Here is a 118051-nt window from a genome sequence, read left to right as displayed (position 1 = left end):
TAGTTACTTTGCAGATATAAATGATTACATTATAAAACATAAATTAACCACTTTAGCCCTATTTTAACCTAGGCTATTTGAAAATAGCCGATCTACAAGCTCACAACGCGTCGCATCGCGACGCGTTGTGAGCTTGTAGATCTGCTATTTTCAAATATTTAGTACTTTTACTTTTGGTACTTAAAGTATATTTTGATTCCAATACTTTTGTACTTTTACTCAAGTAAATTTTGAATTCCAGACTTTTACTTGTAACAGAGTACTTCTAGATTGCAGTATTGATACTTTTACTTAAGTAAAAAATGTCAGTACTTTTTCCACCACTGGGTTTACACAATGGTTTATTTCGGGGGGGGGGGGGGTATGAGGCTTCGAGATCATCACAGATATCGGGTGGGGGACACATTGGCAGGACAGAAATAACCAGATATATAATATGGGTCTGTAGTTATAAAGGTTGGGGTTCTGGGATGAAAGGGAGCTCATTCCTACTCCATGTATCTTGTGTTACTTAACCCATTCAATCCGGGAACACATACCGTGTCATTTTAAGATTATTTTGGCTTTTCAAAAATAGCAGATCTACAAGCTCATATCGCGTCACTGAGTGCTGCGATATGAGCTTGCAGATATACATATACATATACATATTTTTTTAAAGCCAAAATGTTTTACTCAAATTGTAGGGTATTTACTTAGAAGAAACACCTCGCTTGTTCATTCAGACCAACAACCCAATGAAATAAAGACAGACAGACACCAGAGCTCTCAATTTTACGTGCCACACGGAGAGAGTCAGACTTAGCTTCCTGCTAACCTCCAGACAACCTCTGACTCTTTCGTCTCCGCACAGCCTTTTTATTCAGCATAAGCGGTTTCATAACACATCATAAAGGGGAACCGAAAAGCTGTGCTAACAGATTTCTGTTTGCCCAGTGTATAATGAGTAATAGACATGTCCTCCAAGACGTGGAACACAGTGTACATAATGTGTACAGGTCAAAGAACAACATGTGAGGAAGCAAGCACTTGGGTTAGAGGCCCCCTCAGGGGTAAACATATATCATGATCAATACAAGTACAAAATACAATGTAAGTTACATACAAATAGAAAATACTTGACATGAAAAAGTTTGAGAATCACTGATATTATAGCAACATAAGTTTTTTGTTTTTTTGTTGTCTCTGCTTCCTTGGGTCCCGGTGTGCCTCTCTGGTTCTACTGACAACAGCAGCATTAAAGCTCCACTACTACAACACACACACAGAACATAACACAATAACAGGCCCAGAGTTCTTATAACGTATCATATTACAGGAACATATAATTCATATCATAATATGAAATAAATGTTGGTTTACATGTTGTGACAACTTGACAGTAATTGCACTGACATACTAAGTGCGGCTCTGATTGTAAATATAAGGTTATGAGATCACCTGATAACCTACGGTAGGTGCAGTCAGTATAATAAACCATATCATATGTAAGAAAAACGAAACATAGGATAAATGAAACAACAAACGATACAAGTTTTATGAGTATAAAATGTTCTCACTGGGATCAAAAAGGCAAATGGAGCTAGAATCACCCTGGCCTAATAAATAATCTTAAAGAGGTGGTGCCATGTTTTTGCACTTTTTCTGTTTTTCATGTGTCTATGAGGTTGATAGAACTTCATTAAGCCCCCCGGTGGTGTTTTTATGGTGTTTTATGTCTTCTCTGACTATTTGGAGTTTTTTCCTGGAGGCTGAAACCTTGAGGGTCAAATGTGCCAATAGAGAAACAGCGCTTTAGTGACATCACAAAGCCCACACCCTCCCCCTCATTATCATAACACAACAGGTGTGGGCATGAGGAGGAGGAGGGACTAGGACAGGTGGGTGGTGCTAAGGTGGTGGAGGAGGTGCTAAGGTGAGAACCAGGTATACTTAATGCACTGGTGGGTGTGTCTACATAAAAACAACATTTTAACACTTACTGTACACTTTTTTTTTGTTGAAAAAAATCCTTACATAATAATAATACCTTATGATCAGGTTTTAGGGTTGAAAAATATCATGGCACTCCATCTTTAAAAGTGTCACAGAGATGTGTCACGAATAATGTGATCGATTATGATTGAGTTACATGCGGGAGGGTTATGTGGGGAAAAGGTCATGTTCCTGAGGTATTTAAACAGGGGTAAAGGCAGAGAACAGGGCCTTTTTGGGCCTTGATTGATTCATTGAATACTTTATAGAGACAGAAATGTAAAACAGCACGAGTACAGTCAAACACTTTGTCTAAAAGGATATATATATATATATATATATATATATATATATATATATATAATATATATATATTATTATTTTTTAGATCGTGTCAAAGGTCATGTCATGTAGCCACGGGATCTGACATGAATTTTGACCTGATGGTCGAGATTAAAGTTATCCCCTGAGCAAGCAGGCAGGCTCTATTAGCTCAATGGTAAAAAATGGCAACACTTGCGCAGGAAACCGGGTTCAAATCCAGGGTAGAAGAGGAAAGTTACATCTTCAAGACCGGGAACGCTTCTGTGTCATTTTAGATTAGAATAGCAGATCAACAAGCTTGTAGCGTGGCGACAAGCTTGTAGATCTGCTATTTTTGAAAAATGTGTACAAATCTTTGAATATACTGTATGTATATATTTTCGAAGCGAACATGTGTAACTCAAATCTTTGCTTCTGGGGGTCCCTGGAACAAATGTTTTGAGATGGGGGTCCGTGGCCAAATACATATAATTTTGGGGGTCCTTGATATGAAAAGGTTTGATCGGTCTCAGGCCTTAATGGGTTAAACAGATAAAGGTCCTGTACTTGCTTCAGTATTCAGTATATACTATCATTACACTGTATTGCAGACCAAAACCCCAAACGTTACTTTTGAAATGAAATATAATAGCCTATATAAGAAAAATACAACTTAAAATGTATCAAATGAGTTCATCGTGCATCATCAAATTGATTGATTGAATACTTTATTAGTCAGAAATGCAAACAGCTCGTGGTACAGTCAGACATTAAGGCTAAATGGATAACACAAAAAAAGTCCTGGGGACTTGTTTCCATTGTGGTCCTATACATATTCAATTCATCAACATAGAAAATAACACAATAATACGTGTCATCAACAAATACAAAACACTATAATGTATAAATGATAATCAGTGCGTATATTGACATTACTAAAAAAAATAGCAAGCAAATCCCCTTATCTTTCATCCATTATTAATAAAAAAATATCATAAAAATGTTCATAAAATGTCTTAATGGTCCTTTAAATATCCCTACAAAATATATTCCAATGTAATCCAAGAGTATCCAACAAGAAACCAAAATATTCTGTATGTCCAAAGGAAAAACAAGCATTCCTCAAAAGTTCCAAAATAATAATATTCTCTCACCCAGCCTCTGTCAGCAGGCTCCAGGAGATTCCTTTGTTGTTTTCTGATTCAGTCCATATTCCCCATCAGAACATCCTAATGTTTCAATAATGGTTCCCTTATTTATGACACAAGTTTATCAAGTTCAATGTTAAACGATTTAAAGCTCTGATTTTGGACTAAGGAAGGCTGTGATGACATGAGTTTATTTGACCAAACACACCAAACACTCTTTACACACCTCTTTCCTTGTACCTCACTTCCTGGAACTACCTGTTATAACCTCTTGGAACTTTGACAGAGCCTGCTGATTTTTCTCGCTCCAAAAGTCACTAAAGGCACTTTGTGGGTGCAATACAATTTGTACAACACATTGGACAACAGTTTTTCGTTTCGTTCTCTGCAGTATCTCTGCATTGAACCGTAAATAAAAAATAAGAAAAGAAAAACAAACAATGCAAAGAGCTCTCTCCTCTCTCTGCTCCTTGAGAAGCAAGTATAATGACTTTGGGATGCAATCGATTTTGGAAAATGGACACTGAGGCAGACATTATGCAAGGCTTTAGAGAGGTTAGGTCAAAGATTAATTGGTTAATTTATGAAGATAGACCATCCCAATTGGAGCCACTAGAGGCGAAATGGTACACAAATCCGACAAATGGTATCCTAAGTGGGCGCAAGCATCTGATGGAAAATCTCGCAAACGTCCAATGTTTACTGGTGCTATATATCCCGTGAGAGTGTGTTGCTGGGACAGAGAAAGGTTGAAAATAAAGTACATTTTCTCCTGCTGTGTCTCTCTGAAAAAAGCCATTTTAGTATGAAAATCTTGAGAATATTGTGTGGCTTGTTGCGATCGGGTCCAATATTTAGTTCAGTGACCATGGGGTTAAAGAATGGTTCAGAAGCTGTGTTCACGTTCACTCTTCCATTGGAATGAATTGATTGCACCAATGTGAGACAATTAGGAGAGTAAAGTAAACTACAAAAGGTAACTACAGTAGGACATAAGATTAAACCGTGGCTGAAGAATAAATGCAAAGCACCAGTGGGTGTTATAAGACAGTGGTTCTCAACCTTTTCAGGCCGTGACCCCCGAAAATAATCATATTTTAACTGGGGACCCCCCCCCCCTGACAAGCACTTGGAATTGTAAGAGTTGAGGCATTACATTTTGTTTGACTCGGTTCCACAGATACATTTTGTGAAAATAGCCGATCTACAAGCTCACAGTTGGGATCTTGTAGATCAGCTTGTAGATCGGCTATTTTCAAACGTTTTGCCTCTTTCTTATACTAGTTGACAATTTGGCCAATGTTTAATTTTTTAAAGATATTTGTTGGCTTTTTGCCTTTTTTATTGATAGATTACAGTAGGCTGACGGGAAATGGGGGAGAGATGGGGGGATGACACGCAGCAAAGGTCCTCGGGATCGGAGTCGAACCCGCGACACGCTGCTAGGCTGGATTACCAGCCTATAGGTGCCCAGACGGTTATGCCAACCGTCTGGACCACAATTTGGCCTTTTTGGGGGGTTTTCTTTTTTTGATGTATTAAAAAGGTCATAAATTGTCACTTCACTGTCATCTGGGGACCCCCCCCCAACATCGTCCCGACCCACAGTTTGAGAACCACTGTTATAAGAGACGACGTTACCCATGGGACATTATTATTGCGGCTGCCGTAGTCTTTGCACGTCGAGCCAGGCTTCTGCAGTTGGAATCGTGGTATAGGTGCCTCCAAGGCCAAACATCCCATCCTGTCCCACACCTTGCTGAGGGGGAGTAGAACCATCACTGTAGCTTATATACTGCTCCGGAGCTGGGTGAATACCTGCAGGCTCGGTTCTGTACATAAGTCCATTTGTGAAATAAAGACGGTCACGTTCGAAATAAGAGTTCTGGGTGACTTGACCGTAAGGATTAACTGGGGTGCCATTATAGTAGCCTGCAGCTGGCAGGGAGTCACAGGGGCTTACTGATGCTGACGTGGGCTGGTTGGAACCCGCCGTGGTGTTATATATGCTAGCCTGCAATACTGAGTTTGGAATAACGACTGTGAGCGGGGTGGCGCTGGGTTCAACCAAGCTCATGTCGAGATTATAGTCCAGCTGTGGGTGGGAGGTAGCAGGACTGTCTTCACCTGCAGGGCTGGCTGCTCCGTAGTGGCTCTGGAACTGCCGGCACTCGTAGTTCATGATGTCGTCATCGTCTGCAGGTTCGGTGGGCTTCGTGCGACTTTCAGAGGTTTGGGTGGACGTTGATGTCAGGACCCCAATCTCAGTAGCGTATTCAGGGCTTGCTCGGCTGGGAGATAATAGGCCCATCGCTAATCGTTTGGCTTTCAGCAAAGACTTTAAGACTCTAAACCTCACTTCGCTAGAGGGCAGATCGTTGCTGGCTGCAGGGGACGGGGCGACAGTGGTCGCAGAGTTCACCTTAAGCGGTGGCAAGGATTGTTTAGTGCCAGACAGGGTGGACTGAAGAAGGTCAGGCTGTGGCTCACGTTTAAGCAGTGAAGACTCTATGATCCAAGGTGTGGTTGACGTCTCGGTCTCAGTAGATGCATCTGAGACTGGATTTGTTGGAGGGCATTCGAGGTTCAGCTCTAATTCTGTCGCATACTGCACATGTGAAGGCTCACGGTGTGGCAGTTGAGGAACCAGAGTTGTAGGTGCTGATGTGCTTTCTATTTTCACTCTGACCTCTTGGTTTTGGGGAGAGGGACACTGACTGGGTTCTACTTTCACTCTGACCTCTTGGTTTTGTGGAGAGGGACACTGGCTGGCAGTTGATAAGACGCTTGAACAAGGACCTGAAGAGCCGCCACACGTGCCACTGACATCGGGAGACTTTTTTCTCCGTTTGATCGTCTCTGCATCTCCATTCGATGACACGTAATCCAAACCATGTTTCACTGCTTTTGTCATTTCTGGGGGGAGAAAAAAAAACAAGGATATGTTAGGATATATACAGTACCAGCCCTACAGTAGGTAGGCAACCCGGCCTGGCGGAGATCTGCTCTCAGAGGAGCGCACTTTTCTAGTTTTTACATATCAGATACCTTTTATAAATCATTAATGTAAATAAGAAATAAAAGCGGCCCAAGGGAACTCAACATTTTATATTGTGTCGAAAGGATCAATTCCATTAAGTCGGGTTAGCCAGCCTATCAGAAAATCAAAACAAGTTGTGTTCCAGTAAGCGTCAGTATTTACCAGTATGTCCAGAGAAACAGCTGTGGGTGTGGTCTTCCTGTATAACCTCCTGTTTAATGGTGACTGGAAACAGCAGAGAGACAAGACCAATTAGACATGGTTTTATATTCAACATTCTTTTTTTTCCCCCTAAATTTTTCATCCCACGATTATTGTAACCCATTTTTTTCACCCAGTGCCAATTGCCTAAGCTGTAATCCTAGGCGCTACTCTCCCTCTGCCAGCCTGGGGAGAACGCCTAACTGAGCTCATGCTTCCTTCAATGCATGAGGAGTGAGCAAGTCACTTCTTATCACCCGACAAGGGGGAGTTTCCCCGGTAGGACGTAGCGCGTGGAAGGAACGCGTTATTCCAACCCAGTTCCTTTCCCGTCCATCAGGTGCCCCGACTGACCAGGGGGAGGCAGTATAGAGGATTACTGCATGTTTTTTCTGAGAGTACCTACCCTAGGGGAGAACATGCAAACTCCACACCGGCGGGACACTGATACAGGCCCTTACGCCCACACCCCACCTAGGGTATGGGCACTGACTGAGCTTGGGTTGAGCACTGTGGATTGATAAGCTTAACTCGCTCTTAACTTTTTCAATGCAAAGCCTATGGTAGTCTTAACTCACTACGGATGCAATACCGTGTTCGGCCACTGTATAATCTCTATGGTAAGTCTGTGGCGCTGTTCCTCACTCTGCCAGCCAATCAAAGGCTAGCTCAGTTTTGCAAAAGCAGCCATCTTGTTTTTAGCTCTTATGCGGACAGGACCCCAGACTGGCAAATATGTTTGTATTTAACGATAGAACGCAAAAGTACTCTACTAAACACGTGCATGACATAGTACGTTTAGTCAGAATGCTGTGTTGGCCTAGCCTGGCTCCACCCCCTGAATCCTTTGCCTAGCATTCAGGGTCTGGTGACGCTTCCGAAGGCGGGTGTTCCTCGGTTGAAAATCTGACCGACGAATCGGGATCGGGACAATCCAGTATGAACCAATCGCGTTGGTTCATAGTGGAGTCCCACTTTGGCCACGCCCCCATCTCAGAACTCCGCTGCATTGAGAGGGCTTTCAGACTGAATAATGGAGTGAAACGAAATGAAAATTCAGGCTGAGTGTCAGGCTAGTGTTGGCCATGTTTGATTAAGAAAATGGTCACGGAACGTACATTTTCAATGGGTTCCAATTGGCTTTTCAGTTTGCATATCCGGTCTTGAGCGAATACGGAAACAGTTTTGTGTTTTCGTGTATGTGGGAGTGAAGATTACCGGAAGATACGGGTACTTAGACACAGGCGTTTTAATTTGTTACATCCATGGCCGTGGGGTCAGCACTTCGTATATTTGAACTTTGACCGTTTATGTAGATGTACGGGTGGTAAATGTAAATGATTATTGCATTTGATTTTGTTCCTTACACACAACAAAGGTAAGTCGCTTGTTTTGGATGAATGAAAAGTTTACTGATGCATGTTCATGTTGTCTTGTGTTATTTGGGGATGGATAAAATGGCAAAATGCCCAACTTGTAATGTTTGACCCATTTAATCTCTGGTTGTTTGCAGTCATTTGTGCTGGTTAATTACTGTCGTTGGGTATTAGAACACAGATAATAATAATAATAATAAACTTTATTTGTATAGCACTTTTCATGACATGAAATACAGCTCAAAGTGCTTTACAGAGCAAGAATACAATTACAGAAAAAGTACAACTAATTTAACAATAAAGCAAAAAAGAAAAGCAAAAGCATAAAACAACATTAAAATAAAAGCAAAAAAGGCAGTGAATCAGGCAAAACAGTGAGGACATGATGGACAATGGTCATTGTGGTGTTTTGATTGATGTGTAAACACAGATGATCATTACATTCAAAGCTGTTGGGGCACATTGTAGTAGTGGCATGTTGCATGTTAATCAGTCACCTTCATTATATAAACTTCACTTTAAATATAGGTGTTACCAGTGGTGGAAAAAGTACTCAAATGTCTTATTTAAGTAAAAGCATCAATACTGCAATTCAGAAGTACTCCGTTACAAGTAAAAGTCCGGAATTCTAAATTTGTAAAAGTACAAAAGTATTGGTATCAAAATGTACTTAAAGTACCAAAAGTAAAAGTGCTAAAATATTTGAAAATAGCAGATCTACAAGCTCACAACGCGTCGCGACGCGTTGTGAGCTTGTAGATCGGCTATTTTCAAATAGCCTAGGTATAAAATAGGGCTAAAGTGGTTAATGTATGTTTCATAATATAATAATTTATATCTGAAAAGTAACTAGTAACTAAAGTTTTCAAATAAATATAGTGGAGTAAAAGTACAATATTTGCCTCTGAAATGTAGTGGAGTAGAAGTAAAAGTATTGGAAATTGGAAATACTCAAGTACAAGTACAAATACCTCAAAATGTTACTTATGTACAGTACTTAAGTAAATGTACTTAGTTACTTTTCACCACTGGGTGTTACATGAAAATACGATTGCTTTTACTAGTAAATGTAGGTATTGTTGGACTAATGATTTCTATGTTCTGTACACCTGTACTTGTTCTGGCCAGTGAATTTCTGTAGTTCTCCCCCTCCCCCATTCACTCACTGTCATTCAACCATACTGTCTGGTTGTACCGTTTATGTTGAGCTTGCATTGTCTTGTAGGGGAGACCACAGACAAAAGTAACACTTTTTGTATTTGCCTTCATAATTCACAGACTACTTACTACTAATATTCTAGTCATCTTTTGCTATAACAAACATATGTATGTGCCCTAATTGATAATAACATTTTTAAGCTTTCACTAATAAGGACAAGACTAAAATATTAATTTGAATGCAATGAGTCACAGTGTTACAATTGCCCCCGTGACGGGGGCAGTTGTAACAGTGGTTGGGGGCAATTGTAACACTGTAAAAATAAGTCATATTAACATACTTTATCTCAAATAAAAGCACATCACTAAGTAATATGTATTTTCTATAATTCAACATTTTTACTTACGAATGTTTTATATACATAATTACAATTATTTTGTATTTTTATTCGAATTATTTTATTTTTCAATTTAGTTTTTTCAAATGTATGTCTATTTTTTATTTTAAAGTATTTTTACTTTGAAATGTAGTGACATTTAGTGAAATATGTTCATTTACTAACAAAAGTATGTAATCCCAGACAAAAAATCTGCTTGCATTGAAAACACTTTGCTACAATTGCCCCCGATGGGGCAACCATGATAAAATCCCATATTCTAGCTAGAAACACCTATACTAGCATAGGCTGCTGACGTTAATTTTTGACCAATAACATAGAGATACAATTCATCTAAGTTTAAATTAGCTGACATCTTATCTTTAGACAGCAGAAGGAAAATACTGTACACTCAAAATCTGTTTTTTGTTGAAAACTTTTGCTGAGATGAAATTATCATTCTATCCTTCCATAGGCAGAGAGAGGACCCTACTGAGCATGTGCACAAGAAGTCTCACCCCTCTAGCTTATTTCTAATTAGAATCATTGAGTGTGTTACTTTTGCCCCCTGTTACTTTTGTCCCTTGTCTCCCCTACATGTGATAAACATTTGCTGTGGTTTCCCCCAGTGATGGAGAGAAATAGTCAAATTAATCATCATGTTTTACTACTACCACTGTTTTACTTCTATCTTTTAAATGTTTAAATCTTGTATATCTTATTATTATCCACACTGTTGAGGAAGCTTTAAGTGCCCTGTGTGTCTGTGACAATAAACACAATTAATCATTGTAGGTTTGGCCAAAATCACACTTGATTTGTCCCACCTCTCCTTCCATGCACCCCCCCTCCACCCTTTACATGACCTATCTCACAGCTGGATGAAACATATGTACACATGCATGCTTTTTTGAACACCTTTCAATCTATATCATTTTGGGCGAAACAAGAAAAAAAAAATCATACAGTACATACAAATAATTTTAAAGTTCCCATTTATTAAGGATATGTATGGCCTGTGTTAACCATATTTTTATTTTTATTGTTTATTTTCATTATTGGTTCCGTCATTGTCAATTAGGGTTTCTTTGTATATTTCAGTTGCATATTTAAGTTATTTGCAGGGATCTGTGGCAAATGTTTGTTTTTTAGTTTTTTACATAACATAACATTATAATATAGTTCTTATTTTGAGCATAAGACCCAATTACTGAGTGTCAGTCTCTGGGGTTTCTTTAGAATATGCATGACACTGATTTACTATGACGCTATGGCACATTAGGAGTCCACTAGGACGGTGGTTCTCTAACTTTTTATCTTCAAATAACTCTGAGAGTGCACAAATGGGTTTGGTTCCATTTGTGCACTCTCAGGGTTACAGACCTGTAAAGGTAATTTAAGGCTATAGCTCTTTATGTGTTTCTGGTAATATTATTGTCTGCTCATTTGTATGTCCATGGCAAAAATAGAATTTTGACAAAAATGTCCACCACAAGCCAGCAGTGAAGTTTACCATTTGTTGAGGCCCATGATATAAACTGTGTTGTGAATAAAGCCTAAACTATAATGTGGGACACAAGCCATCTCTCATAGCCCTGGGCATTTACAGAGCTATGAATCACAAGCCATGGCTTGACTCGCACACTATATAATCATAATATAATTAAGAATATCAACTTGTTTCAAAATAAATATGTCTAATGTAAATCTAATACTTTCTCTTCTTCATTTGTGATAGGCAAACATGCACAGAAGAATGTCCTATTCCCCTGGAAGAGTACATGTTACTTTCCGGTCTCAACTGGTCTCAACAAAACAGAGAGTGGAGGCCAAAGCCCAGAGAAAGAGGAAACTCCCAGACACTCAACCTAGCGGACGACTTTGCCGTTTCTGCCACCAGGGCCTCAAGCAGGGCCCAAACAGTCCGCATATCCATACTGGGTTTCCAGGAGTGACTGGGAAGTACATTTACTGTCCATCAAAAGTGCTTTCATTGTACAAAGACAAAGGCATGGCAAAGGAGATGTCATGGATGGAATTCCAACAATCCTCCTTCTATGCCATGGAGAAGGATACTGTAGGTGGACAGCAGAAAGGAAGAAATGAGAGATATGCCAACTGTTTTGATGTGTGCTGGCCTCAAAGTGGGCCTACTGCGGTAGGCTGGACCTCCTGTTGACTGGACATTGATACTACAGGGCCTTTGCGTTTGGAAAACCTGATGCGATTCTATTGGCTGTCAGTGAGTGACGACTATACACGTCTCGCCGAGGCGACAGCGCTTACCGACTGCGCCACCTTGCCGGCCATTTATATTCAGCATTCTATGTATTGGCCATTAATGTTGACCTCACACACCTGTTAGGATTGAGTTGTGAGTGTTCAGGGTTGAGAGAGGCTCTGGGCGTGGTCTGTCTGACATCTGCTCTGGGACCGTCTTCACAATGTTGCCTGTCGCTTCTGAATTGGGAACAACGATGATAAAGATGATGAACTTCAACAGTGGTCTCTAGCTGGGACATATCTGTATTTTGTGTGTGATGTTGGTTCCTTTAGTCAGTATTACCATTATCTCTGCTCTTGTCTGCCTCTGGTGGCCTGGATGACTCCACTGTGTGAGGAGGGTCTTGTGAACTCTGCTGGTCTGTTCAACAGAAGGCAGAACGACGACATGTTGTCCATCTCACTCCAACATTGTTTTAGTGGAACATAAAGCTTACATCTGTAGATGGGAGAGGTTCTCACCTGGTGGTTGTTGGGCGGCAGGTGGACAGGAGGAGGTCAGATTCTGTTGTCTCCAGATGTCCTCCAGTATGTGGATGCCTACAGACAACAATCAATCCACTACAGTTACAAGCTACCACGCATTCAAGGACCATAGAGCTGTGAATAGACATTGACATTTAGTGACACTGATACAATCCTTTAAACCTCAAGTAAAAAAAAAAAGGAAAAGCAAATTAAGAACTACCTTCACTGAATGGAGCCGCTTGGACACGATGATATGAGTTCTCGTCAAGCGGTATAACCTTGACAAGAGAAAACATTACAAGAGGTAAAACATAAATAATATTATAGTTAAAGCCAGACTCGGGCGATACAAGTTTAAAAATCCAAACAGATATTTAAATAAGTCTGCATCACACACAGGAGAAATGTCTCTCTAATCTCAAACAAATAAAGATGCATCACACACTACACAATATTGCTCTCAGGTGGCGCAGTGGTAAAGTGCCTGCCCTAGCCTGGTTCCAAACCATAGACCCCACCCACTCTCTGAGTGGACTGCCTCTTGGTCTGGTGTTGAAATGTGAGCCTAGGACTTTCTTCAATACCAAAAAGTACCGTCCAATGAGAGTAGGAGGTGGGGGTGGGTCTAACGACAAGCCAAACAGCGAATATCTGCTAAAACAAGCTGTGCGATGATGTCAGATATAGGCGGATCCGTGGATCTCTTGTGATTGGTTTAGGGAAATTCCCTCCCCCTGGTAATCGTCGACACTGCAGCCAATTTCAGACTGATAATCAGGCTATGCCTGCCCACCACCGCCGCAGAGGTTGTGGGTTCAAATCCACTGTGGTGCATCCGGCTTTGTCGAGCGTCTATATCAGTGGTTCTCAAACTTTTTCATGTCAAGGGGCCCCAAAATGATATGTATATGGCTGCGGACCCCCACCCCATCTCAAAAATATTTTGTGCCAGGGATTTTTCAAAAACAGCAGATATACAAGCTCATAGCGTAGCATCGAGTGCCGCACCATGAGCTTGTATATGTGCTATTTTTGAATAACCAAAGTATAAAATATGGTTAGAGTGGTTAAAAGGATTGTGACGCTATATCAATTTCAATATATCAACACATTTTGCTGGGGGACACTTTGAGAACAAATGGTCTATCTATACGAACACAATTGGCCGGTGTTCGGGGGAGGGAGATAATTGTCACTGCACATAATCCTATGGGCTGGGGGGCGGGGCACCTGTCAGCAGGTAGTGTTGGGCGGGAGGAGTAGGACCAAAAGCTCTACGTCCTCCTGGTGGGGCCTCCTCACTGGCAGGTGAGTCAGTAGGACACCAGTGACAACGCAGCAATGTGTGTGGGGAGGAATCAATTGGCATAAAGAGAAAAAAGGGGTGAAGTACTGAGAGAAACTTTTGCTCTTTCTTCTGATTTCAGGGACATTTTAACCCATTGAGACCTGAAGCTGATTCTATATGTCTCCTGAATCTCAACAGTTTTCTGAAAAACATATGTTTCTATATCAGTGGTGCTCAATCTTTTTCATGTCAAGGACCCCCAAAATTATATGTATTTGGACGCGGACCCGCATCAAAATATCTTATTCCAGGGACCCCCCAGAAGCAAAGATTTGAGTTAAAAATGTTCGCTTTAAAATTATTTATATTCAAAGATTTGCACACATTTTCACGATTTTTCAAAAATAGCAGATCTACAAGCTCGTAGCGCGGCACTCGGTGCCGCGCTATGAGCTTGTATATCTGCTATTTTTGAATAGCCCAAAGTGTAAAATAATGCTTTTTTGCTCAAATCTAAAAATGACACAGTTCCAGGTCTTAATGGGTTAAATTGCAGGTGAGTTTTTTGCCCTTTGAACCTGTATAGTTCCATTACAGCTTTCAGAGGTTAACTTCATGGTACAGATCAAACTGGTTACCTTAGCGTCCACTTGGTTAAACTGCTCCTCTTTTGAGACTTTGTTGACAGCAACCTCAAAGTGAGCCATCTTCTGTTTCACGTCATGTTCTGTTTTCAAGTCATCCTGACTGCAGAAAGCCATTATATTGGTGTCCTAACACAGACATACAGAAGTCATTTCATTTCATGAAGCGATCTGCTGCCCAACACAGCCACTTCTGAACTGTAATATTTGTGAATGTTTAAGGCCCTAGCAAATGGAAAGCGGAACCGGAACAGTGAGCCCCTGACAACACACTGGGAATATTTAAAATATATATATGCATTTGCTTTATCTTTTATATTTGATTTCATGGTTACATTTATTTTACAAATGAGGAGCCAAAGAATAAATATTTATTTCAATTACAAACACAACAAATTGATACAAAACCTGCGATAGCCAGTCATTTTGGGGACAAACAATAAGTTGAAGGGTACATTTTGGGTTCAAATCATGTACACTTTGCATTATTTCTGACCATGCTGCACTTCGAATGGCCCTTTTCAATAAAAAAACCCCACAATCCTTCAATCTGTAGTGTTGATGACACAAGGTCTACCAGTTAGACACACCGCTGAAAAGCTGAATAGCGTTGTTGATGCCCTAGCCTCGATCTCCTTTATTTTTTAGTTTTGCTAAAAAATAAAAGCCTGGACCAGCGAGTCGGTGTTCCGGGTATAGGAAGTGTTTCATTTCCCCAACCAACCAGAGTGCAGTGGGCGTCGTTCGTAATGTTGTGTTGACGGGGCGGGGGCTGATGGACAGATCGGTGAACCAATGGGATCACACGCATTCTCTCTCTGGAGATGTTAAACCCGCCCCTCTATGCCAGATATGAGCCACGCTAGGGCAGTCTATTGATGCCCTGACTGGCTATGAGGTCACAAACAATCAGTTTTGTTTTGTTTAGGTGGGTTAACGTCAACATCGTTTTTTATGACATATCCAGCTGTAAGGCTGCCTACCGGGGAAACTAACCCCTGTCAGGTGATAAGAAGAGGCTTGCTAGCTCTCATGCATTGAAGGAGGCATGAGCTCGGCTCTAGGCTCTCCCTAGGCTGGCAGAGGGAGTGTAGCGCCCAGGATTACTTAGACAGTTGGCACTGGGTGAAAAAGCTGGGTTACAAAATAGTGGGATAAAAAAATAGAAAAAAAAGAAGAAGAAGAGTGTCATGGCAAATTACAATGTAGTCGTGGATGTGATCAAAGCTGAGGAGATGTTTGATGATCTTAGTGTCGGTTAGAGTGAGTTTGCAGACGGTGCAGAGATATAAGCGTCTGTTAGTCTGCTCCTCACAGCTGCATTCCACCAGGTGCTCCAGACCTGCAGGGAGGAGAAGGTGCAACAGAGTCAGTGGCGTAAAGTAACTAAGTAAATTTACTTAAGTACTGTACTTAAGTACATCACTTTTGAGGAATTTTCACTTCACTGGAGTGTTTCCAATTTTCAGTACTTGTACTCCTACTCCACTACATCTCAGAGGCAAATATTCTACTTTTACTCCACTACAAGTATTTGAAAACTTGTTACTAGTTACTAATTACTTTGTAGATTATGATTATTGTTACAAAACATACATTAACCACTTGAGCCCTATTTAAACTTAGGCTATTTTCAAAGGATTTGTATACATTTTAAAACAAATGTATAAAACAAATAGCACATTCTGCCTAATGAGTACTTTTACTTTTGGTACTTAAGTTTAAAGACCCTGTAAACAGGAAGTAGGCAAATAAGCAGTATTATGTATTCACATTTTGTCAGACCACAGAATAATGTGTTATAAAATATTATGGATAGTACAGTACTTGAGTAAATGTACTTAGTTACTTTACACCACACACACACACACACACACACACACACACACACACACACACACACACACACACACACACACACACACACACACACACACACACACACACACACACACACAAGTCAGGTGACTGAAGCCCAGCCTTTCCCCCTTTGATTTATTTCATAAAAACAATGAAAAACATAGATCATTATCTAAGTAAGTAAGTTTCACATTCTATTAATGACTTTAAATTTGTTGAGACTTAACATGGGCATCAACATGGGCATCAGCCTTTATGATGACTTTGAATGAAGACTTGAATTGACCAAATTACCCCATAAGTATAGTAGAATTTGAGAAATAGACATTTTAAATGTGTGGGTGCGTGTGTGACTTTTAACAGGATAAAAAGACGTGCTTTGAAGTCAAACTTCAGGTCTATTGAATTGGGACTTTTTTATGATGTAATATTTACTGAGGCTAAAATACTTGTTATTCTTGTAAATCATTGTTGACACCACTGCAACCAAATTTCAACTAAGTGCATAAGTGAACAAACACTCACCTACGACTTGATTTCTCTCCGCTTTTGACTGCGCCTTCAGGTAACTGGACAGACGGCTGATTTTCCCTGTGACGGTGACAGACAAGTGAAACGGAAAGGGAGACCTTTGTTATTCCCATGGGTTAAATTCAGTTTCAGCCTCACCTAGCTGATGGCTGCTCAGGTGGTTATGATGAGCGCTCAGGGGGGAGAATGGGGTTAAGTGTTTTTTTGCTCTGGGACACATCGACACTAGCCTGGGATCAATACCATTTTCGGGTTTCTGATCCGGTCGGGAGCGCGTCATCAGGCAGCCGGAACCCACACGGCCGGAACCAAGGGTGCTGGTATCACCCCAAATAATTCCCTGCGATCAAGGGCATTATAATTTTAGGGCCTACCCAATAAAACCCTTGATGCGGCATAGTTTAGCTTATAGGAATAGTTTGTTTGGTATATTCATCCCTTATTCCGACTAGTAGCGACTGGCGAGACTAAACTATATATCGATTTAGTACTTAAATGCTAACAGGGGGAACCAAAACAAAGCGGCGCCAAAAAGCCGGAACCTCCACACCCGGAACCATGCATGGGTGCAAATAGACGATGATGGGTCAGAAAAAGAAACTGAAAACAGGATAAAATCGTCTGACAACTAACAACTTGTTTAGCTTTTCAATCAATTGGCCTCTTCCTCGCCTTTTTTCTCCTCTTCTGGAGATTGTACAATGATGTTCAAGATCATCAAAATTGGATGGTCCGTACATTTACCGTCAGGTTGATGTGAAGGTTCATTTAATACTTAAATGCTAACAGGGGGAACCAAAACAAAGCAGCGCAGAAAAGCCGGAACCTCCACACCCGGAACCACAGTTTTTTTTTCCCTTTTCTTTTTCCAGTAGGCGTGGCCTAAACCGGATCACACGGGCCATTTGATAACGAATACCAGGCTTTCCTCCGAAGAAGAAGAAAGTCTGGTGACGCGAGGTTTCTTCGACACATAGCCGGGGACCTTCTCTTTCCCAGACACCCTCTGCCCATTCGTTCACAAGTTAACCGATAGATAGAAACCTACACAGAAAGTAAAATATAAAATAAAATAAATAAATGAGGCGACTCGATCCACACATACCTGATGAATTGCTAAGGTGCAGTGGTTGCAAAAGAGGTTGCTGGTGTCCACTGTCTGGCTGTGTCATGTGGCCCTGAGGATCCCCTGGCTGTATCCTGGAATGATAATGAGCCGTTGACTGTGGCCTGGGGTCAGGAGAAGCCTTTGGCTGAGACCTGGGGTCAGGAAGAGCCCTTCGATTTCTCCTGGAGTCATCAGGAGACGTTGACTGTGTTCTGGAGTCCTGAGATGCCCTTTGCCGTGTCTTAGGGTCCTGAGAACTCTCTAGCTGAACATCACAGCTCTCTGGCTGGGTGTCAGTGGGGGGCATTGGTGAGGATTGTGAGCCAGCAACCAGTGGGCTTTGATTTGTTTCATTACCTATGAATAGAGGGAAGAGATGGAAGTCATAGTTGGTGGATGGGTGCAAATAGACGATGATGGGTCAGAAAAATAAACTGACAACAGGATAACATCGTCTGACAACTAACAACTTGTTTAGCTTTTCAATCAATTGGCCTCTTCCTCGCCTTTTCTCTCCTCTTCTGGAGATTGTACAATAATGTTCAAGATCATCAACATTGGATGGTTGGTACATTTACCGTCAGGGTGATGTGAAGGTTCATGTAAACCAGTTGACATGTCCTGGTGTTTCAGGCTCTCTGGTTGAGGATTAGTTGCAGAAGGTGACCCTCTCTGCCGTCCCAGGATGTCTTGTATTCTGGCTAAGGCTAAAAAGAAAGACCAATCATGTGCAAAATAAAAACCACGTCTCTGTGCTAAACACAGTCACTGTAAGGTTATTATAGTTAACTATGTAGTCGCATCAAGAGTGCTGAGAGAGAGTATTCACTCATAGCTGCCAATATATGGATTGTTCCATCCATCTTCAAAACCGCCATAATTAGACCTCTACTTAAAAAACAAACCTAAACCCACACACTCTAGCAAACTATAGGCCAATATCCAATCTCCCATTTATGTCCAAACTGCTGGAAAGAGTTGTTTCCAGTCAGCTTACAGCCTATCTCACAAACAATGACCTCTTTGACAGTTTTCAGTCCGGTTTCAGATCCCACCACTCCACAGAAACAGCACTGGTCATAATGACCTTTTAATGGAGATGGATGAAGACAGGACCTCTCTCCTCCTGCTCCTTGACCTTAGTGAACTTAACATCTGGTTGGTATCAGGGGTATTGCACTTGACTGGTAAATAACCAAATGTCAGATTACTCTACCGTCAAATAAAGTGTCCCACAGGGCTTCAGTCCTCGGTCCAATCCTCTTCCGTCTATATATGCTACCATTGGGGGACATCTTCCGAAAGTTTGGCATAAACTTCCACTGCTATGCAGACGTCACTCAATTGTACATCCCCATCACAGCAAATGACTCATCCAACCTTGAAAACCTCAAAACCTGTTTAACTGAGGTTAAGATTTGGATGACCAGCAGCTTCCTGCTCCTGAACTCTGGAAAATCTGAGATGGTGCTAGTCGGCCCAGCTAAACACACCCATATGCTCAATAACACAACTTTAAACCTTGATGGCTGTTCAATAACCCCACAAACCAACAGTCCGAAGTTTAGGAGGAGTTTTTGACCCCTCCCTATCCTTCACACACCATATTGAAAGCATCACAAAATCTGCCTTCTTCCATCTGCACAACTTAGCCAGAATTCGTCTAAAATACTCTCACTTCCCGATGCCGAAACCCTGGTCCATGCTTTCATCACTTCAAGAATAGAGTACTGTAATGCCCTCTTCTCGGGTTTACCATCAACAGCAACAAATGGCCTTAGACTAGTCCAAAATGCAGAAGCTAGAGTACTAACTACAAAAAGGAAATACGATCACATCACACCAACACTCATAGCACTACACTGGCCGCCGATACAGGCCAGAGCCGACTTCAAGGTACTGCTTCTGACCTATAAAGCCTTAAATGGACTCGCTCCATCTTACATGTCCAGTCTATGAACCTTATATCCCTGGACGACCACTACGCTCCCAGGATGCTGGTCTCCTCACAGTCACAACACATAATAAAATAACAGTTGGGGGCAGAGCATTCACACATCGTGCCCCCTATCTCTGGAATGCTCTCCCTCCAGCTGTTAGAGATGCCGACTCTTTGGGCATTTTTAAATCTGGGCTAAAAACCCATCTTTTTTTCCTTGCAATATGGTTCCCCGGTAGTTTTATTCATTGCTATGACCACCTCTTCTTGCCCTGTGGTTTATAACATTGTTTTACATTTTCCTTTCTTTTTTTTGCTAATCTGTCATTTTTTCAGCTGTGCACTGCTTGAGCCATGCACTGCCACATGGTAATTGTTTGACCATGCGTGCACATTTTACTATGTTTCTTTGCTACTGTGTTTTTGTGGTATGATGTTTTTGTTGTGAAGTGCACAGAGACCCCTTGGAGTGATGTTGCACTATAAATAAAAATAAACTGAAAAATAAACTGACATGTAATCCATGTAAACCATCAGAGTAAGGTCATAAGGTAGTTATGTAAGACACCGTAATAAATAATCAACTACAGTAACGATAACAAATGTTTTCCCTCTTACGTATAGCTTTTCCCAAGGGGGAGGTGGACAACATGATTTATACGTAGGTCTGAACTTTAATGGTGGAAAGGCACACATGGAGTTGTTTATTGCGTGTGGCGTTGTGGCTTTAAGGGGGTGGTTAAAATTGGGTATTAAACAGCACGTACCGATGGCCTTGATGCCAGGAAGTTGTATAACCACCAGTAAATGTGGGTAAACAGCACATACCAAAATCCCCTATAGACCACAATAAGCCCTAATTACCACGATAATTACAAAAGTCTGTGCGTCAACAATATGAGAACATTGAAGCAAACATGAAATGATTTGTTGAACATGAAATGATGAGGAATTCGGACCACTAATTGCTTGCATCACATCACTGTATTCTAACATCTGCATTGAAATAAATAAACAGAAGGAGCGAGTGGATTTTCCCGGCAGCTACCTATATAGCATTACATATATATATATATAGCATTATTATACAGTATTTTGCTGAGGTTAGGTTTAGGCACGGTTTTACTGAGGTTAGGGTTAGGTATATAGGCATGGTTTTAGAGAGTTATCTGACAGAATAATTGTTTATGAGAATGCCAACATATAACATGTTGTCCACATTATTTGAATTTCCAGCATTTGAAATGATCTGTAGCCCTGTCTTTAAGGGTAGTAATGTTTCTCGAACAACATGCGGTTCTCTTGGGCAGACAAGTACACTGCAAGTACACAGGGTTTTACCTGTTGGTATGTCTGCGCCTCTTCTACTCAGATCTTCGTACTCTCCTTCACTATCGATTGTGACAGTCTATGCAAAGGAAAGAGACAACCACATTTAAAAAGAAATGGCAAACTGATTATTGTGTGTGTGTGTGTGTGTGTGTGTGTGTGTGTGTGTGTGTGTGTGTGTGTGTGTGTGTGTGTGTGTGTGTGTGTGTGTGTGTGGATGTTTGAGTGGGTGGGTGGGTGGGGGTGGGGGCTCTTTGTAGTAGAGTGGTGTGAGTTGTTTTCCAAGGGAGGTCCAGGGGCACTCGAGGGTGTTCTGTTCCAGGGGGTCCCCAGCCAAATGAGGAGCCACATTTAATTATAGTTCAATTCACTTGAAATCATCGCAGTGACTATTCCAACAATAGGTTTCAATATCACCACTATGAATCTATCCTTATTTTTGTTAAATTGTATTTTATTTAGAGATGGGGTGCCATGATATTTTTCAACCCTAAAACCTGATCATAAGGTATTATTATTATGTAAGGATTTTTTTCAACAAAAAAAAAAGTGTACAGTAAGTGTTAAAATGTTGTTTTTATGTGGACACGCCTCCAGTTCATTAAGTATACCTGGTTCTCACCTTAGCACCTCCTCCACCACCTTAGCACCACCCACCTGTCCTAGTCCCTCCTCCTCCTCATGCCCACACCTGTTGTGTTATGATAATGAGGGGGAGGGTATGGCTTTGTGATGTCACTAAAGCGCTGTTTCTCTATTGGCACGTTTGACCCTCAAGGTTTCAGCCTCCAGGAAGAAACTCCAAATAGTCAGAGAAGACATAAAACACCATAAAAACACCACCGGGGGGCTTAATGAAGTTCTATCAACCTCATAGACACATGAAAAACTGAAAAAGTGCAAAAACATGGCACCAGCTCTTTAAACCGAAACATATTTTCATGTCAGGATTCCTACTGTAAGACATTGGGCCCGATTCACTAAGCTGTTTCCGCCAATATTTTGAACGTAAAGGAATTTCCCACGTTAGTAGTCTGATTCATTAATCTTTTTCTGTCGGTGAATTTTGCGGCAGGTCCGCTCTTTCTCGAGTCTGCTCCGAGGCTGACTTACACGGGACCAAAGCTTGCGTATGTCATTAGAATGCCTTATTCTTCATGAGAAATCAATTACAATAGTACAAACCCTCAAATAAAATGTTTAGGTGCCCAACATTTGTCAACACGTATAAAAAGAAAGAAAAAAGACGTCAACGATCTATTCCTTGGCTGCATATTATAGACATGATAAATTGCAAATTCAAACGACTTTTATTTATTTTCAGTTGATGCATTTAGAGCTAAATTGATAGGTCCCGACCCTCGGCGTGTTTGCCGTCTTTGCAGTTGGGCTTTCATGCCAACTCCAATTTATAATATTGATTTGACTACAGCAGTCTTACCTTGATGAGGATACAGTATGGCGTAATGTGTCCATTACGCCATTTCCAATTCCGATGTAGTGGAGGGTTCGTCCAAAGGACAGAATCCCCTCAGTAATCAATAAAGCTCTGATCAAAATGATCAGATATTCCAGAATCATCTTTTTACCTCGGCTAAGGTGAAGGTGTTCAGTAGAAAGGGCTTATATCAATCTGTCCATTTCAAGTATTATTAGCATTTGGTCATGAACTTAAACTTTGTAAACAAACTTCTTATTTTCATAACACGTGAGAGTCGGCTATTTACTTTATAAGCGTTTAATCGCGTGAGGGACTCGCTTGCACTGATCTACAAGTTGTAATGTGGTGGTGCGTTCCGCCGCGTTTTAGATCTGCTTGTAGATCTGTCCATTTTGCAGCGTGATGACGTTTTTCATCTGACGTTAGATATTCCTGGTTGCCTTTTATGGTGTGAAATGGGGCGTGGAACAATGCAAATGAACTTCTCGGGAATGCACTTGAGATTTTACGATCAACTGGCAGCCGTCCGGATTCATCATGACCTACACCTGTGATCCGCACATTTGAGGGATCTACGCACCCCTTTGTGAATTGCACGTCCGTTTTTGCTTAGAGAAAATCCTTTAGTCACTTTATTTACACGTTATTTACGACCAGCTTAGTGAATCGGGCCCATGGTCTATCCTTTTTAAATGGGGGTCCATAGTCTAAATAAAATACATTTGAGGTACATGAAAAAGTTTGAGAAAACTCCTGGTGGGAGTTACCTGTATCCTGCCGCCTGTGTCTTTCTGAGCCAACTCAGTGACAATCTTCAAGAGCTCCTTGTTTGATAGATCTGAGGTCAACTCCGGGCACTTGTCCCTCTAAATGCATCATTCAGAACATACAGTTAACGTGTAGAAAACCAACCACTTTCCTAAAGCTGTACGGCATATAGCGACAGCGTAGACGTTTTAATCACTCACCACGTAGCTTAATCGGTGTCTGGGTCCGAACTTGTGCTCTGAAGAATGCGGTCTGGTCTTGCACAGTAGACAGAACAACTTCTGCTTTTTCTTGTGAGTGACCAATACCATGAAGTTCAAACCTGGAAAGGTTGACAGGTGAGAGTACAGGGTTCTGATTAGAGGAAGGCAACTAGAGACAGTACCAGGTAACAATCAATAATAACAATAACAACTTAAAGGGATAGTTCACCCCCAAAATTACATTTTTTTCTATCGATTAGTCACCCTATGGCAGTGGTAACCAACCTTTTCAAGCCCAAGAGCACATTTTATTTCCAATTGTAAGCCATGATCTACCTCTAAAATATGTAAAAAAAAAACACTTGTCACGATTGCAATTTCTGACAGGCTCAATGCATGTGCATACATCCACACAAAGACTAGTAGTTTAAATAAGAATAAAGATGATAGTTATATAATCAATGCCTAAATATTAATAAAAACTTATTCGAAATATAAATATTAGGACAAAAATACAAATAAACTTCTTTGTTGAGTTATTTTTAAATAAAACAAAACACAAAGGACATGAAATAAATTGCTTTTACAGATTTCTTCTCTTCAATGCACAATCAGTTTCTCAGTTCTCAATTTCTCTGAATTTTCACATTTACAGATATTCTGTTCAAATGACATCAAAAATGCATGCATGACCACATATTTGCACAGATATGGTGACAGATACAATACAATCAGCCCACCTTTAATGAGACTTCTGTGACTGCACATTATCTGCAAGCCTTTTGAAATCTGGTTGATACTTAGTGAATGCCAGTCTGAGGCAGTCATTAAGATGTGAGTCAGTCATACGAGTTCTAAACTTGGATTTTATTATTTTCAAGTAGGCATGCAGCTTAAGACACAATCAGGGGATACTTCACAAGTGACCAAAAGTCCAGGTTTCTACCTCTGCCCTCCAGTTGGTAGTCAGTTAGTAGTTCAAAAATCTCCATTTCAACACCTGTAGTTAATGCAAACACATCCTACATTTTAACTGACAGCTGTTCAATGTCAATACTGAGGAAAGGGTTAGATACAAAAGCAGCTAACTCATGCCTTGTACCTCAACAAATCTACGGCCACATTCTGATTTCAGTTTGTTCAATTGGGCATAGAATTGTTCGGGATGAAAAGCAGTTGTCTGTGAGGTTTTGTGACACCTCAAGATTTGGGAAGTGTGTCAGCCTTGCAAGTTTTATCTGAGAGCTCCACCAATCGAGCTTTCTTTTGAATGCGTTGACTGCACTGATCATTTGACCAATGCCTCTGTCCTTCCCTTGCAATTCTCGGTTAAGGTTGTTTAGTTTTGCTGTCAGGTCCGTAAGAAAACCCAAGTCCAATAACCAAGCATCGTCAGACATCAATGATCTGCTCATACTCCTCGTCCCTCGACTTCAGAAAAATGATGATCTCTGGCAGAGATCCAAAGTTTGCGGGCCTTGGGTAGACAACCCGGCCTGGCGGAGATTGGCAGAGATCTGCGCTCTGAGGAGGACCATTAAGGCAGTCCATCATTTCTATATGGCTCAGCCCTTTAGTAACTCTTGACTTAATTTCTCATACATCACTGGCAACACACTTGTGCTCAGTGGTGTAAAGTAACTAAGTACATTTACTCAAGTACAGTACACTTTTGAGGTATTTTTACTTAACTGGAGTATATCCAATATTAAATATTTTTACTCCACTATGATTATTTCAAAACTTTAGTTACTAGTTATTTTGCAGATATAAATTTAAATTGATTATATTATAAATCATACATTAACAACTTTATCCCTATTTTATAACTATCTGAAAATAGCTGATCTACAACATGTCGCATCACGACGTTGTAGTTTTCAAGCATATTTGTACTTTTACTTTTGGTACTTTCAGTATATTTTGATGCCAATACTTTTGTACTTTTACTCAAGTAACATTTTGAACACAGGCCTAAAAAGTATTTCTACATTGTGGTATTGCTACTTTTACTTAAGTAAAATATCTGAGTACTTCTTCCACCACTGCTTGTGCTCAAATGCGATCTGCTGCGATGGCACTTTGTAACGTTGTAGAACACTGTTTGAAGATTTAAATCCAGCGTTCTCCACCACTGAAAAGGCTTATGGCTTCCATTGGACCAGCGTTGCCAAATTTTGTGAGAGAAACAAGCAACCAGGTATATGAAAAGAAGTCCAAAATAAGCGACTAGGGCAGTTCAGTCAAACTTTATTGTCGAATGTTGTTTTAGAGCAGTGGTTCACACATATTTTCATGTCAAGGACGCGTGATCATAGACATATAAAGGTAGACGCCTCCTTCGGCTTTGAGGCATTGGTATCACGGGGGCCATTTTAGCGTAGGAAAGCTTCCCTGAAGCTTCCGCGTGTGTCACAGAAGGGGGCGTTCGGTAGGCCAATCAGAGGCAGGTGGGGGCGGGACAACTAGATTCTGACAGGTCTTAGAAAAGACGCACTGTGATTGGCCAGTAGTCAACGCGCTGTGAGCGCTGTGATTGGCCAGTAGTCACTTTGAGTGTCCGTTTGCCTACGCGAAAATGGCGGCCGCGATACGAGTTGCTCCAACGAACTGCAGAGGCCAATGAGGTATCTAGGTTTCTATATCTGTGCGCGTGATAGTGATATGCACCGAATATATTCAAGCGACTTTACAGAAAAACAAGCCCAAAGTAGCTTATAATAAGCAGACTTGGCAACACTGCCTTGGACGCACCAGAGCCATAAAGAGAGTTCTGACACTAGCGTCGACTCCCAATGTAAGAATGGAATGCGGAAGTTCTCTGTCTATCTCAACGAGATAGTTCCAATGTTTGGAACTATAGCCCATAGGGGCCCGCTTTGCGGCGAGATCACAGCGTGTCGTAACTCTCTTTTCTACACTCTGGGACGCACTACTCTAGTCTACACTACACAAATTCTGTGTATTGTCGATGGCTGCCCGTCTGCCACCGGGCCCACCCCGCGATCGACTTAGAAGGCTTTGATGATCTACCAGTAGATCGTAATCGCCTGGTTGGTTACCCCTGCCCTATGGAGACTTGAATTCATTGATATCTTTTTGTTTTTGTCGCATTCCGAAGCCAATAATTTGATGACCGGCAGCGATTCCGGTAGGAGACACAAATACTCTCCTTTGTGTCTCCTACCGGAACCGCTGCCTACCGGTCCGCTGGTCATCAAATTATTGGCTTAAGAATGCGACAAAAAATAAAACAATATCCATGAATTCAAGTCTCCATGGGGTGACTAATCGATAGGAAAAAAAGAAAGGTTTTGGGTGAACTATCCCTTTTAAGGCCAATGCGCCGTGATGGGATACAAAAAGCAAAGAATATAATGACTTGCCTATAATGAAATGCCTACAGTAGGCATTTAAAAAAAGTCATACTGACCCACTATAGGTCCATTTGTTGTGGATTTGGAACGGCTGATGGATTCTGGTGTTTCTGCAGGGCTGCTCCCACTGGTAGATGTGGGAGACAGGACTGTGGCCGGTGAAGGAAGCAGCTGAGTGTCTCTCGTCTGTGTTGTATCATCATGGCCGGTCTTGGAGGCACCTTTGGTAGTTTGACAGGCAGTGGAATTAGCTCTGGTGGCAGTGACAGATGTCTCTGTAACGTGTTGGTTGGTTGCTGTTTTCCTTGTGGTTTTGGACGTTTGGGAGGCGACTTCGTTGGTTGGCGTTGCACTGGAGTTAGTCTGGGACTCCGCGTCGCTGAGTCGTCGTTGTCTTTTAACCCCCGCCTCTGGCCTGGCGTGTTCACTCCTTCGCCTTTTCGCGGTCGCAGTCACACGCCTTTCTGTTCCGACCTCTTCTCCCTCATCAGCCTGTTGGGTTTCTTTGCCTCTTTTTGCCTGTGCTTCTGTACTTTGTTTCAGAGTCTCCCTGTCCACACTGGTGCCTGTATTTGCTCTACGTTCCACAGAGGTGTTCTGAGTGGGACGCTTCTTCACATCAGGTTTATGGACACGGGAAAGTTTCTCAGACGCGGCTTCCTTTTCCACTGGAATGGGCTGTGGAGTGGGATCCTTCACATCTGGACGCAGTGATGTGCGACGCTTCACATCTGGACGTTCTTTGTCAGCATCTCTCTTAGGCTTCTTGGTCATTTCAGGACTTGCGTCACTCCCAAAGTCGTTGTCAATCTCCTTCAGAGATTCTCTAGGGACTGAGAAACAACATCAATCAATCAATCAATCTATCTATTGTTGATACTTTCTCAATATATGACAGATTACGACATGTTGAGTTAGATGATCAATGTATTGTAAGTTGCAGCCATGTCAATAGCAGTCGGATCCGGATCCTGGCACGATTAGCTTTCAGTTCTTCTTACAACCGATTACATCCTACCTAACAAGTGTCTGAGAGCCGAAGTTCCCAGTCTTTTATAGTGTCAGAACCAAGCTTGATCAAGTTCATGTCCTTATCAGTTGATCTCCTTTTAGCCCTGACCTTTCCTTACTGTCCTGTCAGTGGTCAGTTCCTTCTGCAAGATGTAGTAATCCTTGCTGCAGTGGGTCTTGTGGTCAGTGGCATTATGTTTAATGAGTCTATGTTTAGCTCCAGGTATTGTCAGAACCAAGCTTGATCAAGTTCATGTCCTTATCAGTTGATCTCCTTTTAGCCCTGTCCTGTCAGCAGTGGCGTAACGCAGAATCGCGGGGCCTAAATTTCGGGTCTAATTCGGTCTAATTCGGGTCTAATTCGGTTCTATTTGACCAATATAAATCAACTTTTTTTCTTTTTTTTTGCTGTAAAAATATTTGTATCAGCGCAGGCGGGCCCCCCCTGCTGGTGGCCCCCCCGCACCGCATCACTTGCTACCCCTCCGTTACGCCACTGCCTGTCAGTGGTCAGTTCCTTCTGCAAGATGTAGATATTGTTGCTGCAGTGGGTCTTGTGGTCAGTGGCATTATGCTTAATGAGTCTATGTTTAGCTCCAGGTATGGCATGGAGTCAGCATCCGTAGCTGGTGACTGGGTGAGGGGTCACTGTCCCTTTCTCCTCTCATCGCTGCAGTGTTCCTGTCACCGTGTTATTATTTGACCAGGCACAGAGAGTGCATAGTGGGCCTGCTCTCTGCTAACTAGTTAAACACTAGTTAACTTTCCCTATGTTCCTCTGATTCACATATGTTCAAAAATTGACACTTACAAAGGCATGTATGAGACAAGAAACCCGAACACTATCTATCTATCTATCTATCTCTATTCATTCCAAAATTGGAGCCTGTGAACCAAATTGGCTTTATACTGTATGTTTGTATAACATCAAGGATATGCATTGAGAATGGACAGGTTATGAAACAAAACAGAAGTTCATATTATGCATTACTTGTCTGTTCAACTATGACATGTCTTCTTGACATTTATGATTGAGCTCAGGAACTTCAGTCTCACTGTATAGGCATGTTATGTATGTACCTATCTGATTGTAGGTATAACATTTAAATTGATTTTAATACAGCCAAATCGAGCAGAAAACCTGTGCTCTATACCAGTGGTTCTCAACCTGTGGGTCGGATGACAGTGAAGTGACTATTTATAAACTTGTATGAGCTCTTTAATACATAAAAAAAAAAAGACCATTACTGCATCAAACGTAATCAACAAACTATACTATAAAAACTGGTCAAACATTGGCCAAATTGTCAACTAATATATGAAAATAGCAGATCTACAAGCTCACAACGCCTCACGGGTGTTGTGAGCTTGTAGATCTGCTATTTTCACAATATTTATCTGTGGAACAGAGTCAAACTAAATGTAATGCCTCAGCTCCTACAATTCCAAGTGCTTGTTAGGGCATTAACAGAATAATCGAATATTCGAATATTCGACTATCAAACCGACTATTCGACTATCAAACCACTATTCGATTATTCTATACAAAAATTTAAATAAAAAAAACTTTTTTTTCTTCTTTTTTTTTAGGTTTTTTTTTTTGTGGCTTTTCTACAGCAGACACGCAGCTGTGAGCTCTGGTGTGACGTCAACTCGCAGTCCTTGAGTCGAGTCATCAATGCCATTGACATTTTTTTTATATTCTTTTTTTTTTAATAATCAAATCGATTAATCGAATATTCGAATACTTATAGGTCGAATAATTCTAATGCTAAAAATCACTATTCGTGAATGCCCTAGTGCTTGTCAGTTAAAATATGATTATTTTGGGGGGTTGCGGCCTTATAAGTTTGAGAACCACTGTTCTATACAAGACAAGAGCATTTCAGAGACATGAGCCAGTGGACCAGAACATTTGACTTGGCTTACCCAATTTATCTCCCTCTGCTAAAACAGGAATAAGCTGTCGTTGACTCATCTCCTTGAAAGCTGGACAGACAGAGAGTAGATAAAGACATTTTATGATTATAAATGAGAGACAATAGACCCCTTAACACATTGATTGCCAGAATTATTTCAGATTTTTTGCATTTTCATGCCAGGGTTTTTACATTGAAAAAAAAAAGTACTCAGGAGCTGAGATACAAAAATTTTAAGTTTTAAGTTAACAAGGAAGTGGACGGGAGTCTAGATCCTCGACAAATCATATCTCCTTGGTCTTAAGGTCAAAAAAAAAAAAAAGAAAAAACATTCCCCCCCCCCCCCCCCTAAAAACGAGTTAACTAGATCTAGGCAATCAAGCGATGGATTCTAAAAACGAGTTAACTCGATCTTAGACGACGTCACACTGATAAGAACCAATATGCGCGCAACCAGTATGCGTGCAATGAAACCCATTCTGTCAGGTCTCGCTAGGATGCGCCTCACTAGCCAACACACAAGAGGGGGTTGGGGTGTGCTGAAACCAGCGCACCCCGAAACAACAGGTTGGGAATTGATCGCGTGAAACAATCACCTGTGGCGTCCAGTCTCAATGTTAGTAAACAAATAATTGGTCTAAAGACCACCTCTGGAATTGCCAAGGACCCACAAATTGATATGTCTTTGGGCCGTGGACCCCCAATCTAAAAAAGATTTTGTTCCAGAGACCACCCCAGAAGCAAAGATTTGAGTTACAAATGTTCACTTTAAAAAATATATATATATATATTCAAAGATTTGCAAAAATGTTCACAATTTTTCAAAAATAGCAGATCTACAAGCTCATAGTGCAGCACTCTGTGCACACTATGAGCTTGTAGATCTGCTATTTTTGAATAGCCAATGTATAAAAAGTTAAAGTGGTTACAACTAATTAAGCCTACTGTACCAATTAGTTGGATTCAAACTACTAATTAGTACCAGCGAGCCAGAAGCCGTGGCCTGTCTGAATGAATTAACAGAAATGAATTTAGAATATTTTTTTTAACTTTTCCTTCACTGGAGTATTTCCAATTGTCTATACTTACAAATATTGTACTTTTACTCCACTACAATTATTTGAAAACTTTAGTTACTAGTTGCTTTGCAGACAGTGTTTCCCCTAGCCAGAAGCTGAAGGTGTGGGGGAGGGTGCGTGGCGTGCGCGCTTTGCGCAAATACGCAATGTTTGCATATTTGTGCTCAAACACGAAGACTTATATAGTACATGTGCACAGTAATGAGCAGGAAAATATCTGTATATTTTACATATGAATTGTCTCCAGATTTAGGAAAATATAGTAATAGTAATATTGGCCCCACGCCTTGGGGATTTACTTGTCACAGTACATTTTGCACATACGTGAAATTTGTCCTCTGCATTTTACCCATCCTGTAACAACTAGGAGCAGTGAGCAGCCATATGTGGCGCTCGGGGAGCAATTAAGGGTTATAGTCTTGCTCAGGGACACACATCGACACATAGCTGGCCTGGCCTGGAATTGTACCTGGGACACCAGGGCCTCTGGCTCCCCAGGCGGGCTCACTAACCACTCAGCTATGGCCGCCCCCTACATATATACTTTTATTAGACCAAGTAGTATAGACAAACTGTCATACATAACAAAAAAGACAGTGGTGGAGGAAGTACTCACACTTTTTACTTAACACATTACCTGCCAATCACGGATATGTCCATGATTTAACGAAAAAATAATAATATATATATATATATATTTATTTATTTATTTATTTTTATCATACTGTGGCGGCCAGATTTAACGAGTGGCGGCCCGCCACTGCTTAATGCATAGGGGAAACACTGTTTGCAGATATAAATTATTAGATTATAAAACATACATGAACCACTTTAGCCTTATTTTATACCTAGGCTATTTGAAAATAGCAGATCTACAAGCTCACAACGTGTCGCATTGATACTTTTACTTAAGTAAAACATTTGAATACTTTTTCCACCAGGTGTTAGAAGGTCTGCAACTCCTTATAGACAAGGTGCCACCATGGTGGAGGTCTGTGGTCTACTGCGAACATTTTCTTGTTAATCTACGTTTTTAATACTAAACAACAACAGGTGGACCATCTGACAACTTTACCTCCCTATATGCCCATATCCACACTCACCGGTATTATAGGTTAATGGGATGGGGCCGCTCAGTGTCACTTTCTGTAAGATAGCAGATAGAGAGATTTATTTATGATTTATTTATTTGATGACATCACAAATACATTGGACAAACCAGATGTTTTGTTTACAGTGTATATAGCACGAGTGCTAATTTTCAACACCTGTCCACAGGAAGCTCCTCTAATGTACAGTAGCACCAATCTAAAACCCAATCAGGTACAAGAAAAATATATACTAATATAATTAACATTATCAAAATAAAATCAAACCCAATACATTACTCGTGAAAACGAAAAAGACAATCATCCAGATAACCAATCAGTAACTATACATGTGAGCACAGTTGATTTGATTTCAACCATAATTTGAGTCCTCTGTTAAACACATTACCATCCGTCTCTCGTTTTAGAACCATAGGCAAAGAGTTCCAAAGGGTTGCCCCCTTAAGAATTTTAACTAAAACTAGGATGAAAGAACATATCACTCCAGTTCTAGCTTCACTACACTGGCTCCCGGTTGTTTTTAGGATTGATTTTAAATTTATTTTAATAGTTTATAAAGCTCTAAATGGTCTGGCACCTTCCTACCTCTATGACTGCCTAGAGAGATATGTTCCAAACCGGCCCCTCAGGTCTTCAAGTGCTGACCTGCTCGAGGTGCCTACAATGACTTATAAAAAATACGGTGAAGCAGCATTCTGCTTCTACGGACCGACAGCGTGGAATAAACTCCCATTACACCTAAGACAGGCAGCCTCTGTCGATAGCTTTAAAGCACAGCTCAAGACCTATTTCTTCACTCTTGCTTTTAGCTGATTCCTTGGTTGATTTTTTAAGTCCTCACTGTATTGCCTATTTTAATGTTGTTTTATGCTTTTCTTTTTTTCTTGCTTTTTTGTTAAATTGGTTGCAACTGTAATTGTATTATCGCTCTGTAAAACACTTTGAGCTGCATTTCATGTCATGAAAGGCGCTATACAAATAAAGTTTATTATTATTATTATTATTATTATTAACTGAGAAGGCAGACTGTCCAAATGTGTTCTTGCTTGTGGGAACAATACAGTCACCATTAGTTAATGCTTGTGTAATTGTTCTACCAGAGCTCTGACGACTATCAACCAGTCCAGAAAATAGAGATCAGTGTACCTTGAAATGGAACAGATTGCTGCATTTAATTAAGTATATCTTAAGAGTGTACCTGTATACGACCAGTGGAATGGATTTCCGCAGCCAGCTTTGCCAAGTCCAACAACTTGTCAGGGGTTGGAGCTTCAGCATTCAGGGAGCCTGGGTGGGCTTTTTGCTGCAAAACACATACACACACATACACACGCGCGCACACGCACGCACCCACGCACGCACACAGACAGACACACACACATGCGTCAACCCCAAAACCACCTCTCACATCATCCCAGTTCCAAAATCTGGAGCTCTCTCAAAACCGAGCAACTACCATGGCATCAGCCTGACCTGTGTCAGTGCAAAAATGTACAAACGCATGATACTGGATAGGATACGTATTATCAATTCCCAAATCCAAAATGGATTTCGAGAGGGGAGAGAGATCATTGCCTTACGGAGGATCATTGCAGAAGTGAAGGAGAAACGCGGCATTTTGAAGATACATATTGTTAAAGCTCATAAATGAATACCTTTGAAGTGTTTTACTACGAAACGAGACAGAAACCAAGATACTCTTCAAACGTAATGATTTATTCAATAACTGCAGTGCCTTGATTCAATGTACAGACATCAAACCAAGTGAGGTGTCTAACAGGGAACAAGCTAAAACATATTAATACTAATTTTCCACGTCTATTTCCTCTCTCTCTCTTTTTTTTTTTAAATGATAAAGACCACTATACACACTATGCACACGGGATCCACACAGAGTTAAAACAGCTAAAGTGCTAAAGTGCTGGCAACCATGAGCGGGGGTTCCCTCTTGACCTAGCATTAGATGTTTGGTTTCCTATATGCGGTAGACCAGGGTTCAAAGTTTGTTTGTTACAACATACTCACCAGAAACGCTCTGACGTGATCAAAACTGAATACGTGGGCAGAGAAGTCAAGTTCTTCCAGCATCGTCTTACAGAGCAAACACAGGGATTCGGATCTTGACCCTTTGTCAGTTTGGTAATGAACCATAAACTGCAGACCTGGTAGGGAAAGAAGACAATCAGTGAGAATCATCTAGACAAGTCCACCAGGTTACTTCAGAGTGTAGTAGTGGAGCTACTTTTAATGCTTTATAATTTGCAGAGCATCATTGTATAGGCTGGAAGATGACGACATTGCATGTATGTAATGAATGCCGTACATGATTAACTAATTATCCCACTTAGCCTCCAACCAGATCTAATGTGTAAAGGTCAAGTGCTATGTGCGTGTTTCTTACCTTAATAAACATTGTCATAAATACTATAGCATTGTAGTATAGTATGCTTCCAGTCGCTAGTTAAAAGTCTTCTTTCAATCTTTTGGTAAATTATGGTCCCATTTATTTCAAAATTGATGATAAAGTAGGGTATGCTGTATGAGGGGTGGGATGATTTGATTGACAAGCTACACAACCAATAGCATTCATTCCCCGCCCCCGCTCTTGATGGACAAGCTACCCAACCAATAGCATTCATTCCCCGCCCCCGCTCTTGATTGACAAGCTACCCAACCAATAGCATTAATTTCCGGTTGCGCAGGATATGACATGATATAGAAAGATGGCGGATTTGACATAGCTGAAAAATAGGCTTCATTTACTGTCTGTAGAAACCAATGGTGTTACTCTGTCCATCCTTTTTACTGTCTATGGAATGGACACAGCGTCCCATCTGCTCCGAATCTGAATCACACATTTAGGGGCCTCTAAACAACGCATAGTCAAAAGCAATTGCATTTACACCCATACGGGCCGGCCACACATGCTACTCGGCTGGAGTGCACTTTTACATAGTTATGAATATAATTATAGTTACAGTACTGTACTGGTTGTGGACAGCCCTTTAGAGTGGTCACAGTGGTACTCACCCAACTGAGGATATTTGTCGCTGCCCTGCAGCGTGTCAAGTGTGGCGATCTTTGGAACTATGAATACACACACAGAACAGAAAATGACATAATAAAACACAAACATTATTTACAGAATGATACGGGAGGCAAGCACAACCTCTGTTATGTTAAAATCACAAACCTTCACCCATCCAGTAGCCTCGGGAACCCATGCCTTTTTCTTTGCAGAAGTGCTCATCAAGCATCCTGCAGACTGTGAAAGAATCATTAGAAACCATTAGACAGAGTAGGACATTGGTTCTCAAAGTGGGGTCCTTGGGGGGGTACCTGGGGGTCCCCAGCAAAATGTGTTACTAGAGTGTCACAATCATTTTAACCCCTTTATCCATATTTTATACTTTGGCTATTCAAAAATATCAGATCTACAAGCTCTATAGCGCAGCTATGAGCTTGTAGATCTGCTATTTTTGAAAAATCTCAAAAATGTGTGCAAATCTTTAAATCCTTTTTTTTTAAAGGCGAACATTTTGAACACAAATCTTTGCTTCTGGCGGTCCCTGGCACAACGTAGTTTCAGGTGGGGGTCTGCAGCCACATACATATCTATTTGAGGGTCCTTGGCACAAAGAAGTTTGAGAACCACTACTGTAGACAGTGTAGGTACAGTACATGGTACATGGGCCTCAGTCAGACCCTCTCTGACTCTGACAAGCACCATACCAATACGTTTGATAGTAAGGCCAGTGCTCACCGGACCGATAGTCGTTGTCACTCTGCATGCTGAAAATCCTGCTTGGAAGATCAATTATCTGAAAAAAATAATACAAATAAATGTCAACGTTTTACAGCACTGACTGCAATACATCACACTCCTTATAGCCCAGCCTTACACAAGGATCAATGACTTCCAATGTGCTTTGTTTGCCATTTTACCTTGAGCACCATGTGTTCAGGTCCTTGAGCATTTTCCTCCTCCCAGGCCAAGGATTTTAGGACCTTCGTTACCTCTTTTTCCGTCCAGGCAAATGGTAGTCTTGCAGGACTCTGGTGCATCTACAGCACACATTTAATCAAAGAGAAAAAACAGAAAGCCCATGGAATTATTTTCCCACTATGATGAGTATTAATGGGAAATTGTGGTATGTGGCTTCGTTACAGATACATTTAAGAAACACTGGTCGGTTGAATGAGATTGTCTATCATATGACCTGAATTAAGTCTTCACTTAAAAGTAGTGGAACATGTGTGCAATGTGTAACTTCTTTATCTCCAACACAACGCTCACATGAAGTGTGACACAACAGTATATATATAATATCACACACTCTCTCACACACTCTCTCTCTCTCTCTCACACACACACACACACACACACACACACACACACACACACACACACACACACACACACACACACACACACACACACACACACACACACACACACACACACACACACACACACACACACACACACACACACACACACACACACACACACACACCAAATCACAACCTATATATTATGCGACCAAAAATGAACAGAAACAAATGATTCACCAGAGTGTGTTTGATGTGTTTTGGATCATGCAGATGGCCTCTGAACTTGGAGGCAGAGAACGACCTCTTGCAAACCCGGCACACGCAGAAAGCATTGTTCGTAGCTCGGGTGGTGACACACGTCACAATATGAAGAAGACCTTTACAAAAGAAAATACTCTATTCATCATTATTGAAGGACAAGAGTCATTTGTGTTTGCAACTGTGGAACAAGGTACAGTACCTTTTCAATTCATCAGGGTTAGTAACGTAATAATGTAATAATGTATTGTAGCTCTTGAATGGCATCAATCACTAGTGGTGTAAAGTAACTAAGTATATTTACTCAAGTACAGTACTTAAGTACAATTCTGAGCTTTTTCTACTTTACTTTTACTTCCAACTCCACATTTCAGAGGCAAATATTGTACTTTTACGCCACTACAATTATTTGACAATTTTAGTTACTAGTTACTTTTGATTATTATTACAAAACATACATTGACCACTTCAGCCCTATTTAAACTTTGGCTATTTGAAAATAGCCGATCTACAAGCTCACAGCGCGTCGCATTGCGACGCGCTGTAGATCGGCTATTTTCAAAATATTTTTTATACATTGTATACGTTTGAAACCTGTGAAATGGGACATTCTGCATAATGAGTACTTTCTACTTTTGGTACTTTAAGTATATTTTCATGCCAATACTTTTGTACTTTCTTTTATTCCAGACTTTTACTTGTAACAGAGTATTTCTACATTGTGGTATTGATACTTTTACTCAAGTACAAAATGTGAGTACCTTTTCCACCACTGTCAATCACATCACTGATTCCACAACTCACCAATGACTGGTTCTTCACTCTTGATGTGCTGGATTTCATTCAAGATATTATTGTAGAACGTTACTGTAAGATGAAAACAAGCTTCAATTAAAGGGACTACACCATGAATTTTAACTTTTCCTTATTTTTTGTGTGTTTTTGGTCTCCCCTACCTCTCCCATCCCAAAAAATACCCCAGTTTGAGCACTCAGGCTTTCACAGCATATCTGGGGTTTTGTGTAAGTTGGTCTCAAAACAGGCCAACTGATTTTCTCCCGTTTGTGACGTCACATGCTATACCTACTTTGTATAATCCCTACCGTGTTTCAGTTCCAACATTTAAAAAAAAAATAATAATAATAAAGAAATGTTTTACTTTTTCTTTTTTTTTAAAACTTTTTCCACACAGAACCAGGAGATAACATGCATACAAACTGGCTCAATAGCGCCACGTGCCAAATAAGGACAATGTGGTATTGCAGGTGAAAGTGCTTTATAAGCCAGAGAGAAGTTAGTTGGAATGAGTATATGTGAGGCTTGATTTAGGCTCAAACCTTTTGAAAAATGTTTGAGGGACATAAACAATATGATATTAAATATTAAATATTTTTTTAAATGCATGGTGTAGATCCTTTAAGCTTTACTGTCTACAGTCAATGCAGAGGTCGCCTTCAGGATCTAACAGGGGCCCGGTTTCAAGAGCTAATGGCCGCCCCCCACATTAAACACACCAGGCACGGACAGGAAAAAAAACATTGAGGACCCGATTTCAATTTCCATCCATAATGGTGTATTTTTTGGACATGAACTAAAATGCATTATGCTATGTGCTCTTTACAACATGGACAGGTAAAAAAAAAACAGCTTGTAAGTAATATTGTAGTAGTGGTATAAAGTAACTAAGTACATTTACTGTTACATTTAAGTACAGTACTTAAGTACAATGTTGAGGTATTTCTTACTTTACTGGATTATTTAAACATTTTTATACTTTTATTTGTACTCCACTACATCTCAAAGACAAATATTGTAACTTTTACTCCACTACAATTATTTGAAAACTAGTTACTTTGAATATTTCGAATAGTATTACAAAACATACATTAACCGCTTCAACCCTATACTTTGGCTATTTGAAAATAGCAGATCTACAAGCTTTTTGCGACGCGTTGTGAGCTTGTAGATCTGCTATTTTCAAATAGGTGGGTTCGGGGCGTCAGTCGAGGGGACCCCTGAGCACAGTCCCGTTTCAGTGGAAATGGATTAAAACATAGCTAAGGCCTCTGAGTCTATGATAAACGAATGACATGACTGTCTACTAGTTTAAGCAGCACTCCTCCAATATTACAAGAGTTCTTTATGAAATCCTCTCCACAGCATCTCTGATAACCCAACATATAGAACAAGTAGAATAATGGTATCATACCTGGTTCATTCTCCAGTTCATCTGCTGTGATTGTAGAACAAGAGGGTTAAGAATAAACAAGATGCATCAATGTCACATACAGTATGTGTTAAACAACAGACCATGAGATAACAGGGTATAATGCTGTAGTACCTGCTGTCCCAAAGATTTTCTTCATTTTCTGTGGACAGACAGACAGACAGACAGACAGACAGACAGACAGACAGACAGACAGACAGACAGACAGACAGACAACACCTTTTATTGGTACACATCACATCACATTTCAGTTCAAGTTCTGAGCAAGTCAAATCATTAAACTTGTGAACATATGAAAACATGGCTCACCTGCTTGTGTCTCTCGTCTTTCACATGACGAACATATTGTGACATGGTCATATTGTGATATGGTTTCATATTGCAGACCTGATTGAGAGTCAAAATACCGTAAGTTCACATTAGCGTCATCTTTACAATTATCCTACACTACTGTACTTTATAGAATTATAGAAAGAGGTGTGGTGGCAAATACTTATATTAAAGAGAAATATAGACAGGTTGAAATCCTATGATACTATGTCAGGAGGCCTCAAGATGTTTCAGTACTTGAGTAAATGTACTTAGTTACTTTACACCACTGTAATACAGATGTTTCTACTTAAGGCAGCAGCACTCAGAGCGTCTGAGAAGGCAGTGGAAAGTTCTAGAAGCTGTAGTCAGGGTTTGCACCGTAAGTTCCCAGAAATGAGATGATATCAACATGTTATTGTGTTGTTGCGCAAGAACAGGACCCCATATAAAAGGAGGGGGCGAATCGAAAGAAGAATTGCAACATCGGGTCCTATAAATGTGAGGAGAAGGTTATATATATGGTTATATTTAGCTGACTGTCTGCTAACTGCTATGCTGTAACCTCTAACCTGCCTGCACGCAAATAAACATGATGATTGAAGATCTGCCTGGACTAAGTGTCTTTCCCTCCATCCATACACCTGGTGATAGAATATCCTAGTCTACAGATATCCACTTCAGAGGCAAGCAAGTACAGTTGGTAATGTTGACAACGATGTGCAGATTAGAATTATATTCACCTGGCAGCGCAGAATGCAAGGCTCTGTATTGGTGGGATGACATGCTGTCATTTCACCACCAGGGGGCTCAGCAGTATCTTTAAAATGGTAGTGAAAACAAATCAGATTGAGATAAAGAAACCCTTGTACAAATAATAGCTAAAGTAGCAATACCACAATATAAAAATACTCTGTTACAAATAAAAGGCCTGTGTTCGAACCATTACTTGAGTAAAAGTACAAAGGTTTTGGCATCAAAATATACTTAAAGTACCAAAAGTAAAAGTACTAAAATGTTTGAAAATAGCAGATCTACAAGCTCACAACGCATCGCATTGCGACGCGTTCTGATCTTGTAGATCGGCTATTTTCAAATAGCCTATATGTATAAAATAGGGCTAAAGTGGTTAATGCATGTTTTATAATATAATAATTTATATCTGCAAAGTACTAAAGAACTAAAGTACAATATTTGCCTCTGAGATGTAGTGGAGTAGAAGTAAAAGTATAGAAAATTGGAAATACTCCAGTATAAGTAAAAGTACCTCAACATTGTAGTTAAGTACAGTACTTGAGTAAATGTACTTATGTTACTTTACACCACTGTTTGACAGTTATGCTTTTAACAGCTTATCGGTAACAGACAAATGGGTATAGTCTGTCACACTGGTGACTTCCTTGGATTGTTTCCAGATGTGAATATGCTGAATTTAAACAAAGTCAGGGGTTTGCGTGTGACCTCTAGACCTGAAGGGCCCAGTGGAGTTTCATGTTTCTGGGAAATGGGGCTCATGGAACCGAGTGCTTTATAAGTTTAGAGTCGTCGATACACGTGAGCTGTACCTCATGTTGAACCATACATTAATATACGTTAATACATTATGTATTTTGAGTATATGCAAATGATGGGTATAAAACCTCATGTCATTCTTTGTTCTGGGAGACGAGTCTAGATTTTCTTGTGTCACCTTTGATGTGAGATCCTCATGTGAGTATATTTCGTCTCCTTTGTTGCAGCAAATTAATATACTCTCTTTTATGATAACTCAGAACTGTGTTTGTGTGTCTCATTGTGTGTTATTTCTTTTGAGTGCTCCAGAGTTTATCCACGACGCCCTCATTCTACCAACATTACATTTCTATCTACAGTACATTAATTTCCTTAAAAGGATAGTTCACCCCAAAAATGACTTGTTTTCTATCGATTAGTCACCCCATGGAGACTTGAATTCATTTTAATGAATTCAAGTCATTTTAAGCACATTTTGATACCAATACTTTTGTACTTTTACTCAAGTACATTTTGAATTCCATTTCTACATTGCAGTATTGATACTTGTACTTAAAACTTACGTAAAACATATGAATACTTTTTTCACCACTGCAGATGATTGCAGTCTCAGTCATCAGATGGATAACTATTTTCATTTTTCTTTTCGAAAAATAAATGAAATACACCTGGAGACACTAAGTCTACCCAAGCATCTACCATCCACGAGGAGACCAGAAAGTTCACCCTTTTCTTGGCATATACTGCTGAGCACTGCAAGCTTACCACGCGTGGCCGTGCTGGACGCAGACTGGTGGCGGTGGGGTGTCTGTGACTGTGAGGGTCCCTGAGCAGCTGGGGGCTCCTGAAGAAAACAACCCATCAAAAACAATAAGGCGGTTGCTTGTTTGACAGTGATGGCTGCCAGTAGTATGTATTGTTGAAGACATAATTCAACTTACGAAGTACTCTGGATTCCTCTGGGCAGCAGGACCATTTCTCAGCTTAATCAGAGAATCGCTTGAGTGAGATATTCTTCCTAAAAACAAAAAGGTACAAAGTGCTCACATCAACCAGCCATCCATATCAGGGTAACATGCTGAATCAAATTTTTTTACAAAGATATTTTGCATGGCTCCTTTGGTTGTGTTTTTTCATTATTGTGTGTGTCAGAGAATCAGAGCTATGAAATGAAGTAGATGTAGATCGGGACAAAACAGGGGTGCCAGGTTGAAAGCGGTTTGTTCTCTGCATATAAAAAAATACTAACCGACTCAACGTCATCCAGTGTGACAAACCACATTATTCGCATATATTGTGAAACCTTTTCAAGCACTATGAAAATCCTAAGCCTGGTGAACCATCATGATGTAGTGGTTAACATGCATGACACCAGATCCACACACAGGCTTACTGGACTGGGGTTGGATCCCACCAGAACCTATGTGTCTCCCTCTCAGCTTTGCTACCGTCTGTCTCAATGAAGACAGAGAAGAATGAAGGACAACGGACTCCCACAAAAACAACAATACTATACTCAGCAACCAGATGTGCAATTTCTGTTTGCAGAACCAAGATTTGATAGAATTTAGGTTGACCCATTCAATGTAAAGTCTGCATGCCATACGGTTTTGCCAAATGTTGATGGGCGGCAGTGGCTCAGGGGTAGAGTGGCCGGGTAGAGTGAACTGGAAACTGCAAAGTTCCCAGTTCGATCCCGAGCTGGGGCGCTCCCCCAGAGTTAGTGTCGAAGTAGGCTGCACCAACGCTCCTGATTTCGTGTATAGAGGGTTGGGTGTATAGAGGCGCAGAGAGAATGCGCCTGATCCCATTGGTTCACCGATCTGTCCGTCAACCCCCGCCCCGTTAACACAACATTACGAGCGACGCCCACTGCACTCTGGTTGGTTGGGGAAATGAAACCCTTCCTATACCGGGTACACCGACGCGTTCCTCCAGGCTTTTATTTTTTAAGCAAAACTAAACAATAAAAGTCTGGAGATCGAGGCTAGTGTCGAAGTGTCCTTGAGCAAGACGCTGAACCCCTAATTGCTCCCGATGAGCAGGTTGGTGCCTTGCATGGTTTCCTCCGCCATCGGTGTATGAATGTGCGTGTGAATGGGTTAATGGCACAATCAATGTAAAGCGCTTTGGATAAAAGCACTATACAAATGCACCATTTACCATTTACCATTTGATGCATTACCGCGCTCTTACTATAGTGCCCATGATATTATACCTGATATTCAACTGAGATATCAAATGATGAAGTGTATAAAAGGTTTTATAAACCAGACTTGACACAATTCTTATGGCTCAATCATAATCAATATCCCTCAAGCAAATTGTTAAACTCCATGTTAAAGACAAGACCTAGACATGAAGCTGAACACATGTTAAACGCTTAGACATGACGTTTAAGCGGGAGACAGCACAGGAAACCCAAACAGGTTTTTTTTTTAAAGCGGAAGCGTCAATTGAAACAGCTTGCCTGTCGGCTTTGACAAGTCCATTAAACTGCCGACTTAGAACTCACGGATCAAGTGGACTACTACTAACTGTCCAGTTAGTTTCTTTGTCCGATGTCCAGTTGCTAACGTGAACGAAGAGGAACGAAGGCTGGGTCCTCTGATATGATTTTCACTGGCCTAGTCAGTGTGAGACGATTGCCTCCACGAAAATAACACTTCCTTTCCAAGGACACTATGCTCAAGGCCCACAAACTTGTCCTGGTTACCTTCATCAAATAGATAGCAGGGAAAATGTCAGTCTCTCAGAGTTTTCTAATTCAACTATCAGTATCACCATAACTATTGCCAATCAAAATTGTTTGTAAATTATACAAGTTTTTCAAGAGGCTTGACTACAATATAATTGAAATAGTATTGTACTTTTCCTTCATTCATAATAAAGAGCTCACTGCTTATTACTCTAGTTATTTTCTATACTGATGGTTAACATTAATTTAGCACGACACAGCTTATCATTTAAAATTTTGAACGATAAATGTCAGTGAATGTTTTTTTTTTTCTCCAGTCCATTATCCATCCAATAAATCGGCTTTAGTCCGATTCAACCTGCTTCCTGGGTGTCAGATTCAAACAGTCATTCTACAGTCTAGAAATAAATAAAAGGTTTGTCTAAAAAATAACATCCAAAGTTGGTACCGCATGTCTTGAGATCATCTGACAAGCAAGGTTGTAAAACACAAGACTAAAACCACAGCCAGGATGTGACCGCTTTTACAAAAACGGACTCCACATCACTTTCTCCAAGAGGAGAGGTCAAGGACCCCTTAGCTGAGAGAGAGATGAAGCAGGGACCCCCACTACATATTGTACAAAATTGTGTCGCAGATTAAACTTTTTCAGAGATTTATTCATAGATAGCTTCAAAGGTCCCCGACCGCCTACTAAAGACCCATGATCTTCTAGTTTATAATCTCTCAAAACTAATTTATTATTCTCAATTGCGTATGCATTAAGCACACACAAGCTCACATGTATGTGAGCTTGTGTGCATGCAGTGTTGATTTTGTCGACTAAAACTATAACGAAAAATGTTGGTCGACTACCTTTTTTCACTGACGAAAACGAAATAAAAATGAAATAAAAACTAAGCTATGAAGACTAAAACTAAAGACTAAATGTATTGACAATTTCGTCAACAAATAAAAACTAGACAAAAATGTTAGGGAGGGACTAGTGGAGAAGAGATCCACTAGTCCCTAGTAGAACTAAGACAAGTAAGTAGAACTAAGACAAGTCATTTTATGCTTGGTTGCGCTCGGGTGTTGCGCTCTGAAAATAGCAGAAAATAGCTCACAACGTGTCGCGCTGCGACACGTTGTGATGTAGATCTGCTATTTTCAGCATACAACCAAGTGTAAAATCAGCCATTACGACGCAATCAAGGCACCGCCAAAATACATTTTAGTCGACTAAATCAACTGTAGATTTAGTCGACTATAAACTTGTGATATTTAGTCGACTAGAACTAGACAAAAACTCAAACGTTTCAGATGACTAAAATATGACTAAAACTAAATGGAATTTATTGAAAAGACTATGACTTAAACTAAATAAAAATGTGCTGTCAAAATCAACACTGTGTGCATGTACTGTATGTGTGAGTAATAGTATGTCCTCTCGTCCTCTCTCTTCTCGTCCTCCCTTTGGTTGTGTGGGTTTGTGTCCCATTGGTACAATCGTAATTAACCCTGTACGGATTCACGCTCTAGTAAGGCCTGCCACTAATTCTACAACCGGGGACCCGCTCCCCAGAGTTTCTTTTATTTCCCATGTCGCAGGTCCATGGACTGTCACTACGGACCCCCAGCTGCGGCTCAAGACTGTGACTGCGGACCGGGCCTCTCCATGGAGCACGACCGTGGATTTCTACTACACTACACTATACAAGTAAGACGCGCGAACGCTGGAAGCGAACGCAGATTGACTGTGGCTGCTATATTTCAACCACACTGTAGTAGTGCACTCTGCCGCACTCTGGCGGCTGTATACAGGCAGTGCAGCTGCTGGCATTTCAGCACAGAGTTTCGAGTCACATGGGGGCGCGAGCCAATGAGAGCGTGAACACACACGGACAGACACACACACAACCCAAGCACGGTGACATAGTAAGCTCCACTTGGTCGGAGGCGCGGCTTCGCCGCCTCCGCCTTCCGTGTTCGCAACCACTACACTATACTGTATACTATCTTAACATTCTTATATTATACCATTATATACTGCATACACATTATTGCTGTACTATATTATATTATCATATACTATCTTACACTATTATATTTGCTACTATAGTTATTGTTACTACTTGCACTGTATCTCTTTCTGTCTCTCCTCTGTCTGTCTGTCTCTCCCTCTCTCTCTCTTCTTTCCCCCGACACGGTCGAGGCAGAAGGCCGCCACCCTAGAGCCTAGGGTCTGCCTGACGTTTCTTCCAGTTAAGAGGGAGTTTTTCGTTGCCACTGTCGCAAAATTGCTTGCTCAGGCTGGGATGTCGGGTCTCATCTCTACATGTAAAGTGTCTTGAGACAACTTGTTGTGATTTGACACTTTAATAAAATTGAATTGAATTGAATTGAATTGAATATGTGAGTTCCTCTTACTGTTTCACAGGACAACCTCGTAAGAACTAAAACTTGTATGTCCCTATAAGTATGCCTACACACAGTCAAGTCATACATATGACATGATCTGACAGGAAAGGCATAAGTATGTTGGATAAGTGTCTACATTAATTTAACCCATTCAATCTGGGAACATATCTGTGCCATTGTAGATGTCTTTGGCCATTCAAAAATCGTGAACATTGCAAATGTGCAAATCTTGCAATATATTTTTTAACCCTCGTAGGGTCCTCGGGTCCTTTTAACCCGGTTTAACATTTTCAACATGAATTAAAAGTATGTAAAAAAAAATGTGTTCTCTATGAAACTTCTTCTATTTGCCTTATTTACTATACTAAACATGTGATAACTAAACATGTGACTAAAACACAAAGACCCTACGAGGAGAGCAAACATTTTAACTCTTTGTTTCTGGGGGATTCTACATAATGTCTTCTAAATCCTTAAAGGTCCTTACACACCGGGGCGATTTTTTTCATGTGAATAATACGTTTTTTTTAAAAACCTTATAAAGTCAATGCAAGCTTCCACACCAGTTTCGCGGAGCGAAAAAAGCGTCTTTTAATTATTCGGAACGAGTCCGAATTTTGCGTATATTCGCATATTCGCCGATGTGTAACCGCCTTAACAGTTGAAAAAAAAACTTTTTCCATGTCAAGGACCCCCAAAATGATATGTATTTGGCCATCTCAAAATATGTTCCAGGGACCCCATCAGGAGGAAAGATTTGAGTTCATTCAATTCAAGATTTGCACACATTTGTAAGATTTTTCAAAAATAGCAGATCTACAAATCTGCTATTTTTGAATAGCCAAAGAAATCTAAAGTGACACAGATGCTTTCCCGGTCTTAATGGGTTAATAATTTCCCCACTTTCTACAAAATGTAAATACAGCCGGAAAGATACGATTTAAGAAGAAAAAGAAAAGACTCACTTTTTTTTGTTTGACTCGTCTCAGTGTCAGAACGACGTGCTGCCACTTCCTTCTCTGTTGAAACAACACCTTCTCTCCTGGACTCTGGTTCTCTCCTGGCCTCTGGTTCTCTCCTGGACTCTGGTTCTCTCCTGGACTCTGGTTCTCTCCTGGACTCTGGTTCTCTCCTGGACTCTGGTTCTCTCCTGGACTCTGGTTCTCTCCTGGACTCTGGTTCTCTCCTGGCCTCTGGTTCTCTCCTGGAATCTGGTTCTCTCCTGGACTCTGGTTCTCTCCTGGCCTCTGGTTCTCTCCTGGCCTCTGGTTCTCTCCTGGCCTCTGGTTCTCTCCTGGCCTCTGGTTCTCTCCTGGACTCTGGTTCTCTCCTGGACTCTGGTTCTCTCCTGGACTCTGGTTCTCTCCTGGACTCTGGTTCTCTCCTGGACTCTGGTTCTCTCCTGGACTCTGGTTCTCTCCAGGACTCTGGTTCTCTCCTGGACTCTGGTTCTCTCCTGGACTCTGGTTCTCTCCTGGCCTCTGGTTCTCTCCTGGACTCTGGTTCTCTCCTGGACTCTGGTTCTCTCCTGGACTCTGGTTCTCTCCTGGCCTCTGGTTCTCTTCTGGAATCTGGTTCTCTCCTGGACTCTGGTTCTCTCCTGGACTCTGGTTCTCTCCAGGACTCTGGTTCTCTCCTGGCCTCTGGTTCTCTCCTGGACTCTGGTTCTCTCCTGGCCTCTGGTTCTCTCCTGGACTCTGGTTCTCTCCAGGACTCTGGTTCTCTCCTGGCCTCTGGTTCTCTCCTGGCCTCTGGTTCTCTCCAGGACTCTGGTTCTCTCCTGGCCTCTGGTTCTCTCCAGGACTCTGGTTCTCTCCTGGACTCTGGTTCTCTCCTGGACTCTGGTTCTCTCCTGGACTCTGGTTCTCTCCTGGACTCTGGTTCTCTCCTGGACTCTGGTTCTCTCCTGGCCTCTGGTTCTCTCCTGGACTCTGGTTCTCTCCTGGCCTCTGGTTCTCTCCTGGCCTCTGGTTCTCTCCTGGCCTCTGGTTCTCTCCTGGCCTCTGGTTCTCTCCTGGACTCTGGTTCTCTCCTGGACTCTGGTTCTCTCCTGGACTCTGGTTCTCTCCAGGACTCTGGTTCTCTCCTGGACTCTGGTTCTCTCCTGGCCTCTGGTTCTCTCCTGGCCTCTGGTTCTCTCCTGGCCTCTGGTTCTCTCCTGGCCTCTGGTTCTCTCCAGGACTCTGGTTCTCTCCTGGACTCTGGTTCTCTCCTGGACTCTGGTTCTCTCCTGGACTCACGAGAGGTGCCGCTGGTTTTCAACCCGTCACGGACATGAACTGAAAAAAGAACACACACAACATTGAAGAAGAAAAAAAGACAACGACGATTCTTAAGAGAGGAACAGACTCTGAGAGGAACAGGGAACAGATGCGTGTGAAGGTTATCTCAGAGGTTAACCCATTGAGACCTGAAGCCGATTCTACATGTCTCCTAAATCTCAACAGTTTTCTGAAAAACGTATGTTTCTATATCAGTGGTGCTCAATCTTTTTCATGTCAAGGACCCCCAAAATTATATGTATTTGGCCGCGGACCCCCATCAAAATATTTTGTTCCAGGGACCCCCAGAAGCAAAGAATTGAGTTAAAAATGTTTGCTTTAAAAATATATATATTCAAAGATTTGCACACATTTTCACGAATTTTTCAAAAATAGCAGATCTACAAGCTCGTAGCGCGGCACTCTGTGCCGCGCTATGAGCTTGTATATCTGCTATTTTTGAATAGCCCAAAGTGTAAAATAATGCTTTTTAGCTCAAATCTAAAAATGACACAGTTCCAGGTCTTAATGGGTTAAGGTTATAACAAATATTAAGTATTTATTATGAAATGAGGTTACAAGCAAAGATGGTGACTTGAGTCTCACAGAAAGATAAGAGTCAGAACTGGTTACAGACAATGTCAAAACCGAAGTTCAACAGATAGTCAAAACACAAGTTAAGCCAATAATCGCCAAAAATGAGCAAAGAGCCCCGATAACACTGGAGCTGCAGCATTTATAGTATAGCCCGTCGCTTTTTGCCACGTCATTATGACCAGATAGTCAAAACACATGTCAAATAATAGAGTTCACTTGAAATTTCAGGAACTAATAAGGGCACTGAGTTCAGTCAGCCGACTGAACTTCCCTATCCCCTCATATAATCTAATTGTGCATTCTTAACACCAGACCATAAAAGTATTTTCTTCGTATTGACCATTATTTATTCAGGGAAGACCATTGAGAGCAAGCTCTCTTTTTTAAGGACACCCTGAGTACAACATGATCACAACATATACAAAAAAAAAACAATACAATATATTCAATATTTACAAAACATCATAATGCAGATACATAAGGCTACACAAGGCAGGTGCAGTCCTTATGTAATGCATTCCCAAGTAGTACCCTAAATGTCTCTATAGAGACCAATTTATCCAGTTTCAGAGAGTCCTGGAGTTTGCTCCATTTGTCTGGGGCATAAAAGATGAAAAAATTAAAGATGAAAGCAGTCTTTCCTTGTTCACTGTTCATTCGTGGAGTCTAATGTGTGTTTGAGAGCGTTGTTTGATATCCTGTAGTTTTTGGTTCTAAAATACAATTGGAGCTTGCCACACGAGAAGGCCAGCCCAGTTTTCATCAATACAGTGATGCCCCCCCCCCCCCCCCCCCCCCACACACACACACACACACACACACACACACACACACACAATGCAATGACATAACGTTACATTTTCACAGACAGGACACAATATTCTCTTACTATGCTGCTTCATTTGGATTTAATTTGTGCCTCGTCTTGAATAACTACTGCTAATAGAAATGTAACTAATAAACAACTTCTGTGAGTGATAACCAAGACAAGTGACCTTTAATCCGGAGACAAAAGTGATAAGAGAAGATTATAATCAGCGCTGTTGTCCCCCTGTCTACACCAAGCTTACAGGGTTGATGAGAGTTGAAGCAACGATTACAGGACCAGTCAGACTTTATATAAGTCACAGATCTTTGCCCAGACACAGCATGTGCACGTCACAGACTTCACAGACTACATCCTGACTACATTCTGCTTCTCGCTAACAGCATCATAGCAGGAAGCCCATCTTGTGCCTTGCTGTCAAGGAATATGCTCCTCTACGGCTCGTACAGGATGTGAAACCGTTTGTGGTTAAGAGAAGGAGAAAATACAGGTGAACTTGAACTACACCCTAGAAGAGCGTCGGTTGCCGAAAAGGTTGTAATAAAGGCTTGATTCAAATAAAAAAGGCTACAAAACATAGTTAAATCTAAGGTCAACTAACGGTCAACTGACAGTCTAGGGCCCTGAGACAAAATCATTCTTTGAGACACACATATGGGTATTTCGGGGCGTGGCCGAATCCGTCATTCTTTCATCGGGTGAAGCAACACAGCTTTCACCATTGGCATTGCTTTACGGAACGCACACATTGTCACATTTAGTGGGTTTATTTCGTCATAGCGCACACATATGGTGAAGTATTGTGGTGCAGGTCATTGCAACAACCACCGATCTTGTGAAAAATGAAAACGGGACCGCAAAATATTCGAAACTTTCCACGATTCTGCCTATAATTATATTCTTTAAGACACACGTACATCCAGGTTTTTGGCGGGTCAAACAAGAGAATCACGTGACCCCCTTCCCCTATTCGCTCATACTAGGACCAGTGTTGATTTTGTCAATTAAAACTATGAGATTTTTTTGTCGACTACCTTTTTACACAGACAAAAACTAAATAAAAACGAAGCTATGATGACTAAAACTAAGACTAAATATATAGAATTTCGTCAACAAATAAAACTAGACTAAAATGTTAGTGAGGGACTAGTGGAAAAGAGATCCAGTAGAACTAAAAGACAAGTCATTTTATGTTTGGTTGCGCTCAGGTGTTGCACTCTGAAAATAGCAAATCTACAAGCTCACAACGTGTGGTGCTGCGACGCGTTGTGAGCTTGTAGATCGGCTATTTTCAGCATGCAACCAAGTGTAAAATCAGCCATTACAACGCCATCAAGGCACCGCCAAAATGCATTTTAGTCGACTAAATCAACTGTAGATTTAGTCGACTATAATCTTATGATATTTAGTCGACTAAAACTAGACTAAAAACTAAAGACTAAATCAAAATGTGCTGTCAAAATCTAGCCTCGCGTTGCCAGACAATATCACACGACACACTGCGTGGATATTAGACTAGACTAATCTGCCTAGGGCTAAAGTGCAATGCAATTTCGCAAAGGCAGATTCGTCTGGAACCAGGCTAGTCAAAATCAGCACTGACTAGGACATGATGTATGTGTAGGAAGAGGAATACACTCACATGCACTACCATGCACATGCTGTTGTTGTGTCGAAAGTTAATCTGACAAAAACATAAGGTCAACAGAGATCAGACAGAATACAGAATTCCTATTTCATTTCATTCCATTTCTGTCGTTTCGGTACTCAAAGCGTGTGTCAGAGAGATCAATGCTTGATAGCAAAGGCTACCATAGTAGCCTACCTACAGATATTTTACTTAAGTAAAAGTAGCAATACCACAATATAAACATACTCTGTTACAAGTAAAAGGCCTGTGTTCGAAATGTTACTTGAGTAAAAGTACAAAACCATATACTTAAAGTACCAAAAGTAAAAGTACAAAAATGTTTGAAGATAGCAGATCTACAAGCTCACAACACGTCGCGAGGCGACGCGTTGTGAGCTTGTAGATCGTCTATTTTCAAATAGCCTACAGTAGGTATAAAATAGGGCTAAAGTGGTTAATGTATGTTTTATAATATAATAATTTATATCTGCAAGTAACTAGTAATTAAAGTTTTCAAATAATTGTAGTGGAGTAAAAGTACAATATTTGCCTCTGAGATTAGTGGAGTAGAAGTAAAAGTATTGAAAATTGGAAATACTCTAGTAGAGTAAAAGTACCTCAAAATTGTACTTAAGTACTTGAGTAAATGTACTTAGTTACTTTACACCAACTGACCATATCAAAGGGAGTTGTATGTCACATGGATGACAACCTCATCTGGGGGAAAGACCAACAACAGCACAAAAGCAAACTGTACTACAGAAGCTCCAAGAAGCCATTATCACACTAAACATGGAGAATCCGTCGGCCCGATCGGACGTGAAACCGTGCACACACACTCCCTGGATGCCAGAGCAGAACCTCTGCCCCACTGTTTCACAACGACCTGTTATAGCGCCACCAGGAGGAACATTTTTGCAATACAAATCTTTAGATATTACTCGTCCAAACATCACGCAAATCGGTACACAGTATCTCTATAGTCATGTGATCAAGACGGATCTGTACGATCTTTCATATTCCATCCTGATTGGCTAACATTTTGCTTCCAAAGTTTACAGGAGCGGTCAGTTTTGAACAAAATGCCTCAAATCATGAAGACAGCGTGCGATTGCCGTGAAACCTTGCATGCACATTCCCACTAGGCTAAGGAAGAAATGCCATCCTAAAGTTTTCAAATCAGCCTCATAGTGGCGCTATAGTGGGACGATTTACGTTTTTACCTATAACTGGACCGATCGAAGTGAAACTTTGCACGCTCACTCCCTAGGGGGCTAGGCTAAGGAAAAACCTCTGCCCGGCATTTTTGACATCGGCCTTTATAGCGCCACCAGGAGGCAGACTTTTGCTAAACTTATTTTTTTATATTACTCTTACAGATTTTGTCCAAACATCACGCAAATCTCTATAGTCATGTGATCAAGACGGATCTGTCTGATTTTTTATATTCCATCCTCATTGTACCTACAACCCATTATTAAGAGAGAATAAAAAACGTTACAGAGACGTTTGTGAAAAGTGTTGAAAGTGTTGTGAAGGAGGTGTGAATTCACTTCCTGTTCTGTAAATGACGAAACAAATGCCTTTTTCCATCATAAGAAAGACGGCACTTCTCTTTTCTTCAGTGTGTCGTGTGGAAGTCGACCCTATCAGATACCTGCAAGAAGACTTAGCGTCTTAAAGTCGACCGTATCAGATACCTGCAAGAAGCCTTAACGTCTTAAAGGTAGAAATGGCCGTGGCTTTCCACTCCGATGACATCGAGATGCAAGAGGAAGACTATGAGAATGCGGACGAGCAGACTCCAGCTCAGCTGAAACAACCACCAAAGAAGTCTGGTAAGAAATGTTGTTAAAAAAATCATCCATATATGAATATATAATATGTTATTAAAACATCCATATATAACTTTATATGTTATTAAGACATCCATATATAACTTTATATGTTATTAAAACATATATAACTATGTAATTACATGTCTCTAGATTTTCAAATCCAGTCAGAGCATGGTCACTGAGTTATGGCCGTTTGAAATGTTAGACACTGATGTAACATATAGTGCTATAGTGCCACATATGTGTGCAAATTATTATTCACATATATATATATTAATAATTTTATTGGCCCGTTGGGCCTTGCAGGTCGCAAGTTGTAGATCTGAAACATTGTGCAAATCTTTGAATACATATTTCTTAAAGCGAACATTTGTAAAAATATTTGGTTCCAGGGACGCCCAGAAGCAAAGATTTGAGTTACAAATGTTCGCTTATAAATATATACTCAGAGATTTCCACAACTTTTCACGATTTTGTGGCGCGCTATGAGCTTGCATATCTGCTATTTTTGAATAGCCAAAGAAATGACAGAGATGTGTTCCCGGATTTAAAATGGTAAATAAATCATTAATAAGACCATACACTATACAAAAAGGTTGTTGTTGTTGTGCTATAAAAAGGTCTGGCCAAATTGTCAAATATTGCCTAAGAAAGAGGCAATGTTTTTGAAAACGACTGATCTACAAGCTCACAACGCGTCGTATCGCGATGCATTGTGAGCTTTCAGATCAGCTACTTTCAAATAGCCAAAGTTTAAATAGGGCTGAAGTGGTTTTGTAATTATAATTAAAATCTACAAGGTAACTAGTAACTTAAGTTTTCAAATAATTCCAGTGGAGTAAAAAGTACAGTATATGCCGTCCCATGTAGTGGGGCAAAAGTAAAAGTATTGAAAATTGGAAATACTCCAGTAAAGTAAAAACACCTCAAAATTGTACTTAAAGGGTAAGACCACTTTGGTAGAGGTTTGGGTTGTGTAGTTACCTTGCCATGATGTAACTCCAAAGGTGGGCAAGAAATCGAAAATAATTGCTCCATTGATTAGAAATTGATAATTCAAAATATGCTCCTCATTGACTTACATTGTACGGTAAAACAGCTCTCAAAGTCACTCTTTTAGCACATAAATGAACCCAAACAAAGCTGATTCAGACAATATATAACATCACCAAACCCAGTACTGTTTGTTTTTTTAATAAAAATGTCAACTTCCTGTTGATTTTACTATTTGAAGATCTGGATCCGGATCCGCGGATCCAGTCCGGGTTTTCTACTTATTAAAAATGGCTAAATCAACAGGAAGTTGAGATTGTTATTTTTTTTAAAAACAGTACTGGGTTTGGTGATGTTCTATATTGTCTGAATCAACTTTGTTTGCGTTCGTTTTTGTGCTAAAAGAGTGACTTTGAGAGCTGTTTTACTGTACAATGTAAGTCAATGAGGAGCATATTTTGAATTATCAATTTCTAATCAATGGAGCAATTTTTTTTTATTTCTTGCCCACCTTTGGAGTTAGATCATGGCAAGGTAACTACACAACCCAAACCTCTATCAAAGTGGTCTTGCCCTTTAAGTACAGTACTTGAGTAAATGTACTTAGTTACTTTACACCACTGGTTGTGGACACTACAGGCCGGGTTGTGACACAAGGTCCTCTGGACAGGATTGCATCACCCAAACCAACAGCCTTCAGATACTATAACTTCCTGTCATGAATCACTTGCTGTTTCTGACACTGCACTAGTATGTTATGAGCCGTTGCTATGGTGACAGCTGCAGTGTTTTGACTTTTGGGGAAGCGATGCCTATAAGGTTTGTGGGATGTAATCAAAATGAATAAATTACTGCTTTATTGTTCGTCATAACATTAAACTACAGTCTGGTGAGAGATGGTATTAAAAACTATAAATCGCAAAGTGATTGAAAAGATAATTATTTGATTACTGACCGAATTCCCTCACTTTTCTCTCACTGTGTGTGTGTGTGTGTGTGTGTGTGTGTGTGTGTGTGTGTGTGTGTGTGTGTGTGTGTGTGTGTGTGTGTGTGTGTGTGTGTGTGTGTGTGTGTGTGTGTGTGTGTGTGTGTGTGTGTGCAGTCGGTAGAAGTGTCAAGCTGGTAGGAATGGGCGTTGGGTTGCTGTGTGTTGTTCAAGCTCTCCTCAACATCGGTCTCAGACTGTCTCTCCGTAAGTCAACTTTCATAACAATGTTTTACATGTCTGTGATAATATAATATGTTTCAATTTGAATAGCGAATACTAGAGGCAGAGCGTATAAACGTTTTAGTTCAAGACCCAAAAGAGAAATTAGATGTTTGCCAGGGATCCAAACTAGTGAAATTAGCAGATCTACAAGCTCACAATTAAAGTCATCAGTTTGTTGATTCCCCTAACAGATTCAGAACGGATGACTGACCAGCTCCAGTCCAAATACAACAACCTGACTGCCCAGAATGACCAGCTACAGTCCAGATACAACCGACTAATCGAACGAGATGACATCAAGAGGATTATTTGTGGTCAGTGAGACATCACTGTTTTTATTCATTGTTATATGTTGTTCATCATTTTATCGTTAAATTAGAGCAAATGGGGAAAATCAGTGGCTAACTTTATCATTTTTGTTATTAGAACGAGATGGATTTACATTCGATGGCGGTGTGTGTTATTACATCACTACTTCTACTGAGAGGAAATCCTGGAATGAGAGCAGACAATACTGTATAGACAACCAAGCAGCCTTGATCATCATAAAGAGCAAAGAAAAACAGGTGTGTGTGTGTGTGTGTGTGTGTGTGTGTGTGTGTGTGTGTGTGTGTGTGTGTGTGTGTGTGTGTGTGTGTGTGTGTGTGTGTGTGTGTGTGTGTGTGTGTGTGTCTGCGTGCGTGCGTGCGTGTGTGTGTGTGCGTGCGTGCGTGCGTGCGTGCGTGCGTGCGTGCGTGCGTGCGTGCGTGCGTGCGTGCGTGCGTGCGTGCGTGCGTGCGTGCGTGCGTGCGTGCGTGCGTGCGTGCGTGCGTGCGTGCGTGCGTGCGTGCGTGCGTGCGTGCGTGCGTGCGTGTATATATTGTATAGTTTGTACATCAGTAACCAGCAGCTTTTCTGTCCAGGACCTTGTTCACAGAGTTGCTCCCAGAGACCAGCGCGTGTGGATCGGTTTGACAAAAGAGGAAGGAATCATTAAGTGGGTGGATGGAACGCCACTGACCTCACCAACGTAAGACCTTACCTTCATTAATAATTATAATAATTATAATAATTGTAATAATAATAATAATAATAATACATGTAATAATAATAATAATAATAATAATAATAATAATAATAATAATACTAAGCTTGTAGATCTGCTACATTTGTTTGAAGCTGTAGTATGATCAAGTAGGGAGTTAATTTAAGAAAAAAAACACAAAAAGGTTTCTGCCCGACGCAACAATATATATTTTTGCCTATATTGCACGTAAAGAGACAAAAAAAGAATAATTAAGATTTAACAATAAATCATTGTTGTAAATGTATTGTAATGAATGAAATGTTCTTTATTTCTACAGGTTCTGGTTCCGTGATCAGCCTGATGACCAGGGAGGAGGCGAAGACTGTGTTTACCATTTTAATGGTGCCTCTGATAATAGAGGATGGATTGACAGAGTATGTTCTTACACCGCCCGTTGGATGTGTGAAAGAGTTGTGTACTGAAACCATCATTGTCACAATGTATCAGCAGTGGTGGAAAAAGTACTCAGATATTTGACTTAAGTATCAGTATAAAGTATCAATACTGCAATATAGAAATACTCCATTACAAGTAAAAGTCCGGAATTAAAAATGTACTTGAGTAAAAGTACAAAAGTATTGGTATCAAAATGTACCAAAAGTAAAAGTACTAAAATGTTTGAAAATAGCATATACTGATACATACTGATACATGTATTAATACCATATTTCATTGTTAAATCAACACTGGTTATGTGTACTGAAACATGTATGAATACCATGTTTCATTGTTAAATCAACAATGGTTATGTGTACTGAAACATGCATTAAATACGTAATTAAGTCACATTGTCTGTGTTAAATGGCCTAAGTGGCAATGGGCCTCATTCACTAAGCTTGTTTACATCCATATTTTGTACTTATAGCCATTTACGCCATTTACGCAAATTCCCACGTTAAGAGTCTGATTCATCAATCTTTTTGTCTGTGAATTTTGACGTCTCATGTTTGCTTGGAGGCAGACGTACCAAAGCTTGCGTATGTCATTAGAATGCCTTATTATTCATGCAAAATCAATTACAATCGTGCCAAACCTCAAATAAAATATGTATCGGCCCAATATTTGTCAAACACGCAAAAAATATGTCAAACGATCTATTGCTTTGATGCATATTATAGACATGATGCAAATTCAACCGACTTTTTATTTCTTTTCACTTTTTCACGTTTAGAGCTGAATTATTAGTTCCCTCTGCATTTGCATCATAAGTCTGACTTAGACAACATTTAATGTCCTAGTCACATTGTCTTTGACTTTCCTAAGTCCTGTCTTTATTGTAAATCACTTTGAGCTGCATGCTTTGTATGAAATACTTAATAAAGTTTCCTTTGGAGACACCAATAATGTGTATTATTATTATTATGATGTAGATGAGGATCAGATTAGCTCTAACAATTGTTATTCACTAAAGGTTTTTATTTGACTCCTTTCAGATACAGGATACGAGAGCTTGCAGATCTGCTATTTTAAACCAGTTTCACATTCAACACATGTTTAAGGCAGTGGTTCTCAGGACCCAGGGGTCCTAGGTGGTGGTTCCAGGGGTTCCCCACTTCTAACCCTGTTCTTTAATTTGTCCATTCAAAAATAGCAGATCTACAAGCTCAGTCAGTGTGAGTGCGGCCTAACACAAAAAACTGAACAACTTCTTTTATACCAACAATACCCCTAAACCAGGAGTCTTCAATGTTTTTCAGCCCAAGAACCTCTTATCTGAGAGACAGATGAAGCTTGGCCAAAAATAGCCGATCTACAAGCTCACAACGCGGTAACGCTATTTTCAGCGATGGTTCCACCAAGAATAGGGATGCTCAGGGTTGCAAGTGGTTAATGTAAAAAAATGAAATACGATAAAAGTTCCTATCACACAATGATATGGCGGACCCTCTAGGGGTCCCGGACCCCCTGTTGAAAACCATGTGACTATGTACATTTACTCAAGTACTGTACTGAGTTATATTTATGTTCTTTACCGCTTATACTCCACTACATCTCAGAGGGAAATACAAATTGTATTTACCCCACTACAATTATTAGTTACTTAGTTGATTATATTACATACATTAACCACTTTAGCCCTATTTCATACTTCAGATTTGAAAATAGCATACTAACATTCATTAGAAAGACAATATCAGTGGGTGTTTTGAGTCTAACATGGTTAAATTGGAGTTTTAAGTTACAATGGGTTTAGATAGGAAGGGGGCGTATCTGTTAATATGAATATCAAATAAATATTTAATGAAGCAACTTATAAACTGTCTGGGTTGAAACATAAAAGCCAGAGTAGACGTTAAAATTACCCCAGAAGTGTTTTAAAGTGAAATGCTCCTTTAGGTGTTGAGGTACAGTAGATGTATGTGAGGCTGCCTGGCCCTCACATACAGTAGCGGCCTTTGGTATGTTTCACCCGTTTCAATTGAAACAGGCCTCGAACCACAGGGGGCCTCCGAGTTGGCTGGGATTCTTTTAATTTCAAATTTGTATTATTATAATAATTTTTTGACTCGCATCCCAGTCCGGGGTTCCGCCTCCGGCTGGCCGACGTCCAAGAATTTCATGCAAGAATTTAATAAAAATTATTCAACCTCTACACCACTAGTTGCCTGGCAGCAGCTAATACGTTTTGACCTGTCAAGGTGTTGTTATTTTGTTGCGTAAAATAATAGAAAATAGAGAAAACCTAATGAATAGCCTCCCAAAGGTAACCTCATTCTTTGGTCCAGCTGCTCCAAAATCAGCAAAAAAAGACCTTCCGACAACTGCTGTTGTTGCAACGGCAACACACGGTCCGTCACAGGCGATGATAGCCAACAGACAACTGTGCAGTCTATGCCTACACATAGCCAAAGAACTTCTATCCTGGCTATTGACAGTCCAAGCGAAACAGAAGATGCTGTAGCTGTCAATCAAAAACAAGTAAATGAGAACCCTACTGCAACAGAAACAGATGGCGATAAGGATGACCAAACCTTATGTTTTGATGAACCCATCATGATGACAATCAAACTGAGAGTGAGACAGGTGAGGAACACCACCACACCACCACCACCACCACTCCAAACAGGGAGAAAGTCCCTTTCACAGAGACCGACCTGGCACACTGGCCAATGCATACTACCAGTGAAAAGCTCTGAGGAAACGGTACAATGATCATCATTCATCCCAAATCCCAAATGCAAATTAATCAACTTTCTCCAATCACCTGTGAGTAGCCTCTTTATTGCCTGAACAGGTCAGCTGAGCAACGTTATAAATATAAAGGATACAGCAGCATTGTATATCTCTCAGCTCAAAGCTTGTATCAACAAAATAATGTCATAGACAAGGGGATGTGCCGTGGTGATGATTATTTTCCATTCTAAATTTAAATGATAGAATTTAGCTTTAGAGTATTGCTTGTTGGAATGGCAGGCTCTGTCACAGACTAGCAGAGTCAGACCTTCTGGGAATCTCCGGCAGTGATGTGGTGTATTCATGGAATCATCTCTTTGGAATACCAAAACGCTCGCCCCCAAAACACAGTCGCCCTCGGAGCACAGGTATCCGGCGGTATTTATTCCTAAACTTAAATAAGAGAAGTGCTGCGAGTAGCTTATCATATTCTAAACTATTGGTTTATTTGTGCATGTCAGAAACAATCTAATATCATGTGGAGTAAACAGGATGTAGATCTGATTAAATCAGGGCTCAGCTCAAGTGAATCATGTAATGACAATGGCAAAACAATATTACTTTTGTTAATTTAATGTGAGTGAGTTGTTTTAGCTGTCTGTCCATGGTGGAAGTGCACACACGCACCGTTTCTGAACTGTCCTCCTATGAGACACAGAGCGTGTAGAATAAAATGCCACCATATCATCATGAGTATTAGTGAGGACCTATATGAAGATATACTGCTATGCCACCAAAATGTGGAATGACCTTCCAACAAACATCAAAAAGTGTAACTCCTTATCCTCCTTCAAAACCGCCATAAATGAGCACCTTTTTAACTGGTCCTAGACAAGTCAAGTCTTCTAAGTGTAACCCCATGAATGAATGTAGTTTTGTGTTAGTCTACCTAACATGCCATAACTCCAGTTCCCAGCATGCTAAAAGCCCCAAAATTGGTGGGTGCTCTTAGATGGCCAATAGGGACGGGCTGTAAACTGCTGATGCCCCGGTCCCTCTATGTTCCTATTGGCTGGCGTTTAAACAGCCTCAACTCCAGTCCCTAGCATGCTAACGGCCCCAAACGTGGTAGGTGGTCTTACGGGACAGGCTGTAATTGCTGAAGCCCCACTCCCTCTGCGTTCCTAAACAAATAAAAGAATGATACCTTAATGTAGGCTACCTTATGAGTGTAGTTATTTTAACTTATGTTGGAGCGTTGGCTCACCGGAAGAAAACTACAAACAAAATGTCTGCAATGCGGGGTCGACGCCAGGTCAAAGTTCGTCAACGTTGGCGCTCGGGTGGCGCACTAGTAAATTGCCTGCTCACCACCACGGAGGTTGTGGGTTCAAACCCACCGTGGTGCATCTGGCTTTGTCAAGTGTATATATGAACACAATTGGCACGTGTTCGGGGGAGGGAAGCCAGGCAGGGAGGTATTGTAGTGATATTTGTCACTGTACGTAAATCCTACAGAATGGGGCAGGGAGTGTTGGGCGGGAGGAGTAGGACGAAGGCTCTATTTCCTCCTGGTGGGGGCTCCTCACTGGTAGGTGAGTCAGTAGGATACAACAGCAGTGACAACACACAAATGTGTGTGGAGGAACTAATTAGGGAGAAAGAGGATTTAACCAGAAAAAGTGCTCCGCGAAGCACAGGTCTCAGCTAGGTCAGGTAGGTTATTGTGGCCTCCACAGAAATCGCACGCTGCGTTCATGATTTGAGGCATTTTGTTCAAAACAAACCTATCCTGCAAACTTTGGAAGCCAATGTTAGCCAATTAGGATGGAATATGAAATATCGGACACATCCGTCTTGATCACATGACTATAGAGATACTGGCCCTCATTTATCAACAGAGCGTAAAAAACGGCTTATATTTTTCCATATGCGGCCGTACACCAATGTCGAAGTCACATTTATCAACGAATCCTATACAGCCAATCCTAGCGTACATCAGGTCGGAGCCTTGATAAATCTCACGTCTGAAAACGAGCGTCATTTAAATAACACGCCCTTAAATATTCTCGAAACACCCCGATTTTTGGACATGAAGAACCAGAATACGACCAAACAAAGCATGGAAAGCCAATAAGAAAGAGTTTCGCCGGCTCGCCTCTCCTCGCTGCCTGTCAAGTCACACACACACACGCACACGCACACGCACATGCACATGCACATGCACACGCACACGCCTCTCTCTCTCACACACACACACACACACACACGCCCAACTGTGTCATGTAATCCGTTACGGTACAATCTTCACGTAGGCTTGTAGCCTACATGAATGACATATTATGATACCAATCACATCGCCATGAATGGAATACGTTTGTATATTTATTTACCCCATACCGAGCAGTGCGCGTTCGAGTTACACTAAAATAAAGCAGTCCTGTAGGCTATTCCCCATGAGACTTGGGCGGGCTGCAGTGATCCCGTGCCGCCACGTTAATAAGAGATTGGAGCGTCGGGTTTATATCCTTAACCCAGCCAGGTTGTAGATAACTCTCTATGACATAACTCCATACCATAGGACAAGCTACTGTAAGTTTGTAGACCTCACTGTCCATGAAAAGATGGTCGGGACTAGTCCCGACTCCTGAAAATGCTCTCGCAAAAGCGCTCGTATATTTTGAAAATAGCAGATCTACAAGCTCACGCTTGTGAGCTACATTTTAAATGCAGCCAGATCTGCAATCTTATCTGAATGACTGTTAAAGCAGTTTGTTTAAATTACTTTATAAAATGTTATATTTTCACAGGGATTATTCATTAGTGTGTAGATATACATTTTGGAGTGGATTATGTGTCCAGATGCCTGTCGGACAATGCTGCTCCGCAGGTCTAGAATGGAATTAACAGGCGCAGCCAACGTCAACAACTGCTATCGACCAGACGTGAGATCTCAGCGTACCGAAGGCTGAAACCAACGTCAGGATATATTGATATATGTACGGTGATCTCACCGTACGCCCATTATAGTAATATAAGTAATAACATTTTTTTTAAACAAAAATTGGCCTCCTGGTGGCGCTATAACAGGCCAATATGAAAAAGGGGAGAGTTTCGGCTTTGTCTAAAAGGCAGATGTGAAAAACACAGGGCAAAGGTTTTTCCTTGGCCTCTAGGGAATGTGCGTGCAAAGTTTCATGCAGATCGGTGCAGTTATAGGTAAAAAAGCGAATCAGCCTGTTATAGTGCCACCATGAGGTTGATGTGAAAACTTTCAAGTGGCATTTCTTCCTCGGCCTAGTGGAAAAGTGTGTGCACAATTTCACGGAAATCTCATGCTGCGTTCATGATTTGAGGCATTTTGTTCAAAACGAACCAATCCTGCAAACTTTGGATGCCAATCTTAGCCAATCAGGATGGAATATGGAAAATCGGACAGATCCGTGTTGATCACATGACTATAGAGATACTGTGTACCGATTTGTGTGATGTTTGGACAAAATCTGTCGGAGCAATATAAAAAAAAGTGTTTTGCAAAAATTGGCCTCCTGGAGGCCAAACTGAAAAACTCGGGCAGAGATTCGGCTTTGTTATCCAGGGAGTGTGTGTGCACAGTTTCGCAGAGACCGGGCCAACAGTGCCGGAGATTAGCTGCTCACAGACAGACGGACACACGGACGGACGGACGGACGGACGGACGGACGGACAGGGTACAAAACATAGTCTCGGCCATGCCTTTCGGCCTGGCGGAGACAAAAATGGGTAGAGGAATAGCAGTGTGTTCCTCGTTTTTTTACCCAAGCCTCTAGAGTGCTAGTGACACAGGCACTACTATCTCACCTTGATTACTGCTCTAATATGGTCGGGTGCAGACCATAGACTGTATAAAAGAGATGGACAAAGCCAGACCGCTGGTTTCTACAGACCGAAAATTAAGCCGATTGTTCAGGAATTTGAAATCCGCCATCTCTAATATAAGCCCCAACAATCCCCAAAGAATGCTATTGGTTGGGTAGCTTGTCAATCAAGAGCGGGGGCGGGGAATGAATGCTATTGGTTGTGTAGCTTGTCAATCAAATCATCCCGCCCCTCTTAGAGAATAGCCTACTTTATCGTAAATTTTAGAATTAAATGGGACCATAATTTAGCAAAACGCATATCATGATGATTGAAAGGAGACTTTAAACTAGCGACTGGAAGCATATAGAATTTATGACAATTTTGATTAAGATAAGAAAAGTCTAAAGTTTGTCAAAAACCCATCCGCTTGCGTTAAAATAAATTATTTCCGACACCTGCAGGGGTAAAACAGCGAAACTACAGGCCATTCATATGAACTGTCTCTTCCGTATTGGAGTCAATGTAAAAATCTCAAGCTGGCCCCTTGGTGCAGACAAGAAACATCTGTCTAAGCTTCAAATAGCTCAGAATAAAGCTGTAAGGCTGGCACTGCACTGTCCATTTGGATGTGAGGCAGACTACTGAGAGATTGCAATGCATGCTAGTCTCTCATGGTGGCTCAAAGTAGAGGAGAGGTTAGCATGCAATTTAGTGAGTTTCTTTAGGAATATTTGTCATAGTAAACAACCAGTTTGTCTGTACTCCCAAATACATTATGTGAAAGATCATCATAGGCATGCAACCAGGCAGGCTACTAGGGGTCACATAGTTAAACAAAAAGTCAGAACAAATGCAGATCTGTGATGTATAGGGCAATTACAATATAAGGGATAATAATAATAAAAGGATAATACAAGTCCAGGGGACTTGTTTCCATTATGATCCCAATTGATTCACACCCGTAAAAGCAGGACCACATCACCCGTATATACTGACCTACCTTCATTGGCTCCCACTCAGATGTAGAGAAAGTCTTATTATTCATTTTTAATATCACCTCGCTACGTCTTGAGTGACCCTTCACCATTCCGCAGCAGCACAGGCACAATCTTCAAGTAGACTCGTCCTGTTGGATTGGAGTTGGTGAGGTAGACTTGGTCAGGTGCTGACGTGACGTGGAAGATAGTGGTGCTGTGTGAAGTAACACTGTGAAGGACCCTAAGATGCACCTCGTCATATTCTCTGCAGGGCTTCTGAAGCGTCTTGGTACTTTTGATTGGCGCGTCCACATTTCCAGCAACACTTGCCCTCTTTTTATCCATTTGATGACTGCTCGGGTGGACACTCTTTTATCTCAAGCCACTGAAACAAGTAGTGCTCAAGTCACTGCTGCAATAGAGACAAAGGCGTGTGAACTTCTCATTGTGTGGCCTTATTGAGATGATCCTCCTGGAATTCTATCAAGTTGCCATTATGGTAGACTGTGGTAAACTGACCCCTTGCCCTTGTAACTTTGTGTCCTTTCTGTGTGGTATATGTGTATGCTTGGTTGATAAAGTCCAGCACTTCCTCATCTACTATGAATCTATGCCTACCACAGTGAAGCTGGCGTCGGGTGCTGCGGTGAAGCTGGCGTCAGGTGCTGCAGTGAAGCTGCAGCACTCGACACCAGCTGGCTGAAGTAGGGTGCAGCTGGTATGCTAGCTGTGCTGAACCTGGTGTCGGGTGCGGCTGGTACGCCGGCAGGGAGGCTGGCGTCGGGTGCGGCTGGTACGCCGGCAGGGAGGCTGGCGTCGGGTGCGGCTGGTACGCTGGCAGGGAGGCTGGCGTCGGGTGCGGCTGGTACGCTGGCTGGGAGGCTGGCGTCGGGTGCGGCTGGTACGCCGGCAGGGAGGCTGGCGTCGGGTGCGGCTGGTACGCTAGCTGGGAGGCTGGCGTTGGTTCCTGCTGGTACGCCGGCTGGTAGGCTGGCGTCGGGTGTGGCTGGTACACCGGCAGGGAGGCTGGCGTTGGTTCCTGCTGGTACTCCGGCTGGGAGGCTGGCATCGGGTGCGGTTAGTATGTCGGCACATAATGTGGCGGCCAGCAGTTGGTATTCCTCCATAATCAAATATATAATAGCAAACATTTTCCCTTCCCGACATTTGTTAATACATTGTAATTGTGTGTCTTGTGGGCCCAGATGTGCATTGCAGTCGCCCAGGATGGCCAAGATGGTATGTATGTGGTCGGACAGTTTCAATGATCTGCCTGAGCTTGGCCAGCGCATTCTCTTGGGAGTACAGTATGTTGCGATGACTGGAGGACAATGATGCTGTCATGATGTGCTCCGATTTGCTTTCGAGATAAGATTAGTGTTTAGGGTGCAACAATCCAAACATAATAAATAAATACATCCATACATAGAAAAAAAATTACAATGAGCAGTAAACATTGGAAAGGGAGAACTACTACAGTAGTACTCAAACTAGGATATTGTAGATATTGTTACATTCTAATCTACTATTAGCATTTAGCTCACTTTTGTGAGTAGCTAAAGAAATGGAAATAACACAGTGCATAACAGTGTTATGCACAGTTGGATCTGCATTTGTATTTCTCACTTTCCCTGTAACATACAATGACATGTATATGCAATCCAAGCAAAATATTCACAATTTGCTTGTATCAGCCAAACACATATTCTAGTGCAGCGGTTCTCAAACTATGGGTCGCGACCCAAAGTGGGGTCGTGGGAAGGTGCAGTTGGGTTCGCACAGTGGCTACCAAAAAATATGACTTCTTTTTTTTTATCTAGAAACGGTAAAAAAAAAAATATATCCCTCATAAAATGGGGTCGTGGTATAAAAAAGTTTGAGAACCCCTGATCTAGTGTATCTATATTCTCACACCCCTGCAAAGGGGTACAACCCTGATAAACAATGAACAACAAAGCTGTTAAGAAAAGAATTAAAACAAACATTTTCGACCAAAAAACAAAACTAAACAAAACTAAACAAATCATGATGAAAAATCGAGATTAACAATCATGATCAAAGTGTTAAAGCTGCAATCCTTAACCTTTATTTACTTATGTTTTATGTCAAAGCTTTGTTAACGCTTAACCCTTCCATTAGGGGTTAAGGGTCTTTTTCAGGGACAAATAGCCGGTGCTGGGACGCAAACCTTCCGTTTCCCAGGCCGCCTCTCTACCCATTCAGCTATGGCTGGCCTCAGATATTGCACTTAGGGGTGTCAGGGAGTCCTACCGAGACACCAGGATTTAATTTCTCATTGGAAGAGTATAGGAGACCACCTCTAACCACTGTAGATGTGCTAGTTATATCGTATTAACATACTCTTCCATACAGATTGATTAAAATAAGTTCTAGATTGCAGCTTTAAGCAAAAAATAATAGAATTTCAGCCATAACAGTTCAGTCCTGTCTGGTGCAAACAATCCCATGTCTTGCAGGTAAGAAGAAAGCACTGGAGCAGCTCGGACAAATGTAATTATTGTTTTAATAATATGTGTAATTTGTATAATCAGGTGCAGTGTATTTCATTCTTCCCTGTAAAATCCAATAATTATGGTTCTCTTTACCCAGACCAAAATTGGCCCTTATAATACTGTTGGCACTCTTTTGTAATGTACAGTTGATTCATCCTGTAATCAGAAATGTCTACTACTAATAGTGACTTATTAACTGGTGAATCTTCCACGTGCAGAAGGATGTACCTCCCATTATTATTGGCCTTTGGACATTGGCTAATTGAATGGCCTGTACCTGCCTCTAACCTGTCCATGAAATCACGGTTATTTCTTATCTTATTTGTTTATGACCTGACGAAAATGTAATAACATGGAAACATTGTCTTTCCTACTGCTGCATTAAAGAAAAGGCTGTCTGACTGTCTGAGCTGTTCCAGTGCTTTCTTCTTACATGCTATACCACATATAGTGTTAGTATTTGTTAATGACATGTATTATTGTGTTAATGTTTTATGCTATGTTGATGAATTGAATACATAGGACCACAATGGAAACAAGTCCCCAGGACTTTGTTGTTGTGTTATCAATTTAGCCTTAATGCCTGTACCTCATGCCGTTTACATTTCTGACTAAGTATTCAATCAATCAATCAAAATATGCATGTGTCTTGCTCCTGAGATGCACCGGACGGACCAGCCTGATTTTGGCTTGAGGTCGTGGTGGAACATCCCATGTCTTCTTTGATTGGTGAGGTCTTGGGTTCTGGTTGGCTGCGTGTCGCTCTTCATTTTAGATGATGCCGTCACATCTGCGTCCCTCAAATGCCCGGGTTGTATCAGTGAGCTGTATGGAAGGACTGCCTGACCAAATCACTGACCATCAATAACTCCTGGACTTTTCAGTCAAAAACACAAAAATAATTACTGACATGTGTAACAAGACAACAGATGTTATGCTTGCAGTCATTGTACAGTTGGCTTTATAACCCATATTGATTTTGTCAACTTGTTTTCTCTGCCCCCTTTAGTCTGAAATGGGTACTAGAGAGACCCTGAGGATCAGAACCTTCCTCACCAAGGAGTCTGTGCAGCCCCTTATCCAAGCCTCTTTCATACTACGCTTTCATACTCCTTCTGTAAGCATGCTGCCTCAAACCCCTTCAACTGATCCAGGATTCCGCCACACGCTGCTCTTCAACCGCACCTAAATGTTCACGTTTCTCCCCTCCTGCATTCCCTTCACTGCCAATGCTCCAACCATCCTAGATTCATTCTCTTTCCTGGCTCCTAAGCTGTGGTATGACCTCCTCTTATAGAGAGCACCCAAGTCTGGCGTAATTTACGCATCCTACCTGGTTCACGTTTTTTTTTCCTGAATTCCCATAGACGTGTTTACTGTAATAGCACGTCAAATAAGAACTGTGTTCCAAAAATAAACAAATGATCCCGGCGCTTTAACTCTTATGGATATGAAGCATCAACTGACGGTGAGAAAAGGCTAATGTTACTTCCGCCGAATTAGTAAAATTTTCGCCAGAAACAGACTGTATCAAATATGAGTGACTGACTATCATAAACGATACAGAGACACCTCCCTGACAATATCACTGATGTTTGTTTATTTTTGGACTGCATTTCTTATATTTCTTACGATTCTATGGGTTAGGGAGAAATTACTTCTGCGACCCAGGGGATGAACAAATTACTTGGCTACATCGCTAGTGGAATACTAGGATAAATATACCAAGGATTAGTGAGTGACGTCACTGTTATGCGACAGCATACACTTGACAGCATACGCTCAAAGCTGCTTATAGGATACCAAAGATAGTGATGTCACTGTCATGAGACAATTGTTATTAAATTCTTCATATTTTTATCCCACGACTTTGTAACCCTATTTTTCACCCTTGTAATCCTGGGCGGTACTCTCCCTCTGCCAGCCTGTGGAGAGCTCCGAACTGAGCTCATGCTTCCTTAAACGCATGAGGAGTAGCAGACCGATTCTTATCACCTGACAGGGGGGGGAGTTTAGAGACCAGCATTACTGCATGTTTTTTCTGAGGGTACCTACCCTAGGGGACACGGGGAGAACATGCAAACTCCACACAATTGTTGACGTTACATTGCGTTGTTTGAAATCATGCCGCTACGTTGGCTGCGCAGCCAGGCACGTGCACAGATAGACTCTAGGTGGTGCTACAGCACCTGCCCTTTGCCCTCTGGACCAGAAGTGCCATTTTGAAAAAAAGGGCACTTCTGGTTTACATCAGACAGCATATGGCTATTGAAACAAATACATATGCAATTACGACGTACAATATGTGCCTGTAATAAATATCACACTACTAGGGCAGCCGGCGGTTCCGCACAAGGTGCCCTTTTTTTTTTACTTGAGCACCTGCCCCTCAAAATGTCTGTGCACGGCACGCCACTGTGCGCAGCGATGTTTCAAAGACCGTAAGCGTGTGCCGTTTTGGTTTCGTATTGTTTCTCTTTTATTATTATAACTAAAGAAAACGTTAGGAACACAGTCAAACTATATTATTCACTCTAAACGTGGCTCTTCTTCTGTCACATGACATTCTCTATCTCCCAAAACCCCATAGTCCACAGCGCTCCCTTGAGGCACCTACGTACCAATACAGTTTAATTGAAGTGTACTCTGGTATGAAACAACATTGCTAATGTGAATGCTGGCCGGCGGGGGGAGGGCAATCGTATTTCGAAAACAGTTCGAAGCATCTGGCGACCCCATACTTAGCAGTATACTTAACATAGCATAAGATTGTCATCATGGAGTGTTGTGATCGCCTGCTATCTATAGCTGCTGTGTCCTGATGCGACACAGTTTTCTATCTGTGCACCAACAACTATTACTAGACCTAATCATCGCAGTAGGCTCCTAGTCGGAGCCCTTGTGTGTAACTACTGTTGGTACATTCTGTACTACTGTAGTGTTCTGGCTAACAGCTAACATTAGTTCTACAGATGGGGCCGATGGCCACACACAGATGGCAGAGCAAACTAGAAAAAGTGCTCCTCGGAGCACAGGTCTCCGTCAGGTCAGGTAGGCTATTGTGGCCTCCTGGTGGCGCTATAATAGGCCAATGTGAAAAGGGTGCCATTTGTTCTTAGGCCTTGCACGACAATCAGACACTGATTGCATTCATGATTTGAGGCATTTTGTTAAAAACATTTGTTTTGCTAAATTAGACCTGCTGGTGGCGCTATAACAGGCCAATGTTAAAAGGGTGGCAGTATTTTGTCAACATAGTGTGAATGTGCGTGCAAAGTTTGACCGCAATCGGATGGTGCGTTCATGATCTTGCGGAATTTTGTTCAAAACAAGCGAATAATGCAAACTTTAGATGTCATTCTTAGCCAATCAAGATGGAATATGAAAAATCAAACACATCCGTCTTGATCACATGACTATAGAGATCATGTGTACCGATTTGCGTGAAATTTGGATAAAACTGGAAGGAGCAGTATTAAAAAAATGTGTTTTACATAAGTCGGCCTCCTAGTGGCGCTAAAAAAGGCAGATGTGAAAAATGCAGGGCAAAGGTTTTTCCTTGACCTCTAGGGAGCGTGCATACAAAGTTTTACACAGATCGGTGCAGTTATAGGTAAAAACACGAATCGGCCTGTTATAGCGCCACCATGAGGCTGATTTGAAACATTTCATAATGGTATTTCTTCCTCAGCCTAATGGGAATGTGTGTGCAATATTTCACGGAAAATTGCATGCTGTGTTCATGATTTTAGGCATTTTGTTCAAAAAAGAAGCACTCCTGCAAACTTTGGAAGACATTTTTTGCCAATCAGGATGGAATATGAAAAATCTGAAAGACCCGTTTCGTTTAATGACTATAGAGATACTGTGTACCGATTTGCGTGATTTTTGGACAAAATCTGTAGGAGTACTGTCAAAAAATATGTTTTGCACAAATTGGCCTCCTGGTGGCGCTATAAAAGGCCCATGTTGGGGCAGAGGTTCTGAATTGGCATCCAGGGAGTGTGTGTGCACAGTTTTGTTGCGATCAAGCCAACGGTGCCGGAGATTAGCTGGTCACAGACGGACGGACACACGGACGGACGAACAGACAGGGGAAAAAACATACTATCTCGCCATGCCTTTCGGCCTGGCGGAGACAATTATGCGAGGCACCGACCTGCTCATCAGAAGCATGGGTCAGAGTCCTGCACGGGTCCAATTTTGCCCGCCCCCGCCCGTCAATAATCAGATCCGTAGACCGACCCGTCACCCGTGATTATATCAAAATAAAAAACAGACCCGCCCCGCCTATCAAATAATGGACTCGTTGTCCACCCCGTTACTGATTACATGCAGTAAATAGCCTACAGACAGTCACTCAATTTAAAAGTGTGTTAAAATGCTTTTAACACAAGATAGCAGCCTTCAACAATAGCGGTACATTCAGTGGTCAGGTTCATTCAGAAATCTACATGTCAAGTGAAGAACGGAGGAGTCAGATATAACCTTCTGATTCCCCGCTGTACCTCCTGAGCCACTGCCATCCAACCACATCTCTGTCTGACCACTGCCTATGGTTTTTGTACCACTGAGCGCTCAAATTTGCATTTGTCTTTGTAACTGACAGTCTGTTCTTGTTGGTACAGCACAGCCCTGCACCCTGCAAACCCTTAAGTGGCGTACATGCTAGACGGAGATTGACGTACGTCGGGGGTGAGGAACTGGTACGTTCTTTACGTTAGTGCATTCAGTGCATTCATAGTTTGACACGTTTCTTATGCGTGATTAGGGCCAAGAGGCTATTCATCCTCCAGAGGGAAGCAGTGAACGTACGTCAGGTACGTCAGGTTGAGCTCAGAGCTCAACCTGACGGATGACATAATCGACGGACAAACCCCCCATCCCCTCTCCCCTTTTTGGTCTCCCCCTCCGTTCCTTATGCTTACTTAAGGGTCTTACGTCGAGTATGAATAGGCCTTTATTACAGATGCATCATGTCATATTATTCCTTCAGTCTAATACTTACCCAGCTTGTCTCCTGGTGTGATGCTAGTTATCAAGCTGCTCTTCTGGCATATCTTCCTCCAGTCTTCCAGCATCTTCAAGGCTAACCATTCACAGTGAATCAAAATGTTTAAGATTATGATTATTCATACATTTATGAATAACAATAACATTTTTTTTGTAATTGTATTTAAATGCTAATGTTTCTATTTGATTTAATGCTCTGTGTCCTAACCACTTAAACCCTAGAGTTTCTATTCTGAGTAGGTCATAATAGGCAAACATTCAGTGAAAGTAGCCTCTACAAGCTCATGAAGTGGGTTTTTTACCCGTTACAGACATTAGGTTATAGGCCATGGAAGAAGATCACAGACCCTAAACTGGACATGAACCATTAATCATCACACCATAATACTTACTACAATAACCCTGTATTCAATCTGTTGGGTTGTCAGAAATTGTTTCTGTCACCTAATCTCTTCTCCAAAAATAGCCGATCTACAAGCTCACAACCCGCCACAACGTGATGCAGTTCTGAGCTTGTAGATCTGCTGTTTTTGGCACATTTTGTCCAGACACAAGTCACATTTTTGTGCAGCTCCTACTTAAATCTATGATCAAAATATGTATTTTAGTGCATGTATTCATGAGTGGATTTGAGGTGCATTATATTTACACCATTATTAATGTGTCTAATATCTGGGTGCATTTAGGTTTCATGCCTTTAAGCTCCATTACAAAAACATTCAATTCAATTCCATAATGTGCCCAATAGTAGGAGTAGTAATGGAATAGTGTTTCTGACTCTAAAAGTACAAATAAAATAGATAAAAACGTACCCTCTACGTAGGAAGAACCTTCCACTGTTGAGAACAGAGCAGGCCCCAGGATCACTTGCTATAACAGAAGAACAGACAATGATTTACCCTAACGGTAGCATCTTATAGCAATTATAGTTGTAAGAACTCATAAATAATTGCTGGACACACAGACATTTTAATATAATTTTCATAGTTGTAAGACGTTGTAATCACTGTTATAATGCATTGTAGTGTGATTATAAGTCACAATAAGTGGTCATTGGGTGCTGTAATTAAAGTAATCACATTCCACCAAAATGTGGACTGTCCTACCACCACCAGCCATCAAAAAGCCATAAATAGTTTTCAAATGTATAAAAATCTTTTGAAAATAGCAGATCTACAAGCTCACAATGCGTCGCATCGTGAGCTTGTAGATCGGCTATTTTCAAATGGCCGAAATGTATACAGAGCTGAAGTGGTTAATGTATGTTTTGTAATAATAATCAAAATCTACAAAGTAACTTGTAACTAAAGATTTCAAATAATTGTACTACAGTAAAAGTACAAAATTTGCCTCTGAGGTGTAGTGGAGTACAAGTAAAAGTATTGGAAATTGGAAATACTCAAGTAAAGTAAAAAATACTTAAGTACGTACTGAGTAAATGTACTTAGTTGTACTTAATGTACTTAGTTCCACCACTACCCATAATCCTACTGTACTTCGGCGCATTCCTCAGTCCAAATGTAGCTGACTCAGCCAGAGTCCTTGCTCTACGCTGTTATTTTTTAAGGGGCTCCCCGTGCTGTGTACCCAACGGCGAGCGGAAAACTGTTAAAACGGAGATATTAGGTTTCTGCCCGACAGCAACAATATCAGGCTATTAACGTTATAGTCAAATGGTAGAAGAGTACATCAGATTGGACATAGACCATGTAGTTGTTTCAAGAGGATGTGCATGATCGTGACCCTGATAGCCTGTGCAATGTGTGCATGCACAAACATAGTGCACATCTCACACAGTTTCACACATAGGCCAGTGGTTCTCAACCTGTGGGTCGGGGCCCCACATGATTTTTGGGGGTCCCCAAATGACAGTGAAGTGACAATTTATGGACTTTTTTTTAAAGACGGGGTGCCGTGATTTTCAGTGATTTCTTCCCCCCCCTAAAACATAATCATCAGGTATTATGGTTATACTAGGAGGAAGATCTTTTTCAAAAAAGTGTACAGAAAGTGTTAAAATTATGTTTTTATGTGGACACGCCTCCAGTTCATTAAGTATACCTGGTTCTCACCTTAGCACCTCCTCCACCACCTTAGCACCACCCACCTGTCCTAGTCCCTCTTCCTCCTTATGCCCACACCTGTTGTGTTATGATAATGAGGGGGAGGGTACGTTTTTTTACTATGTCACTAAAGCGCTGTTTTTCTATTGGCACGTTTGACCCTCAAGGTTTCAGCCTCCAGGAAGAAACTCAAAATAGTCAGAGAAGACATAAAACACCATAAAAACACCACCAGGGGGCTTAATTAAGTTATATCAACCTCATAGACACATGAAAAACAGAAAAGGTGCAAAACCATGGCACCACCTCTTTAAGACCTTTTTAATACCTTAAAAAAAAAGTGAAATGAAAGAGACCATTACTGCATTAAAAGTAATCAACAAACAATACTATAAAAACTGGTCAAACATTGGCCAAATTGTAAAATAATACTGTATAAGACAGAGGATTTTTTTTCTTTTTAAATAGCCAAGCTTGTAGATCGGCTATTTTCTATTTTTTTTATCTGTGGAACCGAGTCAAACTAAATGCAATGCCTTAACTCCTAGTGCTTGTCAGGGTGGGGGGTCCCCAGTTCAAATATGATTATTTTGGGGGGCACGGCCTGAAAAGGTTGAGAACCACTGACATAGGCATACAGTTTCTCACATAGTTTCAGGCTAAGAGACACGCCCAAGCTAAAGACACTAAGAAAGCTCCAGCACATGGACCACTGATTCTTTCAGCACATACTGTACACAGACCCCCGAGGATACACATCTGTTGTATGACGTGAAGGCCCCCAGAGTCACCCCTAAGGCCTAATAAATGTCAACGGTGATAAATTGACATAAGTAAAAAAACATGTGTTTGGAGGAAAGGTTATGGGGGAGGAGAAGCAGTGGTATTTAACAGGGATGACCAGAGAACGAGGCTTTTTTTGGGGACTGGGGTTTTTGGTACTGATAAGAGGGTCTGCATGCTCACTCACATTCCATCTATGCTGTACTTTCACACAACCGTATAAAGATACATCTGTTCTCCAATCTATTTACCGTGTGATTGAGACTGCTGTATGTGTTTGTGTGTTTTTATGTGATCCACAGAGCCCTCCATGAGAGAAAGTGCAACTCCAACCACTACACATTGCCACATGGCTGTGCTGCCACACTACAGTAAGAGTCAGTTGAAGCTGTAGTTTCTCTCTCCTCTTCCCAACACATTTTCCATCACGAGGAGAAGTGCAGTATCATGTGTTAACCCATTCAATCCGGGAACGCATCTGTGTCGTTTTTTTTATTTGGCTATTCAAAGATCTACAAGCTTGTAGATCTGCTATTTTTTTTTAAATCATGAAGATTTTTGCAAATCTTTTAATATATATATTTTTAAAGCGAACATTTGTAACTCAAATCTTTGCTTCGGGCACGCTCCCACCGCACTTTTATTTTACCTCTGGGGCGGAATCTGCCAATGCTTTGTCAATGCAAATGCGTGGATTCTTGGAAAAAATCTGCAAGACCATGAATCCACGCATTTGCATTGACAAAGCGTTGGCAGATTCCGTCCAAGAGGTAAAATAAAAGTGCGGTGGGAGCGCGCCCTTCTGGGGGATTCTACAAATGTATTTTAAATCCTAACAGTTTTCAGAAAAAAACGCATGTTGCAATATATCAGTGGTGCTTAAAAAAATCAAGGACCCCCAAGATGATATGTATTTGGCCGCGGACCCCCATCTGAAAATATTTTATTCCAGGGACCCCCAGAAGCAAAGATTTGAGTCAAAAATATTCAAATATTTGCACAAATGTTCAAGATTTAAAAAAAATTGCAGATCTATAAATCTGCAATTTTGTAATAGCCAAAGTGTAAAATATGGTTAACCCTTTAAGACCTGGAACGCATCTGTGTCACTTTTTGATTTGAGCTAAAAAGCCTTATTTTACACTTTGGCTATTCAAAAATAGCACAGAGTGCCGCGCTACGAGCTTGTAGATCTGCTATTTTTGAAAAATCGAGAAAATGTGTGCAAATCTTTGAATATATATTGTTTTAAAGCGATTTTTTTTTGCTCAAATCTTTGCTTCTGGGGGTCCCTGGAACAAAATATTTTGAGATGGGGGTCGGTCCGACAGCAACGATATCAGGCTATTAACGTTATATAGTCAAATGGTAGAAGAGTACATCAGATTGGACATAGACCATGTAGTTGTTTCAAGAGGATGTGCATGATCATGACCCTGATAGCCTGTGCATGCACTAACATAATGCACGTCTCACACAGTTTCTCACATAGACCAGTGGTTCTCAACCTGTGGCCCCCACATGATTTTTGGGGGTCCCCAAATGACAGTAAAGTGACAATTTATGGACTTTTTTAAAACCTTTTTAATACCTTAAAAAAATTGTGAAATGAAAAAGACCATTACTGCATTAAAAGTAATCAACACACAATACTATAAAAACTGGTCAAACATTGGCCAAATTGTCAAATAATACTGTATAAGAAAGAGGATCTTTTTCTTTTTAAATAGCCAAGCTTGTAGATCGGCTATTTTCTATTTTTTTATCTGTGGAACCGAGTCAAACTAAATGCAATGCCTTAACTCCTAGTGCTTGTCAGGGTGGGGGGTCCCCAGTTCAAATATGATTATTTTGGGGGGCACGGCCTGAAAAGGTTGAGAACCACTGACATAGGCATACAGTTTCTCACATAGTTTCAGGCTAAGAGACACACCCAAGCTAAAGACACTAAGAAAGCTCCAGCACAATGGACCACTGATTCTTTCAGCACATACTGTACACAGACCCCCGAGGATACACATCTGTTGTATGACGTGAAGGCCCCCAGAGTCACCCCTAAGGCCTAATAAATGTCAACGGTGATAAATTGACATAAGTAAAAAAACATGTGTTTGGAGGAAAGGTTATGGGGGAGGAGAAGCAGGGGTATTTAACACGGATGACCAGAGAACAAGGCTTTTTTTGGGGACTGGGGTTTTTGGTACTGATAAGAGGGTCTGCATGCTCACTCACATTCCAGCTATGCTGTACTTTCACACAACTGTATAAAGATACATCTGTTCTGCAATCTATTTACCGCGTGATTGAGACTACTGTATGTGTCTGTGTGTTTTTATGTGATCCACAGAGCCCTCCATGAGAGAAAGTGCAACTCCAACCACTACACATTGCCACATGGCTGTGCTGCAACACCACGGTAAGAGTCAGTTGAAGCTGCAGTTTCTCTCTCCTCTTCCCAACACATTTTCCATCACGAGGAGAAGTGCAGTATCATGTGTTAACCCATTCAATCCGGGAACGCATCTGTGTCATTTTAGATTTATTTGGATATTCAAAGATAGCAGATCTACAAGCTTGTAGATCTGATATTTTTTTGAACATTTTTGCAAATCTTTTAATATATATTTTTAAAGCGAACATTTGTAACTCAAATCTTTGCTTCTGGGGGATTCTACAAATCCAGTTTTCTGTTGCTATAATATCAGTGGTGCTTAAAAAAATTTCATGTCAAGGACCCCCAAGATGATATGTATTTGGCCGCGGACCCCCATCTGAAAATATTTGATTCCAGGGACCCCCCCCCAGAAGCAAAGATTTGAGTCAACAATTTTCCCTTTGAAAAATATAAATATTCAAATATTTGCACAAATGTTCAAGATTTTTCAAAAATAGCAGATCTACAAGTTCATAGCACGGCACTTGGTGCCGCGCTAAATCTATAAACGCTGAGTTACTGTTTTCTAAGAAAACAGTGTGGGATGGTAGAAGCGCTGTGAACACCCCGTGTCAGATATCGTTGCTGTCGGGTGGAAATTATGTCCAAAAAAACATACTTTTTAGGATCCCAAATGAAAAAGAAATAGCACAAAAATAGCAGATCTACAAGCTTTATCTGAGCTTGTAGATCTGATAGATTTTGTATACATTTGTGTGACACTGTAGCAGTAGCATGATCAAGTAGGGCATTAATTTACAAAAAAAACATACAAATATGGAGATGTGAGGCGGCCCCCCCCTGCAGTATCTCTGAGGACCCCCCCCTAGGGGTCCCAAAACCCCTGTCTTAGAGTGTGCCGTTTTTGATTACCTTCATGTCAGTGATGGTTGTTCTATGGATCTTTTTCATCTGTTTTGCAAAATCCTGCATCTTGTTTTGAAACGTGCCGTCGTAGTCTGTAGAGGAACTGGAGGACTGCAGAGTGGAGGGATGCCATGCGTTCTGGAAACACAAACAACACAGAGGTGAACAAGGCCAGAATATCGTCTCTATCGGGCAGAAATATATATAATATAATAATATATATATAATGTCCAAAACCGTCCAAAACCGTTACTTTATTTATTATACAATTATTTTGTAAAATAAATTGTGAAAATATCCGATCTACAAGCTCGATCTACACGCATTGCGTTGTGAGCTTGTAGATCGGCTATTTTCACTACATTTGTGCGACACTCTTGTATCCATCTAGGAACCCATTCTGTATTAAAAAAAGACAACAACATTTTATCTGAGCTTCTGACTAAATTATTGATTGATGGATTGATTGATTGATTGATTGATTGATTGATTGATTGATTGATTGAATCCAACAGATAAAACTACTGTACATTGGATCTGTTTGAGAATAACGGATGTGTGGTGCATCATAAACTCAAATCTTAATATCATACAGTGTGCACTGTGTTGACGTTATACTACAGTGATGTCTCAGTACTCTGACCTTTTGGGATGTTATATTAAGAATCATGAAACATGATGGCACAGATGACATTAACACCAGTAGGTCACATCGCTGACCTATCAGCACTCGACATGTGGACAAGAAGACGTGGACATGTTGTGAAACACAAACGCCTGTGAGAAGCAGGTTAAGAACAGATCATAACACATCTGTCTGCCTTCATAGGAAAAGGTTGTAACAGGAGGAGGTACCCTGAGCATTTAAAATACCTACAAGTGGAGATAGGTATTAAATCCCATTGATAGGAGGGGTCATGAGGTGGAAACCTCATATGTCTGGAACTGGTCTTTTTTCATTATTGTCTCCGCCAGGCCGAAAGGCATGGTCGAGACCATGTTTTGCACCCTGTCCGTCCGTACATAACATAAAAAAAACATAAAAAGTTGAAATATGTCCGTCTGTCACGGTCTGTCTCTCCACAGACCGTGTCTCCATTTCGGCCACTCCCACATTCCATTCCATCTCTCCTCTTCCATATATAGTCAACACTACACCTACTCTGCTCAAATAACTACACTTCCCAGAGTGCAGCAGCAAAATGACAGCTCGTTACATGATTAGGTGCATCTGAAAAGGAATGGAGGTTCCCAGTCTTTCCGACAAACAAACTTTAGAGAGAAGAAGCTCCAAGTTCCACTCATGGGCTCAGTCCAAAGAGGCCAATGGTCGGTGAAATGTTTTATTTATTTTATATGTTTGAAATGCTGCTTAATGTGTTTGAAATGTGACTTAATATGTTCATGTTTAACTGCTAAAGTTTAAATTGGTTAAGGAACACATTGCAATTTGCAGCATTGACTTCATGTTGTTTTTGAAAAGTTAAAAGTATAAAATACAAAAGATAATACAAAGTTAAAAAGGTAAAAATTATGTTTAGAAGTTTAAAACTACTAAAATGTAGAATATTCATGAAATTACCATGTTTAAAAAGGCTTAAAATACCAAGTGAAAAAGGGTCCGATCTACAAGCTTGTGGATCAGCTATTTCTCTTTTGATTTTTCTTTATTCCATTTAAAATGTTTAATTAAAGATGTTGACTTTAGTAATTTAATGTTGTCTAAGGACATTAGCTCATTCACTGCCAAGGACCACTTTGACAACTTTTTGTGTTTTTTGGTGTTTCCACTAGATGGCGCTCTTCACTAACACGAGTGACCATTTCATCCCCAGATGCACACAGAACCAGGAGATCACGTGACCCCAAGATGCATGCTGGCAGAGGAGCAGGAGGAGGCCCGCTGGGAACCGCGGACGAAGCTCTCATCGTCCTTCTCTGGTGATGGAGACCGGTCGACTAGGAAACGTCCTTCCTCGACCTTCTGGCCGCTCCTGGCAGACTCCAGTGTCCAATAAAGGGTGACAGCTGGCAGACCCCATTTCTTTGCTACGTTGTACTTGGTACCCTCCGGCGTCTGCACTACCAAATGGGTGCTGGCCTTCATGCCTTTCTTCTGGTTGGCCTTGCGTGCAAAGTAGTCCTGGACACTGGCTCTGAGGTACTTAGCCAGCTCCACCAGGGACTCTCTCTCTCAGCTCCAGTGAACTGACTCACGGAGTGGACACAGTCTGTGAGAGGAGAGCGGGCCTCCATCACAGCCACAGGCGTGAACAGAGGGTTTGAGGACAGCTGCAGAACACACTCCCTCTCCACACACATGGCCAGCCACGTCTCGGTGGCAACCTCATCCACGGTGGCGTCCACGTCGCAGCCCAGCAGCGGGACGCCGGTGCAGTCTGCCACCAACCACGGTGCGTCCCACCAGCAGCTTGCCGGCGTTCTCCGTCACCACCAGGGCCAGCTCGGCCTCGCTGCCTAAGCCCACGAGGAGGAAACGTTTCCCGGCGAACAGAGTCTGCAGCATCCTCGCCAGCCCCGTCTCCAGAGTCTGCACCGACGCTGTTCCTTAGATCTTCATCCAGGGTGGTCCTGCCGACATCGCCGGTCTCCTGTGTGGCTCCGTCTGGTCATCCTCCAGATCCTTCTCCTAAGCGGCCATGGGGTTCTGAGTGGCCTCCAGGCCGTCCACACGATGTCGCCTGTTCTGCGGCATCCCAGCCTCCAGGCGGTCCACCAGACGACACCTCTTCTGCCTCGTCCCGGCGTCCAGGCCGTCCGCCTAAGGTTCAGGTTCCCAGACCCCTTTTGCTCTGGTCCATTGCCCCAGACCCCCTCCACCAACCCTGCTCGGTGTTCCAGGCCAGAGTGGTGGAACGCCTAGAAGCCGTCCCTTGAGAGGGGAGTACTGTCACGGTCTGTCTCTCCAGACTTCGGCCACTCCCACATTCCTGCTTGTTTTCACCAGTTGTAAGCTTGCTGTTTTTCTGCTTTATTTAATAAATATTTTGATTGAACTCAATTCTGCTGGTTGTGGACCTGCATTTGGGTTAGTTAAATTCTGCAAACCGAAAACCTGCAACCGAAAACTAATGGCCTAATAGAGTTTTGTTGAAAGGGGCTATTTCTTTGTGACCCAGGGGGCACGGCTTTGACACCATTGAGCATGTTGACTGGAGTATTAACATTATATGCAACAGTGTGTCATAGCAAATTACAATATAGTTGTGGATGTGATGAAAGCTGAGGAGATGTTTGATGATCTTAGCGTCAGTTAGACTGATTTCGCAGACGGTGCAGAGATATAAGCGTCTATTCGTCTGCTCCTCACCGCTGCATTCCACCAGGTGCTCCAGACCTGCAAGGATGAAAAGGTGCAACAGAGTGCAATAATATGTGGTTCAACTCTGGTACCTCTGGGACCCAATTTTAAATTCTACCAGTTAGTTACAGTAGCTGCATTCACCTGATGAGCTAGGTCTTTAAAAGAGCCTTAGATGGCTTGAATGAAAACGGTAACTATTCTACTACAGCGGATCAGCTTACAATAGGCCCTGTCATTTGAGATCAATGGAGAAATCATTCAGTCTCAATCGAATATATTTTTTTTTCAAAGTGCATTAAAAATATGTAAATAATAAAAAAGCCAACCAATTATTTTGCCCCCAGACTTATTCTGTGATGCAAGCACTGACCTAGAAGAGAATGCTTCATGTTGGAGGTTCCCAGGTATGTCTGTATGGTCATCTTTTTTGGTCTTGCAGCTGTGGATAGATCACACACATATATAAAGTACATATATGTGGATAGATGGATGACAACAAATATTGGAACACAAGGCCATTGTTTTGATGACACAATGAGGAAGGGATCTCTTTTTTTGTACTGTCAATCAAACTGCATAAATTAAAATGGCAATTTAGCAGATGCTCTTATCCAGAGAGACTTACAAGTGTGAAATCAGTGTAAATGGCACGAACCCTAGTCACCAAACGACAGGGTAAATGGTCACATACTGTACGCAGTGTGCAAAGAGAACAATAGTGCTTCAGAGAAACAAACTAGTGTAGGGTATTTCTATACTTATAATATACTTATACCAGATATGTGATGTGTTTGTGTGTTAGTTTAGTATGGGTGCTTATTCTAGTTGGGAACACAGCGCGCAGTATATTGGGTAGCACATTGGGCTGGAGGAGTTGGTAATTTATGCTAGAAGGGGGATCTCTTTAGCTCTCCTTTCATCATTTGTTCGTTACATTCTGGCAGGCCACGTTGACCTGTTTTGACCTTCTAAAAGATTTAATGTTGAATGACCCGCAGCTGCGTTCCCATGGCGTGTGTCTGTTGTAAAAAAAATGTATACATGTATAACTGAGTAGCTTCTTTTGTTCTGGAGTCCTGTCCATTTCACATTTGTGTACGTTAATGTACTACACTAGGATATCAGGTACACATCAAACCTAGCATCTGTCTAAATAACATGTCCAAGTAATATTAACCAAATTAACCAAATGGACCCTAACAGGTCCATTTGATTCCATTTGTACACTCTCGGAGTTAAATTAACATTGATTTTACAATATAAATTGAGGTCCCAGAGATAGAAATGCCATTAAATGGAGGTTCGTAGCCTAATGCATGTCAAAATGGGGGTCCTTGAATTAAAATGGTTGAGAATCACTGCTAGAGCCGTAAAAATATCTTCTTTATGGGGGTCCCTGCGGCATATCTTTTCAAATGGGGGTCCGTGGGCTAATACATGTCACTTCGGGGGTCCTTGACAAGTTTGAGAACCACTGTGCTAGGGGGCGAGGTGGAGGAGTCTGAAGAGGTGAGTTTTCAGACTGCGGCAGTAAACGGGGAGCGAGTCTGCAGTTCTGACTGCAAGAGGGAGGATGTGTGCAGGATGGGGTACGGGGTTGGATCATGTCCTGAAGGTTAGGGGGTGCCATGCCCTTGATTATAGGGATTTGCAGGCAGAAAACGAAACGCCAGTGAAGGGAACACAAAATATAGAGTAATATACAATATATAAATGATATCATATAATGAGGTAAGCCTTGGGCAGCCAGAGGGAGCTCATCAACTGACCTGTGGTCTGCTTCAGAAGGTTGTCATTCTGACTCAGAGTGTCCATTGCTGTCAAAGAGAGAAGAGAATCATGAGAAACATTTACTTAAGTAAAAGTACAAAAGTATTGGTAAGTACTCATTATGTAGAATGTCCCATTTCAAGTTTTCAAATGTATAAAAATATCTTTTGAAATAAACTTGTAGATCGGCTATTTTCAAATGGCCGATATGTATATAGTTGTACATGTTGATGCTGTACTGTAGGGCACTAATTTACAAAAAAAAAAAAAAAACGATAAAATATGGAGATAAGAGGTTTATGCCCGACAGCAACGATATGTTCCGCCACGCAAGAGCCGGTAATCTCCAGACGGACGTCATTAGGGTGTCATTAGGGTGTCATTAGGGTGTCATTAGGGCGACTGTGAGATGTTGATAATCTCCAGGCGGACGTCATTAGGGCGACTGTGAGATGTTGATAATCTCCAGGCGGGCGTCATTAGGGTGACTGTGAGATGTTGATAATCTCCAGGCGGGTGTCATTAGGGCGACTGTGAGATGTTGATAATCTCCAGGCGGGTGTCATTAGGGCGACTGTGAGATGTTGATAATCTCCAGGCGGGCATCATTAGGGCGACTGTGAGATGTTGATAATCTCCAGGCGGGCGTCATTAGGGTGACTGTGAGATGTTGATAATCTCCAGGCGGGTGTCATTAGGGTGACTGTGAGATGTTGATAATCTCCAGGCGGGTGTCATTAGGGCGACTGTGAGATGTTGATAATCTCCAGGCGGGCGTCATTAAGGCGACTGTGAGATGTTGATAAGCGTCAATAGGGTGTCATTAGGGTGTCATTAGGGTGTCATTAGGGCGACTGTGAGATGTTGATAAACCATGACAGGAAAACAAGCCTCATTTCCCACCACAGCAGCCCATATCAGGAGGTGTAGTGCACTGTTTCCCAAACAGTGGATCAGGACCCATTTGTGGGTCAGGAGTGAATGTCCCTTTATTTTTTGTCATTAATTATTATTATTTTAAAAGACTTTCTAAAGATTTCCACAAAAATGCACACATTTTCATGAGGTGAAAACAAATTTTAAAAAAATCTAAAAGAATTTCATGAATAAAATACAAAGTAATCAATGAAATTCCCTAAATTAGAAAACAAATGTTTAAGAAGTACATTGAAAATAGCAGATCTGCAAGCCTGCAACGTGGCACGAAGCGATGCGTTGTGAGCTTGTAGATCTGCTATTTTCACTAGTTTGGGTCATGGGCAAATGTCAAATTTCACTTTTGGGTTTTGAGCTAAAAAGTTTGGGAACCAGTGGTGTAGTGTATTTAGGTTCCTATCTTGAGCCTTATGCCTCAAGTCTAATATAACTAGCAATGAAATTAAATGAAAAACATTTTAAAATAGTGAAAAATTGCTGATCTACAAGCTCACAACGCGTCGTGGATCAGCTATTTTTTTATTTTTTATGTTTTTCAAAATGATAAAACATGCCTAATAATATTAGGCATAAGGAAAGATAGAGCCCTTAGTGTATTTTGCATTCTATGAACACACATCTATGTAAGACATCGCAACACTGACGTACGATAAAGTATTAAATATGGCTTAATTGATTAATCGGACTAAACCAATCATTTAGTCAATTATAAAAAATCGATTTGAATTATTTTGTGGATATAAATGATATAGGAACAAAAACAAAAAAAATAGTGTTACGTGCAGCCCTAGTACATGATAATGATAATCATTTAATAATGATAATCATTGATAATTTCATATTAACACTGTGTATTAATGCATAAAGTATGTAGGGGAGAATCCCACTAGCTAGACCACTTTGGAGGTTTGGGTTGTGTAGTTACCTTGCCATGATGTAACTCCAAAGGTGGGCAAGAAATCAATAATAATTGTTCCATTATCGCATTGATTAGAAATTGATAATTCAAAATACAGTGGTGGGAAAAAGTACTCAGATATTTTACTTAAGTAAAAGTATCAATACTGCAATGTAGAAATACTCTGTTACAAGTAAAAGTCAAGCTCACAACACGTCGCTTTGCGGCGCGCTGTGAGCTTGTAGATCGGCTATTTTCAAATGGCCGAGGTATATAGGTCTGAAGTGGTTTTGTAATAATAGTCAAAATCTACAAAGTAACTAGTGACTAAAGTTTTCAAATAATTGTACAGGAGTAAAAGTACAATATTTGCCTCTGAGATGTAGTGGAGTAGAAGTCAAAGTACTTGGAGATACTCAAGTAAAGTACAAATGCCTCAACATTGTACTTAAGTACAGTACTTGAGTACATGTACTTAGTTACTTTACACCACTGTCAAAATATGCTCCTCATTGACTTACATTATACAGTGAAGAGGCTGAGGAGCTCTTTTAGCCTGTAAATGAACGCAAACGAAGCTGATTCTGACTCGACAGTATACCCTAACCCTAACCCAAAAAAAAACAGAACTGTTTTTTTTTGGGTGATGTTCTATATAATAGAACATCACCAATAATTTTCTTTAATAAAAAATGTCAACTCCCTGTTGATTTTACTAGTTTAAGATCCGGATCCAGTCCGGGTTTTCTTCCTAATATTGTGTGTGTGTGTGTGTGTGTGTGTGTGTGTGTGTGTGTGTGTGTGTGTGTGTGTGTGTGTGTGTGTGTGTGTGTGTGTGTGTGTGTGTGTGTGTGTGTGTGTGTGAAACTGATCACTTCATGAAAGGCAATATAGCTGTCCCAGAGTTGGGTTGAATTTTGTGGTATTTAATTGTATTATTTTTCTGATAGTGATGATATAGTGATATATAGTAGTGCCTACTGTTCTCTGCATTGTGGCCTGCTGTAGCAGATGTCACATAACACCAATCACTAGAACATTGGGTTCACGTGTGTGAGCCTAGGTGCAGGTAATCAGTACTAACAGAGTTTCAGAGCTGAAAGGAGCTCTTTCTATATGTCAAGAAGACTCTACAAATATATAAATAAGATAAAAAGAAAGTAACAGTCCTGAATATTTTGGGCAGAAGTCGCACACGGTACGTCACCTGTTATTTGTTTGTCTGTACAAGTTGTCTTCATTTTGTGTGTGTGTGTGTGTGTGTGTGTGTGTGTGTGTGTGTGTGTGTGTGTGTGTGTGTGTGTGTGTGATTATGCAACGTGGACAATTAATCAATATGGACATTTCATTGATAATGTGGACATTTCATGGACATTTAAAGAGATGACAGCAATGTTGCTGCCAACAAAGACATTATAATTCATTGTGTTTACTGTTAAAAAATATTATTTGTTTCATGTAATTTCATTCACAGTTTTTCACGGTGTCTGTCTGTCTTGGGGGAAATAAAAAGCCCTTGTGAACATCAGTGGAGCCTGGTCTATTCTGCCTCAGAAAACAGACGGTTTAGGAGCAGTTATAGGCAATATGTGCCTGCTGTTACTCATTTTGTCCACAGGAGGGCAGCATCTCATCATAAACCAACAGAGATATGAACCATTAGCGTGATGATGCAACCCAATGATGGATACAGCCATACAGGTCAAGTGGGCACCTAATCATTGTGCGCACCAGTGGTGTAAAGTAACTAAGTACATTTGCTCAAGTACTGTACTTAAGTTCATTTTTTAGGTACTTTTCTGGAGTATTTCCAATTGTCTATACTTTTACTTCTACTCCACTACAATTATTTGAAAACTTAAGTTACTAATTACTTTGCAGATATACATTATTACATTATAAAACATGCATTAACCATTTTAGCCCTATTTTAGGCTATTTTCAAACATTTGAGTACTTTTACTTTTGGTACTTTGAGTACATTTTGATACCAATACTTGTGTACTTTTACTCAAGTAAATTTTGAATTCCGGACTTTTACTTGTAACCGTACATTGCAGTATTGATACTTTTATTTAAGTTAAACATTTGAGTACTTTTTCCACCACTGGTGGGCACCTCAATTTTAGTTATAATTTCCAAAACAAAACTAAAAAAACATGCACAGTACATCATTATCAGGCCTAAATGTACCCTTCAACTTCTTGTTTATGCCCAAAATGACTATCCACAGGCTTTGCAGCAATTTAGTTGCAATTGTAGAAATATTAGGCCTTATGTCGCAACACCATCGGGAAACAGAGCATAAATTAGGCTTTATGGCAGAGGTCTTCAACCGGGGGCCCGGGACCCCTAGGGGGTCCTCAGAGTTACTACAGGGGGTCCGTCAAATCTTTGTGTGATAGGATTTAGTTTCTTTACATAAACTACTTAGACCCTAGAATTCCTTTTCTGAGGGGAACATTAGCCGAAAATAGCCGATCTACAAGTCGCTGCAAGGCGTTGTGAGCTTATAGATCGGCTATTTTTGGCAAAGAGGTATAGGTGTAGACTAGATTATAAGACAGAGGGGCAGCACTGTACCTTTGGCATAACTGGTACGTTTCACTGTGTCAAACAAATCTGGAGGCAAGTCCAGAACCTGTACACAGAAAATATGGAATAAAACAGCTCATGTTGAAGGCATCAACCATCCAGTTCCTTCACACTATCAAAAACATTTTATGAAATGTATGAAATCAGACGGATTGAGGTCCAGCTATCAAATATTCTAACATCACAAGTCCTTGCAGGTTTAGGGCACGGCCACACCGCACTTTTATTTTACCTCTGGGGCGGAATCTGCCAATGCTTTGTCAATGCAAATGCGTGGATTCATGGTCTTGCGCATTTTTTCCAAGAATCCACGCATTTGCATTGACAAAGCATTGGCAGATTCCGCCCCAGAGGTAAAATAAAAGTGCGGTGGGAGCGCGCCCTTACTCTGGAATTTGGCAGCGGAGTTAATTTCGCGACAAAAAAGGTGGGGAAAAAAAAGTGGTCATTAACAATCATGCACTCACCGCTTTGAACAAATTAATCCATTAACCTATTTTGGGCGGGAACCCCTTTTTGTAACTATACCTTTCAGGACGGGGTTCCTGTTGCTATGTACAGTATATAGCAACATATTTGTTTTGTAATTTTGGAATAAATATTTGAAGTTTTACAGAAAACTTAGGTCAGGATTTAGAAGGCGTTTTTAGGCCTCAGGTCTAAATGGGTTAAGACTGGGAACGCATCTGTGTAATTTTAAGATTTCTTTGGCTATAAAAAAATAGCTAAAAATAGATATACAAGCTCATAGCGCTGTACTCGAGCTTGTAGATCTGCTTTTTTTTTTTTTATCTTGAAAATGTGTGCAAATCTTTGAATATATATTTTTTAAAGGAAACATTTTAACTAAAATCTTTGCTTCTGGGGATTCTACAAATGTCTTATAAATCCTAACAGTTTTTCGAAAAAAACTTATGTTGCTATAATATCAGTGGTCCTCAAATTTCTTCATGTCAAGGACCCCCAAAATGATATGTATTTGGACACGGACCCCCATCTCAAAATGTGTCGTTCCAGGGACCCCCCAGAAGCAAAGATTTGAGTAAAAAGAATTGCTTTAAAAAATAATAATATATATATTCAAAGATTTGCACACATTTTCACGATTTTTCAAAGATAGCAGATCTACAAGCTCGTAGCACGGCACTCGTGCCGCGCTATGAGCTTGTAGATCTGCAGCCAAAGAAATCTAAAATGGCGCAGATGAGTTCGTCCGGTCTTAATGGGTTAATTCCGCGACAAAAAAGGTGAAAAAAGTGGTCATTATCACAATCATGCATGCAGCGCTTTGAACGAATTCAAACGTTGTGGTTCTGCGCATCATGCCAACCAACCTGCAGCGTCCCAGTGTGTCGTTCCCGGTTCTTCTCTGTTTCACCGTGGGCCACGTCAATCCAGGAGAATCTCAGCGCGTTGGGGTTGGTGTAGTTCTGGGTAATAGGAAAAGTAAATCTCAATTACAAAGAGCATTTATCCGAGCTGATGTGTAGAAGACAGGGTTAAAGCAAATATCAATGGGATTGGTATTTAACCCATTAGGACGGGGAACGCATCTGTGTCATTTTAAGATTTCTTTGGCTATTCAAAAATAGCAGATCTACAAGCTCATGAGCTTGTAGATCTGCTATTTTTGGAAAAATCCTGAAAATGTGTGCAAATCTTCAATGAATATATATATTTTTAAAGCGAAAATTTTTAACTCAAATCTTTGCTTCTCGGGGTCCCTTGAACAAAATATTTTGAGATGGGGGTCCGCGGCCAAATACATATCATTTTGGGGGTCCTTGACATGAAAAGGTTTTGAACACACCACTGTACCAACAAGTTTTTTCTGAAAACTGTTTTGTTTTTTTTCAGCCTAGGTCTTAATGGGTTAATGTCTTACCATATCTCGTGCTGTTTTACATTTCTGACTAATAAAGCATTCAATCAATCAATCAATCAATCGATGTGTATCTCTGTATAAGGAGGAGGTCAACACTTACATAGTAATTGCAGCGGTGTGTGGTAGAGTTGAGATGTTCCCTTATGTGTGGGACCGAGTCCTCGCACGCGTGACACAGGTAGAACAGGGAGCCATTGCCGGCAATCGGTGAACTCAAGCACAGTGTCACCAGAGAAAAGCCTATAGGAGGGAAGAAAATGCAGAAAAACAAACATACCTGTGTGTTAAATGAGGAACAGGAGGATCTTGCAAAACTCTATTTAAACCCATTAAGCATTTTAGATTTTAACCGCTTGAACCATTATCTTACACTTTGGCTATTCGAAAATAGCAGATCTACAAGCTCATAGCGTGGAACCGAGTGCCGCGCTATGAGCTTGCAGATCTGCTATTTTTGAAAAATCTTGAAGATTTGGGTATATATATTTTTTTAAAGCAAACATTTGTAACTCAAATCTTTGCTTCTGGGGTTTCTACAAATGTCTTCTAAATCCTAAGAGTTTTTTTAAACTTCTTCATGTCAAGGGCCCCCGAAATGATATGTATTTGGCCGCTGACCCCCATCTCAAAATATGTTGTTCCAAGGACCCACAGAAGCAAAGATTTGAGTTAAAAAAGTTCGCTTTGGAATCTTATCTTACTACTATATAATTGACAAAAGCTCTGAAGTTCATCAGGGATTCGCAAGCACAGGATCACTCCACATGCCTCCAAGACCCGTCACAGACTGTTGATCAGAGCTATGGCTATGTTTTAGGCATCTTACCCCACCTCGATCAGTGATCGGACTCTCGGTTTGATTGATTCTCTGATTCGCCTATCAGACCCTCTGACCCTGATCTGGCAGGTTGCCATAGCAACCAGATACAGGAAGTCTATATACATACATACATACATATATATATATATATATATATATATATATATATATATATATATATATATATATATATATATATATATATATATATATATATATACTGTATATATATATATATATATATATATAAAACAACAGTAACAACAACACACTCTACCAGCCTCCAGTGGTGGAAAATAGCAGATCTACAAGCTCACAATGCCTTGCGCTTGTAGATCTGCTATTTTCACATGGTTACTGTATGTTTTATAATAATAATCGAAATCGAAATCAAAGTAACTTGTAACTAAAGTTTTCAAATAATTGTAGAAAAAAATATTAGCCTCTGAGATATAGTGGAGTTACTGGAGTAGAAGTAAAAGTATTAGAAATTGGAAATACTCGAGAGTAAAGTGCAAATATCCAAAATCCATTTGAAAAAAATGCTTTTCACTGTTCTCATGTCAAATATTAATATGCGATTAAAATGCGATTAATTGCGATTCATTAATCGAGTCCCAGCCCTAATATATATATATATATATATATATATATATATATATATATATATATATATATATATATTCAAAGATTTGCACACATTTTCATGATTTTTCAAAAATAGCAGATATACAAGCTCATCATATCTGCTATTTTTGAATAGCCAAAGTATAAAATAACGGTTAAAAGTGGTTACAAAGATGCGGTCCCGGTCTTAATGGGTTAAATCAAAAGAACAACTGAAAAAACACAACACAACTTTTCTGTTTTGCATCATTTCCCTTTTTATGTAGTACGCTCAATCACTCAACTTATTTTTCTCCTAACTCCTATCCACTACTGTACTAACTAAATTATATAGAAATCTCTGCCAGGCTGGGTGGCCTACCCAGGGCTGTGTAAGTCATGGGTTGCCATAGCTGAGTGGTTAGTGAGCCCGCCTAGGGAACCAGCTGGCCCTGGTTGCCCCAGGTTCGATTCCAGGCTATCCCAGCATATGTGCCGATGATATGAAATTTGTCCCTGAGCAAGACTCTTAACCCCAATTGCTCACAGGTTCTCATTGGAAACAAGACCGCAAGGACTTTCATGAACGACCTGTTAAAAGGAATTATCCTTATCCTTTGCAGCTGTCAGGACCCAAGGAAGTTGCTAGGGGAATTACAGCTTTTACGACAAACGGTTAAACTTCATTTGTGTCTTCCTTGGCCTACTGGCAGTGTGCATGAAAAGATGAAGATTTTACTATGTAAAACTATAGTCAAAAACAACCCTAAAATGATGCAACACTAAGACCACCTTAACTTATGCTACTTAATCTTATATGCTTGCACATTGTTGTAGTTGCCAGATATTTATTTAGTATTGAGTATACAGTGTCTAAAACCCATAGAGATTAGAGATAATAACCCATAAGATCCTAGCTGCACGGTACGTAACCTTTTAAAATTAAATGAGGAAAGCCTCATTCATGATAAAAAAAACACTCTTAAGACTTTAATCTAGCTCTTTTTCTGGGAAACAATGCCTTTATTTCCCCACCCGTAACCTTTAGCAATAATGATACTTTCCACCCACACACAAAGTTATTTTGATCTATACGACTGCTTTGCATCATGACCACATTTCATGTGTTCCCTGTGCAACCAGGTGTTTCAAAACTTGCTCTAGATTTTTACTGTCAACTCAGATAGATGCAATGACTGCTCAACTCTACTTTCCACCATCCAGTGGTGGAAAATAACTAAGTACATGTACTCAAAGTAAAACATCTGGAAAAATAACATTTTACTTTACTAGAGTATTTCCAATGTTCTATACTTTTACTTCTACTCCAGACAAATATTGTACTTTTACTCCAATTCAATTATTTGAAAGCTTTAGTTACTAGTTACTTCGTAGATTTTGATTACTATTACAAAACATACATTAACCACTTCAGCCCTATTTAAACTTAGGCTATTTGAATTTCTACAAGCTCACAACGCGTTGCAACATTGTGAGCTTGTAGATCTGCTATTTTCAAAAGACTTTTTTATACATTTCATACATACTGATAACTTGTGAAACGGGACATTCTGCATAATGAGTACTTAAAGTATACTTTGATGCCAATACTTTTGTACTTTTACTCAAGTAAATCTTTATTTAATACCAGACTTTTTACTTGTAAACAGAGTGTTTCTACATTGCGGTAGTGATACTTTTACTTTGAGTACCTTTCCCCATAACTGTATGGTTGATCTGCAAATGCACCCGCACTTGACCTGGGGTCAATCCTTGCCAAATCCTTGCCAAACGTCGGCAACTTCCGTATTTCTGTGTAGCTTCCCCAGTTTGGCGTGTAACCTCAATTGACATTCACTCTCACTAACCAACCGCTTATTTATAAGGTCAATACAGGATAGACATTACATCACGCTTAACCCATTAAGACCGGGAAAAGCATCTGTGTCATTTTAAGATTTATTTGGGCTATTCAAAAATAGCACATATACATTGTTTATATATATTGTATATCTTCTATTTTAGAAAAATCGTGAACATTTGAGCAAATCTTTGAATATATATATTTAAAAGCGAACATTTGTAACTCAAATCTTTGCTTCTGGGGATTCTACAAATGTCTTCTAAATCCTAACAGTTTTCTGGAAAAAAAACGTATGTTGCTATAATATCAGTGGCGCTTAAAACCTTTTTTATGTCAAGGACACCCAAAATTATATGTATTTGGCCGTGGACCCCCATCTCAAAATATGTTGTTCCAGGGACCCCCAGAAGCAATGATTTGAGTAAAACATTTTCCCTTTGAAATTTGCACAAAATGTTTTTTAAACACTCGGTGCCGTGCTATGAGCTTGTATATCTGCTATTTTGGAAAAGCCAAAGTATAAAATAATACAGCAATACAGTATAATCACAAGATAATCAAACAAATCCTCACCATCTTCTATAGAGCAGGGCTTCTAAAAGTGGGACCACCAGGAGGTGCTGTGCCCCCCAGCAAAATTGGTCAATATAGTATCAAAATCTGTTTAACCATAACCCTATATCACGCTATATATACACATCAGCTATTGGACTATTGGAGCCTCATTGCCATCTATTGAGGACCTGGCCCCAAAACGCAGCCGGTTAACTCATTCAGACCAGAACGCATCTGTGTAACCACTTTAACCATTATCTTATACTTTGGCTATCCAAAAATAGCAGATCTACAAGCTCATAGCGCGGCTATGAGCTTGTGCTTGATCTGCTATTTTTGGAAAATTCGTGCAAATCTTTGAATGTATATATTTTTAAAGCAAACATTTTTAACTCAAATCTTTGCTTCTGGGGGATTCTACAAATGTCTTCCAAATCCTAACAGTTTCTCTTTTTTTTTTGGTTACGTATGTTGCTCTATACACGAATCCACAGAGCGCTTCCCTGTAGGTATGGCTCCGCCCCCTTTAGGTAGCGCCGCCATTACTGCGGTGTCAATATCACCGCACTCAGCGTAGTAGCAGCTGACTGATATTGACACCGCAGTAATGGCGGCGCTACCTAAAGGGGGCGGAGCCATACCTACAGGGAAGCGCTCTGTGGATTCGTGTATATCAGTGGTTCTCAAACTTTTTCTTTGCAAGGACCCCCAACATTATATGTATTTCTCCGCAGACCCCCATCTGAAAATACCCCCATAAGCAAAAGATGTGAAATAAAAATGTATATATATATTCAAATATTTGCACATATTTTCTTTTTCTTTTTTTCAAAAATAGCAGATCTACAAGCTCGTAGTGCGGCACTTGGTGCCACGCTATGAGCTTGTATATCTGCTATTTTTGAATAGCCAAGGAAATCTAAAGTGACTTCCTTGGCCTACTGGCAGTGTGCATGAAAATATGAAGATTTTACTATGTAAAACTATAGTCAAAAACAACCCTAAAATGATGCAACACTAAGACCACCTTAACTTATGCTACTTAATCTTATATGCTTGCACGTTGTTGTAGTTGCCAGATATTTATTGAGTATACAGTGTCTAAAACCCATAGAGATTAGAGATAACCCATAACATCCTAGCTGCACGGTACGTAACCTTTTAAAATTAAATGAGGAAAGCCTCATTCATGATAAAAAAAACACTCTTAAGACTTTACATCAAATGCAATGCAATATCTAGCTCTTTGACCTTTTTTCTGGGAAACAATGCCTTTATTTCCCCACCCGCAACCTTTAGCAATAATGATACTTTCCACCCACACATAAAGTTATTTTGATCTATACGACTGCTTTGCATCATGACCACATTTCCTGTGTTCCCTGTGCAACCAGGTGTTTCAAAACGTGCTCTAGATTTTTACTGTCAACTCAGATAGATGCAATGACTGCTCAACTCTACTTTCCACCATCCAGTGGTGGAAAATAACTAAGTACGTATGTTGCTCTATATCAGTGGTTCTCAAACTTTTTCGGACCCCCATCTGAAAATATTTTGTTCCAGAGACCCCCATAAGCAAAGATTTGAAATAAAAATGTATATATATATTCAAATATTTGCACATATTTTCTTTTTTTCAAAAATAGCAGTAGTAGCTCGTAGTGCGGCACTTGGTGCCACGCTATGAGCTTGTATATCTGCTATTTTTGAATAGCCAAGGAAATCTAAAGTGACACAGATGCCACCAACATTATCAGTGACCCCACCCATTTCTCTTGCGTTGTTAATAACAGCAGTTATTACTGTTGGCTGTCTGGTAAGACAAGAATCTATCAGACTGGCTGCCGGCTGCTACAGGAACTCACAGACACTTATCTCTCAGAGACCGAGAGCGAAAGCAGAGGCCGTGGACAAGAACTCTATTAGTCTATTCTCTCGTATACATATTTTACTCACCTAATAATGGGTTTTCCTGGGATTGTTGCCGAATGTCAATGAATTTCAGATAAACTGGAAGAGAGAGACAGTCAGTCAGACATGGAGAAACATCAGCAATGCACAATATTAAAACAATAATTATTTAACTAGGTATGTCATTAAAGGGGAAGACCACCTCAATCAATTATCCTTTTCTAGGCAACACAGAAGGGGGGGGACTTTTTTTCTTATTTCCACACAACAGCTCTAAGGTGTATTAAAGACATAGTTCAATGTTGAAATTGAGTGGTCTTCCCCTTTAACCACTTAAAAAATAGGTCAAATAGCCCAATACAGACTCACAACACATTGAGTAGGGACGCGCTGCGAGCTTGTAGATCTGCTATTTACAACATTTTGGAATTATTTATTGTATCATTATTATTGAAATTTTTGTAAAACTCTAGACATGTTTTTTTGTTTAAACCTTTTCGCCTATAATAATGACATGCCCAAAATAGGGACGCCAGGGTGAAAGTGTAGTGGCAGGATACCTATATAAAAGAGAAATGTCGACAGGGGGAAATCCTATGTAAAGTTAGGAGGCCTCCAGATGTTTATACTCTCAAGTCAGCAAGCACAACAGAGCGTCTGGGAAGTTAGCCATGAAAGGTCCCCTAAGAGGCAGAGTCATGCACACAAATCATGTGTTGTCACGGATATTCAGACTAATGGAAACCCCCGTTTGTGTGCGTGTGCATGTATGTACGTGCGTGCGCGTGCGCAGGTGTCTGGCTGTGTTTCTGTCCCTACCACTGCCTCAGGGTCCATTTGGTTCCATGCATTTTTACGCACTTGGACAACACACCCAAAACAGCTACGAAATAATTATATATAAATATATTATATATATAATTGAGAACACATCGTCACTACAGGTTGTTGTTAAAAAAATTAAGTAAATAAAGCATGCATACAAAGCATGCATACTTTGGAATTCATACAACCCCCGGAAAGTGAAATGTGACACCGCTGTGCTCTCTGCTGTGCGTGTCCGCTGCAACTGGTTAGATCCCATAATCTGAGAGGATGGCGAACCCTACCCAAGCTGGTAAAAACTGGTCAAATTGTCAAGTTATATAAGCAATAGCCTATCTACAAGCGCACAACGCCTTGCAACGCAAGGTGTTATGAGCTTGTAGATCTGCTATTTTCACAATATTTATTGCCTGTCAGGGTGGTGCCTGTCAGGGTGGGGGGTCCCCAAGTTCAAATATGATTATTTTGGGGGGTCACGGCCTGAAAAGGTTGAGAACCACTGAGCTACTATATTTATCAGAGAGAATTTACAGCTAAACCGATCGAGGTGAAAAAGATGCAGTATAGTCTCCAAGAAGCTCTCTCTGTGTGTTGGTACAGTGCTGTTTTATAGTAGCTATGTGTTTTCAAAGGAAGTATTCGCACATCCAACTTTTCATTATGAAGTTGTGTTGGACATATTCAGGACTATTCAGCAAAAAGGGAAACTGCGCAGACAGTGCTCTTGCTCAGAAGCCTCAAGTTCATTCAACACTGTGGTTTCAGTTCCTCTGGAGTCGACCTCATCAAGATTGTCTTGTCAAGTGTTTATATAAACTTGAGGAGCAAGGGCAGTGTGCAGGTTCTTTTTTTCCCCTCAATGGCCCTTCTCAAATAATATAACAGCATTTCATGGTTCATACACTGTTACTGCGTATGACAGGGGTAAGGTTACAACATACTGTAAGTGTTCCTCACAGATTCCTCACTGTAGATTATGATGAAATAATATACCGGTAGAAGGTGAGTGCAATACATACATGATCTTATACTTGGTGCATGTAGATTTATCATAATTGATAACTGATGGACCGTTTATGGGCGCAGTGAGAGAGGACATGCAGGTTGGCTGGAGTGACAGAGGAAGACTCAGAGAACAGAAGCAGATGGAAACTTCTATACTCATTGTCACTGTCAAAATAAGGCAGTGAATATTAAAAACGGATTAAATAGCTGGACGCTGCTTACCTTGGCCCTGGTACACCTCTGAAAATCAGGAGGAAAAGAACATCAAGAAAGAAAACAACACAGAACAGAACAGAGGTGAATTCAAACACATTGTGTGGTCAGTAGAGCTTAATGAAAACAGGAACTGTTTTGTGTTGAAATCTCATGCAAGACAGACATTGACATGTATAGCTGTAGAGGAAGTGATACAATTTTGTGTGATCGTGTCAATTTGTTGGCACCGATCTAACTCATCTCATCACACAAGGAATACAAATATTAAAATAAACACAGCTAAATGGATCATCACTTTTCACTTGAATCTGATTAACGTTTATCACGTATCCAGAATGTATTTGCCCTGGGTGAGGGGAGTGATAAAAGCTCAGAGAGGGTGATCAGCCCTAGGGCTGATATGGCAGTATAGCTGACCAATCAGCACATTGAACTGTCACTATGAGTGACCTCTGACCCCTGACATTTCTTTAAATTAATAATTATCTTGGAGGCACAGTGTTGTTTTTTTTACCAAACAAGAGATGACCTACCTTTCTGAAACAGTTCTGCCTTTTCCTGTGGGTAGAGAACAAGAGACACGTTTAGAAATGGTTAATTTATACACTGCGAGGTATACATCAGGCTTATGCTGTTTCACCAGTGGTGTAAAGTAACTAAGTACTATACTTAAGTACACTTTTGAGGATTTTTTACTTTACTGGAGTGCTTCCAATTTTCAATACTTTTACTTCTATTCCACTACATCTCAGAGGCAAATATTGTATTATTATTGTATATTGTGTATTGCCGATCTACAAGCTCACAATGCGTCGTATCGCGACGCATTGTGAGCTTGTAGATCGGCTATTTTCAAATGTCCAAAATGTATATAGGGCTCAAGTGGTTAATGTATGTTTTGTATGTTTCTGTTACAAAAAAAAAAAAAACTGAAACTGCATTGTGTATTTTCAAAGGTAACTAAAACAAACTAAAATCATACAGTTTTAGTCTTTCTCAAAGATCTTCAAAAATAGCAGATCTACAAGTTCACAACATGGCACAATGTGACACATTGGGAGCTTGTGGATTGCCTATGTTCGCTATTTTTATGATCTTCTCTGACTAATCCATATTACAATAAAAAACTGAACTAGTAACCTCCCCCATGCAGCCCACTTCAGTCTGGCTTTGAAGTGAGGCATTTGAATACCTATCTGCCATTGAGTACAGCAGCACTCAATTGATTGATTGAATACTTTATTAGACAGAAATGCTAACAGCACGAGTACAGTCATATACACTTGGGGCCCTATTTTGCACACCGCCTTACCCTGTATGCCTAAACTTCTTTGGCCTTTTTTACTATTTAGAAAATATTTTTTTTAAATAGCTCATATAGCCGATCTTCAAGTTCACAACGTGTCGACGGCTATTTGAACTATTTTAAAAAGTAAATGTACTTAGTTACTTTACACCACTGCTTAAAGTTCCTTATAGCAGGAGGTCATGTCTTAACACCTTACTGCAGATCTAGCACATTGTGTACCTTTTGCCCTACCGGTATATTTCATCTAAGCTGTGTACGTGCTGAATATTGAGGCATACTCAACTGTGAAAACCACCTTAACTAAAACCACATGTGGTTCTTTCCACAATCTATCTTGTGTTCCATCTCTTTAACTAAACCACACACATATCCATTCCACACACACACATTGTTATTTCCTGTGTATCATCCATCGTGTTCCATCTCTCATCACCTCAAGTGACAGGAAGAGGCGCCGTGCAGGTCGCAGTCAGATCTCATTTAGCCTAGATTCCCCCCTTCTAAGTAATTCAACTTCTCTTCTGATACCATATCAGTGGCGTTCCCAGAAATTACATTTAGGGCAGGTTTGATTTCGAGCCTATATTCCAGCTTAAAATGTGCGCAAGCCAAGCAATGCTTTTGATAAAGAGAGAGGAGAGACTGGAGAGCTGGAGAGAGAGAAAGCAAGAGAGAGCGCGTGCGAGAGAGAGGAGAGAGAGAAAGTGTTAGACAGACATGGTCCGATTTTTTTTATCATCATTAATGTACCCTCATTAATGTACCCTACCTACACTTGCATACACTTGCAGGGAAAAAGAGCAGACCAAGTTAAAATCTTTAACTTCTGAACATCCAGTGCAAAACAGTCTACCCTTGTCCATAGGTTCTATGTGACTTTGTCATGATGAACTCTGACCGCGTGATGCGACGTCCGTTACAAATGTGTAAGATTTAGGACCTGAAGTCAGGATGGCAGAGCTAGCTATGGCAGGGTCATGACCTGTTCATGACCGACCACACATCATTGGAGATGCTAGCCCTCTTCAATTTCTTGTCATACACAGTATCAATATGTTTTATTATCATGTATGTAGTAGTGTGTGTGTGCCCGATAGTAGCATCAAGTTCTCACAATGGACTGTCTGTGTGTGCCTGGCGGGCCTGTATGCTTTGCCCAAGGACACCTTAAGTCTCCGAACCCCCCCGATAAGATTCCTTTGGGAGGGGCTGAGAGGCGCTTTATCTATGGGCCTGTGGGAACTCTGGGGAACTGCTCCTCTGACCGCCTCTACTGTCAGACGTGCATCTCGTTTGTTTGATCACCAAACGATTTACTACATTGACTAAAGACAGCTGGTTTTCATCTATTTTATTCCTCATTGCGTTGTTCAGAAAGCAGCCAAGCAGCCAGTACATTTACTCAAGTACTGTACTAAAGTACAATTTTGAGGTATTTTTACTTTACTGGAGTATTTCCAATTTTCAGTACTTTTACTTCTACTGCACTACATCTCAGAGGCAAATATTGTACTTTTTACTCCACTATTATTTGACAACTTTAGTTACTTTGTAGATTTTGATTATTATTACAAAACATGCATCAACCACTTCAGCCCTATGCATACTTAGGCTATTTGAAAATAGCAGATCTACAAGCTCACAACGCGTCGCTATTTTCGAAGCATTTTTATACATTTGGAAACTTGTGAAATGGGTAAATGAGAGTAAATACGTGTTTTTGTTTTTGTTTTGTTTTGTTTTTTTAACTGCACATTGATTATATCGTTACGTAGTTACGAGTCTGTGGACATGGCAATGAGCTGATCATCTTCTGATCTTCTTTTGTAGTTGTTAAGCTTGAAGTACTTTTGAAATTGAAGCATAAGCCTCCTCAAAAGGACCACTGATAATGAGGATAATGTCTTTAATTCCTGTGTCCTCAAATACCAAAATACTAAGTTTCTCCAAAATAAATAATGATGGAAAATAATGGAAAATAAATTAATAAAATCTTCACTTTCCCACATTACTGAATGCATGATCAGGGACCACATGCAATACTTCCGCGGACCACTAGTGGTCTACGGACCACCAGTTGAAAACCCCTGCTAGTGCTTTATCCCATTGGTTCTCTCTCTCACGCTCTCTCTCCGTCTCTCTCTCCCCCCTCTCTGTCTCCCTTCTCTTTCTCTCTCTTGCTCTCTCTCTCTCTCTCTGTCTGTCTCCCCCCCTCTAATGTGTTAATATAGCATCACAATAATTTTTACCTTTTATACTTTGGCTATTCAAAAATAGCAGATCTACAAGCTCATAGCGTGGTGCCATGAGCTTGTAGATCTGCTATTTTTGAAAAATCATGAAAATGTGTGCAAACCTTTGAATATATATATTTTATAAAGCAAACATTTGTGACTTAAATCTTTGCTTCTGGGGGTCCCTGGCAGGAACGAAATATTTGAGATGGGGGTCCGCGGCCAAATACATATCATTTTGGGTGGTCCTTGACATGAAAAGGTTTGAGAAGAGAACCACTGCCTTACCCTACCCTACTGTAGTATCTTAGAATAAGCATATAGTCTAGAGCAGGGGTCTTCAACCTTTTCAGGCCAAGGACCCCCTAACTGAGAGAGAGATGAAGCAGCGACCCCCACTAAAATTGTGTTGTAGATTAAAGCTTTTCATAGATGTTGGATTCATGTTAATGTGTATTTTCAGACATTTAACGACTTAAACCGTCAATACTTAGTAAACTTTCACTCGGTACTTGGTGTGCTCTTTTTTCCCCTCTTTGCCGAAAATAGCAGATCTACAAGCTCACAACGCCTCGCAGCGCTATTTTCGCCTCGGCTATTTTCGGCTAAAGTTGTCCTTAGGATAGGGATGCTAGGGTTCAAGTTCAAAACAATGATCCTATCACACAGAGATTTGGCGGACCCCCTGTAGTAACTCTGAGGACCCCCTAGGGGTCCCGGACCCCCTGTTGAAGACCTCTGCCATAGAGCCTAATTTATGCTCTGTTTCCCGATGGTGTTGCGACATAAGGCCTAATATTTCTACAATTGCAACTAAATTGCTGCAAAACCTGTGGATAGCCAGTCATTTTCATTAGAAGATGGCACCATTTCTGTCTAAACTGTCGATACTTAGTAAACTTGACCTTTCACTCTGTACTTGGTCTGCTCTTTTTTCCCTCTACACCAAGCCTCTTGGCCAAAAATAGCCGATCTACAAGCTCACAACGCCTCGCGCTGCGAGGCGTTGTGAGCTTGTAGATCTTCTATTTGCTAGCGTTCCCCTCAGAATAGGGATTCTAGGGTTCAAGTGGTTAATGTGAAAAAAACATCCTATCACACAAAGATTTGGCGGACCCCCTATAGTAGCTCTGGGAGTGAGGACCCCCTAGGGGTCCCCGGACCCCCTGTTGAAGACCCCTGTGAGCTTGCAGGTCGGCTATTCTCAGCGCACAAACACTGGCACGATGGAGTATGAATCTGGCTTACTATTTCTGGGTAAAATGCATTATAATGCTGGATGAACCTTGAGTGGGAGAGTGAGCATCTAACTGCCACTGTGCACTGAAACAGTTAATGAATCTTCTACATAGTATCCTGTTATTGAGATATTAAGGAACATGTTGCCGCCAGGAGCATAGCACCAAATAAGTAAAAGTATCAATGCTGCGATGTAGAAACACTCTGTTACAAGTTAAAGTCCAGAATTAAAATTTTACTTGAGTAAAAGTACAAAGGTATTGGTATCAAAATGTACTTAAAAAAAAGTACCAAAAGTAGAAAGTACTCATTATGCAGAATGTCCCATTTCACAGGTTTTCAAATGTATAAAAACTTTTGAAAATAGGAGATCTACGCTTGTAGATCGGCTATTTTCAAATGGCCGAAATGTATATAGGGCTGAAGTGGTTAATGTATGTTTTGTAATAATAATCAAAATCTACAAAGTAACTAGAAAGTTTTCAAATAATTGTAGTGGAGTAAAAGTACAATATTTGCCTCTGAGATGTAGTGGAGTAGAAGTAAAAGGACTGAAAACTGGAAATACTCCTCAAAATTGTACTTAAGTACAGTACTTGAGTAAATGTACTTAGTTACTTTACACCACTGCTGTTCAGTGTTCATATTCCAGGCTTTTCATTCCCATGTCATTTTTACTCCCAGTTCAACACCCCTGCATGTTGCCATAGAAACACAGGCTACTGCAAAATAATATCTACTGCTAAAAGAATGCAAAATATTACAAAGACACCCAAGGGAGGTATTAGTGGTTTTATGCTAAATAGCTGTGACTGGTGTTGGGAAAGCTATTCAGGGAGTGTAAAGTTATTCTTCATTCATTACTCCTTTAAGAATGAATAATATGAACTTTGTTGAAGACAGCGTTGGCATTTCTGTAAAGGGAATAATATATTATATTTATGCACTATGCTTGATAAATACACAAAGTTGTATTTATCAAGTCGAGTTGGATAAAAGTGGTCTTATGCCATAGGAGGGTGTTGTTAGCTCTGACACCATAGAGCAGGGGTCTTCAACCTTTTCAGGCCAAGGACCCCCTAACTGAGAGAGAGATGAAGCAGGGACCCACACTAAAATTGTGTTGTAGATTAAAGCTTTTCATAGATGTTGGATTCATGTTAATGTGTATTTTCAGACATTTAACGACTTAAACCGTCAATACTTATTAAACACACACACACCTAAATGCACACTGAAGTACATCCATACATGCCCAGCACACACGCACACACACAACACACACACATTTAGGGCGGCATCTGGATCAGAACACATACACCTCGTGCACAAGCCTATAGAAAACAGCATGCATGTGCACACACACACTGGGTATAAATATATATTCTGAGTTTAATTCTGTCTTGTCCTGCTGAAGCCGCCATGTGATGTTAACTCTTTACTCTCCTTAAATAAAGTAACAAAGTAGAAGTAATGCCTGGACTCTTTCATTCTCCTTAAACAAGGGCAAATAGTCCCACAGATTAATGCCCTATACCACACTACCTTATGATGATGAATTGATTATTATTATTATTATTATTATTATTATTATTATTATTATTATTATTATTATTATTACATATTATTACATACCACTTGATGACGATCCGATCGTAGATGTGTCTTCAAGTCATGGATATGAGGACAGCCCACGCGGCAGATCTAAACACAAAACAAACACGCTCTCGTCAGCTGTAGCTCTGGTCCACGTACAGCGTTAGGAGAAGAAGAAGAAGAAGGAGTTCTCCTTAACGCTATGATACTTTCCGGCCATTGCCCGCTTATCCCCGGTAGTCTGTAGTAAAAATAAAGAATACACTATCGCTAATCACCAAAAGAAGATGGTTTTAAGATTTTGTAAGCCTAGTTTCCTTAGTGGGAACACTTAAGGCACCAGCTTACGTCTAAAATACACTTTTTTGACCAAAATGTAAAATAATCCACCGGATCGAAAAACTATTTTAGTTACTCCCCTGCGCCCCTTACAGATCTTGTCAATAGAAAAATCCCATTGACCTGATCTGTAGGGGGCGGAGGGGAGTAATTAAAACATTTTCCATCCGGTGGATTATTTTTACATTTTGGTGAAAACGTGTATTTTAGACGTGAGGCGGGGGGCTCAGAGTGTTTCCACTGAGGAAAGTAGGCTTTCAACTCCATAAAAAACGTCTTTGCTTTGGTGAGAAACAAAAGCGTATTTTTTATTTCTACTAAAGACGAGAGGCTGCGCAGTAGCGTTAAGGAGAACTCCTTCTAACGCTGTGGACCTGAGCTATGGTCAGCTACTGTATGAGGCGAGCATGCGGTGACATTCAAAACAAAAACAAAAAAAGCGGCGATCAGTGGTGGGAACCAAAGTAAAACTGAGTATTTGTGTACGTACCTGACAGAACACCAGAGGAGCCATGCTGCTGAGCGAAACCCCCAAACAACCTGAAATCTGGATGAATCACTTCATAAAAGGATCCGACATCGAAGCTGATCAGAGGAAATCTCTTATTCCCTGGAGGATATTATATTATAACCTAAACTCTCTTTGCTTTGTCCCTCAAACTGACCATCTATGTAATAATCAGAATGATAAACATACAAGTGTATAACGGACCGGTTCATCAGTATTTATCACTTGGAAATGAGTGGGAGGGATGGAGGCGGTGCCTACAGTATGTGTGGTGGCTGCCAGTGGCTCATCATGTTGCAATGTTTGGTTCTACGTTTGGCACTTGAAAGTGCACAGTCACACAGACACACTCACTTATTACAAACATCTGGACATGCGCGCGCGCGCGCACACACACACACACACACACAGCTACATGGGGAAAGAATGCCTGTGGTTGCCAGTGGCTCACTCAGCTGAGTGATTTTGATTAGTATTTTAAGTATAAAATATATAACCAAGTGTGCCTTACATAGAGAATGTTTATTTAATCACGGCGATTACTAAATATATAACCACATTTATCTTAAAGATATGCATTGCTCCTCATTTAAGCATGTCATATAGTCAGTGTGGCCCTAAGGCCTTTATTTAGAATCTGTGCTGGGCCTTAACAGATGAATCAGTTAGAATGGATAGTGTATCCCTAGCATAGGATTTATGAGGTGTGCATACGTATACATATGTCACGCATGATCAAATGTCTGGGTGTCTGCAGGACCTTGCAGGAATACAAGAAGACTCACTCCAAAACCAACTCACCCCAACTCAAAAAGGAAAACTCACCCCGGAGCTAGGAACACTCACCCCGGGGGGTGGGTAAACTCACCCCAGGACCTGAGAAAACTCACTCCGGAACACTCACCCCGGGGGTAGGAAAACTCACCCCGGGGGTAGGAAAACTCACCCCAGAAAAACTCAATGGTGTAAAGTACAGTGAGTTTTTGTTTTGTGGGTGGGTTTAACTTTTCCCCTCTACACCAAGTCTGTATGTTTAAAAAAGGCACATCTACCGACTTGTGAGCTTTCCTTTTTCACAGAATGCTTTCATAATGAGACATGTTTAATCCATACTGGATTAAATTCTTTCTTTGAAGGTATAGAATTACCAAATTATGTCGTTCAATGATATTTACATTGATTATAAACACATTGGAATGTTCACTTTTCTGATGAAATCTACCTTGTATTTAAAGCACTTTAATTAGCTAAATGTAATTGAACAACATAATTTGACATTGGAATGTTCACTTTTCTGATTAAATCTACCTTGTATTTAAAGCACTTTAATTAGCTAAATATAATTGAACAACATCATTTGGTAATTCTATATACCTTCAAAGAAATAATTTTTATTTTTCATTTTTTTTTAAACCATTTTTCACCATCACATTATGAAAGCATTCTGTGAAAATGGAAAGCTCACAAAGTTAAAAACCATTGGGGTGAGTTTTCCACAAAGTTAAAAACCATTGGGGTGAGTTTTCCGGAGTGAGTTTTCTCAGGTCCTGGGGTGAGTTTTCCTACCCCCGAAAATCTTGGGGGTGAGTTTTCCTACCCTGTGGGGTGAGTTTTCCAGAGTGAGTTTTCCTAGCAATGGGGTGAGTTGGTTTTGGAGTGAGTCTTCTTGATACCCCTTGGAGAAACTGATATATAACTAGACGCGTCGCAATTCTGGGAAATTGCAAAGTGTGGTTGCGCCGACGCTGGTCGCGGCCACCGGGACTCGAGGAATACGCCTGGAGGAATACCGTCGGAGGCCGCGCGACATACGATTCGAATTCGGTGCCGATCGGATCCCGTGTTCGTGACACGTACCGTTTTGATTTGAGGAAATAGGCCCCTCCCACTAAAGAAACAGGCCCCTCCCACAAATGTAACGGCACAATTGTATAGTCACGTCACTCCTGAGATCACTTGTGTTTCATTTTGAGAGGATTGATCCCCCCAAAAATCATGTTTGTGCATCAAACGGCTACATTTTGCGCATTTGTGGCGCCTCCTATGGATCGAAGTGGAAATGCTTTTGGGGATTCGTTGAGTACACCACCCTCGACATGTGATTCAAATTTGGGATTGATCGGACATTCAGTTTGTGATTTTTGGCCTTTTTTGTAAAACGGGCCCCTCCCACTAACTTTGGAATTACGGACGAACGGCAAGGATTATGTTTATCGCATGGGCCCAGAGATCATTTGTACAGATTTGTGTAATTTGGATAAAATATGTGGGAGGAGGAGCTAAAAGTGTGTTTTGAAGAAAATTCAAAATGGCGGAAAATCTATCCGGACGCAAATGGGCGTGGCCTATATGGGGAGTTGCGTTCATTCTACGGCCTACGGTTCAAAAGTTACAAAGTTACAGCGCCACCATGTGGCCGACTGGTGTAATTATTTTATTAATAATTTGGCAATAAACTGTGAACCTCCCCTCCAAGTTTTTTAACTCTAGCCTTTACGGTTTCTGAGAAAAAAATACTTGAATTTGAGTTTTTTTATTTTCCCATTAAAGTGGATGAGGAAATTTAATGCACTAATAAATCAATATCAATTAAACTATGTAACCAATCTCTTAGCAAAGTACAAGCAGTCTATTCCCGGTGAAGCCGGTCATTATGACATATGGCACGAAATTGGGAAAAATTTACTGTGGGAGAAATAGCGAATACAAAATAAGTTTATCTAGAAAGAATAATAAAGTAGGTAGAGTACTATAGTTATTAGTGTGGTTGCCCTGTTAGGGCAACCACACTAATAAGGTAATAATTATAGGCCGCCCAAGGATGACCACTGGCTGTATCTGAGGAGGGCGAGGGAACACAACCTTAGGAATTAAGCATCCTCATCAGACCTATAGGAGGAGCCACCATATGTGCAGTGGTGTAAAGTACATTTACTCAAATACTGTAGTTAAGTACACTTTTGAGGATTTTTGACTTTACTGGAGTATTTCCCCTTTTTTTTCTCAATACTTTTACTTCTACTCCACTACATCTCAGAGGCAAATATTGTACTTTTAATCCACTACAATTATTTGAAAAGTTTAGTTACAAGTTACTTTGCAGATATAAATCATTACATTATAAAACACACATTAACCCCTTTAGCCCTATTTTATACATAGGCTATTTGAAAATAGCAGATCTACAAGCTTGTAGATCTGCTATTGTAGGTCGGCTACGCGTTGTGAGCTTGTAGATCACACACACACACACACACACACACACACACAGATGTATAATAATGGCTTGTACTAATGGCTGGTATTTCACTTGCTTAGTAAGGAAAGCTTACCCTCTCTCTCTCACACACACACACACACACACACACACACACACACACACACACACACACACACACACACACACACACACACACACACACACACACACACACACACACACACACACACACACACACACACACACACACACACACACACACACACACACACACACACACACACACACACACACACACACACACTTCAATTTCTTTATTTGAGTCCACATTTATAAAATACATTACAGGGGCACAAATATTTTTCAGTTGCTTTTGATGTCCCGCACACTCGAAACAACATGTGTCCCAGTGCTTCAATCAAAACAAGTTCAGAATATAAACAACAAATGCACATGAACTTATTCACAGTTAAAGGGTCTACACCATGAATTTCATTTTTTTTTTGTTTTTAGAATTTTTTGGGCTCCCCAGTGTCTCTTGTACCCCAAAAAATATATTTTTTTAACATTCAGTCATTCATTCTCATTTCAGAGATTTTCAGAATGGGCGTGTCTGAACAGGCCATTTCAGAATGTGCAATGCAAGTGATGTCACTTGCATTGCCATTGCATTGATGCTGGCCAGACAGAATTGCTCAGTAGCCCCCCCCCCCCTGCCCAAGAGGACGTTTTGGTATTGCAGCTGAAAGTGCTGTATAAGCCAGAGACAATTGACTTGGGATGAGTATATCTGAGTGATGATTTAGGCTCAAACCTTTTGAAAAAGGTTTGAGGGACATACACCATATTAAATATAAAAAAAAAAAAAATTAATTCATGGTGTAGATCCTTTAACATTGGTCATACACTTCAGTCTGCCACATTACCAACACTGGAGAAAAAATATGGGTACAGGAAGCACCTTCTCCTCCAAATAGATCGACTGCCTATAATGGAGTTGATTGAGCAATATGTTGCAAGCTGCTTTGCTTTACACTTGGACAACCCCATAACCCTCAAGCCCCTGACCACTAGCCTGTGGACATGGCCCAAGCTGCCAAATATAAAAACAATGAGCTGGCACTTGTAGCCTAGATGTATAATGGCTTGTACTAATGGCTGGTATTTCACTTGCTTAGTAAGGAAAGCTTACCCTCTCTCTCTCTCACACACACACACACACACACACACACACACACACACACACACACACACACACACACACACACACACACACACACACACACACACACACACACACACACACACACACACACACACACACACACACACACACACACACACACACACACACACACACACACACAGCTCTGTGCACACCCAACACACACACATGTGAAGTCTAGATATAAATACTGTGAAGACAAAGAAACCTGGTCTCTGTTACGCGGCGCACACACACACACACACACACACACACACACACACACACACACACACACACACACACACACACACACACACACACACACACACACACACACACACACACACACACACACACACACACACACACACACACACACACACACACACACACACACACACACACACCTAGCTCTGTGCACACCCAACACACACACATGTGAAGTCTAGATATAAATACTGTGAAGACAAAGAAACATGGCCTCTGTTACGCGACACACACACACACACACACACACACACACACACACACACACACACACACACACACACACACACACACACACACACACACACACACACACACACACACACACACACACACACACACACACACACACACACACACAAAAGGTTTGAGGGACATACACCATATGATATTAAATATCAAAAAAAAAAAAAAATTCATGGTGTAGATCCTTTAACATTGGTCATACACTTCAGTCTGCCACATTACCAACACTGGAGAAAAAATATGGGTACAGGAAGCACCTTCTCCTCCAAATAGATCGACTGCCTATAATGGAGGAGATTGAGCAATATGTTGCAAGCTGCTTTGCTTTACACTTGGACAACCCCATAACCCTCAAGCCCCTGACCACTAGCCTGTGGACATGGCCCAAGCTGCCAAATATAAAAACAATGAGCTGGCACTTGTAGCCTAGATGTATAATGGCTTGTACTAATGGCTGGTATTTCACTTGCTTAGTAAGGAAAGCTTACCCTCTCTCTCTCTCTCTCTCACACACACACACACACACACACACACACACACACACACACACACACACACACACACACACACACACACACACACACACACACACACACACACACACACACACACACACACACACACACACACACACACACACACACACACACACACACACACACACACACACACACAGCTCTGTGCACACCCAACACACACACATGTGAAGTCTAGATATAAATACTGTGAAGACAAAGAAACCTGGTCTCTGTTACGCGACACACACACACACACACACACACACACACACACACACACACACACACACACACACACACACACACACACACACACACACACACACACACACACACACACACACACACACACACACACACACACACACACACACACACACACACACACACCTAGCTCTGTGCACACCCAACACACACACACATGTGAAGTCTAGATATAAATACTGTGAAGACAAAGAAACCTGGCCTCTGTTACGCGGCCCCTTCCACCGGCCACATCATGTACTGTAGCAGCAAGGCTGACTCCTGTATACTCTGTGCTCTGTTTTTATATAATAAACCAACTTAATTAACTTGTACTTGTCTGGACCTTCCAACAATGTTTCACACTTGTACAATATACTACAGTACCACCATGTTGTTGCTGTTGAAGGGGTTTTGGAAGGAAGGGTGATTCCCAGGTGTAACATTAGACTCAGGAAAGACAGACTGATCCTTAACTGGAAGAAATCCAGGCTCTAGGGTGGGGGCGGCCATCTGCCTCCACCATGTTCGGGGGAGAGAGAGAGGAGAGATGGAGGGAAAGAAAGAGAGAGAGGAGAGGAGGGGAGATGGAGGGAAAGAAAGAGAGAGGAGGGGAGATGAAGGGAAATAAAGTGAGAGAGGAGAGATGGAGGGAAAGAAAGAGAGAGAGGAGAGGAGGAGAGGAGGAGAGATGGAGGGAAAGAAAGTGAGAGAGGAGAGGAGGGGAGATGGAGGGAGAAAGAGAGAGGAGGGGAGATGGAGGGAGAGAGAGGATAGGAGGGGAGATAGAGGGGGTTGAGAGAGAGAGAGAGAGAGAGAGATAGAGGGGGTTGAGAGAGAGAGAGAGAGAGGAGACGGAGGGAGAGAGAGAGAAATGAGAGGAAGGGAGATGAAGGGAGACACAGAGAGAGAGGAGAGGAGGGGAGACGGAGGGAAAGAGAGAGATGAGAGGAAGGGAGTGCCAGAGAGAGAGGAGAGGAGGGGAGACGGAGGGAGAGATAGAGAGCAACAAGTAAAAGCAACAATGATAGGAAGGGCATAGTGCAGAGGTCTTCAATTCAACGGGTTACAGAATACTGTGTGCCAAGTGCTGAATAGACAAGATGTATTGACTGTAATGTCTGTAATGTTGACTGTAATGTCAAGGCCATTTCTTGTGCGCGCGCACGCACGCACGCACGCACGCACGCACGCACGCACACACACACACACACACACACACACACACACACACACACACACACACACACACACACACACACACACACACACACACACACACACACACACACACACACACACACACACACACACACACACACACACACACACACACACACACACACACACACACACACACACACACACACACACACACACACACAGTGCAGTAGTATAGTAACTTTTGTACTGTTTGGCACATGGTTTGTAGGCCTACTCTGTTTGTCCATTCCTCCCAAGTGACAGAATATGCACAATATGTTGACATCCATAACTGCAGCTGGCACCAACAGTACCTTGTTAATCGGTCTGGGGAGGAGAGGAGAAGCGAAGAGAAGAGAGGGGAGCAGAGGAGAGGAGAGGGGACCGGAGGGAAGGGGAGGAGAGGGGCGGGGAGGGGACAGGGGAAGATAGGAGAACTTGAAGTACACAAGTGGTCGAGGAGAGGAGAGGAGAGGAGAGGAGAGGAGAGGAGAGGAGAGGAGAGGAGAGGACTTGAACCACAAAAGTGGTCGTGGAGAAGATAGGAGAGGAGAGGAGAGGAGAAGACAGGAGAGGAGAGGAGAGGAGAGGAGAGGAGAGGAGAGGAGAGGGGAGGATAACTTGAAGCACACAAGTGGTCATGGTGTTGAGGAAAATGTAGAATAGTATAGTTTTATTTTTTATAAAAAACAGAATTATTAAAATATATTCAAATAACACGTGCATGAGTTCACAGGGGTTGAGGAAAAATACAGAGTTCACAGAGTTAAATGAGTTCAGAGTTAGATGAAAATGACAAGGACATTCAGTAATGACAAGAATGAATCTTTCAAAGTGATGAAAGTTTATGAGAAAGGTAAATATAATTAGAAAAGAGGGCAATACGCCTGCGGTAGATGTTTGAGCAGGCTCTTTGTGTGCCCCAGCACCTGGCAGTAAAGGATCATAGGGGTTGTTAAAACAACCCCTATGACTATACAAGAGAATTGTACCATGACCTCAAAATAATCTCATATAATGAATAACAAGTGTCAGACAGGATATCGTATGTCTGCTAAATTGAGTTGATTTTCAGAAAAGAACAAAGGAAGGTAAAAAACATGATTGATGGGACGGGAGAGGAGAGAGAGAGGGAACGGGAGAGGAGAGAACTTGAAGCACAAAGGGTCATGGAAACTGTGAACATTCCTTCCTTTCATTCTTTATGACCCAGAACACAAACGGGAGGCTAAGCCAAAGTCTAATGTATGTCTATTTAGAGATGGTATCACATGCCGAGAATAGCAGATCTACAAGCTCACAACACGTTGCGAATGCGACACGTTGTGAGCTTGCAGGTCGGCTATTCTCAGCGCACGACACAGTTGCACGATGGAGTATGAATCTGGCTTACTCTTTCTGTAAAGGGAAACTCTTGAAAAAAGCATTATAATGCTGGATCATGAACCTTAAGTGGCAGAGAGAGCATTTAACTTCCACTGTGCACTGAAACAGTTAATGAATCTTCTGCATAACATCCTGTTATATATTGAGAAATTAATGTTGAACATGTTTCAATGCGTCGCATTGCTATGTCTAACTGCCAAAACAATATACTGCCAAAAGAATGGAAAATATTACAAAGAGACCCAAGGGAGGTTTATATGATAGTGGTCTTATAAAAAGAGGTTTTAATATCTCTAACTGGTGTTGGGAAACTTACTCAGGGAGTGTGAAGTTATTCTTTATTATTATTTATTTCTATTTATTAAAAAAAAAAAGGGAAATATTTTCCATAACAAAGGAAAATAAATAATAATAACAATAATAATAATAATACATGAAAACAGCTACAACATATATTTCTGTAAAGGGAATAATCCATTGTTTAAAAAAATGGCACTATGCTTGATACATGAAAATGTTTGAGAACCACTGAGTTGGATAAAAGTGGTCTTATGCCATAGGAGGGTGTTGTTAGCTCTGACACCATACAGCCTAATTTATGCCCTGTTTCCCGATGGTGTTACGACATAAGGCCTAATATTTCTACAATTGCAACTAAATTGCTGCAAAACCTGTGGATAGCCAGTCATTTTGGGCATGAACAAGAAGTTGAAGGGTACATTTAGGCCTAATAATGATGTACCGTGCATGTTCAAATCATGTATAGAGTATTTTCCAAAGCATGCATTTGTTCTTTCTTTCTTTTTTTTACATTTTGGAAAAAATAACCAATTTAAAATTGAGGTGCCCACTTGACATGTATGGTTGCATCACACTAAAGGTTCAGATCTCTGTTGGTTTATGAGGAGATGCTGCCGCCCTGTGGACAACATGAGTAACAGCAGGCACATATTGCCTTTGAGTGATCAGTTTCAATGATCCTAAAAAACATTTTTATGTGGAGACACAAAGAGTTATGACCTAACGCTTCATCAGTGAGCAAGACAGACGACATAAGTCTTTTCAACTGTAAAACGTATGCAGTGCCAATAGCCATATAAATCCATAGATGAGGGCAGAATCAGAAGAACCATAAACCTATGAGTCAAGCTCAGCAGCCCACAGGAAAAGACAGGCACAGACAGCTGAGAGGTTAAGGCAGGCAGTTGAGAGGGTCACAGGGAAATCAATTTAATACAGGGAGTAAAGTTTAGAGCAGAGTGCTTTTTCCCCACAGCTTTCCAGACCCTGGGAAGACATGAATGAAGCAATACCGAGTAAATGATTTGTCATGGAGATTAGAATTTAGGATCCAATCATGCCAAAATGTCACGATGACAGCTGGGAGTACGAGGTTTAATATTACAGAATTAGAACTTTAACCATATTTTATAGTTTGGCTATTCAAAAATAGCTCATAGTGTGTCACTTCGTGCCGCGCTATGAGCTTGTAGATCTGCTATCTTTTTTAAATCGTGAAAATGAGTGCAAATCTTAGGCCTCATATTTATTCATTTTGTTTACATTTTTAACTCAAATATTTTTTTCTGGAGGTCCCTGGCACTAAATATTTTTGAGATGGGAGTCCGCAGCTAAATACACAAATCATTTTGGGGGTCCTCCAAACATGAAACAGTTTGAGAACCCCTGCCCTAAACCACATGGTATCCTGGCACCGGCATGACAAATTCCTCTCTGTCTTTGCCGCCTCTGTAAGGTCACCTCTGTAAGGTCACCTCTGTAAGGTCACCTCTGTAGGGTCCATTATCACTTTTACTGTCACTCTGTAAGGTCACCTCTGTAAGGTCCATTATGACTTTTACTGTCACTCTGTAAGGTCACCTCTGTAAGGTCCATTATGACTTTTACTGTCACTCTGTAAGGTCACCTCTGTAAGGTCCATTATCACTTTTACTGTCACTCTGTAAGGTCACCTCTGTAAGGTCCATTATCACCTTTACTGTCACTCTGTAAGGTCACCTCTGTAAGGTCCATTATCACTTTACTGTCACTCTGTAAGGTCACCTCTGTAAGGTCCATTATCACTTTTACTGTCACTCGGTTGACAAATGAAATGACGGATGCGAGGTGACCTTACATGCATGGTGTCCAGTGGGGCCAGGAGAGGAAACCAGTTCTAACTGGTCCTTAGCTGCGGCCTGTAGTTACACAGGCAACAGGTCTCTTGAAGATGCAGGTGCAATGGCCATTAGAATACTGAGAGCCAATAATGATGTAACATGGTACAGTATGTTGGTAACATGGGGATAGGGGAGAGGAGGGGAGAATTTAAGCACACAAGTGGTCGTAGAGAGGAGAGGAGAGGAGAGGAGAGGAGAGGAGAGGAGAGGAGAGGAGGAGAGGAGAGGAGAGAACTTGAAGAACACAAGTGGTCATGGAAACTGTGAACATTCCTTCCTTTCATTGTTTATGACCTCTGTCAGAATACAAACGCGAGGCTAAGCTAAAGTCTAATTTATGTCTATTTAGAGATGGTATTGCATGCCGAGAACGGCCGAGAATAGCAGATCTACAAGCTCACAACACGTTGCGGATGTTGCGCGTCGTGAGCTTGCAGCTCGGCTATTCTCAGCGCACGACACTGTCTCAGTGTCGCACGATGGAGTATGAATCTGGCTTACTATTTCTGTAAAGGGTGTAGTGGTAAAACCATATAGAAATTGTATAATAACCAAAGATGTAGGCAGGAAAGAGTTATTCAGGAACAGTAAAGGCGGTTACACACCGGCAAATGTGCGAATATACGCAAAATTCGGACTCGTTCCGAATAATAAAAAGACGCTTTTTCGCTTCGCTTTTCCGCTTTTTCGCGCCATGTACGCTTGCATTGACTTTATAAGGTTTTTTAAAAAAGCGTATTATTCGCACGAAAAAATCGCCCCCGTGTGTAAGGACCTTTAGTCAGGAGGCCCACAGGAAAAGACGGATACAGACAGCTGAGAGGACAAGGCAGGCAGTTGAGAGGGTCACAGTGAAATCAATTTAATACAGGGAGTAAAGTTTAGAGCAGAGAGCTTTTTCCCCAAAGCTTTCCAGACCCTGGGAAGACATGGACGGAGCCATACAGAGTAAATGATTTGTCAGGGAGATTAGAATTTAGGATCCGATCATGCCAAAATGTCAGCGTGGTAGATGGGAGTGACATGTTATTGTGTTGTTTTCGTGTTTAGTTGTGCTATTGAGCCTCGGAAAAGAACATGATTGCGACATGGTCGTTCTAGCAAGAACGAGGTTTAATATTACAGAATTAGAGCAAGCCCCTCTCAGGACGGAGGGGGTCCGAGCACATCTTTGATATAAATATGTAATGGTCAAGTATTGGGGAGTTCAGTTCTACGGAGAGCGCCTAAGATTGTCGACTGCCACTAACCACTGCGTCATAATAAAGACATTGTTGATATAACCTTCAGTTTTGACTTACGTTGAACTGGGACAATTGACTATATTTAGGAATCTACTACTACAAGGGAAACCCTTGAAAAATGCATTATGCTAGATGAATCTTGAGTGGGAGAGTGAGCATTTAACTTATTCTGTAAGCTTGCACTGAAACAGTTAATGAATCTTCTACATAACATGTTATTGAGATATTAAGGAACATGTTGAACATGTTGCAATGCGTCGCATTGCGATGTCTCACTGCCAAAACAATATGTACTGCCAAAAGAATCGAAAATATTACAAAGAGACCCAAGGGAGGTTTATATGATAGTGGTCTTATGCTAAGAGGTTTTAATATCTCTGACTGGTGTTGGGAAACTTACCCAGGGAGTGTAAAGTTATTCTTTATTCATTTCTCCTTTAAGAATGAATAATGTGAACTTCATTGAAGACAGCGTTGCTATATCTGTAAAGGGAACAATCTATTATATAAAACAAGGCACTATACTTGAATTAATACATGAAAATGTTTGAGAACCACTGAGTTGGAAAAAGGTGGTCTTATGCCATAGGAGGGTGTTGTTAGCTCTGACACCATAGAGCCTAATTTATGCCCTGTTTCCCGATGGTGTTGCGACATAAGGCCTAATATTTCTACAATTGCAAATACATTGCTGCAAAACCTGTGGATAGCCAGTCATTTTGGGCATAAACAAGAGACCAGTGGAAGCAGCTTGTGTCGCAGATCTCGAGGGCACTCGAATGATGATGATGATGATGATGATTTAGGTAAATTTAGGCCTAATAATGATGTACTGTGCAACGTGCATGTTCAAATCATGTATAGAGTATTTTCCAAAGCATGCATTTGGTTCTTTTTACATTGTTAAACCTCCTGGGAACCTGAATTTCAAAATTGAGGTGCCCACTTGTCCTGTATGGTTGCATCACACTAAAGGTTCATATCTCTGTTGGTTTATGAGGAGATGCTGCCGCCCTGTGGACAACAAGAGGAACAGCAGGCACACATTGCCTTACATGAAGTGATCAGTTTCAATTGATCCTAAACCATTTTATGTCGAAACACAAAGAGTTATGACCTTATGCTTCATCAGTGAGCAAGACAGACACCATACGTCTTTTCAACTGTAAAACGTATCAATGTGACGTCAGTTGTGTCAACTGTTTTTCAGTTGTTGTTTTTTTCAGTTGACAATCACACTGTTTTATTGGGTCCCACTTGCAGTGGTGTAAGGTAACCAAGTACATGTACTCAAGTACTGTACTTAAGTAACATTTTGAGGTATTTTTTACTTTACTGGAGTATTTCCAATTTTAAGTACTTTTACTTCTACTCTACTACATCTCAGAGGCAAATATTGTACTTTTACTCCACTACAATTATTTGAAAACTTTAGTTACTAGTTACTTTGTAGATTTTGATTATTATTACAGAACTCTTCAGCCCTATATACATTTCGGCCATTTGAAAATAGCCGATCCACAATGCCTCGCGATGCGACGCATTGTGAGCTTGTAGATCTGCTATTTTCAAAAGATTTTAATGCATTTTATAAACTTGAAAACTTTGTGAAATGGGACATTCTGCATAATGAGTCAGCACACGCGTGCTCTCTCACACACAAACAAACACACACACACACACACACACACACACACACACACACACACACACACACACACACACACACACACACACACACACACACACACACACACACACACACACACACACACACACACACACACACACACACACACACACACACACACACACACAAACACACACCTTGAGTGGAAGAAGGTTCCATGGAGCAGTGAGCCGTTATAGTGGTAACACAACGCAAAGTCTCCTTCAACAGTCTTCCTGGTACAGGGCTCTGGCACCTGCTGGTTGGTGACCGTGATGCCGTCTCTGGGGTTGTGGAGGTCCAGCAGAAGCAGAAGCGTCAAACACCAGAGAGGCCTGTCCTGGGATGTCACTTCCTGTCCTGGGATGTCACTTCCTGTCCCGGGATGTCACTTCCTGGGGACACATGAAGGATGAGAGATATGACAAGGAGACACATCAGAGAATGGTAGGAAAGGAGAGACATTAGAGAATGATAGGAAAGGAGAGACACTAGAGAATGATAGGAAAGAAGGAAAGTTCTTGTAGGTATGCG

General features: G+C 40.9%; 1 protein-coding gene across 1 annotated transcript; it reads right to left on the bottom strand.

Moving 5' to 3' along the window:
* Positions 1-3004: 3004 nt before the first annotated feature.
* On the bottom strand, positions 3005-104231 carry LOC308094906 (uncharacterized protein). Its single transcript, XM_080441729.1, has 44 exons — positions 104117-104231; positions 103327-103395; positions 97443-97467; positions 96916-96933; positions 94909-94962; positions 89208-89347; positions 88557-88652; positions 87211-87268; positions 82793-82840; positions 81394-81462; positions 80917-81056; positions 77705-77836; positions 72364-72421; positions 71547-71627; positions 41517-41593; positions 41341-41419; positions 39807-39883; positions 39064-39141; positions 38869-38896; positions 38737-38760; positions 37332-37394; positions 36507-36646; positions 35880-35999; positions 35698-35755; positions 35128-35199; positions 34965-35021; positions 33960-34096; positions 33133-33237; positions 31929-31971; positions 29757-29816; positions 26873-27649; positions 23437-23558; positions 23236-23334; positions 21040-21106; positions 18338-18466; positions 17757-18116; positions 16646-16711; positions 15463-15602; positions 12549-12606; positions 12323-12400; positions 12144-12221; positions 11936-12037; positions 6628-6690; positions 3005-6341 (listed from the first exon to the last, which is right to left on the bottom strand). Exons 1-44 carry the CDS (start codon positions 104138-104140, stop codon positions 5080-5082), a joined length of 5631 nt encoding a protein of 1876 aa, XP_080297855.1. The 5' UTR covers positions 104141-104231; the 3' UTR covers positions 3005-5079.
* Between the last annotated feature and the right edge of the window lie 13820 nt (positions 104232-118051).

Source organism: Gymnoscopelus braueri (assembly GCF_963280865.1).
Source record: "Gymnoscopelus braueri genome assembly, chromosome: 11".
Taxonomy (NCBI): domain Eukaryota; kingdom Metazoa; phylum Chordata; class Actinopteri; order Myctophiformes; family Myctophidae; genus Gymnoscopelus; species Gymnoscopelus braueri.
This window is presented reverse-complemented; position numbering and strand designations above follow the sequence as displayed.

Coding starts and splice junctions, on each gene's coding strand:
- LOC308094906 (XM_080441729.1), bottom strand. CDS start 104,140: ATGGCTCCTCTGGTGTTCTGTCAG. Junction 35,200..35,697: donor TGACAACGACTATCGGTCCG/GTGAGCACTGGC, acceptor ATTCTTTCACAG/TCTGCAGGATGCTTGATGAG. Junction 12,607..15,462: donor ATCACATCCACGACTACATT/GTAATTTGCCAT, acceptor TCTCTTGTCAAG/GTTATACCGCTTGACGAGAA.